This window comes from Crinia signifera, chromosome 11 (assembly GCF_055691185.1).
Source record: "Crinia signifera chromosome 11, ASM5569118v1, whole genome shotgun sequence".
NCBI classification, from domain to species: domain Eukaryota; kingdom Metazoa; phylum Chordata; class Amphibia; order Anura; family Myobatrachidae; genus Crinia; species Crinia signifera.
In genome coordinates this window covers 117835054-117953897 of record NC_139227.1, presented here as the reverse complement: position 1 = coordinate 117953897, position 118844 = coordinate 117835054, and the positions used below count along the sequence as shown (strand labels likewise).

Sequence of the window (118844 nt, the reverse complement as noted above, 5' to 3'; positions counted from 1 at the left end):
GTACGGATGGTGTAATGGGCAAAAAGGGGTGTGGCCTCATGGGGAGGAGGCGTGGCATCACAAAAAGGGGTGTGGTATTACACGTTAGACCATACACAGTAATGCCCATTACACATTTTAGCAAACTCCGTAATACCCATTACACATAAAGCCACACGCCGTAATGCCAATTACACATAAGGCTACACCGCATAATGCCCATTACACATTGTGCCACACATCATGATGCCCATTACATTCTATATAACAAACCGTAATGCCCATTACATATTTGCCACATAAGTGCTGCTTACCTACGTGCTCATTGCTAGGGGGTTCTTGCTTGATCGCACTATAGTACCCATTACACATGATGCCGCGCACCATAGTACCCATTACACATGATGCCGCACACCATAGTACCCATTACACATGATGCTGCACACATAATGCCGCTTACACATGATGCTGCACACCGTAATGCCCCTTACACATGAAGCCACACATTATGCGTAATGCCCCCACATACCGCCACTTGTAGCGTCCCTTAAGCAATGCCCCCAAAAGTGCCACTTACTGTAAATTTTTATATGAGCCTTCGCTGCTGCTGCAGGGAGAGATGGAGAGCGGTGCAGCTGCTTCTATGGGGAGAGGAGCAGAGCGCAGAGCAGAGCACGCTCCCACTCCCCTCCTGGTGCCCCCTCTAGCGGAGTGGACATTTGAAATATTGTGCGTTCTGTTGTTGTGCGTGACGTCGGAGGAGCACGCTGGGCGCCGGCACCACATGATTAAGGGCGGCTGAATTCAGAGCACTGCAGGTCATGGCTGTTTGAAATAATACCCCTTTCATAACAGAAAATGCAGGGATTTACCCGGGAATATGGTCCCAGGATCATGCAGGGACATTCCCAGGCTGACCCCTTATACACCAGCCTAGTCCTGCATTTTCTGGTGTGAGGGGGAGAGACAACCACTCCCCTCTCCCTACCCCCTTTTAACCAACCAGCTATATCTTCGGAACCAACTGACCCATTTACATGAGATCAGTATCATATTGAAGAACTTTTGGGTTGGCTTCGAATGATTTTGGTCCCGTGAAACTGGGCTGTTTGGTTCCAGAGAAATCTGCCCTCAAAGAACATAAACAGTCATGAAATTACGTTTAAGAAATAAAAAAATCGGTTTAACCTTAATATCCCTGGAACCAATTAACCCATATAGATCCAGCCTGGTATCAGATTGAAGGCCCAGCGATTTGGGTTAGACTGAGATCAACCTCGAGCTTCAGTGATGCCAAAGGGGGAACTGCCAGCCGTTGAACTGGGTGGGGGTCGGAATTAGCGGGTCCCATGTTATCCTATAGGGAAAACGTTCCAGCTTTGCCTGGCCGTATCTCCGGTTCCCAGGGGGCTAGAGACACGGGGCTGGGCTCGTTGGAAAGCCCCGTCCCTCAGCTACAATATGGGCTGGTCCTGTGCACCCCCGGACCACCCGCTAGATTCGCCTATGCTTACTGCCTCACAGCGCCGAGGTCATGAGTTCTATTCCCACCATGTGTTATATATACGGGGCAGTACGGACGGTGTAATGGTTATAGCATTACTGCCTCACAGCACTGAGGTCATGGGTTCTATCCCCACCATGTGTTATATATACGGGGCAGTACGGACGGTGTAATGGTTAGCATTACTGCCTTACAGCACTGAGGTCATGGGTTCTATCCCCACCATGTGTTATATATATACGGGGCAGTACAGATGGTGTAATGGTTATAGCATTACTACCTCACAGCACTGAGGTCATGGGTTCTATCCCCACCATGTGTTATATATACGGGGCAGTACGGATGGTGTAATGGTTAGCATTACTGCCTCACAGCACTGAGGTCATGGGTTCTATCCCCACCATGTGTTATATATACAGGGCAGTACGGATGGTGTAATGGTTAGCATTACTGCCTCACAGCACTGAGGTCATGGGTTCTATCCCCACCATGTGTTATATATACGGGGCAGTACGGACGGTGTAATGGTTAGCATTACTGCCTCACAGCACTGAGGTCATGGGTTCTATCCCCACCATGTGTTATATATATACGGGGCAGTACGGATGGTGTAATGGTTATAGCATTACTGCCTCACAGCACTGAGGTCATGGGTTCTATCCCCACCATGTGTTATATATACGGGGCAGTACGGATGGTGTAATGGTTATATTACTGCCTCACAGCGCTGAGGTCATGGGTTCTATCCCCACCATGTGTTATATATACGGGGCAGTACGGACGGTGTAATGGTTATATTACTGCCTCACAGCGCCGAGGTCATGGGTTGGATCCCCACCATGGCTCTAACTGTGTGGAGTTTGTATATACTCCCCGTACTTGCGTGGGTTTCCTCCGGGTACTCCGGTTTCCTCCCACAATCCAAAAATATACAGGTAGGTCAATTGGCTCCCAACAAATTAACGCTAGAATGTCTGTGTGTGCGTGTACATGTGGTAGGGAATATAGATTGTAAGCTCCACTGGGGCAGGGACTGATGTGAATGTTCAAATATTCTCTGTACAGCACTGCGGAATATGTGTGCGCTATATAAATAACTGGTAATAAATAAATAATTACCCTCTGGAAACGCAGCAGCGCTGCAAAAACCGCCAACATCATGGGTGGTGGTCGTGTTCATAGAGACCTGCGAAATGTAATAATAATAATAATGTGCACTAGACTCTCCCGGGGGGTAAATTGACTAAGATGGGAGTTCTATTGCAAATGGGATGTTGTCCATAGCAACCAATCAGGTTCTACTTCTTATTTATTTAGCACCTTCTAGAACAGGCCTGGTTTTGCCATTTAAGAAGGCTAAAATTGTGGTAGGGCATGCTGGGACATGTAGTTTCACAACAGCTGGAGAGTCGCAGGTTAGCCAGACCTGTTCTAGAAGAGAATAGATAAAATCTTATTAGTTGCTACGGGCAACATCCCATCTTCAATAGAACTCCCACTTTAGTAAATGTACCCAGAGTGTATTGCTCTGCGGGCTGGAGAAGAGAGGGACCGGACAGCGACGGCACACGGACCTCCGCCTCTCTTGGTGCCCCCTGCCAATGGCACATTGCCCGCAATTTGCCCCTAATTGTATTGACTCCTTATAGAAGCAAAATGGAATAGAAATACTAAATGTTTTTTATACGTTCGATGCAGATTCAATCCCAATGCGCGCTCCCGTGTAGTGGCAGGCAAGACGATGTAGTACAGATCTGTCCAATCGAATTGGGATTGAATCATCAGCAAAATCGCACCGTGTGTACCCACTATAACGTGTTCTCTGAAGCATTCGATTCGATGTCCATCTCCTGCCTGAAGCCAGTGTGGATCTATTAGCACACCGAATTACTAACCCTGACATGGCCAACATGTAACATTCAGCAATAACAACTAAATAAACTTTATGTTCATTAATCTGATATACTCTGTTGCTCCCAATAAGACCCCTGTGCTCATCTAGCAGCCAACAGGTTAAATTGTGCCTGTCTCAGTACCCGCATGGGGGCATACAATGGCACGTTCCAGGACCCAGCAACAGCTAAGGACTTCTAGGTAAGGTCCAGATTTGTCACAGCTGGATGATGTGAAATGGTCACAGCATAGCCCCCCTCCCTCTCCCACCACCTCCTCCTCCTCCCCCCCCCCCCCCCCCCTTCTCCTTTAGGGGGAGGGTAGGAGCTGGGCAGAGTTTGGGAAAACTCCCTGCTGGTGTCATCTGAGCAGATCATTGAAAGGTTTCTGTCCGACTAGCTGAAACTAGTTGGGAGAACACAAAGGAACAGATCCTCCATCCACACACAGTCACTCACTCTCCATACTCACTCACACTGAGGAGGCTGCGACCAGAGACAGGAGACAGGTAAGAGAATTTGTCATCCATGCCCATGGTCTATAGGGAGTTGCGGAGAGTTTGTGGATGTACTGTGGTTTGTGGACAGTGCCAGTCTCCTCCAGTGCAGATCCTCCACCAGGACATTCTCCAGCAGGTCCCCAACTCTCTGCTCCTGTACTCTCCACTTCATGTATGATTGCAGTCACCTGTGCTACTATGGAACTCATGAATGAATTAGTGCAGCACAGGTGGCTGCAATCATAAATGTGGTAAGCCCAGGAGCTGAGCAGGTTATACCTGGTGGAAGGGGTCCTGGTGGAGGGTCTGAGATGGGGTGAGGTGTAGCTGTCCCATCGCCATAGGCGATAAGAAGTGTCCATCAAGAGTCACCTATACCAGGTTGCACGGATCTTGACCACACAGATGCCCATGTCAGTTGCTGCCCCTTCTGAGAACTTGCCCTGTTTATCAGCATTGCTGGGGGGGGGGGGGTCACCAGGGTGACTGTAGGATCCAAGCGTTTAACAAGCATTAGCCATCCTATAGTGAGCAACCTGTGGGTGTAAATAATGGGGTACATGTTCTTAATATATTGTGCTGGCGTAGAGCCGGTTATGTGTTTTTTTAGACCCCTTGGGTTCTTTTTGCTACAGTATAAACGCAAATATATTTATGACCAGTTTCTTATATAGTGCACACATATTCCGCCGCGCTGTACAGAGAATATTTGAACACTCACATCAATCCCTGCCCCAGGGGAGCTTACAATCTATATTCCCTACCACATGTATATAAATCAGTACTTCTGCCCCAGGGAGGAGATGGTGAAAAAAACAACAACCAGGGGCATCTTTAAATGTACCCCCCTCCCTTCAAACCCCCCCTTCTACCAATATAATCGCTTTTACCAAGACATCAGCTCATCCTACTGACGTCACACCAGCACCCACCCACTTCCATCACCATTATAGGAAGCGGTTATAATATCATAGAATACTTTTTTTTTTTTTTTTTAAGTGACATTGATTTTTTTTCCCAGTGGCAATTGCGTCGTTATCAGGAAAGATACACATTGGTGGACTGATAACACAGGTCTGGCAGGTGGTTATCTAGATAATGGCAATGTGGGAGCCGCAGAGAGAATGGTTCATAGAGGTTAGGCATGAAAGCAAATATTGAGTAAATTAGGGCAAAGTTGTTCTCACACACGTAGAAGGAAAATCAATAGGATGTTTGGATACGGTCGGGGCCCGTGATTGGTCCACTTCCAGCATTATAATTATATGTACTATGTCTTGGAGAGAGATAAAGTGTTACAATCAGCTGCTAACTGTTACAGGACAGCCGGTTGGTTGGTACTTTGGGCCGAAGACAGGGTGGCTGACGTCATGTGATCCGCCGGTGTACTTATGGGAATGACTGGCGTTTTCATGGGGACACCTATAAAATGTTCGGCATTCCCATGACCCACGCCGCATCTGCCTCCATCCCTCCCTCCCTCAACGCCGCATCCGCCTCCATCCCACCCTCCACGCCGCGAACAGCCCAGCCAATAACTCGCTTCGGTCATTCGCGGTTGTGGTTCGCACATGCACAGAAATGCGCATGCACAGACCCCGACCATGGGGGCAGGGGACAAATTCGGATCACTGCCTGTTATCTCCCCTGTTATCCCTGTTCCAGGCTTAGTACACAGACGCCTGTACCTCTATGTTACCCATAAGGCAGCATGTGCGCTATGTTCTCTCCATTCTCCGGCCTCTCGCACATTCAGTCTCTCCTTGTTAACCTCAACGGCTCTTCCCTACTCCATTAAACTCTCTCATGTGGCTTCTAAAATATTTATGCAGCTTTTAATATGCGGTGTTTGACCAGCATCCAAAGCCTCTCGACCTGCGGATTCCCTAACGAGCGAGAGTCCCCTGTTTCCTAAGCGCCACGATCCAGTTAAAGTTAATTGGGCAATTAATGTGTAATCCTGAATCTGAAGACGTGAACATGGCATAAAATGCTGGTCTGGGTAATGCGAGTGTTTTTAAATCCACAGAAGTTGTGGCCGTCAGCCAACGCTAACAAGAGATTATTGACTTTAAGGAAAAAGTGCGGAGATTTAAGTCCTCTTTAAATCTTCAAACACACAGAAAAACTTTTAACTGCTCTGTTGCCTTGGGGTACAGGGTAAGGCGGATTTACTAGCCCGGGCAATGGAGGAGCCTTGATGGCGCCGTCCGAGTGTCCCCTAAAGTGTGTACAGTTATTCAAAGTCGTCATTTTCCACTTTATCACTTTTTGAAGCTTCATACATTTGATTCTTAGAGAGAGATACAGTGGAGAGAGATAAAGCACTGGTTAGCTCCTAACTGCCATATTACATGATATTTTTGAAAATGTCAGTTGGTACTGTAGTTTTATCTCGGCTTAGTATATCTGCCCCACAGCCTCAAATAAAGCGATGTTTCTGGTTTTGACAAGCAGACCAGTCTCAGGTCAGATAATCTACTCAACTAGGACAGTAATTAACTGACCTGTCCATGAGTCAGGAAATCCTTAAAACATGTACTGCAAAAATCAGTGGAACTATCCATTGTTCATTTTACACAGGAGAGTACCAGGGAAGCAGCCATGTTGGGCGCACTACATTGGTTACAATGAATTAGTTTGGCTTGTAAGATTCCAAACTCATACATTACATCCAGGTGTTCTGAAATGGAAACAAGCGGTAGGTTGGGATTGGACCAATCACAAATGCCCATGTTTGTTACTTAAGCGTGTCTGTGCACCTATTGGCCGCAGCCTTTTCTGAGCAGTCCGACCAATGGTCGTACAGTCTTTTTGAGTCTATATAAATTACTTCCTATTACCTTTCAGTCAGAATGCCGTTGTGTTCTCAATGCTGACATGGATTTTATGTCAACTTGTCAGATGTCGGCATACAGGTAGTCATAGGGTAGAATGCACTATGCGTCGGTACATCCTGCCATTTATTGGGCAGATACCAGCGTTGATAACACCAGTATTTACCTAGAAATGCCATGAATGTCGTCCAATAAGAGCCGTCCTTTGTTATCAATGGGCTTCTGGGTTTAGGACCCGGGAGTATTTCTGCACATGTGAGTGGGCGGTGCACACCAGAGTGGGCGGTGCTGGGAGGGGTCCAATAGGATTCCTCTACTAAGGGACCTAATAAGAAGCCACACACTACTATTGGGTAACAACCACCATGTCCAAGCTCAGATTATTGCAGTCCAGCGGTTGGTACGTAGAGAAATGAGGGCAAAATGCCAAAAAATGAAATTTGTAGAAGTTTTGCCCATTTTAAGGCTTAATACATCTTGCCCACAATGTTGACTTATTGCGATGCTAAATTTCGGCTACAATAGTGAAAAATGTATGTTGTCTGCGAAAACTGTATTTTCTAAGGTCTGGCCACATTTTAAAGCTTGCTGAATCCTGCCCATGACTGTTGACATTCAAGACATTTTGTCATTCTTGTGTTGACATTCTGACTGTTGACGTATCATAACACAACAGATGGAACAGCTGCCTGCTCGTACAATGCATGATTTCAAGTAATAAAACTCTTATAGATATATACCCAGATAGTGCTGGAAATGAGCGACACCTGGGAGAACACGATATAACACGATATACGCACATTCTAACGCAACAGTTCTTTTTAAAACAGCAATCATTTATACTGCAATATTATATATATTTTGCCGTGTAAATAATTGCCGCTTTTAAAAAACTGGAGATTTCTTACCAGATCTCACTTTCTGATTCTCTCGCCCTATTACATTTCACCCAACTTGTCCATTAGGCCTTATATTAATGCAACTGTAGTGTTTTGGAAAAAGACACATTATAGCAGTACCGCTTTCACGCAGACCGTATTAGTCCGCACAGATTATAGCAGTACCGCTTGCACACAGACCGTATTAGTCCGCACACATAGCAGTACCGCTTGCACGCAGACCGCATTAGTCCGCACACATTATAGCAGTACCGCTTGCACGCAGACCGTATTAGTCCACACACATTATAGCAGTAGCGCTTGCATGCACACTGTATTAGTCCGCACACATTATAGCAGTACCTCCTGCACGCAGACCGTATTAGTCCGCACACACGCAGACCGTTAGTCCACACACATTATAGCAGTACCGCTTGCATGCAGACCGTATTAGTCCACACACATTATAGCAGTACCGCTTGCATGCAGACCTTTCAGTCCACACACATTATAGCAGTACCGCTTGCATGCAGACCTTTCAGTCCACACACATTATAGCAGTACCGCTTGCACGCACACATATTAGTCTCCACACTTTATACTCCAAAGGCAAACTCTTTTTTATGACCACCTGTGTTTTTATTTGTGTGTGTTACTTTGGTCATTAATATACTGCATTGTTTTATAAGGCGAGCTTGTCTGTACGGTGCTGTATTTCAGCGTGACGCGCTGTACTCCTGTGCTACTCTTTTTAAACGACTGTATATTTTGTTGTTGAATGAATGGGGGACATGAATTTTCTATATGAACCCCATGGGCAACTTTTTGTGTTCCACCCCCAAATATACCGTTCTCTGATTCCGAACACAATAACAAATACCAGCGCCCCCAGGAGACTCCCAAACCTCAGATCTTCGGGACAAAAAGTAAAACATGAAAAACTCATGGCGACCTAAGGCTTATGTTGACCTTCCAACCCTGTCAACCTTAGCCACGTCAACTTATTTCATGTGTCGACCTTCATAGTGTCAACCCTATGACCCATCCCACGTTCTGCTGTATGGGTTGGGCCACACTGACTCCGGGCCCCAGGCACCCTGCACCTTTCCTCCTATTAGTAATATAGGCGACACATCTGCACGGCTCGTTCCGCCTGCTCATCCATTTCTCTGCACATTGTGTTATAGTGGCACCAGGATTAGGGGATGTGTGCGCCTGGCTGGGCGTTGTGTGCCTTGCAGAGTTCCAGGACTCTGTCACCCTAGTGACTGCCCCATATGGAGTATCTTCCCCCTGGGGAGAGGACCATGCTGGCTCTTGTGGTCGGAATGTGCCCTTGGCTGTTATTCTAGCATTGTGCAGGGCAACAGAGAGTCAGATGTCAGCGGAGACAGGGCCATAAACCTGTGAATGTAGATTGGGGGGGGGGGCATTTCTCACATTGGAGCATGGCGTGTGACCTCGGTATTCTGTATGGCACATAACCCTGGATTGTAGTTGGCAATTGTGCAATTTATTTGGTGCGTCTCTTTATGTACAAGTCCAGACACATGCTAGAATAACATTCCTGTTGAAAAAGGAGGGGGGGGGGGGGGGTATTGATCCCTGGGATTTTTGTGCAGTCCCTATTTAATCCTACTAGATTGTAAACTCCTTCCTACTGTATTGTAAGCTCCTCTGAGCAGGGCCCTCTTCCCTCCTGTTGTCAAAGCCCTCTTCTCCTCACATGTCACTCACAGCTCTCCTACACTCAAACACTCAGTGACCATCTTCGTCTGCATACTCATCTCCATCATTGGCATCTAGCCTCTAGTTGTATGTTCAGGGGCAGAACTCTGGGAGGCAATGGAGTCATCCGCCGCCGGGCTCCTGCTCCCAAGGGGGCACCTCTCCTCCCCTGCTAGTTTCAAAAACTAATCAGTTAATTGAAAGCCATTGATATCCCTTCTGTAACTGATTTCTGAAATATATGTGTTCTCTCTCTCTCTCTCAATATGTGTGTGTGTGTGTGTGTGTGTGTGTGTGTGTGTGTGTGTGTGTGTGTATAAAACATATTTCAGAACAGACACATACACTATTATATTATATAAGGTTGGGGGGGGGGGGGCACCAGTATATATCTTGCCACCGGGCAACGGTAACAAACTTACGCCACTGTGTATGTTGATTGAGTCCTCACTACTTATATCCAAGCTGTAATGTAAAACAATGGGGTTTGTATGTCTCAGGCGCACCAGTGATTTCAGCCTAGGTTGACACAAAATTGAACCCTCACCAGATGGATTCGGGGAATAGAGATAGCAAAACAGTCGAATTGTGCAACCCTGGCGAAAAACACAACAAACTTACACAATATTAGGTTCTGTAAATAATGTTCACTGCCAAGTCGCCCTAGAAACTTGGAAACAGAGAACAGACCATAGTGCAAATATTGCCATTCACAAAAAAACAATTTCTTGGTATTAAGTTACACTCACGTGGAGCTGTATTTTTGATAGCATGTAATAAGGGTCTTTTTTGAGATCGAAGCCAGTTTCAGAAAGACCCTGAAAGGACTTTAAAACAAACGGAATCTAGTGCAACATTGTATAAAAAAGTTGACATACAATTTATTGGTAAAACTCACAAAGGATGTAGATAAAATCGCATATAGCCCATATGCTTCTGATGAAGGGCCACCTGAGCCCAAAAGCGCGCTAAAGCCTAACCACTGATGCCGACCGGACTCCTGGGAATTGGAACGGGGAATTCACGCTCCTTCTGCCATACCGGATGGTCCTTTGAGAGTCCTGTTTGCCCTTGTATGGGCTATATGCGATTTTATCTACATCCTTTGTGAGTTTTACCAATAAATTGTATGTCAACTTTTTTATACACTGTTGCACTAGATTCCGTTTGTTTTAAAGTCCTTTCAGGGTTCTTCTGACACTGGCTTCGATCTCAAAAAAGACCCTTATTACATGCTATCAAAAATACAGCTCCATGTGAGTGTAACTTAATACCAAAAAATTGTTTTTTTGTGAATGGCAATATTTGCACTATGGTCTGTTCTCTGTTTCCAAGTTTCTAGGGCGACTTGGCAGTGAAAATTATTTACAGAACCTAATATTGTGTAAGTTTGTTGTGTTTTTCGCCAGGGTTGCACAATTCTATGGCTATAGCATTACCGCCTCACAGCACTGAGGTCATGGGTTATATTCCCACCTGGTTAGTGCCGGCACTGAGGTCATGGGTTCTATTCCCACCATGTGTTATATATACGGGGCAGTACGGATGGTGTAATGGTTACATTACTGCCTCACAGCACTGAGGTCATGGGTTCTATCCCCACCATGTGTTATATATACGGGGCAGTACGGATGGTGTAATGGTTAGCATTACTGCCTCACAGCGCTGAGGTCATGGGTTCTATCCCCACCATGTGTTATATATACGGGCAGTACGGATGGTGTAATGGTTATAGCATTACTGCCTCACAGCACTGAGGTCATGGGTTCTATCCCCACCATGTGATATATATACAGGGCAGTACGGATGGTGTAATGGTTATAGCATTACTGCCTCACAGCGCTGAGGTCATGGGTTCTATCCCCACCATGTGATATATATACGGGCAGTACGGATGGTGTAATGGTTATAGCATTACTGCCTCACAGCGCTGAGGTCATGGGTTCTATCCCCACCATGTGTTATATATACAGGGCAGTACTGACGGTGTAATGGTTAGTATTACTGCCTCACAGCACTGAGGTCATGGGTTCTATTCCCACCATGTGTTATATATACAGGCAGTACGGATGGTGTAATGGTTAGCTTTACTGCCTCACAGCACTGAGGTCATGGGTTCTATTCCCACCTGGTTAGTGCCGGCACTGAGGTCATGGGTTCTATTCCCACCATGTGTTATATATACGGGGCAGTACGGACGGTGTAATGGTTATAGCATTACTGCCTCACAGCACTGAGGTCATGGGTTCTATTCCCACCATGTGTTATATATACGGGGCAGTATGGATGGTGTAATGGTTATAGCATTACTGCCTCACAGCCCTGAGGTCATAAGTCGGATTCCCACCATGGTCCTAACTGTGTTTGTATGTTTGTATGTTCTCCCCATGCTTGCATGGGTTTCCTCCAAGTACTCCAGGTTCCTCCCAAATTCCAAATATAAAAAATAGGCAGGTATGCCTACCAGTATATAACTCCTCTCCGGGACAAGCCTGGAAAACAGGAGTGAAGGGGGGTCCGCGGATTGGGGGGTGGGGCTAAAATTACGCAAAATGATGTTATTTACATAATTTTAGCCCTGCCCCTCCCAATAAAATTTGAGATTTATTATACAGCGGGGAAGGGGGGGGCGGGGGCGGGGTCTGCCACAGTGATGTGGGAGACTTGCCCACCTTCCCGGGGAAACCCACCCAAGCACGGGGAGAATATACAAACTCCGCACAGTTAGTGCCATGGTGGGAATCGAACCCATGACCTCAGTGCTGTGAGGCAGTAATGCTATAACCATTACACCGTCCGTGTTGATGTGAATGTTCAACTATTCTCTGAAAAGCGATGCGGCATATGTGTGCGCTATATAAGAAACTGGTAATAAATAAGGTATGATCACCATTTGCAAAGCGCAACGGAATATGCTGACGATATAGAAGTAAGGAGTAAATAAGCTCTTCTGCCCAGGGAGTTCCCAGTTACAGGTTCCCACTTCAGGAATTCCTGTGTGTTCCGTCATTGTCCCCTGACCACCAATCCTGGTTAGTGCCGGCACTTGTGGCCCAATATAAACCATACATAAACATTTTGTCTTGATTGTATGCTGTGAGGTTAAGTACATCTTGATGATGTATTGCATCCAGCCAGCGGAAGAGAACAATGGGCTTCTGTTATGCTGAAGTAGATCTCATTGAGGGGAATGCGTTGGTCTATGCTAAATCCAGAGGATGTATTCTGAAAGGGATCTATTCATTAATGGACAACATCAGAGATTGCCTTATTTACGGCTCTGTGGTGCGTGATAACGAGCTCTGCGAAGAACAATGTATTATAAACATCATGTGGTTTTATTTCAAGTGTTAACGAGCACATTACAAATGCATTGTTGTGAATAAGCCCTGATGTTTGTCGTAGATAATAGATGGCCAGTGGGGCAGATTGATCAATGAGTGATTGTGTTGTTATCGCAAGCCAATCAGCTCCTCTCTGTCATTTATACACATGACAGGCACTGATTGGCTGGAGCACCATTTTTATCATTCGTAATGAGTGATCACCACAATGTCACTGGTTGGTAAATATGCCCAACTGGACTTTATTCATGAAGGAGCGGCTAACCGCTTACCATTAGAGGCGACATTTAAAGTGGCGCTCGCAGTCTCGTTTGTTGACAGGTCAGTCAGGCAGTCTATGGGGCAGATGTAATAATTGGTCTTGGAGAGTGATAAAGTGGAGAGAGGGAACCTACCAACCGGTTAGCTCCTGCAAACCTGTACTGTGGCAGTTAGGAGCTGTTTGGTTTGTACGTTATCTGCATTCACTGTCATTCTTCAAATCTCAGTACATCCCAACCACCCCAATATCACCAGGACAGTCCGAATTTGAGAGGACTGTGTCCCACGATCAGGACATTTGTCCAAATTGGGTGATAATCCCCCTACAATAAGCGATAATTTTTACGCTAAGAGACGTCATGATAGCGTCCATACTGGTCAATATCTCCAGTGTCTCCGTCACACCCCAGGGTTCTGAGCGTTAGGTTCTGGGGTGGGTTCTAGGCCTCACACAGCTGCCAGGGTTCTGAGCGTTAGGTGCTGGGGGCGGGTTGCTAGGCCTCACACAGCTGCCAGGGTTCTGACCTTTAGGTGCTGGGGGCGGGTTGCTAGGCCTCACGCAGCTGCCAGGGTTCTGAGCGTTAGGTTCTGGGGGTGGGTCGCTAGGCCTCACGCAGCTGCCAGGGTTCTGAGCGTTAGATGCTGGGGGTTGGTTGCTAGGCCTCACGCAGCTGCCAGGGTTCTGAGTGTTAGATGCTGGGGGTGGGTTGCTAGGCCTCACGCAGCTGCCAGGGTTCTGAGCGTTAGGTGCTGGGGGTAGGTTGCTAGGCCTCACGCAGCTGCCAGGGTTCTGAGCGTTAGATGTTGGGGGTGGGTCGCTAGGCCTCACACAGCTGCCAGGGTTCTGAGCATTAGGTGCGGAGGGTGGGTTGCTAGGCCTCACACAGCTGCCAGGGTTCTGAGCATTAGGTGCTGGGGTGGGTTGCTAGGCCTCACGCAGCTGTCAGGGTTCTGAGCGTTAGGTGCGGAGGGTGGGTTGCTAGGCCTCACACAGCTGCCAGGGTTCTGAGCGTTAGGTGCTGGGGGTAGGTTGCTAGGCCTCACGCAGCTGCCAGGGTTCTGAGCGTTAGATGTTGGGGGTGGGTCGCTAGGCCTCACACAGCTGCCAGGGTTCTGAGCATTAGGTGCGGAGGGTGGGTTGCTAGGCCTCACACAGCTGCCAGGGTTCTGAGCATTAGGTGCTGGGGTGGGTTGCTAGGCCTCACGCAGCTGTCAGGGTTCTGAGCGTTAGGTGCGGAGGGTGGGTTGCTAGGCCTCACACAGCTGCCAGGGTTCTGAGCGTTAGATGTTGGGGGTGGGTTGCTAGGCCTCACGCAGCTGCCAGGGTTCTGAGCATTAGGTGCGGAGGGTGGGTTGCTAGGCCTCACACAGCTGCCAGGGTTCTGAGCATTAGGTGCTGGGGTGGGTTGCTAGGCCTCACGCAGCTGCCAGGGTTCTGAGCGTTAGGTGCGGAGGGTGGGTTGCTAGGCCTCACGTAAAATTATGTAATTACTCTAGGCATGCCCCAACAGGAAAGTCCATCTGTGGTTCCGCCCCATAACCGCCTCTTTTTTACTCCCGACGATGGCCCCACCCCCCTGAAGGGGCAAGTACGAGTTTGATCCACTATGAAATAGATGCTTTATAGTGAGCGTTTCATACCATTCCAGGGGGTAAATATACTAAAGCTTTTGAAAACAAAAAGAGGTGATGTTGTCCATAGCAACCAATCAGATTTTGTGTATTTCTCTTTTGCATCCTAGAAAATAATAAATCTGATCGGTTGCTATGAGTAACATCACCTCTTTCCATATGTAAAAGCTCTAGTAAAATTCCCCCTAGTAGTTACCCGCAGACACCAAGACTGCACCTATTTCTGCTATCGGCCATTAGGGCTGACCACTGACACTTCTGCAGGCTTAAAGGCAGGAAGAACAATGTGCGCCAGGAAAAAGCTTCCCCCGTGATCAAAGCCTTATCTGAATATCTATACGTTTATAGTGCTCCGGAAATATTTTATTAAAGTTATTAATTGTTCAATTGGATCTTAGTACAGTGCATAGCTGCCTCCCCTCCTGTATTCTGCAGGAGACTCCCTGACATAGCAGCAATATCCCTCTCTCCCTCATTATTCTAGCAATCTCCCTCATGTCACCTAGCCCACATTACACTGTTACATCATAGTTACCTCCCCTCCTGCATTCTGCAGGAGACTCCCTGACATAGCAGCAATCTCCCTCTCTCCCTCATTAGTCTAGCAATCTCCCTCATGTCACCTAGCCCACATTACACTGTTACATCATAGTTACCTCCCCTCCTGCATTCTGCAAGAGACTCCCTGTTATAGCAGCAATCTCCCTCTCTCCCTCATTAGTCTAGCAATCTCCCTCATGTCACCTAGCCCACATTACACTGTTACATCATAGTTACCTCCCCTCCTGCATTCTGCAGGAGACTCCCTGACATAGCAGCAATCTCCCTCTCTCCCTCATTAGTCTAGCAATCTCCCTCATGTCACCTAGCCCACATTACACTGTTACATCATAGTTACCTCCCTTAATGCATTCTGCAGGAGACTCCCGACATAGCAGCAATCTCCCTCATTAGTCTAGCAATCTCCCTCATGTCACCTAGCCCACATTACACTGTTACTTTTTTGGGGAAAAAGGAACAAGAGATAGATACATTTACATTGAATCATCTGCACCATTTCCCAGCACATTACCAAGTATAGTATCTCTTACTAACTGCTTTGGGGCTCATCTACATTTGGATATAAGTCATTTAAAAAGATTCCTCTCAGATGTAGCAGTACACACCCACGCTTCTAGGTGCCACATTCACAATCTCTTTTCACAATATCTCCATATATGGAACTAGACACTCCTTTTGGGTGGAGCATGACAAGCCCCCTTCAATGGGGCGCTGTGCAAAATTCTGATACCAACTATAATCTCTCTGAAGTTTTCAAAAGTAGGCGAGTATGGTACAGTGGACTTTTAATGCTGACAAGTACAGCATGTGTGTAGTTTGTATGGCAAGACAAATATAAGATGATCATTTGCTGGATATATTTTTTTTCCAACCAAGTTTTTTTTTCCTTGTAAATTATTGCTGCTTCTTACATCCTCCCAATCTCGGACAAAGCACCGCACCTCCGATTTTTCGCACCCCGTTATTTACCCCACGTGTTGGTTGTAAAATCCAAATTGTGCCATCTACATTCTATAAAAGGTTTCAGTATAACAATTCAATGTCAAATTAATAGCTGCCAATGTCTTAAGGTGCCGTTACACTTAGCAAGGTATCGCATGTGATACCACGCCATCTGACCGCCAGGGATCCGCTGGTCTCCCGGATGCATATATCGCATGCTACCCCAGCAACAACTGCAAGATCTGACAAAATCCTATGTGCAGCCCTTGCGGTCTCCAATCCTATGTGCACGGTACCGCGCATCGGATTGTAAACGGAGGCTAGACACATCTGATTTGTCACTTTTCACCGGATTTCGTCGGAATAGGGTGAAAAGTGCCCAAATCGTATAAGTGTTTGGGAGCTTTTAGAAAAAAAAAATGGTTCCAAATAAGCCCTGCCCACACCCAATAAACTCACAGGAAGGACCCACACTGAAAAACACCCACATTTTCACTAAGCCTCTGCCAGATGGCTACACCAAAGATTGAGTAAGGTGTGCGAGCGAGAAATGACCAGAAAATGGGATCCAGTCAGCACAGGGAGGGAGGGTTAGGGCTAGGCACTAAGGGGGTACGGTTAGGGTTAGGTTGCTGGGTGGACAGTTATCATAAGGCTGCTGGGGGCAGGAGGGTCCTATGGATTGTTTGAGGGAGGAGGGCCCCAAACCGGTCTCTTGCCTAGGGCCCCTTAAGTTCTAAATCTGCCTCTGACTAGATCCACTTAACCGTGCCCAAATTTAGCCCCTGCCTGGATCCCTTCCCCACCCCTCTAAGCTGTTCCCGTAGTAAATATATTAACGGGATACGGTCATTAGGTCCACAAGTATTATGTTGGCCCCACTAGGTCGATATGCATGAAGGTCGACATGGTCATTAAGTTGACATGAGGTTTTTCATGTTTTTTTTTTTTCCAGCCGACACGTGCCGACAGGCGCTATTTCATGCCCTACCATACACTAGGGCATGGTGGGAGAATAAAATAATGTGCCCGAATCATCGTGAGGGGCCAAGCCATGCCAGGGGCTGCGGTGCACTTTTTTAGAGTCCATGTTGACTTTCTTGACATTTGGGTGAGAAAAAGTGAAAAACCCCATGTCGCCCTGTTGACCTTACCCGTGTTGACATAATGCTTGTGTCAACCTAATGACAGTCGACCTAACCTCATGTCGACCTTCAGTCATGTCTACCTAGTTGTCTATTCAATGATCCACACCCGTATTATTAACTATACAAAGATACAAACGGTGAAACTAGTCCTCCTTTTTCAAGCACATAAGATCACAGGATCCACCTCACGACCCGCCGGCAGGGCTGACACCAGGAATTTTGCCCCTCCCCGTCGGAGGATCTGCCGCCAGACTGCGCATTGGATCGTAATCGTACCTCACAATGTGCTCTAGAAACACACGCGATGCATCACATGACCCATGGAAATGGTGCATTCGGGCCTAAAATCGTTCGAACACACGGCCACCTTTAGATCTTGGCATAGGGCGAGCTGTATGCAGAGAAGGAAGCATGGCTGCCTATATAACCAATAGAATGAATATGGTCATACGGTCAGCCTGTACTAGTGGCACAGTCCCCTAATGAGATAGGAGGTCGGCGACGTAGACTAATCGGCCAGTACGGTCTCTATTTATAAGGTAACCTGTGAGAACACCGGCCCGGACTGGCGATCTGACTGGATTTATCCTGCATGCAGGTTATTAATCACCCGGTGATAGTGGCACGCGGGGCCGCGCACCGCTATCGCACCTACACGGAGGACCTTATTCTGGTTCATTCGTAGAGCTGCGCACTTTCACACTGGGACAATGTTTTTCTTTCCCTCAGAATGTGCACGCAGATCTATGGTTGCTCTGAGCAACCTTACATCTGCGTGCACGTGCCACATCATTTGGCCCCGTGCGTAACGAGAAAGATATGTGTGGTTTATGTGATGATTACGGACTGTACGTGGCTCGGGGCAATAAGGCACCTGGTGTAGGAGAGATGAATGGCTGGGTGGTACAGAACAGGACAGCCTCCGGGCAGTGTGTATAGTGAGAACCAGTATAGGATTTCCCATGCGTGGGAGGCAGGAGGATAATTCACACAGTGACTGGGGAGAGCACATTTACATGGTTGGATGGATAACACATTGTTTTCTCTGTAATGGGGCAGCCTTTGTGAACAGAGCTTTCATTTTGGATTCTTCTGGGGCTGGGAATGAATCCCTAGCAGCAAGATCAGCGGGGGGTCATCCTGCCTCTGTGTGATGGACTAGAAGCCATTTACTAGCATTAGGGATGTCCTGTATGAATGTGGGTTCCACGTATCGCTGGGAATATTACACTCACAATGCTCCCGCTACCAGGTTTGGTACCGGCCCATGAAGGATGCACAGTTAGGGGATATGGTGTCCATGTCGACGACAAAATTCCTAATGTATGTCACCCTATAATTAGTATGTAACCAGCCATAGTCAGGAAAAGAAAAAGAGCAGTTTCCGTAATAGAGAACGTCAGACCTATGCAGCCTGATGATGAGCACTCCGATATACAGACGCACCATAGTGCTTTTTGGCTGCCCTCTCCGCATACCTCCCAACTGTCCCACTTTCCGTGGGAACATCCTGTTTTTTGGGGGACGTTCCCGCATCCAGCCCAGGGCTAGCAGTGTCCCACGGTGGTGTGGGGCAGTTGGGAGTCCCCCTGTCACCCGCTGAGCAGCGGTAAATAGATGCTGTGCGCAGCCAGAGGGGCTGGGGGCATGACTAGAAGGTTACAGAGCCTCTGGGCCATGCCACAGCGTCAAAACTGGGACGTGCCCTCGCAGAATGAGGAGATTTGTAGGCCACGCCCCCACATATTGGGCGTGCGCGGATGCCCGCTCACTGGAGTCAGAAAGTTGAAAAAGCCAGCCAGTTCAGTGAGGCAAGGGGGCGGGGCCACTGATGGGGCGGGATGGGGCCAGAAAGACCGGTTGATCATCAGGTGTGGCCAGCGCGATCGCGTCATCATGGCCACACACCCCGCTGTGCAATGCCGGTATTCAAGGCATTGCACAATTGGGGGTAGGCTACAATGACACCATTTGCGATACAGTTAAAATCGAATAGATAGTTAGTCAGAATCACACAGTGTTATGGTGTGTACACACGGCGCAATTTATATATAGTCAAAATCGAATCAGTATCGCGTAGACATCGAATGGATACCTGTTTTTAAGCTTTCGATGCCAATGCGAGTTGTAGATAGCATGAATTGTATGTAAATAGCACACGATTTAGCAAAAATTCCTAATAGTAATTTCACAATTTGCCGCATTCGGTCCCGATGCAATACCCCAATGCGATCCCGATGCGTGGCCCCTGGGATCAAAGGCAGAAATAGACTGTGCAGGCAAGTCTACTTGTGCTTCGAAGAAGGGCCCTGCTGCTCAATGCAGCACGGGGCCCCTGCCGGCCACAGATATCGATATCAGCCGCCGCCACGTCACACCTGTGGCGGATGGGGTGGGATCCTGTAACTCGCTGATCTGCTTACAGTAGACAGACGGACTGGGGGCATGTCCGCACCTGGTATCCCCCCACAATGACAAACAGGAGGTATCCACACCACACCCCCTTTTACAGAGTCCGGGGTCAATGCTTCTGAAGGTTGGGTGGTGTTCATACAGTATGTATATTGCAAGTGGAGACCGCTAGGTTTTTATTCTGCACCCCTGTGGGCCAGTCTGTATTGTAGCGTTGCGATTGGTGTAGATGTTTCCTGGGATCTGCCTTGTACCTAGTAGGCGCGGTTACATTAGACGTTTACATTGCATTGAAATGGATCTTCTAATGCGGGCATGTGGAACCTTCTACCCTACAGCTGTTGCTGAACTACACATCCCAGCATGCCCTGCTACAGTTTTGCTATTTGACCATGCTAAAACGGTTGCAGGGCATGCTGGGATGTGTAGTCCAACAACAGCGGAGGGACAAAGGTTGCTAATCCCAGTTCTGATGGAACCAATTGTCTCCAAAGTAAGCATACCCACTCCCAGCATTGCTCTCCATATGCTCAGACTATTGGGAGGTACTATGGGTTCTAATACAGGGTGTGACACTTGTAAAAATTAGGTTTAGGATAAAAGGGAGTGTGACGTCTTCTAGGAGGGGGAGTCAGCCTCAGAAGTGATATCAACGGCTTTCAATTAACTGATTCAAGGGGGGAGAGGTGCCCCCTTGGGAGCAGGTGCCCAGCGGCAGATGACTCCATTGTCTCCCAGAGTGACACCTCTGCCCCAACAGTCTCCCAGTTACAAATATAAAAGGGCGTTTAACAGATACAAATCAGATGTAAGCAGGTACCAACCATGAGGAATTATCAGTATGGGAAGGAGTCCAGTCTGCAGACTCACTACCTCTGCTGGTCTTGCTGATGGGCCCCCGAATAACCCTGTATTGTTAGGTCACCTGTCTTCTCTTTCTTCCACAGAATGGAAATACGAGCTTTGTACATCATTGTGCTGGTGGCCATTCTCGCTGTGAGCTCTCAGGCCGCTAAGAACAAGAAAGGTAACGTTTGGCCGTCCCATCCCACCGCCACCCAAGCTCCATTCCCTGACGTATTCCTTACTCTCTCCCCCCTGGCTGCCTACTACCTGTATCCTTCACTACCACTGACCTACATAGCGCTGAGCCTTTTTGTTCCCTGCTTACTTGCCAGTTTTCTTTTTGGTTCTCAGTTTTCTCTGTTTCGTTTTTTTTTTCTCTCTCAACCAGAAAAGGGTATAAAAAAAGGGGAATCAGACTGTGCGGAGTGGAAATGGGGCCGTTGCATCCCAAGCAGCAAGGACTGCGGTGTGGGCACCCGGGAGGGGACATGCAAAGAGGAGACACGGAATCTCAAGTGCAAGATTCCCTGCAATTGGAAGAAACCATTTGGAGGTGAGACTGAGGATGTATACAGACTATGCACATAAGAAGTCAGAGAAGAGCCTGGCATTTAACTTCTGGAAATCCTAATTAGTGGCAGCTCCTGCTCCTGCATGGGGGGGGGGGGTGTATATATAGACCTGACACCTGTGCAATGGATCTGGCAGGTGCCGGGGCCAGTGCGGGTTGGGATCATTTGGTCTACAGCATGATGGTCGACACCATTAGGTCGACATGGGAAAAAGTCGACATGGTTATAGTTCAACAGGTCATTAGTTCGACAGTCCAAAGGTCGACATGGGGTTTCTCACTGTTTTTTTTTTACCTCAATGTCAACACAGTCGACATGGACACAGTTTAAAGTGCACCGCATCCCCTCGCATCGCTCGCTATGTATCAGCATGGTGCCTCGCTACGCTCGGCACACTATTTTATTCTCCCACCACGCCCTAGTGGATGGTAGGGCATGAAATACCGCCTGTCGGCACATGTTGCCTCGAACAACAGAGAAGAACTCCATGTCAACCTTTTGACTGTCGACCTAGACCCTGTCGAACGAATGACCTTTCGATCTCAACCTTTTCCCATGTCGACCTAATGACTGTCGACCAAATGACCGCATCCCACCAGTGCATGCGCAGTCCCCGCATTGCGCTTGCACAAACCCACACACATGCTTCTTTTGACTGCACCAAATGCAGCACATAGAGAAGTCACGGACGGCATCTGGTTTTACTGAAACAGAGTTGAGTGGTGGTTTTTGCCGGGGGACTACAGACTCTGGCCAGCCTGCATATGCTGTCGCTTAGCCATAGGATCTGGACACCTGGGTCCAGAAGATCTGAGTCTGCGATAAAGACCCTGGACCCATCAAACCTCCAAAACGGGATCAGCAAGCCCCTGTTTGGAAGAACAGTGTCGGGTGCCACCCCCCCCCCCCCAAACACCACACCCCAAAACTGTTCTGCATATGCGCAAAACAGTGCTTTCACCCGTGCAGAACCCCGAACATCGTATACGCAAACCATCAGGGTTGCCTACAAATATGACTGAGGCCTACATTACACAGTTATGAATATCCGGCGCAATGACTGTAACCACCTTCCCTCATGTCTATATCCCTAGCTGACTGCAAGTACAAGTTTGAGACCTGGGGAGAATGTAACGCTGAGTCTGGGATGAAGAAACGCTCTGGGACCCTGAAGAAGGCTTTATACAACGCAGAATGTGAGCAAACTGTGGAAGCCACCAAGCCCTGCCCTCTGAAAGTCAAGTCCAAATCCAAAGGTGAGCTTGCAGAGACCTCCACCCAGTACTGGAGATATCCCCAGAGCCTACAGTGTACAGTCCCTAGTCCACCCCGTAAGAATATGAAGAGCAGCAGTAATAACATCAGAACATAACGTAGCACACACTATACTATAAGAGTCCACACTGTATGGCGCAAGGGGGGGGATTGCACATGGTAATCAATGCAATGGGGCCCATACCTACTCTTTCACAGGAATAAATATCCTAGCTTACTCCTTGTGCGGTTCCGGAACGACTCTCCACCTGCTTCCCTAGAGTAAATGGCTGTCAGCACTCTGATTGGTCATTAGCTCCAGCCATTCTCCAATCAAGTATGTTGGCAGCCATTCACTGTCTGGTTGCAGGCTGGAAAGCAGGTAGAGAACTTTGACCCAGTCCACTCATTATCAGAGCTTACACTCTAGATGGCCTATGGGTTGACACATAAAGGGAGAGGGAAGTAGATATGGGAATGGAGCATTACAGAGATTACTGAGGCCTATGGACGTTGGAGAAGATGATCAGAGAGATAGATTGAGGACAGTAGGATTTGTGTACAAAGCGGTAAAAAAAAAGTGGAGAAGTGGACCAATGGAGAGGTTGACCGTAGTGATCCATCCATCAGTTTCTACCTATAATATTATTGAATCTAGTTGACAAATGCTACCTCAAAGCTGATGGTATGGGAACCTTTTCCACTGTATGTGAAAATGAGGCCAGAGACGTGTGTGGGAATGAGGCCGGAGATGTAGAAAGGAGAAGAATGGTTAAGGACAAGGAGTTTGCCCTTGAATCATAGTGGAGTCAGAAGCTGGTGGAGGGGAGCAGCAGAAGTGGATCAGCTACAACGAGAAGAGATGGGGAGTGAGGTAGAATATCCTACCATGCACCTACAAGGAGGACATCAGACTTGGGGAACAGTGGTGCTTTGGCAAGGGGAACGTGATATATTAGGTTTTAGAGGGGGTGAGTCTAAGGAAGTGGAGGAACATCTCAGAGAAGATGGCTCACAGGCAGCGGGTGACTCCGTAGAAAACAGGAGGGGAAAGTTTATGGGGTTCTAGAGGTAAATTTGGGAGTCATCAGTATACAGGTGATATTAGAGGCTGAAGGGGCAGGTCAGCTTATTTAGTTAAGGGGCGTAGGGGAAGAAAAGGAGGGTGCCAAGGACGGTGCTGGTGGGGGCCATCCAGGGAAGGTGGAAGCAAGTCTGAAGGCAGAGAGAAGGTGTTTAAACAATTTGGACATGATATGGTGCAAAATTTCCTAGAGCCAGTGGTCGTTGGTGTAAAATGTGCGTCCAACAATAACATTGATTTAACGTGATCTGCTGACGACTATTTCCTATGAAGACATAACCAGGAACACACCATGGATATAGTATATAATACATATATTTTCGTATAAAACATGTCCCTATTTTTTTTTTTCTTCAGGCAAGAAAGGTAAAAACAAGGACTAGAGAACAAACACCCGGCACTCAAAGAATGGTCCCGTTGGGGTCTGTACCCCAAAGAATAATGGAATCATCGGCCTTTCTCCAATATGCACTCTCCCCGGGCCCTCTATCTCCACCTGTTCCCAATTATCCTGATATTTCTATTTTTTAATCACTAATGTCTTTAGGAAGAAAGAAAAAAGAAAAAAAAAAAAAAGTGTAAAAATAAATGAATCTCTCCTCACAAACTTAAACTCTCCCCAAAACCTGTCCCCAGTTTACACCACTGTGTACTTCCAGCCTACAGTATATATCCTTCTGTACCGACCTCTCCATATATAAACTACGACGCCCTTGTTCCCTATACGTACTGTACCTGGTTTCATATTTCTGTGTATTTTTTAGGAAAATTCTTGATTTTGTTTTTGGAATTTTACTGTTTTTGTTTTTAAATAAATGTACAGTTTGAATTTGTAGTACTGGGTCCATGTTCTGTATAAAAGGTATGACCAAGAATAGGTAAATGAATATACAGAATAGCAGGGTCAGTCTTAAGGTGCTTATACACGGGGGGAGATATATGGCTCAGTGTCTCCTTTTCATCAGCGACCAGAGATGGTCGCTGATGAATGGGAACCGCTGCCGGAGAGCCGCAGAGGGAATCAGCTGGTCGCAGGAGCGATTAGAATGGGGCTGAAAACGGGAGCGCGCACATGGCGATTTATCGCCGGGGCACACTCCCATCACTGGCAATATGGTCGCCAGCGACCATATTTCCAGCGATTATAGCCCATATCGCTGCCGTGTGTACACGGCTTTAGACATACTGGGGCCCTGGGAATATATAATGTTGGGCCGCACATGGTGGTAATGTCTAACAGGCAGAACCATATCTGGTGACCATGTCTAACAGGCAGAACCATATCTGGTGACCATGTCTAACAGGCAGAACCATATCTGGTGACCATGTCTAACAGGCAGAACCATATCTGGTGACCATGTCAAACAGGCAGAACCATATCTGGTGACCATGTCAAACAGGCAGTGCCATATGTGGTGACCATGTCTATAGTGCTGTATGTGGTGCCATATCTAACAGGCAGAACCATATCTGGTGCCATGTCTAACAGACAGTGCCGTATGTGGTGCCATGTCTAACAGGCAGTGCCGTATCTGGGGACCATGTCTAACAGGCAGTGCCATATCTGGTGACCATGTCTAACAGGCAGAACCATATCTGGTGACCATGTCTAACAGGCAGAACCATATCTGGTGACCATGTCAAACAGGCAGAACCATATCTGGTGACCATGTCAAAGAGGCAGTGCCATATGTGGTGACCATGTCTATAGTGCTGTATGTGGTGCCATATCTAACAGGCAGAACCATATCTGGGGACCATGTCTAACAGGCAGTGCCGTATCTGGGGACCATGTCTAACAGGCAGTGCCGTATCTGGGGACCATGTCTAACAGGCAGTGCCGTATCTGGGGACCATGTCTAACAGGCAGTGCCGTATCTGGGGACCATGTCTAACAGGCAGTGCCGTATCTGGGGACCATGTCTAACAGGCAGTGCCGTATCTGGGGACCATGTCTAACAGGCAGTGCCGTATCTGGGGACCATGTCTAACAGGCAGTGCCGTATCTGGGGACCATGTCTAACAGGCAGTGCCGTATCTGGAGACCATGTCTAACAGGCAGTGCCGTATCTGGGGACCATGTCTAACAGGCAGTGCCGTATCTGGGGACCATGTCTAACAGGCAGTGCCGTATCTGGGGACCATGTCTAACAGGCAGTGCCGTATCTGGGGACCATGTCTAACAGGCAGTGCCGTATCTGGGGACCATGTCTAACAGGCAGTGCCGTATCTGGGGACCATGTCTAACAGGCAGTGCCGTATCTGGGGACCATGTCTAACAGGCAGTGCCGTATCTGGGGACCATGTCTAACAGACAGTGCCGTATCTGGGGACCATGTCTAACAGGCAGTGCCGTATCTGGGGACCATGTCTAACAGGCAGTGCCGTATCTGGGGACCATGTCTAACAGGCAGTGCCGTATCTGGTGACCATGTCAAACAGGCAGAGCCGTATCTGGTGACCATGTCAAACAGGCAGAGCCGTATCTGGTGACCATGTAAAACAGGCAGTGCCATATGTGGTGACCATGTCTATAGTGCTGTATGTGGTGCCATGTCTAACAGGCAGTGCCATATCTGGGGACCATGTCTAACAGACAGTGCCGTATCTGGGGACCATGTCTAACAGACAGTGCCGTATCTGGGGACCATGTCTAACAGACAGTGCCGTATCTGGGGACCATGTCTAACAGACAGTGCCGTATCTGGGGACCATGTCTAACAGACAGTGCCGTATCTGGGGACCATGTCTAACAGGCAGTGCCGTATCTGGGGACCATGTCTAACAGGCAGTGCCGTATCTGGGGACCATGTCTAACAGGCAGTGCCGTATCTGGGGACCATGTCTAACAGGCAGTGCCGTATCTGGGGACCATGTCTAACAGGCAGTGCCGTATCTGGGGACCATGTCTAACAGGCAGTGCCGTATCTGGGGACCATGTCTAACAGGCAGTGCCGTATCTGGGGACCATGTCTAACAGGCAGTGCCGTATCTGGGGACCATGTCTAACAGGCAGTGCCGTATCTGGGGACCATGTCTAACAGGCAGTGCCGTATCTGGGGACCATGTCTAACAGGCAGTGCCGTATCTGGGGACCATGTCTAACAGGCAGTGCCGTATCTGGGGACCATGTCTAACAGGCAGTGCCGTATCTGGGGACCATGTCTAACAGGCAGTGCCGTATCTGGGGACCATGTCTAACAGGCAGTGCCGTATCTGGGGACCATGTCTAACAGGCAGTGCCGTATCTGGGGACCATGTCTAACAGGCAGTGCCGTATCTGGGGACCATGTCTAACAGGCAGTGCCGTATCTGGGGACCATGTCTAACAGGCAGTGCCGTATCTGGGGACCATTTCTAACAGGCAGTGCCGTATCTGGGGACCATGTCTAAAAGGCAGTGCCGTATCTGGGGACCATGTCTAAAAGGCAGTGCCGTATCTGGGGACCATGTCTAAAAGGCAGTGCCGTATCTGGGGACCATGTCTAACAGGCAGTGCCGTATCTGGTGACCATGTCTAACAGCCAGTGCCGTATCTGGGGACCATGTCTAACAGGCAGTGCCATATCTGGTGACCATGTCTAACAGGCAGAGCCATATCTGGTGACCATGTCTAACAGGCAGAACCATATCTGGTGACCATGTCTAACAGGCAGAACCATATCTGGTGACCATGTCTAACAGGCAGAACCATATCTGGTGACCATGTCTAACAGGCAGAACCATATCTGGTGACCATGTCTAACAGGCAGAACCATATCTGGTGCCACTTTTAATAGGCAGAATCCTGTATATTATAGGATGAGCCCTATCTGGTGCCATTATTTGTACTTTCCCCCCACTGAAGACAGTGCCAGTTGATAGCACTGTGATATTACATTGTAGCCTCTGGGCTTCTTCAACTCGACTCACAGGGGGGGATTGTGAGTTGGATGCATTAGTTTTACTGGTTTATACCTGTGCGTCTGAATGTACAAGGACTGAGGTGCAGACTGTCGTCACCTATAGACCCGGCATTACCGTCTGCTGAGTTTATACACACAAGCAAAGGATGCACCGTACCACGCTGAGCCAGCCCTATGGAAGATCCCTTCTCGGTCTGAGTATGGCCACCTATTCAAGCAGTTGTGTGTTTCTGTACGAAAGCGACATGACTGTGGGACTCCTATAATACGCTACATCTTATGCACCTGTCAAAGTCACTGACCAAGAATGCACCCAACAGTTCTGCTACTGCATCTACATTTCAATTGTGACTCTGCACTAGTACTGGATGCATGCACGTTGTAGCAGTGGCAGTAGCTGAGGTGGGGCTGCGTCAGATGAGAGCCACATAAACTGTCAGCTGGTGATGCTTGGCAGTTAGTGTGGGCTCCCATTTGAATTTTGAACTGTTCTGCAGCCCTATCCCTGGATCCGCCACTGGTTGCCACTCAGACATATAAGCTAGACAAAAAATAAAAATAAACATCTCCGCTTACTTGGACATCTGCATAGTGTTAAAAAAAACATCAGGCCCAAATTGTGAAGTCACATCCAAACACTCTTTTCCCGTATTACTATTATGCAGCCAATTCATTACAGAAACCACCCCAAATTACTGTAGGCTAGCATTTTTTTTTACCAATCACAGAAGGCAGGGGACAGAGGTGTCTGACCCTTAATTACCAAGGAAGGCTCCTGCTCTTCCCAAAATGGTAAAAGTGTGTAGACATTTCAAAATGAATTTATAATTTCCTAAATAAACGCTTTCTCGTTATTGTCATTTAACACCCCCCCCCCCCCCCCCCATGTTATGTATCGGAGCAAAACATTTATTTTTGTATCCAGCTCCCAAGTATCATCTGTGGTAAGAAGAGAGTAACCACTTGGCGCCTCTGCTCAGAAGCTGTGGGTTTGAGGGCAGTTTGCAGGATAATGAGGGGGTACCAACATCATTCTGTTTATTCCAGAGCACCGAGTAACTGCCCTGTGTATGGTTGCAGGGTTTGTTGCCCTGTCTCATGGGGGAAAGGCCAGACATAAAGCGATCATATGGAGACAGCTGTATACATCAAACAATCTGTCAGACAGTGCCACAGCCCAGAAGAGGATTTAGTGGTGACTGTCCACAGGGACTGGATCCCGCAGACCCTTCTTGATGTAGACAGGATGGACGAGATTTGCTTTGTGACTCATCTTCTGTGTCGGGAAGGAGGACACTGCGAGATTACTGGTGACTCAGTGCAACATATTGTGCACACAAGTTCTCTGAAGGTACTTGATGAGACGCGGGGGAACCTGACCTTCTACCTCAAGGCCCCTGGCAATGACGATGCGCTGCCCAACACGCCACTATCGCCAGACTAGATTTATACCGCATACATATACTAGTCATCGCCCGTGTTCTCTCACCTCATTGGTGCAACGCTGTGTACTGAGTGATCTGTGCTTAACTAGATCGCTCAGTACAAACATCCCATCGCCCCATATGAACGAGGGTATATGGTCGTATTGTCGACAGCACTTAGGTCGACACCGTTGGGTCGACAGGTGGCAAGGTTGACAGGGTTCTAGGTCGACAGATGTCTAGGTCAGCATGGGACAAGGTTAACATGGGTCTAGGTTGACATATGCGTTAGGTTGACATGGGTTAGGTCGACAGGTTGACCCTGTCGACCTTGCCACCTGTCGACCTAATGACTGTAGACCTAAGTGTGGTCGGTAATACGATCCACACACATGAACGAGACATTACAGTTGAGGAAAATATAGGACAGGTAAAACGCAGGATTTGATACCATCGAAGATGATTTACTTAAGAGAAGGAAAAGAGGGCCCTGCTCGTCAGAGCTTCCATATTGAAGACATTGTTTGACTGGGATGAAAACATACATCAAATAACAGGCATCATAGCTCCTATTCCCAACTATAAAACAGATTAAGGCACAGGTTCTCAAACTCGGTCCTCAGGACCCCACACACTGCATGTTTTGCAGGTCTCACAGAATCACTAATGAAATAATTAGCTCCACCTGTGGCTCTTTTAAAACGTGTCAATGAGTAATGAATGCACCTGTGCACCTGCCTGGTGACCTGGAAAATGGGAGCTGTGTGGACCGAGTTTGATAACCACTGGATTAAGCTATGGGAGGAGCCTCACCATAGCAGGCAGGGTGACTGAAAGCTATGCAGATATATAGTTTAGATTGGAGGATTGATCACAGGAACTCGTGACAGCGGTCTCAGCTTTTAGATATGAAACAGATCCCGTAATGCAGGCATGTCCAAACTATGGCCCTCCAGCTGTTGTGAAACTACACATCCCAGCATGCTTTGCAATAGTTTTAGCATTCCCTAATAGCAAAACTGTGGCAAGGCATGATGGGAATTGTAGTTTCACAACAGCTGGAGGGCCATAGTTTGGACACGCCTGCCGTAATGGGACTGCAGCACAGGCACCAACTGCAGCCCCAAACATGCCCCTAGATCAGGGCTGGGCAACACCGGCCCTCCAGATGTTAGTGAACTACACATCCCAGGATGCTTTGCATAAGTTTTGCTATGTGGCCATGCTGAAACTGATGCAAGGCATGCTGGGATGTGTAGTTCATCAACATCTGGAGGGCCGGTGTTGCCCTGCCCTAGATGTATGGAGGCTTCCCTAGAGAAAAATCTGCGTTATTTGGTTAACAGACTTTGGGGTCTATGTATTAAACCTTGTAGAGAGAAAGACAGTAACAAGCAACCAGCTCCTAATTGTCATTTTTCAAACACAGCCTATAACATCACAGTTAGGAGCTGTAGGGTGGTACTTTATATCGATCTACTGTATCTCCCTCCAAGGGCTGGTTTAAAAAGACAGGCAAACTTGAACAACAGTCTGGCAACTCGAACACAGAGGCTAGCCCCTGGGCTTAGTACATAGACCTCACAGTTTGAAAAATAGCAGTTAGGGGCCAATTTGTAGTTACTTTATCTCTCTCTCTCCTTTGCATAATATATCAATTCCATTGTGTTGCAAAAATAACAAACAATGACAGAAAATTAAAATATAACAGGGTTGCCGACCCTCCCGGAATTTCCGGGAGTCTCCCGAAAATCGGGTACCCCCTCCCGGCCCCCGGAAGGGTGGGCAACCCTCCCGGATTCAGGGGGGACCCCCGCTGACCCCCGGATCGCGGCATTAAAATGCCGCAATCCTCGGGTCTCAGAGGAGGGGGCGGAGCTAAAACGGCAAAATCGCGTCATTTTAGCCCCGCCCCCTCCACGGAGATCCATGAATTTGCTGCTGTAACAGAATGGGGCGGGGCATAGTGATGTCACTTGTAAGCCCCGCCCCCTGAGCGGCTGCTGAAACTCTCCTCTCCGGGCTTCTCCCGGAGAGGAGAATCTTAAAGTCGGCAACCCTGAAATATAAACATACTTGAGATTTGTAATAAAATAGTAGTAGCAATGTAGCAAAGGGATATGGTCGAATTATCAACCACACTTAGGTGGACAGTCATTAGGTCGACACTGTTGGGTCAACAGGGGGAAGGTCGACAGGTGTCTAGGTCGACAGGTGTCTAGGTCGACATAGGTGTTAGGTCGACATGGGTTATGTTGACAAGTCGGCATGGTTTACTGTTTTTTTTAGCTGACAGGTGGTATTTCATGCCCTACCATCCACCAGGGCGTAGTGGGAGAATAAAATAGTTCCCGAAGCATGGCGAGGGAAGCGAGCGATGCGAGGGGCTGCGGTTGCCTTCCAACTGTGTCCATGTCGACATTCGGGAAAAAACTGTTAAAAAACATGTCGACCTTCCGACCTGTCGACATAACCCATGTCGACCTTGTCCTATGTCGACCTAGAAACCGGTCGACCTAATGACCCCCGACCTTACTGCGGTCGATAAAATGATCCACACCCTTAGCAAAGCAGTAGCACTGTGTTCAAGAATTCCTATTTTTTTTGCATACATAGATTTGCAATAATTATTTTCTTCGCTGTCTGTGCCACTTTATATCCAGAGAGGTTTCTATGTACAAGTCAAATTCCAGGGACAGTTGGAGCATCAGTTCTAATAGTTTAAAAGGGTGATAATCAATACAAAAACAGTGTGACAGCTGCGCAAATTAGTAATGCCCCCCCCCCCCCCCCCCGGTGCTGAAAAGGAGGGGGATTTAACCCCCAACACTCCAAAGGGCATTAGTAATAAGATTTAAAAACCCAACATAATAATAGAAGGTAATTCAGAGATCTTAGTTACATAAGTACTGTACGATGAGCCTCGGCAAGGCCTCTCTGATACCGGGAGTCCCTACACTGCATGACAACAGCACCCATCTGGGCCATATAAGTGTCTACTGTAAGGCTACATGACAACAGCACTTACCGAGATCTCTAAGTGGAGAGCCAGGCGATCAGGAGTTACCCCTAAATCCACCTGGTGGGGCTACAGTAACCAACATGTCCTCCAAATTTAGGCCCCATCAATGCCTCTTTGCACATACAAACAGTGTGAGAGCTGCTCGATGAAATTAGTAATACCCCACAGGTGCTAAAAGGGAGGATATTTAACCCCCAGCACACCAGGGCTTTAGTCATTAGATTTGGAAAAGCAACATTATAGAAGGTCATTCAGAGATTTTAGGATTTAGGTGATGGTCAATACAGCCAGGGCCGCTGAGGGGATCCAGGAGGGATGTCCACTTTTCCGGGGTGCCAGGAGGGGGACCCAATTTCCGGGAGCCTCCCAGCCACGCCAGGACGGTAGACAACCCTGGTATACATTCCTACACATGTCAGACCCCACTACAGGAAAGGCAGGGCCATTTGTAAACTGTCCAGTACCTAATCCTAACTCACTTAGCGGCCATCTTGGCCTGTGTAAATCCAGGCTTTTCAGTTGTGCGAAGTGAGAGTGAAAGCAATGTTCGGGCACAGGTCAGGTATTGCATTTATGCAAATTCCCTTTAAAGCGTCCCTTTAATCCTTCTGTAGAAAAGATGCATGCTGGTGTTTGTGCTGTGCCTGATGTGTTCTGCAGCGCCACCTGGTGAAAAAGTGGTAATACAGCAATAGTTTCCTTTCTAACGAGTTGGAGACCTCTCTCACACTCATGTCTTTGGAGGGTGTTGATGATCAGAGCACCATCAGAGATGTCAAATGAACAAAACAGCAGCTGTTGTGTCCAGAAACCAACAACACCTGATCACCATACAGCAGCATGTATACACGAAGACCGTCAGCTTCTCCATCACCTGTAGTAATTGTGTGGCCATCGAACATCGATGATTTGAAATAAGGGTTTGTGGTTGATGTAGAATAGTTTTGCCATTGATGGGGAGAACCAGATGTCAAGTATAAACGAATAGTTTTATCCCCCCCCCCCAAGAGGCCAGTGATAATAGCTCCGCCCCCGACACCCGTGAAGCGCCACTCCCATGTATTGATTGGCCCACCGGCCAATCAGTCAAAGAAAATGGATGACCATCGATAGCTAAAAACATTGATGGTCATCCATTGCATAGTATACCACTATCAATGGCCAGTTGCACTATTACCATCGATGATAAACATCAATAACAAGGGTCATCCCTACTCTCTGGAAGAGCCCAGACAGAAGACTATCAGCAGCATTTCAGGGCGGGGCTTGATCTCGATGTCATCATGCCCCGCCCCTAGTACTGCCCACAACTTGATTTGCGGGTCTTTTTGCATAATTTTAACACATCCCCAATAAGAATTGGTTTCCAGCGGAATGTGTGAGGCTTGCCCACCATTCCGAGGGGCCGGGAGGGGGGACCCTATTTTTTGGCAGCCTCCTGGCCATTCTGGGAGGGTAGGCAAATTATACCACAAGAGATGGAACATATGTAACCCCCACAGACAGAGCTGGATTAAGGTTTTGAGGGACAACATTTGTGGCTGAGGTGTCAGGTTCTTGTGTGCAGGCCTTCTGCGCAGTACATGATGAGGGGCGTGGTCACACATCGTGCCCCCATTTCCTGTCACACAGGGCGCGTGTACATCAGTTCCCCAGCGGGGTCTGAAGAGATTCTAAAAGTGATCAAGTGGAGAGTAATAAACAACCGGCCAATCAGCTCCTAACTTTCATGTTACAAGCTGGGTTTGAAAAAGGACAGGAGCTGATTGGCTGGTTGTTTATCACTCTCCACCTTTTGAAGCTTGATACATATGTACCAATTATATTATGAATGGGCAATTTGTCCTGAGATAACAACGACCCAGGCACTGTGCCAGATGCTATGTTCTGTGAAAGCGCTGGCACCATTATTCCAGGCGGAGTAGGTCTAACCCCTCCCTCCTGCACTCAGGGTAGTTTATTTATTAAAATTACGCTGCCGGAACCTTTTAAATAATGAACCAATGTTACCCGTAAGTCATGTGGAGTAAACCTTGTACGTAATATACACATATTAACTTCTGAAAGTCACAGAACAGCCGCTAATGCTGGGTACACACCTGACTCATCTGCGATGGTGGATGTTCACACATCCTGACCGACCATCATTACCACCAATGTATGTCAACCTTAATTCAGTCAACCCAATGACCGATGGCCTATAATCGGTGTATCTATAATGGGTGCCCACTCACACTGCACCCATATAATTATATTTACCCCCTGGAGTCCGGCGCCAACTGGTGCTGGTGACATAAATTAGCAGCAAACTGGTGCAGCGGCCATTTTTTCAGTGACTTGTGCATGTGCTGTTGATGTGTCCCTGGGAGTAAGACGCGGACGACATTTTACCGGAGACCTGTTACAGTCTGGTAACCTTCACCATGATAATAGAGACGAGTACACCTGGATTGTACACCTGTGCACAGGCGATTATTCACAAATAATGCGAGCAATTACGGCCTGATTTGCTATCCACTCCACAGTGATCAGGCCCATGGTATAACCTGCCGTTGTCAGATAGGGTATGGATCATAGGACAGAAAAGTGGACAGGGGCACTGAAAAAGTGCACCGCGTGCGCTCGCCATGCTTCGGGCACGGGGTCTCGCTAAGCTCGGCACAAAAAAAATTGAATACCCCATGTTGACCTAATGCTTGTGTCGGTCTAATGTCCCTGTCGACATAACCCATGTCAACCTTCATGCAGATCAGCCTTCAGTGGTCGACCTAATGTTTGTTGACCTAGTATCCCGTCAGATAATTATTTATTTGTAGCTATAGCTCATCCTTCAATGCCTTAATTTTACTATATAGATATAGAGCAGTGATTTTCAACCACCGTGCCGCGGTACACTAGTGCGCCCTGAGCTGTTGTCAAGCGTGAGATCTAGAGATGCCCAAACCAGTTTACAGCCACCACCAGATCAACTGTTATTTACTGGTGAAGGAAACCCTAATTACATCACCAGTGAGGAGGGCACTGTGGCATAATGCGAATGAGGGCACTACAGTATCTTCAATACATTTGTGGTCATGGAAGTATACTTTCTGATAACATTGCCCGCATTTTATTGGTAGGGCCACACAATCCTTAATTTGGCTCTGGTTATATACTATTCTAAATGAAAAGAAGATGGGTAGCATACATGGGTTAAGTGCGATTTCCCGACATTCAAAATACCGACATGTTCAAAATTCCAACATTCGTGCAGCCGAAATGGTCAAATTGCCGACACAGTCAAAATGCCGACATGTCAAACAGAATGCAACTCTATGCCCACTTGGATTGAGAAATAAAAGAAAGTCAGTTTCAAAGAAACGTTTTCCCAAGTCGACATTTTAAATGTTGGCATTTCAGTGTCAGCATTTTGACCATGTCGGCATTTTGACTGTCTGCCAGTGGTTGTCGGTATTTTGACTTCATCCCGCATACATACAGTAAAAGGATATCCCTCCTCCAAACTTGGCTGAAGATACCATTTGGGGAGAGTATCCACCTGCTGGTCACAAGAGGTGCTGCAGGATTTTTTGGGGGAGAACTACAGTAGAATATAATTTCTATTCGGTCATAGTAGGCCACACTAGTGGGACTAGCATATGGTGAAGAATACGTACAGTCAGGGGCGTAACTACCATAGGTGCAAGGGGTGCAGCATCTAAGGGGCCCAGAGCCCATCTTGGCTGTCAAACTAATATGTTTTGCATACATTTATCACCATCAGTTGCTATATAGGGGGCCCTTACAAACTTTTGCTATGGGGCCTACGAATATCTAGTTACGCCTCTGTGTACAGTAAGCACATTGTGTAAGGAAAACCTGGACATCATTCATTTTTTCTGTTTGATAAAACGTTTGGGTCATATAACAGATACCTTTATTTATTTTTAGAAGGGTAACAAAAATAATTTAAAGAGAACATTCTGCCACTTTCTCACTTCCCTTCCTGTCTGTTAAGAGTCCTTAGGAATATTTTAAATTTACACTAGTAGACGCGTCCAGTTTATCTTGCAGTCGCCGCGCACATTGGTGACATCATGTGACGGAGGCTGAACAGAAGTATTTTCCGGGTTCATCTAAACTTGACACCGGCAGTTTTGTGTCCTTTAAATCCTGTAGCTCTGCTGCCATCTCGCACATGAAGTGACATTGCACCGTCTGCTCCGACCTATATACAGCACTGCAGACACTGTCCGATGTAACACAAGGTCCATGGGTCCAGCAAATAAGATCTCAAACTGACCAGTAAATACTGACCAGAGCTTGCAGTGTGCAGGACAAGAACTCAAGGTCACCCATAGGGGGAGCTGTTCTGTGCGCATTACCAGTATTCCTGCACTATTTATATTTACCAGGAAACACGGTCATCAGTGATTTTGGTTCTGCCCAAAATATGGCGGCCTGTATTGTGTATAGGAGATGGGAGCATGGTAAGATCTAGTCCGATGTTTTTGAATACCAGTTTTTATTTTTTTTGAGAATCCCTTTTTTGTGGAAACCGGTGGGATAACTCCTCACCAATGGGTAGATGTACTAAGCCTTGGAGAGTGATAGAGCTGATTGGTTGGAACTGTCTCTCTCCACTTAAACTGTAACCTTTCAAATACAGCCTGTAATATGGCAGTTAGGAACCCATTGGTATTTTCACTTTTTTGCTCTCATAGTTTTATCGCTTACCTCTGTGACCAAGCGTAGCGAAACGTACGTCAGAGGACACTGCCAGGACACGTGGTGCACACACGTGACCGGCTTTTCTCCAGGCAGGGACGCCAGCAGCCAGCAGCGAGCGCACACAACCCGGCACAGCAGCAGACTTCACTCCGGTATTCCTACACCACACCGGTGGGGTCTCTTCAGGTAACCACTGGTTTCACCAGTGGATCTTTTCCTCCCCTGTATCACTGCTATTTCCATTGCCTGCTGTACCGCTCATATCTATGCCACACTCTTTTCACATGCTCCTACTAGTCAGCATATCATCTGTCATATAACTACACAACATACTGCTGCAAATCCCTGCCTTGTTGCGAGACAAAACACCTGGTTCAGGAAAAATCCAATGATTTAACACTTTCCCCACTACAGGCAGACCATAACCTGGTGTCAATTAGGGGATTAATGAGGATCTCAGTTGCCTTGAGCCTGACCAGGGTCTCTACATGCTTCTAATATTTTTGCTGCGCTTTTTTATATTTATTTTTCTTAGTACAGGAACTCTTGTATTTTAAAGTATACCTAATAAAAGCTATATTTTATTGTTGAACTAACCCTCCTGATCTGTAATACTAGGGTGCCCCCACCCAGAGTTTTCTTTTTTCCTCCTCCTCCCTTGGCATTGTTTAAGGGTAAATCTGAGGACCTGATTTCAGAAACATTGTTATGTAGTCCACAGGCTTCGGCCTAAGTACAGATGGAGCCAACCGCCGAAAGAGGACATGCGTGCATGAGACGCGCACGGGCGTCCCTTTCCAATGGAGCTCCCCACCGATCACCCCCACCTAACCCTGCCTGTCTCCCTGAAGTGGAGATGGGCACGGTTCACGTCCCGCGCTGCCCGGAAACTGGGACACGTGAGAGACGCTCACGCGTTCCACTCAGATGGAGCGCCGGCAGGCCAGCGGGGGCATCCTGGCGAGCGCTGGCTGAGAGGCCCTCCATCTGTACTGGTGTGACACTGGCCCCAATTCAGACATGCAGGGCTGCAAATGCATGTGTACGGGTACAAATACATTTGCTAATGTCCGCACAGAGGAGAAATCCTTCAATGGTTACTTACCATCCTCTGTCCGGTGCTTGCAGCCGCCAGGTGACCCAGGAGTCATTTGGCGGCTGCTTGTAGCGACACAAATTCGTCCATCGTTTCTATGGGTGTGCCCAATGTTTTTGTGGGCACGCCCTTGAAACACCAGGGGTCCACCCCGGAACGTCCCTTGTCCCTCTTTTCGGCTGTGAGCGCCTTGGCAAAGGAAAAATTTGCCGAAGGTGTTCGCAGCCGCGGCCTGCTCGTGCGCATAGAGACAATATGCATGCGCAGATTAGCCATCATCGGAAGAGGGGCCGAATTCAGACCTGTGCGAACAGGCCTGAATTGGACCTTTTCTCAATGAAGTAGGGCTTTTCTTGTAATGGCCGAAAAATGTTTTGCTATAAACCATTAGCCTTTCCACTGCCAGTTGCACTCTCTCTGGGGTTTATTTACTAAGATAGGATGTTGCTATGGGCAACCAATCAGATCATATTATCTTCTAGAAGGTGCTATATTCATAAGTAGATTCTGATTGGTTGCCCATAGCAACAACCCATCTGAAATAGACCTCCCATCTTAGTAAATAAAACCCTTGGTGTCTAAATAGAAGGCCCACATGGCATTGAAGTGTTAAAACTTTCGCAGCGATCAACCAGAAATAGTGATGGGATTTTCAATTTAGCACTGTACAAAATGGCTGACACTTCCTGTCTTTGTCCATATGGACTACGTAAGAAAACGTGATGGACCATGTGAGAATGTCTGACAATAGGTGGTTACTTGGTCATGTTTCTAAGGGGGCAGTTCAATGGAGTTACCAGTCAATCGTTTGTTCCAGTGGGTGCGAGTTACTGGGCACCCATTACTTATCGTGCAGGCCTTGCCCAAATGCAGTAGTTTTAGTGGCATAAAGCTGCTACACCTGCAGATTAATGGGCATTCTGCATTCGGGCGCCCAACTTTGGGTTGATTTCTTCGCGCTACTTTAAGAAGGTACGGTCCTGCAGCACTCATGCCCCGAGAGGGTATCCGAACGGCGGATCAAACGCATTGAGGTTGACAATACCGGGGTCGACGGTGTCTAGTTAGACATCTATACTTGGTCGTCTATGTTTACATTGGAAGTGACACTAGATCGAGGAGGAAAGCATAGACGGGAACCTGTAGATCGAGGAGGAAAGCATAGACGGAAACCTGGTCAACAAAGGTAAGGTCGACACAGGTTTTTTCGTCTTTCTTTGTTGCCAGTCCACTTGGTTCCTACTCTACAATTCAAGTGGACGTAGAGTAAGATTATAATAGTGTGCCAAGCGTAGCGAGCCATGCAAGGTGACACGGTGTGTGATACACGGTGTCCACGAGCACCACTCTGACATTCGAGACCCAAAAAAAGGTGAAAAACCTGTTTCAACCTTGCTTATGTCGACCAGGTTCCCATCGATGCTTTTCTCCTGAAAATCTAGTGTCACTGTCTATGTAAATGCGGATGACCAAGTATAGGCGTTTACCTTTACTGGGCAACAGTGAATTCGCTGCTTTTTGTACCCACCCAGGTTAATCACCAGGTATTGATCCCATCCTGCTATTAGTTATTGCCACCAGAAATTGAGTTTGGGTGTCTTTTAGGAATTGCCCGAACTCTGTAACCACGTTCTAATGCTCTAAATATGGGTGACCTTGAGTACTCCTACTGCTGAACCATAGGTCTCCTCTTCGGCTGCTGAGCAGCCTGGGATATGTAATTCCTCACAAGCTGGAATGCCAATGTTCTTTTCTTCATAAAGTCTAATTTCTTGAATAAAAGTCAAAATGTAATGAAGCTATAATAGAGAATTATGACCATTCTTAAATGACTGTTTGACTAACAGGTTAAAGAAACATTGGTTCAGTATGGTTTATTCTCTCAGTATGTGTTCATCCTGAGTTATCCTGAAATCCTGGCATTGGGTTTCCATTTACTTGGGCGGGAGAGACAAGAATAAATTTCAGGTGTATCAACTGTGTTCAACAAATAACAGCTTTCAGGAGGACAAAACTAAGGTTTAGGGTTCTCCAAACCCAACTAAACATTTTTCAGAAAACAGAATTGCCCTCAGCTCCAGATGGTACCATCCCAAAGAGGCCTCCATGACTAGCAATGGTCTTGTGGATGGCAACATTACAGAGATAGAATAGGTCAAGGACAGTTCACGGTTGATTGGAAGTCCCACCAGAGGTTAGCATACAGTTGACTTGCAAAAAAAAGCTGAGGACAGAAGATACAATTAGCATATGGGTGGTGCTTGGTTGGGCTATAACTCTATAATGGTCCATTTGAAACCAAGAACAAATCACAGTTTACCCTGAGGGCAGCAGGAAAGTTGAAGAAGCAAAGAATTGATATGTTAGTTAGGTCATTGACCGATTGATGATCTCCAGGACTGTAACTGCATCAGCATGAGGAATGCTTGTTCAGGACCAACCATGGTCCCAAGCCGTTACCATCTGGACATATGATTTTGCTTTCTTGGTGAACATCTAATAATAACTGCCCAAGGATGTGTGTGCTTTCCATTTGATCACTGTAGATGGACAATCCCGGCCTGTTTCTTTTTTTTTTTTTACTTTCTTTAAAAAATGTTTATTTACTGACACGTGTCCTTCAAAACAGGACTTGCTTTTAAGGATAGCGCCAATTGCATTCAACTTTTTGCAATCCTGTGGCTATACAAGTACATGTCATTGATGGAGACAGTTTTCTTAACTCATAAGCCCCTGTACTTTGTCTTTTCTTTCACCATAAGGAGTAAAACAATCCCAAACAAGGTGACTGAAGCCTATCTGGCCATGCCGATGTTCCTGTACTGACACATGAGTAGATGTTTGAATGTCTTTTTGAAAGTGGCATTACACAGCGCATAGCAAGCTGGGTTTATTGTGCTGTTCACGTAGCAGAGCCAGTAGCCTATGTACCACACAGTTTCGGGAATGCAAGTCTCACAGAATGTGTTTATGAGGACCATCACATTGTAAGGCGTCCAGGTGAGAATGAAGGCTAATAGAATGGCAAAGATGGTCCGGGTGACTTTTTTCTCCCTCGCTGCCATCTGCCTTTTTTTTCTCACTTGGTTGCGGGCAATACTGGCAAACTTCCTAGCCACGTTGGCCGGACGTGTGTTGGGCAGGGATGAGTCTTGGTGTAGAGGAATTGCACATTCTGGTACTATCTCAATAGCTGTCACACACTCATTGCCTGTCTGCTTGGTGACGATCTTGATTTTAGACCACTTCGAAGTAGCACTGACCCTTGGATGCAACGACTGCAAGCTCGGAGTGGGAGCTAAGACGACACCAGTTGAGGGCTCACTCGATAATTGCTTCTCCTGAGGGTTATTGGTCATGCTTACTGTACTAGATTCATTGGAGGTCTCTTTTTCTTCCACGGTTTGAAGGTTGGTCAATGACTTCTCGATTTTCCCATTCTTCACCCCATTTTTCTCTTCACCTTTTACTTCCACAGCCTCAGTTGTAGGAGGACTCTGGATTTTTTTGATTAGCGGGCTTTTCATGGAACTTATTGGTTTAGTCTTCTTCTCCGTTCGGAGCTCAGGACAGTGCCTGCGGACCCGGCTCTTGCTCGCCAAGGAAATATGAATATATAGGATAGTCATGATGACCACAGGCAGATAGAAGGCAGCTATGGCTGTGCCAAAAGTCACTGCTGGGTTGGAGAGAAACTGGATGTAGCATTCCCTGTCTTTCACGGTCCTCTCACCCACAATGAACTGCCAGAATAGGATGGCAGGTGCCCAAAGCGCAAAGGAGAGAAGCCAAGCGGCTGCAATCATTAAACCTGCCATCTTGGTGGTTCTTCGAGCGGGATAGGTCAATGGTTTGGTAACACAAAAATACCGGTCAAAGCTTATGATGAGGAGGTTCATCACCGAAGCATTGCTGACCACATAGTCCAGTGCCAGCCACAGGTCACACACAATGGGTCCGAGTGGCCAGTAGCCCTTAATGATGTACACAGAGTAAAGATTCATGGAGAAAACGCCAATTATCAGATCAGCGCAGGCAAGGCTGAAGAGAAAATAATTGTTCACGGTCTGTAGTTGGCGGTTGACCTTGATGGAGAGCATGACCAAGATGTTGCCCACCACCGTCACCAAGCTGAGCGAACCAGTCACTGTGGCAATGAAGATCATCTCCATTGTTTGGTACTGCACAGGAAACAGTGTTGTATCATTGGAAGTTTGGGTTGGAAGGCTTGTCGTGTTTTTCCAGGTATCGTTTTCCATTGTTGTTGGCCAATGAGGGTCAGAGAGATTATAGAAAAACTCTACAGAAAAGAGAGAAGAGAAAGAGACAGAAAATATGTTAAATAACTTTCATAAATATCATCTAGAGAATTCAATTCAAAGACATGGAGTTTACGGTCAGCAAAGTCGTTTAGAATGTTGTTATGACGTTTGGACGTGTTCCATGGTCCTTGTATAATGGCTTTCAAAAATGATAGCAATGAGCATCTTGGGTCATTGTTATTAGTTAATTAGCATGTCGCATTAATGAGCATGACAGTTTCTCTAGTCCCAAAGCACAGAGCCTGCACTATCTCTGTACAAAGTGCCAGCGTGGGGGAAACGATAGGAAGACACGGAGCGGAACATTATTTAGGAACGGGAAACTTCTGTAATTAATGTCTGCTCGGAGAAAAATAATGGGCAATGTTTACTGTGTATGATCTACTTTCTGGATAAGATCTTAATGAATGATATTACAGGCATTATCGGTAGTGTCCCCTGCCAAAATCTCATAGGCTCAATAGTAGGACTTTCACACAAAAAAACGTATGATTATTAGCACCAAATGGGATGTAGTTCTATGCAGACAGACAGTTCGGATGCCGGCAATCAGGAAATGTACGTTATAACTTGACTGCCGACATTACTGGGGACATGGCTTTGTATATAGGGGCTGCCAGATGGGTGTGTGGTCTTAGATATAATGGCTGTCAGATGGGGGGTGTGGTCTTGGATATAGTTTCAGAAGGGGGTGTGGTCTTGTATATAGTGGCTATGTTAGATGGGGGTATGGTCTTTCATATAGTGTCAGATGGAAGTAAGGTCTAGCATATAGTGGCTGTCAGATGAGGGTGTGGTTTTACATTTAGTTCCAAAAGGGGGTGTGGTCTTGCATATAGTGGTTATGTTAGATGGGGTATGGTCTTACATATAAATGGCCATGTCAGATGGGGGTGTGGTCTTGCATATAGTTTCAGAAGGGGGGTGGTCTTGCATATAATAGCAATATTAGATGGGGGTGTGGTCTTGCATATAGTGCCAGATGGTAGTAAGGTCTTACATATAGTGGCTGTCAGATGGGGGTGTGGTCTTACATATAGCGGCTATGAGATGGCGGTGTGGTCTTACATATAGTGGCTATGTCTGACAAGGGTGTGGTCTTGCATATAGCGTCAGATGGGGGCGTGGTCTTGCATATAGCGTCAGATGGGAGCGTGGTCTTGCATATAGCGTCAGATTGGAGCGTGGTCTTGCATATAGCGTCAGATGGGGGTGTGGTCTTACATATAGCGTCAGATGGGGGTGTGGTCTTGCAAATAGCGTCAAATTGGTTGTGGTTTGAAAACATGGCCTAATGTGGATCTATTTTAAATGTTGGTAGGTCAGAGCTCACAAAGAAGTTGCCATTTTCCTTTGTCCAGGTCAGTGAGAGTTGATCCATGAATGTAAATAGTTGATTGAATTCTCAGCCACACCTTGGAACATTTACAAAAACACTTTCTCAAATAACTGCAGAAGCCGCAGCGTTGCCCAGCGTAACTAATAGGACATTTTGCTATTATTTTACAGACCGTACCAAACATGTACGTCAGCGCATAATTTTCTGCAGTTATCAGGAGATTTAATAAACGTCAACTGTAATTTTTAGAACACTGCATAAATTATACGACTGCTATTTATCAACACCTAATGAACTGCTTTCTATGTGAAAATAATAAGCAAATTAGCCTCCACCTCCGCAATACGAAATCATATATTGTAGTTGCAGTGTGCTAAACTACCAACAGATGGCAGTGTGGCTCTTCATATAATATACCATGCAAATTCCATTTTACATAACGGCATTTACTGTCTCAGTAGCATTTCCCCCCACTTATGCAATAGAAAAAAACAACCTAATCATTTTAAAAAAAAAACTTTAAAAGTATACAAAGAAAAACGATCTAAAATCGTAGTTTATACATCCCATTTCGCTGATGATGTGGGCTCTCGACATCACTAGTGGGGACCATACTGCGCAATACCGCGTAGCTGCCGGCGACAGTTAGCTCCCAGGGTTTGCACATGGGCATAATCGCTCATGCGCAAACCACTGACCGCCGGGGGGCAGGGACGAATTTGTCCCACTACGAGCGGATCTGTAATCGGCCCCCAAGTACCAAGGACTGCTAATCAGAATACTTATAATGAAGTGCAATACATCATAACGCAATATTGGGGTATTTTTAGCATACCTTTTAGCCAAAAATATAGGTGCAAAGGTTCCAAAGCTTGATTCTCAATGCCAGGGCCTGATTATAGGTTCCGGGTGCCCTAGGCTAATACACATGTAGCTCCCCTTGTAATGCTGCTATACACACACGTGTATGGGCGCTCAGGGACTCACCAGTCATACTGCCCATGTGCATGTAATGCTGTTATACACACGTGTATGGGCGCTCAGGGACTCGCTAGTCATACTGCCCATGTGCATGTAATGCTGTTATACACACGTGTATGGGCACTCAGGGACTCGCTAGTCATACTGCCCATGTGCATGTAATGCTGCTATACACACGTGTATGGGCGCTCAGGGACTCGCCAGTCATACTGCCCATGTGCATGTAATGCTGCTATACACACGTGTATGGGCGCTCAGGGACTCGCCGGTCATACCGCCCATGTGCATGTAATGCTGCCATACACACGTGTATGGGCGCTCAGGGACTCACCAGTCATACTGCCCATGTGCGTGTAATGCTGTTATACACACGTGTATGGGCGCTCAGGGACTCGCCGGTCATACCGCCCATGTGCATGTAATGCTACTATACACACGTGTATGGGCGCTGAGGGTCTCACCAGTCATACTGCCCATGTGCATGTAATGCTGTTATACACACGTGTATGGGCGCTCAGGGACTCGCCAGTCATACTGCCCCTGTGCATGTAATGCTGCTATACACACGTGTATGGGCGCTCAGGGACTCCCCAGTCATACTGCCCATGTGCATGTAATGCTGCTCTACACACGTGTATGGGCGCTCAGGGACTCGCCGGTCATACCGCCCATGTGCATGTAATGCTGCTAAACACACGTGTATGGGCGCTCAGGGACTCGCCGGTCATACTGCCCATGTGCGTGTAATGCTGCTATACACACGTGTATGGGCGCTCAGGGACTCGCCGGTCATACCACCCATGTGCATGTAATGCTGCTATACACACGTGTATGGGCGCTGAGGGTCTCACCAGTCATACCGCCCATGTGCATGTAATGCTGCTAAACACACGTGTATGGGCGCTCAGGGACTCACCAGTCATACTGCCCATGTGCATGTAATGCTGCTATACACACGTGTATGGGCGCTCAGGGACTCACCAGTCATACTGCCCATGTGCATGTAATGCTGCTATACACACGTGTATGGGCGCTCAGGGACTCACCAGTCATACTGCCCATGTGCATGTAATGCTGCTATACACACGTGTATGGGCGCTCAGGGACTCGCCAGTCATACTGCCCATGTGCATGTAATGCTGCTATACACACGTGTATGGGCGCTCAGGGACTCGCCAGTCCTACTGCCCATGTGCATGTAATGCTGTTATACACACGTGTATGGGCGCTCGGGGACTCGCCAGTCCTACTGCCTATGTAATGCTGTAATGCTGTTATACACACGTGTATGGGCGCTCAGGGACTCGCCAGTCCTACTGCCCATGTGCATGTAATGCTGCTATACACACGTGTATGGGCGCTCAGGGACTCGCCAGTCATACTGCCCATGTGCATGTAATGCTACTAAACACACGTGTATGGGCGCTCAGGGACTCGCCAGTCATACTGCCCATGTGCATGTAATGCTGCTATACACACGTGTATGGGCGCTCAGGGACTCACCAGTCATACTGCCCATGTGCATGTAATGCTGCTATACAGACGTTTATGGGCGCTCAGGGACTCACCAGTCATACTGCCCATGTGCATGTAATGCTGCTATACACACGTGTATGGGCGCTCAGGGACTCACCAGTCATACTGCCCATGTGCATGTAATGCTGTTATACACACGTGTATGGGCGCTCAGGGACTCACCAGTCATACTGCCCATGTGCATGTAATGCTGCTATACACACGTGTATGGGCGCTCAGGGACTCGCCAGTCATACTGCCCATGTGCATGTAATGCTGCTAAACACACGTGTATGGACGCTCAGGGACTCGCCAGTCATACTGCCCATGTGCATGTAATGCTGCTATACACACGTGTATGGGCGCTCAGGGACTCGCCAGTCATACTGCCCATGTGCATGTAATGCTGTTATACACACGTGTATGGGCGCTCAGGGACTCGCCAGTCATACTGTCCATGTGCATGTAATGCTGCTATACACACGTGTATGGGCGCTCAGGGATTCGCCAGTCACACTGCCCATGTGCATGTAATGCTGTTATACACACGTGTATGGGCGCTCAGGGACTCACCAGTCATACTGCCCATGTGCATGTAATGCTGCTATACATACGTGTATGGGTACTCAGGGACTCACCAGTCATACTGCCCATGTGCATGTAATGCTGCTATAGACACGTGTATGGGCGCCAGGCCTGTAAGTGTGACGGTACGGGGTGGTACGGCGTACCGCTAAGATATATTCTGCCGGTACCCCGTACCGCCATAAAACACAATCCGGCAAGCTATCACTGCGCATGCGCAGGATCGCGTGCCGCACAGGACGGGTCCCGGGAGTCTCCAAAGCCGCTGTAGTGACTGCGGCGGCAGAAGAGGAGGAGGAGAACATGGCTGCGGCGCCGCACAGCCTGACTCAGGACCGTGGAGGGGAGTCAGCCGTGGCATACTCTGGCAGCAGCCGCCACTGTCTCCGGGAGGACGGCGGGACATGTGACAGGGCGCCCAGTGCTGGTAGGCTGGATAGATGTAAATTAATGTAAGTTGCCTCCTCTTACACTCCTCTGTCTCCTCTGTCTCAACGATGGCTGGGGGCTGCAGCTGCTGCTCAGTCACAGAAGTCTTGAGCCAGCCTGGATGGATGTGAATTAATGTAACTACGCTATCTGGCACTGTGGGGGCATATCTGGCACTGTGGGGGCATATATGTGTGGCACTGTGGGGGCATATATGGCACTGGGGGGCATACTTAGCACTGTGGGGGCATATGTGTGGCACTGTGGGGGCATATATGGCACTGTGGGGGCATATATGTGTGGCACTGTGGGGGCATATATGGCACTGGGGGGCATACTTAGCACTGTGGGGGCATATGTGTGGCACGTAGGGGCATATGTGTGGCACTGTGGGGGCATATCTGGCACTGGGGGTATACATAGCACTGTGGGGGCATATGTGTGGCACTGTAGGGGCATATGTGTGGCCCTGTGGTGGCATATCTGCCACTGGGGGCATACCTAGCAGTGTGGGGGCATATACTGTATGTGTGGCACTGTGGCGGCATATCTGGCACTGTGGGGGCATATTAGTAATGAACATCATCAGTTGTGTGGCAGTGGCACAATGGGCATTATGGCATGGGTAATATGTATTGGGTGTGTGACGCGTAACAGGCATTACTGTGTAAATTTTGTCCGCGCTCGTTAGGCACGCAATAGCTCTGTAGTTTATCTGTTCATGTTCTTATGCTTTGTCATGTAGCCACTCCCCCTAGTGTCATATGGCCACGCAGGACAGTACCGCTATGAAATTTTTTCTACTTGCACCACTGATGGGCGCTCAGGGACTCGCCAGTCCTACTGCCCATGTGCATGTAATGCTGCTATAGACACGTGTATGGTGCGCTCAGGGACTCGCCAGTCCTACTGCCCATGTGCATGTAACGAAGGTTATACACTTGGCATGTAGGATATAATGCTTGAGGTGTGTGAAGGAGACTTTGGTTTTAGGCTGCCCGGCTGGCATTGTAACACAATGTACATAAAGTAATGGTACCATCAGTAAGTTACATTGGCACTGCCATCTGGCAGTCACCATTAAAGCTTTACCCAGGACGGGTGATAGCTAACAAGCACGGTATAAATTAGGCCTTCGTGTCATTCCATGGTTGTCCCTACAAGCCCCTCCAGTCCTGGCGCTGTACGCTGCAGCATAATCAGCCTGTTGGTTAATCTGGCACTGCTCAAGGCCCTGTAACAATGCAGGTTTCAAAGGGGATACGGTCATTAGGTCTACAACAACTAGGTCGACAAGCATTGGGTCGACACCACTAGGTCGACATGCAGCAATGTCGACATTGGTTAAGGTCAACATGGGTCAAGGTCGACATGGATCTAGGTCGACATGCCATGAGGTCAATACACACATTAGGTCGACATGGGCTAAGTCAACAGTCAAAAAAGGTCGACATGGGGTTTTTCACAGTTTTTTTAGCCGACATGTGCCGACAGGTAGTATTTCATGCCCTACCACCATCCACTAGGGTATGGTGGGAGAATAAAATAGTGTTGCGAGCGTAGCGAGGCACCGTGCCCGAAGCATTGCAAGCGATGTGAGGGGATGCGGTGCACTTCAAACTGTGTCCATGTTGACTGTGTCGACATTCATGTAAAAAAAAACAACAGTGAAAATCCCCAGGTCGACCTAATGCTTGTGTCGACCTAATGTCATGTCGACCTTGCTGCAAGTTGACCCAATGCTTGTCAACCTAGTTGTTGTAGACCCAATGATCCCAACCCGTTTCAAAGATACCCATAGCTCAGCAGATGGATAAATCATATAGGGGCCCACTTATTATGGATCACATATTCAATGCCATCTGGGCAGCCCAGGATCGCAGTGCAATATGTAATCCCATAACATTGGCATGTATCTCAGAGCACAGCACAGACAGGCTGCTGGGGGTTCTGCGCATGCTCGCTCAGCTGACTGCGCTTCACAGCCGCCACTTCTGGGGAGGGCTCCGGTGGAACTCTCTGCCCGGCTGCCAGTGCGGTGAGCAGCCCATAATCTGCATTGGGCTACCGCCACTTTGATGGCGGTAGCTGCGGGGGTCAATATCTGGACTGCAAAGCACTTCTTCTATATTTGGGGGGACATTTTATATTTGCGTCTAAACTCGAAAACATCCGTTATAAGCTGCTAATATTGAATGATAAATGGGCCCCATTGACTGAAGTACTAATTAATCCATCTGTGCTCAAGCATGGACTGTTAGGGTGCCTTGATGCCAGAGTTTGGGAACATTCTAGTGAATGGATATTCTCTATTCCTGTGAATACTGGTCCAGCCCACAAAATGGCTTCCTGCACCGTGACTGCGTCTATTTGTTCATATCCTGAATTTACCTCAGTGTTTTGCAATGTTTTAAGGGCTCTATGAGTATGTTCCTGTCTCCCTTACAGATAGGCTATTATTTTCTACTAGTAAGCCCGCTCAAAGCAAATGCTTCGAAAGCTGGTCTGCTACCTTGTGATTGCCTCTGTGTTTGTGCATGTGTGAGAGAGAAACAGATGTAGTTTCGGAGACACACAAACAGACACTACATATATGTATATTATATATATAATATTACAAATCACAGGGCAGAACATAATGCAGCTGGAACCACAGGCATCGGAGATACCACTGTCTGTAACTGAGCATATGTCTAATTTGGGGTGGACGACGTCCATTGGTACAGTTCCAGTTGGAAGAAGACCGCAGACGCAGTGCAATCAGCTTCACACTGATCTCCTCAGACAGCGATGCTTACTACTCTGCTGCCTGTCCTGGAGAAACTGCAGCTACAGATATCGGTGACATTTCCTGAATGTCAGATTCTCACTGTTCTAATATTTAATTTGGGGGGGGGGGGGGACAGGACAGAATGGCTCTCAGAAAAAAAATGTTTTAATTCTGCAGTTTTTCTTCAGAGAATTTTATTTTTAAACTGTATTTTTTTCCCCTCCTGCCTTCAGTAGAGGGTAGGGAGATTTTAGCTGGGGTTCTTTCCTCTGGACCCATCGCTTCTTTTGACAAGAAGAGTACAGTTGCCATTGTTTGTATCCCCTTCACCTTCTAAAGCAGTGTTTTTCAACCACTGTGCCATGGCTTGAGCTGTTCTCAAGTGTTCCCCCAGATCTAGAGGTGCCCAAACCAGTTTACAGCCACCACTGTTATTGAGTGGTCTCTTTTCATGTAAAGGGTCAATGAGTTTTATTTTTTTTACCTGTGGGGACCAGTGTGATTGTTTATGATATGGGGCCAATGGGTTTGTTTGTTTGTTTTTTTTCCTGTGGGAGCCAATGGTTTTTTCCCTGTGGGGATCTCATGGTGTGCCTTGGCAATTTTAAAATCTTATTCAGTGTGCAGTAAAGTAAAAAGGCTGAAAATCGCTGTTCTAAAGCCGACCTGTCAGTCTTATGACCCTCTCACAATCCCATGGACTGGAGGAGAGGAAGCCTTACAACATCATGGTCGCCCCACAACCAAGGAAGGAACATTTGTGATGTTAAAGAACCTTTTTTTTTTTCAGTTCTAGATTTCTCTTTGAATATTTGAGAACAGCCGACGCTTCCTTTGTTGTAGAATCTTCTGGCAGAAGTGTGGGATGATCAATACAGCCTCTGTAAAGTGTAAATGCCCCACGCACGCCTGTAACTACATCCTGCCTGTCCTCGCTGATACTTGGTGACGCTGCGTGAACTTTAAAAAAGATTATATGGTTCGGAGGCATCAAAAGATAATTCTGTTAAGCAGTAGTTACATGCCATTTAAGCATTGGTTATACAGCCCATTTATAGCTCATGGAGTTGGGGTTTACATCCGGTGGCTGTTTGAGAAGTTACATCCAAAACAAAATGGGTCGTCTCCACGTATCATAACATACAATTATACAATTAGATCCAGAGATGTCCTCATAGCGCTACGGTACAGGTGATTTGTCACTACGTATAGTAACTTACGTACCGTACTATCGCAAAATGAGATCTTGTTTTAGGACCTACAAGAACTGGGCAAGCAGATCCGGATCTGGACATTTCTACCCTGGACCAATAAAAGGAGTAACTTGGACTCTATAACATTTGCCCCCAGTCCTCTTACACCATCATTTATATACTTCGTTTGAGAGCTCTTTGTCATTTAGTTATATTATCCTTTCCTTTAAATAACACATCTCTTCGTAGTCACGGCCCCTCCTTTATTTAAAAGGCGCAAATTTCAAAAAATACGGGTATGCCCAGGATTTAAACCCATGACCTTTCAAATTGCAATCAGACACCTTATCCATGAAGCGATTTGCTCCTGTATGGGAAAGGTGTGCCTTAGATCAGGCATGGCCAAACTGTGGCCCGCCAGCTGTTGTGAAACTACACATCCCAGCATGCCTTGCGATAGTTTTAGCATTCCATAATAGCAAAACTGTGGCAGGGCATGATGGGACTTGTAGTTTCACAACAGATGGAGGGCCATAGTTTGGTCATGCCTGCCTTAGATAAAAGGAGTGGGTGGCAAAAGTTGCTGAGGAACATGAGTGGGATCTGGTGGCGCCAGGTGATCCCTGGCAAGTGCCCCCGCTACAGACATTATATATAAATCATCGGTGTAGGTGATACATTATGTGAACTTGTGCCGTATGCTAACTCACAGACGCTTGCAATTAATTTAATTTTGTACTATTATCTGTATTTAATGATATTTACCACAGTAAATGGGACTTTACTTGTACTATCTCTCTAACTGAGCTTTAATATTTCTCCCACTATATTGTCTACAAATAGGGTAATGCGAGCGGAGTATTTGCAAGCATCACTACTGAGCAGGATCCCTAAGCAGACGTTACTGCTGGTGTAAATCGGGCACACATACTAGAGCTATGCGCGCCATGGGCGGAGCCTGACTCGCTCCACACACGGAATTGCTTTGTTATTTTCGCATTGATGTAAAAGTCAGCCCACTCTACTCAGGGCCTTTAAAAGTAACGTGGTCTCCTTGCAGCACCGAAGATGTGTCTACAGAGCCAGAGTCATTGTGCGATCGTGCAGGGACAGATCTGTAGACGCACGTGTGCTCTTCGGAATTCATCTTGAAGAACTCAGCCAGGGATGTAATTAAAAGAGAACTTCGTGTAAGAGTTCCCCACCTGGAAGAACTGCGGGCTGCACAGATATTCTCAAGACAGCCGTACATATAGAATTCTGACGGTCGCCCCACAGACACAGCATTTAGAGCACAGGTCTTTAACCAGTGGCCCTCCAGATGTTGTGGAACTACATGTCCCAGCATGCCCTGACAGTTTTGGCATGGTCTTATAGGAAAAAATGTAGCAATGCATGTTGGAACATGTTGTTTTACAACATCTGGAGGGCCACAGGTTGAAGACCCATGATTTAGATGAGGCATGTCGGTACTTGTGGAGTATCACGGCTCCCATCGTATGCCATATGTAATGGCATACGATGGCATACGATTTTTACAGATTTTTGAGCATTTTTGCTCAAAAATCGTATGCGATCGCATCGGATGCCATACGATGCGATGCGATGGCACCCGATTTTGCATTGAAATGCATCAGAATGCATTGAAATGTGTATCAAACTAGTGAAATGCCCCCAAATGCCATTTTTCATAGTGCACCACCCCCACTATCAACGTCAACCCGAAGCGTGGCGAGCGGCGGCGTTACGCGTCCTACGACCTTTTCATACCCCCACTATCCACGTCGGTGTGGAGTTGAGAATAGAATAGTGTGGCGAGCACAGCGAGCCACCGAGCCCCGCGAGGGGACGCGGATACCTGTGAAGCCCGCGAGGGGACGCGTATAGCTGTGAAGGTATCCGCGTCCGCTCGCCACGCTTTGGGCTCGGTGGCTCGCCACACTATTCTATTCTCAACTCCACGCCGACGTGGATAGTGGGGGTATGAAAAGGTCGTAGGATGCGTACCGCCGCCGCTCGCCACGCTTCGGGTTGACGTTGATAGTGGGGGTGGTGCACTATGAAAAATGGCATTTGGGGGCATTTCACAAGTTTAATACACATTTCAATGCATTCTGATGCATTTCAATGCAAAATCGGGTGCAATCGCATCGCATGCGATTTGATCGCATGCAATGCGATGCGATGCGATTTTTAGCATACGATCTGCATACGATGCAGGTCGTGGGAGCCGTGATACTTCACAAGTACCGGCATGTCCAAACTATGGCCCTTCAGCTGTTGTGAAACTACACATCCCATAGTTTTGCTATTAGGGAAGGCTAAAACTATGGCAAGGTATGATGGGATGTGTAGTTTCACAACAGCTGGAGGGCCACAGTTTGGACATGCCTGATTTAGAGGCACCGAAAGTGGTGACATCTGGAATGCGTGAGATCTTATCACTCTATTTGGGGGGGGAGGGGGCTGTACGGGAAACTGACACATTTCTCACAAGGTATCCTCAAATGGGTTTTATACTTTTAAATTTTATTTTCACTATATCTCCTGCTTTCCCTAAGGTACTGTCAGCCGAGCTCACCATAACTTAGGGACCGATTCAGGACTGCGATACGAATTTGGCCTCAGCCCCGTTTGCTGCAGGGCAGGGAGGGCCGGGGGCGTGCTGGGGAGGGCAGCAGGGGAACGCCCAGCTTTTTATTCCCCTGTAGAAGGAGGCGTATAGATTCCTTATTGGGGTGGGCGGGTGACGTCACAGCGACAGAAATAAAAGTCAGTGTAGACAGACTTATTATCGAAATCAATCAATGGCCAGCAACCATCAAATATCTCCCCTTCGGCAGCAGGCAAGGGGATGTGTTCGCGTTCACATCCCCTCACATGGCATGGCGAGCCAACCTGAATCAGGCCCTTAGATGGCTGCATCACTTTGTACATCCAAGAGCGGATCAAGGCTGGTAGGGGCCCTGGGGCAATGACTATGTGGGGGCCCGCACAAATAAAATCATTGCCAAACAACCCCCCACATGTAACACACACACACCCCTATCTACCTGGGATGCGGTCATTTGGTCGACATGGGAAAAGGTCAACATGGGTCTAGGTTGACATGGGAAAAGATCGACATGGGTCTATGTCGAAAGGTCATTAGTTCGACAGGTCATTAGCTCGACAGTGTCTAGGTCGACAGTCAAAAGGTGAACATGGGGGTTTTCACTGTTTTTTGAGCCGACATATGCCGACAGGCGGTATTTCATGCCCTACCATCCACTAGGGTGTGGTGGGAGAATAAAATAGTGGGCCTGATGCATCGCGAGCGCAGCGAGTGATGCCAGGGGATGCGGTGCACTTCATACTGTGTCCATGTCGACTGTGTAGACATTCAGGTCAAAAAACAGTGAAAAACGCCATGTCGACCTAGACATTGTCAAACTAATGACCTGTCGAACTAATGACCTTTCAACCTAGAACCATGTCCACCTTTTCCCATGTCGACCTAATGGTGTCAAACTAATGACTGTCGACCAAATGATCCTAACCCATCTACCTACCACTGACCTGGACCTCACAGCTGGCACAGTGCACCAGGAGGTGGCAGCTAGGGGTCAGGGTGTTGTACTATATTCAACTGCTCCGTGACAAATGTTAAAGAACAGTTGAGTCGCCAAAGGACATTAAAACAACAGTATGAAGGGGCCCCTAATGCGTGGGGGCCCCGGAACGGATTTCCTGTTTCCTTGTATACATCAAAGCCCTCTGCTACTCACCTCCGGCCCTGGGGATATACAGGAAATTCTATAATCAGATGAATTCGGTACTAATTACCCCCGTCGTCTCCTATTCATTACACTAACAAGCGTATAAGCAGCAGTTTCACCATCTCCCACCAATAGAAGATTCTCCAGCGTTACCTTAATTCCATCGCCCCCATTACAGCCATATCAATAAATAATCAAACATTTTGTCACAGCTTCTGTGGCCTAATAGGATTTGTTCATCTGATGGTTGTGCGGAATGGACAGATCGATGTCGACTGGGATCTGTAATCCTTTGGGAATTGCACGTTGCCATTTGGGACCAGTAGTCTAATTGCCCGTCAGAAGTGGCAGATAATGGTTTGCCGTCGTTAATAAGCAATCAAAGGCTCGTCTCTGTACCGCCACCTGTTGGCCCAAAGAGATACTGCATCATCTGTTTTCCTTTATTTTAGTTTTTTCGGAGATCTACAATAAGATGTTTCTACACACCTGTGACTCCGCTACCCCCCACACACAATACACAGACCGTTCCAGGAGTGCAACCGGCTTCTGGCCTGAGAGAACGGCTGGCTATTTCCAGCCCTGGAACCAGATCCCTTCCTTTCTCTGTAGCTGTGACATTTGCAGATGTTATTCCAGGGGTTATAAATAAACTGCAAGGAGGGCGGCTGTGATTCAGGGAGCTCCTCATTTAGGCAGTAATGATGCAACAGACCGAACATACATGCAGATTCGCTGAAGTGTTTTGTCTCTGTAAGTGAAATAAATCTTTAATTTGCTGAGTGCAGAAAGCTTTTAAGCAGCCTCGGCGATGCCCCTAAACCAGTTCTGTGTCACAGACTTTGCGGTTATTTTAGCTGGTGGCCGGCTCTGGGGGATCCGTACAGACGCGTACCGGGAAGATCCGAGCCACGCTGGAGAGTGTTCCATTCAATCGCCCACTAGACACTCTCTTACTTATTAACTCTATTTCATGGGAAGGAAGAGAATGTTGGGTCTATTTACTAAGCCTTGGAGAGAGATGAAGTGGACAGGGGTAAAGTACCAGTCAGCATGCCCCTAACTGCCATTTTCCAAACCAAACTTGTTATATGGCAGTTTGGAGAGTATTGGCTGGTACTTTAAATCGGTGTTGCCTTAAAAAATGGTAGGATGGAGTGGAGGTAAATGTCTGCCCCATCCCTGCCTACTTTTAGGCCTCCTATTCTGGAGATTATGTTAGGTTGCTCCAATACAAAGAATAAGCGAGGCTGGCGTGATATAGGGGGCTACCATAATAAATGCTACAACCTGCGACGAAGCAGATGCCACCACCATTGGTTGGAGTTTCTGGCCTCATTCACAAATCCACAGAGGGCGTGGTTGCTCCATATTGAGGGCGTGACCGCACTTATGAGTTTACAGCAAATCATTTATGTACCCAATAGTTCTAGGAATCTCTGCAATATGCACCAGTACAATAGACATTGCAGCCTAACACCATCTAACACCAACAAGATGGCCTTCGCTACTGGATCCAGACTCGGCATTGGTAAATCAATCATTTTAGCAGCTCCTATCAGGTTGATTGTGTAATTAGATCTTTCAACCAGGCTGGGTTTTCCATGGCATGGTCGCATCGGATGCGACCAGCCAGAAACGCCCACTGCCTGCTGATTACTGATGGATGCATTGGCCAGCCAGCACAACAGTACCCCTCAACCAGGTGCTGCCCTCTGTGTCCCAGTCGTCTGCTCCACCCTGTAGGCAACTGAGAAGTCAGTGGCAACTCTAACTGTGTGTGCCCAGTGCCTGCTCCGCTCTGCCGCTAGCTGGGATTGGTGTCATAAAATCAGCAGCAGTTGTATACTGTGTGTGACGGAGGCTGTATACGGAGCAGGGCAGTATTGGGGGATAAAATGCTGCTGCTACATTGTTAACATATTCAGAGACTTATGTGTCTTTGTCGCATTGCTTTGCAACAAGACTTGTTTTAAGCAAAAAAGAGATGTTTAACGGTAGAAGATTCGGTACTTGTTTCCTAGCACAGCGCCCATCGCATGCCGTACTTAATGGTGTGCGATGCGATATTTCCGTCAAATTAACAGGAGTGCTTGTACAATAAAATATCGTATGGCAGCAAACAGCTTGCGATGCAATGAGATTTTTAATTGTACAAGCACCCTGATGGGTGCTTATAATGTTAAATGCACCCACATTGTCAACGCCACCCCCACTATCAACTCCAACCCGAAGCGTGGTGAGCGCAGTGGTACGCATCCTCCTACCTTTTCATACACCCACTATCCACGTCGGCATGGAGCTGATTGTAGATAGCGTGGCGAGCGCAGCGAGCCCGAAGCGTGGCAAGTGCAGCGAGCCCCGGGAGGGGACGTGGAATACGAGCCTGAAGCGTGGCGAGCGCAGCGGAATACATGTAAAGTCATCCGTGTCCCTTCACGGGGCTCGCTGCGCTCGCCACGCTTTGGGCTCGGTGGCTCGCTGCGCTCGCCATACGATCTAAAATCAACTCCACGCCAACGTGGATAGTGGGGGTATGAAAAGGTCGGAGGACGCGTACCGCCGCCCCTCGTGGGGTCGCTGCGCGCGACACGTTCGGGTTGGCGTGGATAGTGGGGGTGGCATTGACAATGGGGGTGCATTTTACATTTTAAGCACCCATTAGGGTGCTTGTACAATTAAAAATCACATCGCATCGCATGCCGCTATATTGCATGCGATGCGATTGCATAAGATACAGTGCGATCGAAACCGGGGGGCGCTGTGCTAGGAAACAAGTACCGAAGATTGTTACGCGGCTCGGCGTGCCAAGAGGGGATGTTCGGTAGCGTGACTGCAGCACCGTTATATGAGGACACATCTGTACCTCTCTCTTCGGAATAAGTTTTCAGCATCACGGAGTTGAATACAAAAAAAACAAAAAACAACGCACCTGTCATTTCTGAGAAGACAGCACTCTAATAGAAGGGACCACAGATTGAAAAACACATCAAACCCTGCAGTTGCCATGGAAGCATTAAAATTATGGAAAGAAAAGATAACATAAACCTATCTAATTAGTATTATGCTATGAGTAACCAGCGTCTCCTAAGGAACAGGACCGCTGTTCATCCTGGGGGTTTCGTGGAGGTGCATTAAATGATTAATTCCAACGCTAGCGGGAAATTGATTGGTAAACAAGACAACACCCGATTATGATAAAGTAGAGGAGGCCAAGGCTTCGGTGTGGGCATTTCTGGGGTGATGGATGACTGACAGTGTGGTACGGAAATGTCCCGGTATAAAGATATAACATTTGAATGCACAATTAAACAGCAGAGGAGTACTAAGCGCGAGGATAAAACTAGTAATTACCGCGCGCGTTGGAGAACACTGAGCGCTATTTTGGTTGGGAAGATAATTTTTTTAAAATAGAATAATTTATGTCCAACTAATGTAATGAGTTTGCCGTGACGCAATTATGCTTATTTTATCTCGCCGGATTCTTGTAACGAACATGTTAGTAAAGTTAATAGGAAAGGAATGAGGTCTTAAGGGGCCGGGTGACATCAATGAACCATATCGTTCAACGGCCCTTATTCAGATCTGATCGCAGTACAAATTTGTTCTGAAAATGGGCAAAACCATGTGCACTGCAGGTGGGGCAGATGTAACATGTGCAGAGAGAGAGTTATATTTGTGTGAGTTATTTTGTTTCTGTGCAGGGTAAATACTGGCTGCATTATTTTTACACTGCAATTTAGATTTCAGTTTCAACACACCCCATTCAAATCTAACTCTCTCTGCACATGTTACATCTGCCCCACCTGCAGTGCACATGGTTTTGCCCATTTTCAGAACAAATTTGTACTGCGATCAGATCTGAATAAGGGCCAATGTGTGTGCCCTATGTCGCTCGCCCAGAAGTTCAAGGAAAGCTCTTGATGATATTGAACGTCCCAACAGCCAGAATACCGAGTCGTTTTAGAATTCAATGTTCCGGCTGTAGCGTGCGGGAGAGTTTGCGGATCAGCAAAACCGTCCATGAATTCGACAATCCGCGGCCGTTCCCATTAGGGGCCCCCACATACTGTAGTTAAAATTTTCTTTTGGAGACTCAGCTGTCAAGACGTCCGTGAGTCGCCAACCAGCGGGGTGGGGACCGCATCTGTGTCGCACTTTAGAGGGGTAACACCATATTGGGACCCCCAGCAGCTGGTGCGTAAAAAAAAAATATATATATTATATTTCCTATACAAGGTAACATTACAGGTCATCATGATAAATATAAATGTTAATATTATAACACCTATTATTATAACACCTATTATTATAACACTTATTTTGACAAATTCTCTTGGCACTCAAAGGGTTAGCTAACTTTAATAAATTATATAGTGCATACCTTTCAACTGTCCCGCTTTTCGCGAGAACATCCTGTTTTTTGGGACGTTCTTGCGTCCCGCCCGGGGCCAGCAGCGTCCGCGGCTGAGTCCCCCCTGTCATCCGTGAATAGACGCACAGGGGCGAGATGTATCAAATGGAAAATGCGGTAAAACCCCGGATACCGCACTGAAGGGTATCGCCACCTTTGGGTGGCGATACCCTATAGAAGCCTATGGGCTTCTTTTCGCCGCCCGCCGACGCAAACCCGCCGCCTCGCCGACCCCCCTCTGGCTTACCTTCCTGAAGGGTCCTCCTGGACCCTGGTAGGTAAACCCCTCCTCCCCCTAGTGAAGCAGCCGGACATCCTTCCGGCTGCAGGGGGGAGGAGGAGGCGCCGGGGACAGCCTGCTTAGCTGTCCCTGGCGTGAGGGGGGAAGCAGGCAGCAGGGAGATGACGGAGACCCCCACGCACCACAGTACAGTTATCGCAGGGGGCCTCCGTCACCGCACCGCGATGCCAGCCGCATATGTTAGTACATATGCGGCAGCATCGCGGCGGGGGGGGGGGGGGGGGGGGGGCGGCGATGTATTTTAATACATCCCACCCACAGTGTCTATTCCTGCAGCCAGAGGCAGCTCCCAGAGCCGTTGGCCAGGCCCCCACAGCAGCGAAAATGGGGGTGTGGCCTTGTAGTAGTGCCATGGTTATAGAACACGCCCCCAAAATTTAGTCACCCAGCATTTCATGGGCGTGCCCATAGAAACGCTGGGAATACCCCTGCGAACAGGTTGGGATCATTTGTTCTACAGCATGATGGTCGACAATCATTAGGTCGACATGGGAAAAGGTCAACATGGGTCTAGGTCAACAGGGTAAAAGGCCGAAAGGTCATAGTTCGACAGGTCGCTAGTTCGACAGGTCGCTAGTTCGACGGGTCATTAGTTCGACAATGTCTAGGTCGACAGTGAAAAGGTCGACATGAGGTTTTTCACAGTTTTTTTAGCTGAATTTCAACACAGTCGACATGGACACAGTTTAAAGTGCACTGCATCCCCTTGCTGCGCTCGGCACACTATTTTATTCTCCCACCACACCCTAGTGGATGTTAGAGCATGAAATACCGCCTGTCGGCACATGTCGGCTCAAAAAACAGTGAAAAATCCAATGTCGACCTAGACACTGCCGAACTAACGACCTTAGAACCATGTCGACATTTTCCCATGTTGACCTAATGATGTCAACCATCATGCTGTAGACCAAATGACTGCATCCCCTGCGAATGCATGCTCGGGTTGGGCGGAGGAGGTCACATGACATCAGCGCCCGCCCCCAATTGCCCATCATCGTGCAGTATATAAGTCCAGGCTTACTGTGAGCGGAAAAAAAATCATTCGAACGACCATGGAAGGATTTTCCTCTGTGCAGGCACATGCACGCGGGTGTGTAAGCGTACACACACACTCACATCGTAGCTCGGAGATTTGGGCGGCGTTGGTGTGTGCGAGCAGGTCTGAATGACCCCTCTAAGCCTGTTCCTCAGGATCATGTGACTAAGGAAAAACACAACACGCTGCAACATTAAATCCACTGACAGGTGAAGTGAGTAACAGCGACAATGTATTTATAGTAACACCTGTCAACGGGTGGCATTTTTTGTCCTGAATGTCGACGTAAGTCGACATGGACAAAGTAATCAGTGCTACCAATATCCTGGTGGATGATAGGGTACGAAATCCCGCATTTTTTTCTAAAGAAAAAAAAACCCAGTGAAAAACATGTCAAGATTTTGACTGTCGATCTTATGTTTGTGTCGACCTTCCAACCCTGTTGATTTTAGGCCTGTTGACATATTTCATGTGTTGATGTAAGCTCTGTCGACCTTTAGCGGTCGACATACAGCACATACTGTCGACGCTATTACCCATACTGGCGTTTATCACAGGAATAACACCGTGGCCAGTATATGTCACCGATCACCATACACGGAAGATGTGCGCCTGTGAGTCACACTAATGAGGTTGTGTGTGTTTTTCTCACCATTGTTATTACTGGGCAGAATGTGATGGCATAATGAGATTTACCTTCTGTTATGAGAGCGATGATGAAGGGGAGCGCGGGGGGGTTTATGGGGGAGGAAGAGGGAGGGTGGCGATCTGGGAGTGATGAAGACGATCGGGAATTTGATATGAAATAGTTCTGCTCCATCTTCAAGTCCTAATTCCTGCGTTATACCTGGAAGGGCAGCGAAGCAATCTCCTTCCACTCCACGGTCCCCATATAATGACACTGTTGTGCTAATTAACGCGGTAAGGGTTCCCCAGTGTAATAATAAAGACAATACAAGGCATCTTTATCTGTGGTGGCCCCGAATAGGACGCGTGTGTCAACAGCAGAAGACAGCAACCCTGGCGCTCGCCTAATCAGTATACAGCCTGACATTGCTGTGACATATCCCTCTATTAGGCAAATACCGAATTAAACCCAGATGCCTGTCTCCTGGGGTAGGAGAGGAGGAGAGGGGGGGGGGAGAGCGAGCAGGCATCGGTGGAGGATAAATAGATAGACACGTCTTTTTTGCATGAGAAATGCTCTTGATTTATGAAGATGCAAGTAATACGCTCACTCATTTTGTCACAAGAAAATACGGAGGTTGAAACGGTGACAATGATGGAGGGAGACGGGAGTCCGAGACCACTGACTAGATTTACCAAAAAAGGAGGCGGCCGGGGAGAAATTGGCTATTTTTGGACCCGCGTCTGCATTTTGCAGACGTTAATCAGCAACGACCAGATGCTGTAACATGATGTGGTTAGAATGGGTAAAATGTCATTACGTGTACACTAGGTATCCAGACGCGTGATACAATACGTGGCGTTACGCGGTAATCGGTGGGGAGTGGCATGACGGGTTGCTGAACCACAACTTTCAGCATGCTCGGCGGGTCTTGGAAATGTAGTTTTATGTAGAGCGCGGAACAAAATCGTTGTTATTTCTCGTTAATAATAACTCACCCTAAATGCGTCTATTTAATAAGGTCACAGCACCTGGGCTAATCGTGTTTACTGCAGGGATGAACTGACAGCCAATTGGGACGGATGATTTGGGCACCGCTACCTAAAGTGATGATTTATTTATTAGCGTTTATTTATATAGTGCACACATTATGCAGGGCTCCTGAGAACGTCTCAATCATCATTCTTACCAGTATCTGAACCCCCCCCCCCCGCGCGCCCACTGACAGGTAGCGGTGAAATATTACCCAGGATACAATGCATTACATCAGGCGGTGAGCGTATTACTTACTGGATGACTTTCACGAATATCCGGATGATAGATCGACGGTGTATTGGTCAATAGTCAATAGTGAGCGCAGCGAGCCGGTGAGGGGCGGCGGTACACGTCCTCCAACCTTTTCATACCCCCACTATCCACGTCGTCGTGGAGTTGATTTTAGATAGTGTGGTGAGCGCAGCGAGCCACCGAGCCCGAAGCGTGGCGAGGGGACGTGGATTACCTCACATGTAATCCGCGTCCCCTCGCTCGCCACGCTTCAGGTTGCCGTTGATAGTGGGGTGGCGTTAACAATGGGGGAGCATTTAACATAGTAATCACCCATCAGGGTGCTTGTACAATTTAAAATCGCATCGTATTTTATCGTACAGTGCAGGTCTTTGCACCCGGAAATCGGGTCCTATCGCATACCTTAATTAGCGGTATGCGATGCGATGGGTGCCCTGATAATACACAAGTACCCCCAACACTCACTAGATTTACTATAATCTATTGGGAATAATTAAATTAGTGTCCACCATTCATCTGTTGATCTTTTGTTCGTGTTGATTTAATTCATGTTGACCATTTGGCGTCAACGTATTGACCATAACAGGTTTGATCTATTAAGCCACACCCCTATTACTTGTATAACACAATACACTAATTATTTTCTTTGTCGGTACCCACACAACACCTGACAAATTTATTGGTTGGATCAATGCTGGAACGACCAATGCACCTACATAAAGACCAACCATGTGCCAACTCCTCCGTGACTAGGTGGCCTTGTGCCCTGGAGACCTGGAGTTCAGACCTATTTGCCCAAATGAAACTGAAACTTGTTTTTTTAATAGCTAAAAGTCTTGGAAGTGACTGGAGATACAGGCCCTTATTCTGGTTGACTCGCAATGCTGTGAATTCACAGCCTTGGCGAGTCCCCCAGATGCCGCACGCCAAATGCCAGTCCGTCCGACCGCCACCCCCTACCTCGCACGCCAGATTCGTTCGCACGGCCTGCGAATGGAGGTTTAACATAAACATCAATTCACAGGCTATGCGGAAACACCCACATCATTCGATACTCGCCGACCATCGAATGATGTGGAACGCATATCCAAGCGACTCTCAGGTCACTTAGATTTACGTGCACACTCCATGGGAACTGTGATCCGGTGAAGTCAGCTGCCCGCCCCCTGCACCCGCGTCACCAGGGGATTTCAATGGGAACGCCCATAAAACGCTGGGCATTCCCATACGCGAATCCCCCAGACCGCTGCCCCACGCCCCTGCAGCTTTGGGTGCATGGGTCCGGCGAACAGTTTATTCACCGTGACCACACGCACCCGGCGCATGCACAGAAATTAGCATTTCACAAACATCGAGTTCGCATGCGAGCAAATTAGCCAGAATAACCCCCACAGTGTACCTCATGCCTCAGTGCTGACGTACCTCCCTCTCCAAACCCCCCAGATTTACTGCTCCCAGGTTCTAAGCATTACAACATTCTGATAGGCCACCAACTGGGCCACTCTGCAGCCTAAATACGGGCTTGTTGAGGATATGGCAGACCCAGCGGCGTAACTACATTTTGGAGCGCCCCCCCGCCGTTAAAGGGAGGGCGCCCAGTCACTCACCCGCCCCTCCGCCCGCCGCACCAACCCCTGCAGTCTTACCTAGGTTCAGTACACGCTGGTCCCGGCTCCCTTCTTCTGCTATGAGGACCACCACAAAATGTCCGCCCCCATACAGCAGACAGTTTCAGAGAACTGAGTGCTATATGGGGGCGGCCATTTTGTGGTGGTCCTCGGCAGAAGAAGGGAGCCAGGACCAGCGCATACTGAACACAGGTAAAGACTGGGGATGGGGGGGGTTTGCGGGGGTTGGTGCGGCGGGCGGCGGGGTGTAACGTAACTATAGCACTGCAGCCCCCGGCGCCCGCACATGCATAGCGCCCCACCCGTGGTCGCGGGGGCTGCGGTGCTATAGTTACGCCACTGGGCAGACCGTTCCTCCGTAGATGTCCCTCATGGTCATGACCACTGGTTCAGCCCAGACAATGGTGCCTCCAAAGTGTCCAGATGATGGATCTCCATCAAGGAAACCTCTTTTATAGCTTGTTTATTGTCAGCCATTGTGATGAATAGAGGGTATTGTTCTACATGTTGTTTAGCAATAGGAGGATGTAAATGTAATCGCCACAGGATATTACAGTTCCCTTATAGATAATTACTGAATGGCTCTATTAGCTGTGATGCCAGCTCTCGGCAATAACCAGCACGCAACCATCTGGACCCCGTGGGGTTTTGTGTAGAACTTTCCTTTCTGCAGCCTGACAATCAAGTGTCTGTGTTTGCAATACGGACATCCCTTCAACAAAGCAGATGCCGGGTCATATTGCGGCAGGGAACTCACTGATATATCTCCCTGTATACAGTAGGTCTAGTACTGCATTGTTTTAGGCTACCCCCTAAACCGGGCACCCCTAGGCAACGGATTACTAAGTGACATGGGACATATAGCCCTAGGTCCAAAAGTGCCTTCATACCGGCCCTTATTCTAGTTAAATCGGTCGGATGCGTATTTCGGACAGGAACCGAGTGTTCTTAGCCCCGCCTACCGTACGGATCGCTCACACTGTCTGAATGCGGTAAGACATCGGCCGTCCGTCAGCATTCGGACCCATCCGACTCAATCAGAATAAGGGCCACATTGTGGTTGAGGTTGCGTTAAACAGCCCCTCATTGCACAACAGGTCCCATGAGCTGTGAAGGAACATCTACTGAGGGTCTCTCCAAACTTTGGTGCGGAGGACCCAACATCCTAACCCTTCCGGGGGTTGAGGAAAGAGGGTCTCTCTGAGCTTCGGCGAAGAGGACTCACAATCCCTTTTTTCCCCTCTTTGGCCTTATGGCTGAGAGGGATTAGGGGAGTAACGGGGCCCTTCTCCTTTGGGAGAGGGTCCATAAGTACGTACGGCCCTTTATGAACGATTTAGGTCACTGCACTGGGTGTTGGGAGCGCACCTGCAGCTCCCTGAGTTACAAGTTTTTAAAGAGAAAAAAGAAAAAAAATCTGTAGGGTTATATATATGGGGTTAAAAGCCCATATAACACGTGTGTGACACCCCACACGTTCCGATGCACGGTCATGCGCGCATCGTCCCGGAGTCGTAGGGCGGACCTGCCTGCACGTCGATTGGCGATTCACCCCCCGCCCTTGAGGATCATTGCGTTGTCCCACAAGGGCTCTCCAGAACTCTAATCTCAGACTTAGGCACTTCCCTCTCTTCAGTGGTCCTTGAATGATGCACTCTATGGAAGAAGTACTTATCCCATGGTCTCCAAGTCCAATCTTTCATCCATTGTCTCCCCTACCTCCATGGTAAAGCAGTGATGGGCATCAGACCCAGGGCCATCATGGCCAACACCTGCTGCCCTGGCTTCTTCCTGAATCATTATTGTCAGATGTGTTTGTGACCACTTGTAACACTGGTATATAAGTGCACCGCGTCCCGTCGCATGGCGTGCTGCGCTCGCCATGCTTCGGGCACTGTGCCATGCCATGCTCGGCACACTATTATATTCTCCCACTACGTCATAGTGGATGGTAGGGCATGAAATACCACCTGTCAACGCAAGTTGGCTAAAAAGAAAAAAGTGAAAAACTCGCGCTGACCCTTTGACTGTCGACCGATTTCAGGTGTCAACCTGACACACTGATGCCATCTTGCCATCCCTGCTGGAGGTGGCATGGGCATTACAATAACAGCATTCAGCAATACTACAATATGAAATGTGACTTCCACATCGGACAAGAGAACCTCCTCCCAGAAATACATTATAAAGCCGCATTGAGGTCTGAGAGCACATCCCCAGTAAACCAGACCTGCATTTTATAAATACGTTATCCTATTCCATTTTTTATAATGACCTCTATAATTCTGATCTGCAGAACTGGGACATTCATGAAAGTATAATCAGCTAGTAAAATCCACCTAATGCTTTCCTTGGGTACCACAAAGTACAGTCAGTCCTAGCAACCTATTCCCCAGTCCTAGCAACCTATTCCCCAGTCCTAGCAACCTATTCCCCAGTCCTAGCAACCTATTCCCCAGTCCTAGCAACCTATTCCCCTGTCCTAGCAACCTATTCCCCTGTCCTAGCAACCTATTCCCCTGTCCTAGCAACCTATTCCCCTGTCCTAGCAACCTATTCCCCAGTCCTAGCAACCTATTCCCCTGTCCTAGCAACCTATTCCCCTGTCCTAGCAACCTATTCCCCTGTCCTAGCAACCTATTCCCCAGTCCTAGCAACCACTTCCCCCTCATCCTATAGCAACCTATCCCCCCTCGTCCTATAGCAACCTACCCCCCCCCCTTGTCCTATAGCAACCCATTCCCCCTATCACAACCTTTTCCCCCCTCGTCCTATAGCAACCTATTCCCCCTCGTCCTACAGCAACCTACCCCCCCCTCGTCCTATAGCAACCCATTCCCCCTCGCCCTATCACAACCTTTTCCCCCCTCGTCCTATAGCAACCTATCCCCCCTCGTCCTATAGCAACCTATCCCCCCTCGTCCTATAGCAACCTATCCCCCCTTATCCTGTTGGAATGTAGCAAATGATATTTGACTTACAGGGAGAACCACTGTGGTAAAGGATGGGACTGGCTTGGGAAAAATAAGGGGTTATCCCAAAAAATTTTTTTACCAACTAACACCCACTGTATACCGTATGTGTGCCACTGTATACCGTATGTGTGCCACACTTAGGGCAACCCTGAGATTTAAGCGAAAAAGCGAGGCGAATTTGTGGCATGTTAAAAAGGCACATTGCAGGCATCGCCGCTATCATACGAGTAGAGCTAGCCTAATGGGATGGCGTTCACGGTAGGTGCACAGCAGATGGGACTGTTAGGCCACACGGAGAGCCCATAGCCATGGGTTTATTGGTAAATAACAAGTCCAGCATGATGCAGGAGCACAGTGGTAATGAAAGGGTTAACAGCAGTGGTATCAAACACAGGGAATTGCATCTTTTAGGCGTCTCCTTTCAGGAGTTAAGTGCTTATATATACGCCTGCACAAGGGTGCTCTAGGAGAGGTCATGCAGCTATGGAACGCCCACATGGGCGTTCCAGCTTTGGGAGTATAAGCACAAGAACGTCCAGCATATCGATGGAACGTGCGTACACACTGCACTTTTGTTCCGATATGAGACCATCCGGTCGGATGAATATTAAACAGCACCGAACCTTCGACCGACCGAGTATGGACGGACAAGACCGTTTTTGGCTATTTATTGATCGTACAGCAGGAATCGGGACAGCGTACACACCTACACAATCGAACGGCCGTCCGACCCAGAACGGAAGAACGGCCCGACGATTGTATATATGTGTACCCAGCTTTACTCTGGAACACCATTTACCCCCTGGGGGTAACCATGGCCAGAGAATTAGATCAGATAGAGGGAGTGGCAGCATGTCCTGGATGGTGCTCCTGGGTGTGCAGCACCCAGATCATATAACAGAATTCACGCACAGGTGCCGACACAAGAGGAAAAACTGCACACATGCCGCCACGTCTGATGAAGCTCCCCCAGTCCACCTTCATAGGCGAGGCGAAGAATGGGAGAAATGCCGCTCTTCATACAATACAAAGCAATGATACCCAAATAGTCCACACCTTATGGGAATGCCCTGGATAATGTAACATAAGGATGAACGGACGGAACCAGATCTGGCAAATGCTAATACACGTATACAGAGGCAACAGCTGACAGCGATGTGCTAAACACATGGATACTGACTGTGTGTGTGTGTGTGGGTGTGTAAGAGACACAGGGACCATATTGGAAACAAAGGAAAAGTAAATTCCATAACAAAGGACTGGTGGCACCTGCGGAAGGTGTCAGAGGTACATGGGTGCGTACATACGGGTGTCGGGATGGCGATCGCTGAGTGTTTGCGCAGAGAAATATTGACAAAAATACATCCTGGTCTCCTGGCAACAGTGCGGATGGAGAGATACGCCAGCGCGGCAGTGTTATGACCAAAGGAGGACAGTGTGACGTGAGGAGCAAACAGGCCACAGATACCGGGTCAGACACATAAAAGAACAATTGTCGCCTTGTGGAATCCCAGACTGGGTGCAGCAGGTCTTGCGATCTGATTGGCTGATGTGAAACGAGGGGACTTTCCTAGTTATATTATTGGATCACTAGGCCTCAAGCCGTAGAAAACCGAAAAGTGTTATGTTACCTAGCAACAGCATATTCGTTAGTATCACTGCGATCGTTATACGGGGCCTATGGGCTTTCCCATCTGAAGGCGATTATTACACACCTAGGGGGAAATTTACTAAGATAGGAATTATTTTTCACATGGGATGTTGCTACGGGCAACCAATCAGATACCATCTAATATCCATACCTCCCAATTTTCTTTATGCGGTAAACGGGACCCCCCCCAAAACTTCAGTACGTGGCCTAGGGACCAGGGGGCATGGCCTACAAAACATGTCACTCCCTTGAGGCCATGCTCCATTTTCACCACTCTGGGGGCTGCTGGCCATGCTCTCAGCTCCTCTGTCTCCGCGACATCTCCGCCCCGCCCCCCTGTGAGCTTCCCCTCGCGAATGCCAGGTCACTGCCGGGACAGACCCTGTACACAGATTGAGATGTGTCAGACTTGCCTTCGGTTACATACAGTGTGTGCCTGGGTAACACTATCGTCATTGCTGCATACCCTCCAACATGACCCATTCCATTAGCTACAAGATGCTCTGTTCCTGGACTTCCCTGCCAGTGGCAGTTACAGAGGTGGGGCTGCAGCACAGTCCAGTATTCAAAGAGGGGGAGTCACATCAACTGCCAGTGAGTCCAGGACAGTGATGCTTGGGGTGGCAGTAGGTGTGGCTCCCCTTTTTGAATATTGGACAGAGGTGCAGTCCCAGCTCTGTAACTGCCACTGGCAAGGAAGTCCAGGAACGGAGCATTTTGTACCTAATGGAATGGGTCATGTTGGAGGGTATGTCATTGTGTACTTCCACCTGCCCTATAGCAAGTGCTAAAGATGCGCCTTCAGGCAAGAGTCCATACAATAGTGTTATTTACCAAGGTAAAAGGTAACCGGGCGCTGTATATGTGATGCCTCCAATCGGTGTGTATGAGCTGCTGCCAGATATTGGTTATAGTATACCACAAGTTAAACAGAAAATTGGCAGCGCTAAATGATACAACCTATCGGGATTGTCTTAATATTGAACATTTATTTTACATAAAATGACATAATAAGGTGATGTCACCTTGAAAAAGCTGAACCCCCTCAGCGAAACGCGTCGGTGGGCATTTACAGATTGCACCCTCAACTCTGGTGACGGCTGAAAAGACAGTTTAAACTGCTGTCTCGACTCAAAGGAAATCCATCTGGAAAAGGTCTCCCTGCTGGCACCACGCCACTAATCATCATCCAAGGACTGCATTCCTACTGGGAAAAGCTCCCCAAGGCCCTTGACAATCCTCCAACGGCATCCGAAACAAACTGGCACCGCACAACTAGTGAGGACAACGGACCCAAGCCCGGAAAGATTCCCCAAAAAGTCCTAAAGTGGTGAGATATAACCATTGTATTCCAGCAACCTTTGAAGAGACATTGCAATTACATCAGCCTTAGTACACCAGCAGAAATACCAGTGAGGGGCAATAGAACTTTTATGCATTTGTATTTTAATACTGTTGATTTTTATTATGTCATTTTATGTAAAATAAATGTTCAATATTAAGGCAATCCCGCTAGGTTGTATCATTAAGCGCTGCCAATTTTCTGTTTATTCAAGAGTCCATACAATAGCTGCTGGTCGGCATGATCTGCATTGGTGTGAACGCGCTGACTGAGCTTACTGTGACCCGGGATCAGCTGGACGCTCTCTTGTCTTTGTTACGGCATCCCTGGCTTCCATTATCATCCTTACAAGGTCCGTAAGCCACTTCCACTTCATCTCCCGCACACCATTGATCGGGAAGATACAGTACACCAGGATAGTGTCCATCTAACCCTGCAGTGTCCCGGATTATGGACAATCACTTCCTTATAGGGATATGGACCGCTGGAGACCCCCCAGCTGGTAAAAGAAGTTCAGAGGTTACTGCCCTTTTCTTGGCTGGTCGCTTTAACGCTGGCGTCTAACTTCCGTTACTGTCGATCTGGACGAGAACAACTATCTTTAGGCGTCTAAATAGACGGGTCCGACTAGGGGTGATCTAGAGAGCTTCGACTCGCTATACCATAACCCCAATATCCACCCACTTTACCTGGAAAGCACCAAGATGCAGGAAGGCGTTGTACACTTTCATGGGGGCCAGGGCACATTGTCCACCAAATGTGGAAAATCTGAGAGAGTGGGCAAGTACAGCCAATCACGTAGTCCGGCTGAAAAGTCACAGGAGCCACGTCACGGAGTGGTAAGAAATGGGTCACGACATGGCTGCGTTCTCATGGGGACCGATGTTGTGTCACTAACATCCCAAAACAGCGGGTGTGTGGGGAGGCCTCATTAGCATATGGGAACTCCCAACCATCCGTAAGGTGAGGTTTGGTGGACTCTCACGGCTGCAAATTCGAATCAACCAGAATAATCCCCAAGATCCAGAACCAAGGGGTCTGGAGTAGGGAACTAATGCCAACTACAGATCTGCAAACAGAAAGCTTAGACGTAATAATAGGGGTGATTCATATATTTTACAGTTGAGGCCACTGGGTATAAAAATGAAGTAAATAGGGAGCCGGAGGGATGGAACACAGAATATTCATCAAACACATGGAACACAAGTGTCTCGTGGTGTGAAAATATTGAACCACACACACTGACACATTGTGCCACATGCATCACTGCTTGTACCAGACGTCAGCTCTATAAAACATGTAACATTAATACCCTATTATTTGTGTTACATCTAATAGACAGCCTCCATCTGCTTCCCGTATAACCTAAAGCTTCCCGCGGATACATTTACTTGCAGCTTGCTCGTTCACTTGTCATCAGTCTGGAATGGGGGTTTTCAGTGTCTGACGGATTTATTCATTCTCCGGCTTATAGACCGTTTTACTAATTACGCCACTTTTTTCTGACATGCATTAATGTCGTTCCGGCAGATTCGCTAGTGTCCTCTGCCCTAAGGTTTAGCTATACGGCTGGGACAGGAACTGGGCCGGGGTCCCCCTGTGCAGGCTATTTTTATATGTTTTTAATAATTAAAAACTACTAAAATGCAAATCATGTGACCAGGGTTCAGGCTTAAATGGCTGAAATAGAAATATAGTCCCAGGAAAGGAGAAAGGAGCGGGAATAAGGTGTAAGCCGGCAGGGCAGAGAGAAGGGGTCCCAGGTTAAGGGCAAGGTGGCAGGGCAGAGAGGCAGGGTCCTAAGATAAGGACAAGGTGGCAGGGCAAAGGGGGGGAGTAAGTCCCCAGGATAATGGCAAGGTGGCAGGGCAGAGAGAAGGGTCCCAGTATAATGGCAAGGTGGTAGGGCAAAGGGGGGGAGTAAGTCCCCAGGATAATGGCAAGGTGGCAGGGCAGAGAGAAGGGTCCCAGGATAATGGCAAGGTGGTAGGGCAAAGGGGGGTGGGGGGTAAGTCCCCAGGATAATGGCAAGGTGGCAGGGCAGAGAGAAGGGTCCCAGGATAATGGCAAGGTGGTAGGGCAAAGGGGGGGGGGGGGGGGGGGGAGTAAGTCCCCAGGATAATGGCAAAGTGGCAGGGCAGAGAGAAGGGTCCCAGGATAAGGGCAAGGTGGCAGGGCAGAGGCAGGGTCCTAAGATAAGGGCAAGGTGGCAGGGCAAAGGGGTGGGGGGGGGAGTAAGTCCCCAGGATAACGGCAAGGTGGTAGGGCAGAGAGAAGGGCCCCAGGATAATGGCAAGGTGGTAGGGTAGAGAGACGGGTCCCAGGATAAGGGCAAGGTGGCAGGGCAGAGAGAAGGGTCCCAGGATAATGGCAAGGTGGCAGGGCAGAGATGAGGTGTCCGTGAATAAGGGTAAGGTGGAAGGAAAGAGAGGCAGGGTCCTAGGATAAGGGCAAGGTGGCAGAGAGGAGGGTGCCAGGATAAGGGCAGAGAGGCAGGGTCCCAGGTTATTCAAAGAGAAATGAGAAAACAAAAATGTATGTACAACAGGTAGAGAGGGAAGATGGGGGAAGATGGGGCGGCATTGGGAGAGCGAGGAAAAACCTGCACTAGAGCTGGCAACATTATTATATACCGTATAGATAAGGTAGCAACAGGAAAGTAACATCACGAATGCCATCAATCACCACCACACATAAAAGGACCTTTGTGGTGTGAAGCATGTGCGTGATAACGATAAGAATGAAGCGCTATTCTCTTCCCGTAGTGACATTGCGATCATATGTTCCTGGCACCATCTCCTATATGGGCTAATTACACATAACTAAGGCCCTTATTCTGATTGATGCGTACTTTTCCGCATACTTTCGGATAGCGTCTTTACGGCGTCTGCGCATGCGTGGAGAACGCCACGCGCATGTGCCACGCATTGACTCCGTACCTGTTCGTGCAAATCCCGTACAAAACTGTGCCCCGCAATCAGTCTTGAAATATGGGCGTATTATGGGCGTCATGCGGAATGAGACATGGGCGTAGTTTCAAAGTGGGAAAAACTGGGAGGAAACATGGGCGGACACGGGGGAGTACACTTATGTTGGGGGGCGTACATTCGGATAGCACTCCGAATGCACGCGACCAAAACCAATAGAAATGTGCGGTGTCCATAAGTCAAGTATTGCTTTGCGGAAACCACTCGGTCTTGCGGTAGCCGAACGGAACGCCTAATGACTACAAGCATTAACACCTGAACCCAATACAATCGACTCCTTTACTCATTACTCACTAATAGGACGCTTGTCAGTGCTTTAATTGAAACCATTGCACTTCAATTGCTGTAAGGGTTAATGTGTGCAATGCATGTGTTAGGCATGCTTGTAAGGATATATTGGCATCTAATTGATTCCAATTCCAAACAGGCATTTTTGTATGAGGATAGGTAATTGAATAAGTGGGTCATGTGATGTATTGCAGAATAGACATAATAGTTTGTAGTTTGGCGTAAATACACCGCTTCCGTGCGGAAGCACCGCTTGCCATCCGTTTGGATGCGGGATTCCCGTGCATACTCTGTAATACCGTGCAGAATCGGAGTGTTTCACCCGCACACGTATGGTTTGTATTTCGTCCGTAAACACGCCCTGTTCTTAAAGAGTGAGTCCGTCCGAATGCGGAGGACACGTGGGCGTTTCTACGGACGATGGCCGCACGCGGCAGCACACCGTGGCGTGCGGACCGCACCGTAAGAATTCGGGAATATCCGCACCGATCAGAATAAGGGCCTAAGTGTATTGTTCTTAAACCAGTGATTCACAAATGTGGCCCTTGGGGCACACTTACAGTCCAGGCTTATGCACAGGTGACTTCATTAGTAACAAAGTCTGTGTGATTATACCATCTGTGCACAAATATGGATATCCAGAAAACCTGGACTGTAAGGACCAACTTTGAGAAACCCTGTTTTAAACAGTTCTCTTCTGATATGTTCATATGCCGGGATATGCTGTGAGTACATATGCTGGGATATGCTGTGAGCAAATACGCTGGGATATGCTGTGAGCACATATGCTGGGATATGCTGTGAGTACATATGCTGGGATATGCTGTGAGTACATACGCTGGGATATGCTGTGAGCACATAGGCTGGGATACGCTGTGAGCACATAGGCTGGGATACGCTGTGAGCACATAGGCTGGGATACGCTGTGAGTACATACGCTGGGATATGCTGTGAGTACATACGCTGGGAAATGCTGTGAGCACATACGCTGGTATACGCTGTGAGCACATACGCTGGTATACGCTGTGAGCACATACGCTGGGATATGCTGTGAGCACATAGGCTGGGATATGCTGTGAGCACATAGGCTGGGATATGCTGTGAGCACATAGGCTGGGATATGCTGTGAGCACATAGGCTGGGATATGCTGTGAGCACATAGGCTGGGATATGCTGTGAGCACATATGTGTGAGCACATATGCTGATATGCTGTGAGTAAATACGCTGGGATATGCGGTGAGTACATACGTTGGGATATGCTGTGAGTACATACGCTGGGAAATGCTGTGAGCACATACGCTGGGATACGCTGTGAGCACATACGCTGGTATACGCTGTGAGCACATACGCTGGTATACGCTGTGAGCACATACGCTGGGATATGCTGTGAGCACATAGGCTGGGATATGCTGTGAGCACATAGGCTGGGATATGCTGTGAGCACATAGGCTGGGATATGCTGTGAGCACATAGGCTGGGATATGCTGTGAGCACATAGGCTGGGATATGCTGTGAGCACATATGCTGGGATATGCTGTGAGCACATATGTGTGAGCACATATGCTGATATGCTGTGAGTAAATACGCTGGGATATGCGGTGAGTACATACGCTGGGATACGCTGTGAGTACATACGCTGGGATATGCTGTGAGTTCATATGCTGGGATATGCTGTGAGTACATACACTGGGATATGCTGTGAGCACATACCACTTTCCCGACTGTGGCTCATTGTGTGTGTACAGTATGTACATCGCCCTGGCGGAACATATCTGTTTACATATCCTCTATGGTAAATGCAGGTGGCCACTCTGGGGACATCATGCAGGGGTATGGGGCCCTGATAACCTGATTGGCTGAGAATCATGTAAATACGCCCCTTCTATCTTACCCCTCTCACACATGGCACACATGAAGTTTTGCCAGTGCTATCGCCTAGGCACGGGTCTTAAGCATACTTGCCTACCTGACCCTCTGCATGAGGGATACAGTGCTCTGTTCCTGGGCTCCCCTGGTAATGTAGGATTGCCAGCACCTGTGGGGAGCTAGGTAATTGGTAAGAAAGGTGTAACCACAGGTGCTGGCAATCATACATTACCAGGGAAGCCCAGGAACAGAGCATTGTGTCCTCCTGGAGAGGGGCATGCTGGGAGGTATGGATAATGTATGATTGCCAGCACCTGTGGGGAGCTAGGTAACTGATAAGAAAGGTGTCACCACAGGTGCTGGCAATCATACATTACCAGGGAAGCCCAGGAACAGAGCATTGTGTCCTCCTGGAGAGGGGCATGCTGGGAGGTATGGATAATGTAGGATTGCCAGCACCTGTGGGGAGCTAGGTAATTGGTAAGAAAGGTGTCACCACAGGTGCTGGCAATCATACATTACCAGGGAAGCCCAGGAGCAGAGCATTGTGTCCTCCTGGAGAGGGGCATGCTGGAGGTATGGATAATGTATGATTGCCAGCACCTGTGGGGAGCTAGGTAACTGATAAGAAAGGTGTCACCACAGGTGCTGGCAATCATACATTACCAGGGAAGCCCAGGAACAGAGCATTGTGTCCTCATGGAGAGGGGCATGCTGGGAGGTATGGATAATGTATGATTGCCAGCACCTGTGGGGAGCTAGGTAACTGATAAGAAAGGTGTCACCACAGGTGCTGGCAGTCATACATTACCAGGGAAGTCCAGGAACAGAGCATTGTGTCCTCCTGGAGAGGGGCATGCTGGGAGGTATGGATAATGTATGATTGCCAGCACCTGTGGGGAGCTAGGTAACTGATAAGAAAGGTGTCACCACAGGTGCTGGCAATCATACATTATCCATACCTCCCAGCATGCCCCTCTCCATGAGGACACAATGCTCTGTTCCTGGATTTCCCTGGGACAGTAGTGCTTGGAGACGACATCACCACACAGCAGCCACTGACCGCACACTGGCGCCACCACACAGCAGCCACTGACAGCACACTGGCGCCACCACACAGCAGCCACTGACAGCACACTGGCGCCACCACACAGCAGCCACTGACCGCACACTGGTGCCACCACACAGCAGCCACTGACCGCACACTGGTGCCACCACACAGCAGCCACTGACCGCACACTGGTGCCACCACACAGCAGCCACTGACGCACACTGGCGCCACAACACAGCAGCCACTGACCGTACACTGGCGCAACAACACAGCAGCCACTGACCGCACACTGGCGCCACCAAACAGCAGCCACTGACCGCACACTGGTGCCACCACACAGCAGCCACTGAGCGCACACTGGCGCCACCATACAGCAGTCACTGACCGAACACTGGCGCCACCACCGCCACACAGCTTTGGGAGCACGAGCTTAGAAAGGCAGGGCCCAGAGGGTGAATGTAAGTCTGTGTGTAACCAGGTAGGAGAGGCTGCTGAGAGCAATAAGGTTACTCAGGATAAAATCTCCTGTACTCGGTTTGCTTCCGTTTAGGTTTTCTCTTTTGAATGATTATAGTTGCATAACATCCAGCGGTGTGTGCGCTACCGCAGCCCACTGCCCCATATTACCCATGATCCTTCAGGGAAGTGTTTACTCTGTTGTAAAGGAACGCCGATAGCGTGGCCAAACACTGTGACAGGTGACATATCCCTGTGCATGGCCCCAGTGGGGTAATTCAGACCTGATTGCAAAGCTGCGAATGTGCAGAGGATAGCGATCAGGTAGACACTGCCCTGCGATGGTAAAACCCTGCCTTGCGAATTAATGTGCACACCTAGAGAAGACTCTGCAACCGTGCGCAAAGGTCTAAATCCATTCGTAAGGCGCTGACCATCGAATGATTTTTTTTCACTTGTCACCAGTCATCGCAGACTCAGAGTAGCCAGGGACTTACGCAGCGCTGCGATAAAATCAGCCTGATGGAGGCCGGAGCGGATATCACACACCCTCCCCTAACAGGCTTTGGCACATCTGAGTTTTCACTTACACTCCCAGCCCCGGATGCCTACTTCCTGTCAATCACCTGGCGAATAGAAAAAAGTAGCAGGACTTCATTGCTGGATAACATCGCGCACTGCGCTCCATATGCATGCACAGTACACCGATAATTGGCCGATGTGCGGATTTGCAGCCGTCTGATCAGGCTCGGTATTTGATGGCTTCACTTGTCAGGTAAAATGTCTGTCGGTCTGACCGTGTATGCCCAGCAAGCACAATATAATATATAAAGCAGTCTCAGTAAAAAAAATTTAAAAAATAAAGAAATCTGGCGGCTCAGTAATTTATGCCCCTTTTACACCCAAATCCCGGATCAGACCCGGTATTTGGAACGCGGTTCCAAGCCAGGTCGGATTCGGGATTTGCACCATTTACACTGCGGTGCTGACCTGCAGTGTAAATGGGAGCAGCGCTTGGAGATTACATCATCTCCAAACGCCGGGACCGCCGAGGGCAAGACCAGCACCAAGGTAAGATGCTGGGCTGTCCCCAGCCTCCGTGCACCCCTCAGTCCCATCCGCAAGGTGAATGGATGCCGCACAGAGGCATTTATTCACCTCCTCCCTGCACATACAGCAGACAGCAGCGGAGGCTGTGTGCGCCCCCCCGCCCAACCTCCATGTTGACCACAGGATGCTGCAGTCTCGAAGTTGGGCTTCCCCTGGGACGGCATACCCGTTTACACTACCCACTACCCAGATCCTGCCCATGTTCTACCTTGGTCAGGACCTAGGTATAAGTGCCGTGTAAAGAAACACGGGTTAACCCCTTTTACACCGCCGCTGACCCTGGCCCATGAGGGAAAGACCTGGGGTTTTGCGGCTGTGTAAAAGGGGTATAAGCTGGCAGGTAAAGAGGGGCATCCCAGGGACACTTGAAGGTTTTGAGGCCAGGGATGACAGTGAGGTTGGACAAGGGATGGAATCCAAGAGATCCCAAGTTCTCAAGAGCCCACACAGTCCATGTTTTCCAGGTCACCTGTGGATTTTTAAAATGTGTCAGTTGGTGATACACAGCGCTCTTGCCGGGAGACCTGGAAATCATGACCTGTGTGAGGTCCTGAGGACCGAGTTTAAGAACCATTGCTCTAGATTATGCATATACAATTCTAAAAATAACAAAGCCAGAAAGCAGAAGAAATATTTTTAGTAGATTTGCAGGAGCACACACCAAAGCCAATGCCATGTACAGCTAGAAACGTAGTTTACTTATCTGGCCTAAAACCATGCAGAAACAGACATTTAGGTGGAAATTTACTAAGATGAGAGTTTCTATTTAAGATGGGATGATAAAAATTATCGAATTAAAAAAAAAAAAGGGGGATGTTGCTACGGGCAACCAATCAGATGATATCCATTATCTTCTAGAACGTGCTAAATAAATAAGTAGATTCTGATTGGTTTCCCATAGCAACATCCCCTTAGAGGGTTATTCAATGTGGGATTCTGACTGTCGGAACATCCGGACAGTCGGAATCCCGGGACGTTTTCGGTTAGCTCGCCTGCAACTAGACAGCCGGAATTCAATGTTCTGCCTGTCAAGGGGCGAAAAGTGGGTGTGTCTGCAAAAAACATGAACAGATTGTCGAGAAACGGACGTGAATTCGACAATCCGCGGCCGGTTCCGACAAAACAGATCCGAATTCTTTTGAAATCTGATCGGTTTTGTCAAAATCCACCTTCAATGCTGTCGGGAAACGGCAGCATTGAATAGGCGGCAGGCGCTAGTTCCCCTGTTGGAAATAGCGCCTGACCAGGGGCAGAACTCTGGGAGGCAATGGAGTCCTCTGCCACCGGGCTCCTGCTCTGAGCAGGTGTGGCCTGATGTTGCATGGTAAAGGAATAGTGAAAGCCATCACTGTCCTCAACACTCTTTACTGTACTGCATGATGTGACGGAAGCTGGAATAATCGTATTATATACCATTGCTACAGTATTGTCATAATTTGAGCCACTTGCCAGGAGCAGGGGGTAGGGCCTGACCAAGCTGCAGCTTGGAGCGCTGGGTCCTAGGGAGTGGGGCGCAGCGCGGCAGGGGGGGATTTGAAGATTTGATGCGGACGGCATGAATTCGGCCAAAACAGCTTCCTAAAAATGGCCTTCGCCCTATAGGAGAAAGACGGTAGAGGTCCTAGTAGACCTTCTAGCATCTGTCAAGGGAAGGCAGCGTGCCCAGCGCTACCCGGAAGTGTGGATTTCGGGAGCTCTAAGCAGTAACCCCCTGGCAACAAGCATGTAAAGCCCTGGCAATGAGCATGTAACCCCTGGCAAAGATCGTAGGTAAAAAAGTCTATAATTAATTGGGGGGGGGGGACCGGACTTCTGTATTAGCCTGGGGCTGCTGGAACCCTTAATCAGGACCTGGCAGGGGGGTTTCTGGTCAACTGGAAATCTCCTTAGTTGCTGTGCACCCAGCCCCCTAAAAATAACCAAAAGTACCTCCTTATTTTGTACCCCATCCTCCTCATGCTGCCAATGAAAATGCTGCAGCACTAAACTATTTAGAAAATGTTTTCTTTTACTCTCCCCCTATGTTCCGACACTGTGAAATATAGATAATACCTGAGATATTACAGTCATTTCTCAAATCCCAACTCCCACCTACGTGGCACTCATTCGTGGTATTCATTCTTCTTCAGATGTCTATTTTCATTTCTGTTTAATGTCTTTTTTAACCAGTTGAATAGAAGAGACAGTTTGTACAGCAAACGTTAGCAGACACTTAAATGACAGTATGTAGGTTTAACTTTTAAGGGAGTCTGTTTATCACGACTCACAAAATGTCCCTATAAAACATTTAAGGGGTAATGTAACAGGATGAGAGATTCAGAAAGTGAGACATTTGGGAAGAAATCTCCAGTTTATTTAAAGCGGCAATCATTTACACTGCAAAACCAGTTTGAATTTGCAGGGTAAATGATTGCCTCTTAAAAAAAACCCTGGAGATTTCTTATCAAATCTCTCACTTTCTGAATATCTATTCCTATTAAATTTCACCCTTGTGTAGGGTACACACCACGACGACCCGCTCACGATGCACATTGTGAGCGGGTCATCGGTGTTTCTTCAGACCCGCTCACGATGATGCGGGGGGGCAGGACCCGCTCACGATGTGCACCGTGAGCGGGTCCGATCCAATGGCGACCTGCACCCGGCAGTATGGTCGTTATTCAGATCCTACCTGCAGCAGGTAGGATCTGAATAACGACCGACCAACCCGCAGGACCGCGCATCGGATCGGTATCAGTCCACACCAGGACAGAAAAGGGCCCAATCACCACACAATCTACATCCAATTGGTCGGAATTGGATCTAGATTGAGGGGATCGGCCCTAGTCGTCCTGGTGTGTACCAGGCATTAGTCTTACGCCACCATAAGAAGTCATATTTTGCCATTATTCATTACAATTAGCGGATACAAAGGCCATCCTGATGAAGGGTAAATAGTGACATTGTAGCTTACATCAGAACCTCACTGCCAGGTTTGGACTTGGCTTACATACTGCAGTATTTCACCATTGGGCTGTGCATATACAAGAATAGGGTCAAAATCAGAAAAGCGAAGCTTGGTCTACAAAACATTTTCATAGTGCCCATAAAAAGATACAGGACTGCTAATGGCACCATAAAACTCTAGAAGGACAATGAGGTGTTAGGCCTCAGAAAACAACAGTTTTCATAAGATTCACCAAAACGCCTCTTGTGGACTCTTTAGCAGTGGTCTTTGGAATGGTCAAGGCAGGTGGGTGATACGGATTAAGTGTGTGTGGGGGGGGGGGGGGGGGGGCAGGGTCACGATTCAGTGGAATTGCATCATTAGGCTTCTCGTTCTCCACTGATCGCTCGTTACACATTAATTAGTAGGTCTCATACCTTCCGAAATGACATTTTCCATTTGGCATTTATCATTATTTAGTATGACAGTTGCCATATTGTATTTCAGTGGTTCCCAACCTCGGGCAAATACCCCCAGCAGTGCACATTTTACAGGTCTCCTCTCAAAAACGCAAGTGAAATAATTAGCTCCACCTGTGGATATTTTAATATGTGTCAGGACGTAATGAATGCACCTGTGCATCTGCTGGACGTCCTGGAAAACGTGCACTGTTGGGGGTACTTGGGGACCAGGGTTGGGAACCACTGCTGTAGTTGATGGTAGTTTGATTTTACACATTCATTAGTTAATTCAGCACAGTAACTTCAATAGCAATTGTGGTGGGAATTTCGGATAAGAGCGTTATGTACAGGGTGGAAGAGGTCATGTCAGTGGGTCCTAAGTTGGGTACACACTAGTAGATATATGCTATCAATTGATCTGTAGATATATCTACAGATGGATCGGGCAGCGTCTTCTCCATACACATTGACCAATCCGTCAGGACGAACATCACAAATGGGCAGGCACATTTGCATAAGCCTGCCCACTGAGCTGTCAATCACCAGTGGCTCCCGACGCGGTTGTTTGGGCGGTCGGTGGATGTAACAACACATTCAAAACCTGGTCAGTTACCATGTATGCAGTTTTATCCTATCATAGGGCATTACAAGGTTGTTTGCAATCAGCAGGGTCATAACGGGGGTGGTGCAGAGTGTAGCACCGCACACAGCACTGAAGGAATGGGGCCCTGTCAATTATCCTTTTACCCCACTCCTTACATATGTACAACATTCATGTACTTAACTTGAGAGCTCTTTGTTATTCAGTCACACTAACCTTTATTACATTTTGAGATGCTGACATTTACCCAGGATTCGAACCCATCGCCTGCCGCATTGCAGTCAGACACTTTTTTAATTGAATCCACTTACTTGCAGTGTTCTATAAATGTGTGAGCATGCCCCTTCCCCATGATAGCATGTGCCTTATGGACCTTACTCTGGTCTGATCGCTCCCCTGCGCGACTGCGCATTAGCATAAACATTTATGCGCATGTGCAGCCGCATTGTGCGAATGGCCACGCCAAATTGATTATTTGCCAGCCTCTCGGAGTGTGAGGCGGCGAGCCATGGTCGCGCTCATGGCCACTCCCATGAAAACGCTGGGCATTCTCATGGTAGTTCGGCGATGACGCAGGTGCGGGGGGTGGGCCGCTGCTCACCCACTTCCTGTACAGGCACTCGCGTATCTAAGACACCAAAAAAGTGTCTTCTTTCAGTATGTGGGCGTGGTCTTAGAGGATTGTCTTAACAAAGGGGCGTGGCTGGGCAGTGTAAGGGGAGGTGTTTCACAAATCTGGGGTGGGGCTTATTTGGTCTTTATAAGGTGATGGGAGAGAAGTATTTTATACTGACTGATTGGGCTGCCAGAGATTATTTATGGCGTTGATTAGGATCTTCAAAATGCCCTAGTATAGGCACATCCATCCCCCACTAGAAGATGCTGCGTAAGGCAATAGTTAAAACCAACTTGCTAATAGTACACTAGATCCAATGTTACCCTCTGCACTGTAGCTACACCAGCAGAGCATATTTTGTGGTTCTCCTTGCAAAGGAGACAGGTGACAAATTGGTGGAATCAGTTATAAACCCCCAATGCTTCTGTCAGAAGATGCACAGCATGTAATTTTGCACTGTGCATGGTAATCTGTCTTGTACTATGCTTATCATTGATCCCTGTGAAGAGGGAATACACTGTACAAATCCTCATGAAGAGGCGACAGATCCACAATGCACTACTGTATGGCTGCTAGGTCCGTCAGCGTACACAATGAACACAGGAATATCAATCATGTGTGTGCGTGCTGTATATGAATGATCTGCCTATGGTCCATCCAGCGTACACTATGGGGGCACCGGTGTATCCTGTGTGTGCTGCTGTATATGATCGGCCTATGGTCCATCCGGCATACACTATGGGGGCACCGGTGTATCCTGTGTGTGCGTGCTGTATATGAATGATCTGCCTATGGGGGCACCGGTGTATCCTGTATATGAATGACCGGCCTATGGTCCATCCAGCATACACTATGGGGGCACCGATGTATACTGTGTGTGCGTGCTGTATATGAATGATCTGCCTATGGTCCATCCAGCATACACTATGGGGGCACCGGTGTATCCTGTGTGTGCATGCTGTATATGAATGATCTACCTATGGTCCATCCGGCATACACTATGGGGGCACCGGTGTATCCCGTGTGTGTTTTGCTGTATATGAATGATCTGCCTATGGTCCATCCGGCATACACTATGGAGGCATCGGTGTATCCTGTGTGTGCATGCTGTATATGAATGATCTACCTATGGTCCATCCGGCATACACTATGGGGGCACCGGTGTATCCCGTGTGTGTTTTGCTGTATATGAATGATCTGCCTATGGTCCATCCAGCATACACTATGGGGGCACCGGTGTATCCTGTGCGTGCGTGCTGTATATGAATGATCTGCCTATCGTCCATCCAGCATACACTACGAGGGCACCGGTGTATCCTGTGTGTGCATGCTGTATATGAATGATCGGTCTATGGTCCATCCAGCATACACTATGGGGGCACCGGTGTATCCTGTGTGTGCTGCTGTATATGAATGATCTGCCTATGGTCCATCCAGCATACACTATGGGGGCACCGGTGTATCCTGTGTGTGCGTGCTGTATATGAACAGTACATAACTGCTTACAGTTCAGTGCAACCCTACAAGAATATCTGCATTGTAGAAATGTGAATGTGGTAACCTTGCATTATTATTTTGTTAAATACATACAGTATATACACAGTTCCAAACCGGAACCGAATCTCCCCTCTAATAATCTCCTAAAGCACAGATCACACTGATGCATTTGGCTATGTTCACAATGACACGTCCTCCACAGTCACACAACTTATGAAGCTGCAGTCAGCGTGATCACGCAGTCGTCCAACAGTCACTGTTGCTGCCCATTCGCTCATTAATAATGCATACGTAGATCAGGCATGTCCAATCCTGGCCCTCCAGCTGTTGTGAAACTACACATCCCAGCATGCCTTGCAATAGTTTCAGCATTCCCTTATAGCAAAACTGTGGCAATGCATGATGGGACTTGTAGTTTTACAACAGCTGGAGGGCCAAGGTTGGACATGTCTGAAGTATATGCTCAGAAATGCAGCACGTGACGAAACACTACGCTGCGATTGAACCCCAAAACATCCACGTCTCCCCTATTAGGTGTCCTGAATTTGTGCTGGGAGATCTAGATAACATGCTTTATGAAAAGGTAGACACCCTAATGCACCGAATACAGGGGATATAATCCGTCAAACATGTAGGGAGGTAACCTGTATCTATTCAGAAGCAGCTGAACTACAACTCTCAGCATGACCTGCCTACCAGAGCTGTTGTGTTGTTCATGCCAAGCTGGAGAGCAGTATACGTCTGATCTATATACCGCTGGCTCTAGCCACCCGTTTGCGGAGATCAAGGAATGCCAGCTGTGATTAAAGAGCAGATACTGGAACATGTGATCCCAATTATTGCTTGTATGGAGAAATCCAATTTTGGTATTCTGGTTTTATAAATAGTGTTGAAAACCAGGCGTAACGTTTGGGGAACATTACTAATAGTGTGATTCATGTTTAGACCATTGTTAATTTCTCATCTTCTAACATCACCCAGCACACAATGTCCTGCAGCCGCTGGAATGAATGGAAGGGTAATAGGTTGGACTTTAATACAGTGTCAGATGTTTCTGCAACGCTTAGTACAGGGACAGTGCCCAGCTCCCTGAACTGCGCAATAGATGAGGCGTATACGGTCATGTGTCGACACATACAACGTCGACATACATTGGGTCGGCCACTAAAGACACAAGAAGTAGATCAAGATGCCTAAGGTTCGACAAGGATGGAAGGTTGACACAAGCATTAGGTTGACACTGGCTAGGTCGACAGTCAAAAGGTCGACATGGGCTTTTCACCTTTTTTTTGAGCTGACATATGCCGACGGGTGATTTTTATGCCCTGCCATACACTGGGGCGTGGTGGTCCGTGAATATTATTGCATGCGCAGTGACCCAGGCGAGGGGACGAGATGAAACGCTACAATGTCCATGACGACATTCGGGACAAAAGAAGATACAATAAAGGACCCGTAGACTGTAAGCCATGTTACTGTTTTGTTGATCTATTGGTTCAAGCCCTGGCAGCACTCCTGGTATATAGAGATATGCTTTACATAAGCCCAGTCCCCATACACTTTGCTCACTGTCACCTGCAGTAAGCCTGTCCCACCTTTTCCCAAGACTTCATCCACAAATAGTGCTCATTCTAGTACCCTGCATCTTTCAAAACCCATGCAGTTCCTCTTCCTTGCTTGGTGTGTCACTCTCTGCTGTGCTGTGTCTAGCACATGTCTGGTCTGCATGTCAGTGCTGAAATATAGTCCACACTGTGCTAGAAGCACAACAGCAGAGAGCAACACCCCAGGCAGGGCAAAGGAAATGCATGGGTCTTGAAAGATGCGGCTTCTTGAATGAGCACTAAAAAGCCTGTCTCACCTTTTCATCCACAAACAAGCCTACGTCACATTGGCATGCCAGCTTATCTAGATTTCCCCCAAACACATGCATTGTGAATGGCATTAATGTACAGTCAATGCACAAACACACCTAGGACACAAACATGCACTTTTCACAAATACCCCATAACCCGAGGTGCGGTTGAGCCTTTGCCACATTCTCCTGCCCTCAGACCCTCTGCAAGGAATGCCACTGGCATACATGCTATTGTAACTGAAAATGCCTAATGCAATTATATTAGGTTTGTCCATGTATAATGCAATTATTACTCACTCTCCGAGACCTGCCATCTATAATGCAATTCTCCTGCACTGTAGCAGACCTGTTCGCATATAATGCATTTCCACTGAACTATGTATTAAAAGTCTGTTAAATATATAATGCAATTAGTGTGCATTCCCTCAGACATGCCCACATATAATGCAATTCTCCTGTACTCTCCCAGAGCAACCCATGTATAATGTAGTATGGCTGCACTACCTCAGACTAACCGTCATATAACGGCCTGTCATATATGTACACGTATAAGCAATTTGTTTGCACTGTATATTAGGATGGTGCACTTGCAATTATTCTGCAGACTATCGGAACCATCCTGATATCATATAACACAGGTGTGATGCACCTGGACAGATGTGTTACGTACTAGATCCCATCACATTACACAATCCCATACAATGCAATTCCCCCACACACTGGCACACCTGGAAATAGAATTCACCTGCAACATTGCAGGCTATGGTCTCATGTTAAACAGAACTTACTCAGTGACGTTGACTCTGTATACAGTATGCTCCCCCATGATACCAGTATTCTGCACCCCCGCAAACCTGTCCATGTATATAACAGCTTGACACGGAAAAGATCGACACATAAAAAAGTTGACATGCGGTTTTCAATTTGCTGTGTTTCAAAGTCGACAACTGGGAATGTAGACCGCCACTTAGCGTAGGGAAGGGGTTCTCAAACTCGGTTCTCAGGACCCCACACAGTTCACGGTTTCCAGGTCACCCGGCAGGTGCACTCATTACCGACTGACACATTTCAAAAGATCCGCAGGTGGAGCTAATTATGTCACTTGTGATTCTGTGAGGAGACCTGCAAAGCATGTACTGTGTGGGGTCCTGAGGACCGAGTTTGGGAACCTGTGGCGTAGGGTATACCTGGCGTGCCATGCTACGGGCCAGATGCCTCGCTATGTGGATGGTTGTATGATAAAAGTTCAAAAAAATGAAGAGAAAAAAAACACACAAAAACTCATGTCAACATTTCCATGCGTCGACCATCTGCTTTGTCTTGGTCTTTTGGCCATGTTGGACATATGGTGTTGACATGATCTATCAGCCGTACATATATACACACACACACACACACACACACACACACACACACACATTACTCTCTCTTACTAAATGCAATGTTCTCACTGAGAAATCTGCTGATAGAATGTTTAGAATTCCCTGGGAGAACCGGGAAGCGCACTGCTTGCCTTCTGCACAAGCAGGAGTATGAGACCCACAACATAAGGCTTGCAGAACAGCTGGCTATTGGTAGCAATCTTCCTTTAACCTGCAGGCAGAACATTATCATACGGTAGCATCTATACAAATCTTATACACAGGCGTTCTGTACATCAGCGCGGTGCACATGGCATTATAGATGATGAATGCCATGTACACCTGTTATATACAGCACTTCAGTGTGACACAGCCCATGCTCCCCCTAGTTAGAATCAGAAGCCCCTCATATTAGTATCATCATAGAAGGGGGCATCTGTCCCCTGATTCCACTTCCTCTGCCCAATTCTGTCTTACCTCCTATGCAATCACTGGTGATGCCACCAAGGGTTAATCCAGGCTTCTCCAATTCTCTCTAAGTATGTGAGTAATGATTGCAAGCTCCTCAGCCTAGGGTACAGTATAGCTATGCAGAGAACGCCCTGAGATGAGCCTGGGTACCTGGCACTGCCTGCACTGTGCACTCTGGCACCCAGCACTCTTGGTTGACCACAGCAGGGTCTCCGGACTTCATGATGAAGCACACAAGGGCAGAAGCAGCGGACACCCTGATGAATGGACACAGTTAACCCTTTCACTCCCCCACATATGTAAACCTTTTGTAGCTCACCATCGTATCTGCCCCCTAGCAGGTAGTTACCCCCCACATGGGCACTTACCTGCGCTCTCCCAAGGGGGGATCCCGCTCTCGGAGCTCATGGTGCCCCTGTAGGTCAGTGGGTAGGCAGCGCTGCCCCCTGCTCACACCTCCTGTGCCCGGGCATCCCGCATGCTGCACGGAGACAGAGCCGGCTCGCACCCGTGTACCCCGAGCTTCGCTCAGCGACTGGCCCACACCCGCGGCCGGCCGGGGGTAAGCATCCGTGACGTCACTGGCCGCTCGCCAATCAGCGCGCAGCTCCTACCTGCCTGCATCTGGCAGCGGGGCGCGCCCCCCTTTCCGTGCCCGCCGCTGTGTCCCTGCACGGTGCCCGCCCCGGGGATGGCATGCCGGGGCCGCGGGCACAGCTCTGCCATCCTGTACACGGTATTCCAGCACATAGGTTATGCATATGCACCTGTTATATTGTATATCCCAGCACACAGGTCATACACACACCACACATACACCTGTTATATATCCCTGCACACAGGTCATACACACACCACACATACACCTGTTATATTGTATATCCCTGCACACAGGTCATACACACACCACACATACACCTGTTATATTGTATATCCCTGCACACAGGTCATACACACACCACACACACCACACATACACCTGTTATATATCCCAGCACACAGGTCATACACACACCACACATACACCTGTTATATTGTATATCCCAGCACATAGGTTATGTATATGCACCTGTTATATTGTATAGCCCAGGCCAGCACACAGGTCATACACACACCACACATACACCTGTTATATTGTATATGCCAGCACACAGGTCATACACACACTACACATACACCTGTTATATATCCCTGCACACAGGTCATACACACACCACACATACCCCTGTTATATATCCCAGCACACAGGTCATACACACACCACACATACACCTGTTATATTGTATATCCCAGCACATAGGTTATATATATGCACCTGTTATATTGTATATCCCAGCACATAGGTTATATATATGCACCTGTTATATTGTATATCCCAGCACACAGGTCATACACACACCACACATACACCTGTTATATATCCCTGCACACAGGTCATACACACACCACACATACACCTGTTATATATCCCTGCACACAGATCATACACACACCACACATACACCTGTTATATTGTATATCCCTGCACACAGGTCATACACACACCACACATACACCTGTTATATATCCCTGCACACAGATCATACACACACCACACATACACCTGTTATATTGTATATCCCAGCACACAGGTCACACACACACCACACATACACCTGTTATATTGTATATCCCTGCACACAGGTCATACACACACCACACATACACCTGTTATATTGTATATCCCTGCACACAGGTCATACACACACCACACACACCACACATACACCTGTTATATATCCCAGCACACAGGTCATACACACACCACACATACACCTGTTATATTGTATATCCCAGCACATAGGTTATGTATATGCACCTGTTATATTGTATAGCCCAGGCCAGCACACAGGTCATACACACACCACACATACACCTGTTATATTGTATATGCCAGCACACAGGTCATACACACACTACACATACACCTGTTATATATCCCTGCACACAGGTCATACACACACCACACATACCCCTGTTATATATCCCAGCACACAGGTCATACACACACCACACATACACCTGTTATATTGTATATGCCAGCACACAGGTCATACACACACTACACATACACCTGTTATATATCCCTGCACACAGGTCATACACACACCACACATACCCCTGTTATATATCCCAGCACACAGGTCATACACACACCACACATACACCTGTTATATTGTATATGCCAGCACACAGGTAATACACACACCACACATACCCCTGTTATATATCCCAGCACACAGGTCATACACACACCACACATACACCTGTTATATTGTATATGCCAGCACACAGGTCATACACACACACCACACATGCACCTGTTATATTGTATATCCCAGCACACAGGTCATACACACACCACACATACACCTGTTATATTGTATATCCCAGCACACAGGTCATACACACACCACACATACACCTGTTATATATCCAGCACACAGGTCATACACACACCACACATACACCTGTTATATATCCCAGCACACAGGTCATACACACACCACACATACACCTGTTATATATCCCAGCACACAGGTCATACACACACCACACATACACCTGTTATATATCCCAGCACACAGGTCATACACACACCACACATACACCTGTTATATATCCAGCACACAGGTCATACACACACCACACATACACCTGTTATATATCCCTGCACACAGGTCATACACACACCACACATACACCTGTTATATTGTATATACCAGCACACAGGTCATACACACACCACAAATACACCTGTTATATTGTATATCCCAGCACACAGGTCATACACACACACCACACATACACCTGTTATATATCCCAGCACACAGGTCATACACACACCACACATACACCAGTTATATTGTATATCCCAGCACACAGGTCATACACACACACACCACACATACACCTGTTATATATCCCAGCACACAGGTCATACACACACCACACATACACCTGTTATATATCCCAGCACACAGGTCATACACACACCACACATACACCTGTTATATTGTATATACCAGCACACAGGTCATACACAAACCACACATGCACCTGTTATATTGTATATACCAGCACACAGGTCATACACACACCACACATACACCTGTTATATATCCCTGCACACAGGTCATACACACCACACATACACCTGTTATATATCCCTGCACACAGGTCATACACACACCACACATACACCTGTTATATATCCCTGCACACAGGTCATACACACACCACACATACACCTGTTATATTGTATATCCCAGCACACAGGTCATACACACACCACACATACACCTGTTATATATCCCAGCACACAGGTCATACACACACCACACATACACCTGTTATATTGTATATCCCAGCACACAGGTCACACACACACCACACATACACCTGTTATATATCCCAGCACACAGGTTATACACACACCACACATACACCTGTTATATATCCCTGCACACAGGTCATACACACACCACACATACACCTGTTATATATCCCAGCACACAGGTCATACACACACCACACATACACCTGTTATATTGTATATACCAGCACACAGATCATACACATACCACACATACACCTGTTATATATCCCAGCACACAGGTCATACACACACCACACATGCAGCTGTTATATATCCCTGCACACAGGTCATACACACACCACACATACACCTGTTATATATCCCAGCACACAGGTCAGACACACACCACACATACACCTGTTATATACCAGCACACAGGTCATACACACACCACACATACACCTGTTATATATCCCAGCACACAGGTCATACACACATCACACTGCTAGACTAATGAGGGAGAGAGGGAGATTGCTGTTATATCAGGGAGTCTCCTGCAGAATGCAGGAGGAGAGATAACTATGATGTAACAGTGTAATGTGGGCTAGGTGACATGAGGGAGATTGCTAGACTAATGAGGGAGAGAGGGAGATTGCTGTTATGTCAGGGAGTCTCCTGCAGAATGCAGGAGGGGAGGTAACTGATGTAACAGTGTAATGTGAGCTAGGTGACATGAGGGAGATTGCTAGACTAATGAGGGAGAGAGGGAGATTGCTGCTTTGTCAGGGAGTCTCCTGCAGAATGCAGGAGGGGAGGTAACTATGATGTAACAGTGTAATGTGGTCTAGGTGACATGAGGGAGATTGCTAGACTAATGAGGGAGAGAGGGAGATTGCTGCTATGTCAGGGAGTCTCCTGCAGAATGCAGGAGGGGAGGTAACTATGATGTAACAGTGTAATGTGGGCTAGGTGACATGAGGGAGATTGCTAGACTAATGAGGGAGAGAGGGAGATTGCTGCTATGTCAGGGAGTCTCCTGCAGAATGCAGGAGGGGAGGTAACTATGATATAACAGTGTAATGTGAGCTAGGTGACATGAGGGAGATTGCTAGACTAATGAGGGAGATTGCTGCTATGTCAGGGAGTCTCCTGCAGAATGCAGGAGGGGAGGTAACTATGATGTAACAGTGTAATGTGGTCTAGGTGACATGAGGGAGATTGCTAGACTAATGAGGGAGAGAGGGAGATTGCTGCTATGTCAGGGAGTCTCCTGCAGAATGCAGGAGGGGAGGTAACTATGATGTAACAGTGTAATGTGGGCTAGGTGACATGAGGGAGATTGCTAGACTAATGAGGGAGAGAGGGAGATTGCTGCTATGTCAGGGAGTCTCCTGCAGAATGCAGGAGGGGAGGTAACTATGATGTAACAGTGTAATGTGAGCTAGGTGACATGAGGGAGATTGCTAGACTAATGAGGGAGAGAGGGAGATTGCTACTATGTCAGGGAGTCTCCTGCAGAATGCAGGAGGGGAGGTAACTATGATGTAACAGTGTAATGTGAGCTAGGTGACATGAGGGAGATTGCTAGACTAATGAGGGAGATTGCTGCTATGTCAGGGAGTCTCCTGCAGAATGCAGGGGTGTGGTATGGGGCTCCGACAATGGGGATCCCGACTGCCGGTGCTAGGACAGGGGGGTGAGCACAAAGAAGACCCTTGCGGACTCGCTGCGCTCGCCACAGGTTTCTGGACACCCACAAGAGAGAATAGCCCCTGTGAGTCAGGATCCCCCCTGTCGGAGTGTCATCCGGCAACCGAATGCAGTAGGGTGGGCAACTATGGTGTGTATATATATATATATATATATATACTCCGAACAAATAATGTCCTATTATAGGCCCTTATTCTGATTCGCGCGGTACGGCCCGCGTGCGGCCGTACCGCCGATGTTTTCCGTCTGCACATGCGCAGAGGTCAATCTGCGCATGTGCAGGCGAATTCGCCGCACATAACGTTACTACGCCGCAAAGGGGGCGTATAGGGGAGTGAGGGGCTTCATGCCCTCATTTCCCTATGTATACGCCCCGCGTTTCATGGGCGTTCCCATGCAAACGCGGGGCGTACGCATGCTAATGAGGGCATGACGCAACTCATGGGGGCGGAAAGCTGACGTCGCCGGATGTCAGCTTTCAGCCCCCATACAAGCTACCACACGGACGATTGTCCGTGTGGTCTCAGCTTGCGGGAGCTGCCGCGGCGTGCGGACCTGCCTTCGATGGTCGACGACCATCGAATGCAGGGGGCAGCTCCCACCATGGTGGAGGCGTAGCCTCCACCATTTTTATGCGGATCGCCAGCCGTCCGTGTACGGACGGCCGTGGCGATCCGTAGGGTGGGCGGGGATTCGTCTGGTGCGGTCGGAGCCGCATATGCGGCTCGACCGCACCAACCAGAATAAGGGCCATAGTCTGTCTAATATTGCACTCTGTGGGGGAGATGTACTAAGATGGCAGTTCTATTTCACATGGGATGTTGCTATGGGCAACCAATCAGAATCTACTTATTTATTTAGTACCTTCTAGAACACGGGTGTCAAACACAAGGCCCGCGGGCCAAATCCGGCCCGACAGACCTCGTCATGTGGCCCGCGCAGCCGCCGCCAGCCTTCACCTTTTATTCTCTTTTTTGAGTGTTTTTTTTTGCACTGCCGGCGGCCATGTTTCTGTGGTCTTTTAAGATGTCTGCGGCCACAGGAACATGGCCGCCGGCCTCCACGGCTACGTGGAGGAGGGCCCGGCAGCCTGTTCCCTCTTATCGAGGCAGTGGCAGACGCTGGGTGGGGACGTCATGACGATGACGCCTCCCACCCACGCATCTGCAGAGAGGAAGGAAGGCAGGCCGAGTCGGGGGGCCGCAGCAGGACAGGCCGCGGCGCAGAGAGTGGAATTGAAATTACTGGAGCTGCAGCAGCAGCAGCAGTAAAGGAGCCTGAGGGATAAAATACAGTACAGTAAGTTACATAAAAAAACAATCTATCTGGTGGTGGTGTCATGGCATTACTTTTATATTATACAGGGGGAGCAGCCTGTGGTGTCATTATTATTGTACAGGGGGAGCAGCCTGTGGTGTCATGGCATTACTTTTATATTATACAGGGGGAGCAGCCTGTGGTGTCATTATTATTGTACAGGGGAAGCAGCCTGTGGTGTCATGGCATTATGCCATGACACCACAGGCTGCTCCCCCTGTATAATAATAATGCCATGACACCACAGGCTGCTCCCCTGTATAATAATAATGCCATGACACCACAGGCTGCTCGCCCTGTATAATATAAAAGTAATGCCATGACACCACAGGCTGCTCCCTCTGTATAATAATAATGCAATGACACCACAGGCTGCTCCCCTTGTATAATAATTTGTGTCATGGCATTACTATTGTTATATTATACAGGGGGAGCAGTCTGTGCTGTCATTGCATTATTATTATACAGCGGGAGCAGCCTGTGGTGTCATTGCATTATTATTATTATACAGGGGGAGCAGCCTGTGCTGTCATTGCATTATTATTATACAGCGGGAGCAGCATGTGGTGTCATGGCATTACTATTATTATATTATACAGCGGGTGCAGCCTGTGGTGTCATTGCATTATTATTATACAGCGGGAGCAGCATGTGGTGTCATGACATTACTATTATTATATTATACAGCGGGTGCAGCCTGTGGTGTCATTGCATTATTATTATACAGCGGGAGCAGCATGTGGTGTCATGGCATTACTATTATTATATTATACAGCGGGTGCAGCCTGTGGTGTCATTGCATTATTATTATACAGCGGGAGCAGCCTGTGGTGTCATTGCATTATTATTTTACAGCGAGAGCAGCCTGTGGTGTCATTGCATTATTATTATACAGCGGCCCTTTGAGGGTGACCAAACTGCTGATGCGGCCCCCGATGAATTTGAGTTTGACACCCCTGTTCTAGAAGATAATAGACAGTACCTGATTAGTTGCCCATAGCAACATCTCATGTGAAATAGAACTACCATCTTAGTAAATATCTATCTATCTATCTATCCATCTATATATCTATCTATCTATCACACCTCATCCTTCCCTCGTCTGTGCCTTCTAGCAGTGCAGGAGTTTAGTAACTGGATTGCTGCCTAATATTCCCTTTGTCATTGTTCTAATTAAGCTACTCCAGGGCACTGTTATAATTAACTTCTCAGTAAAGAGTTAAATACATCTGCAGCCCGCTGAGCCCCTGCTGGATAACAGAGACTGGCGTGAGGAATTCTCTTGGCAAAGCGATGGTTGCTTGGCCAGCTGGGAACGCCTCTGCCAATGTTCTAGCAGATCATAAATGCCCCCCATACTCTCACCTATTCACTTACTCACACGCCCCTATATACACATACCTACATACATACTGGGACAAAGGGCAGCCCCTCTACTAACGGGTGTGGTATAGGGTTCCGACAGTCGGGATCCCGACAGTCATTATCCCGACGTCGGGATCCCGACTAGCCGGACTCAGACAGCATGGCGAGCGCAACACAGCCCCTTACGGGTGGAGTCGTGGACCCCCATGCGGGAGAATAGCCGGTGGCCGTCAGAACCCGTCCGGCACCCCTGCTGACCAGGGATGGCGATACTGATTCAGAACACTTTCCATAAGATGGATTGCAGGTTTGGGACCACAACCAGATAAATCTGCCTTTAATATGAATAAGAAGCTCTTATAGAATTTCTAGAGCATTACAAAATAAAATAAACTGCCTTTAAATGGAATGCACCATGAAATAATATATCAAAATATTCAAATTGGGTCGTTCTTTATTGGCCCAGAGAACTTTCATATAACATAAACGTCAGTTTTGAAATACAGGAAAGAGTAATTACACTTAGTATTGTTTTGCTGGATCCTTTTACCGCTGCGATTTCATCCATTGTCCATTTATCTTGCTTATAGCAGTTTACAGTCCACTATGGTGATCATTAAGAAAACAAATAAACAAACATCATCAATTTGGAAGACAATTAGGAGAAAGCTAACGATTCTTCTACCTCTACAACGCAACTGTATCTCCAGCTTTGATGCTAATTACACAACAAACTGCAGCATTTGCAATTGGTTCCCATAACCAATGTTTTACTATTGGACAAATGTACTAACGTTGCCGATTATGGATGATCTGCAGTATGATCAAGTGTGACCAGGATCGGCTGTAATCGGCCCGAAAATATGACCTGAGAGTTTGTAAAATTTACTAAGCTGCCAAATTTGCAGGATTCGTATTTTCCGATGGTGAAGTCATTCATATTTGGCTGGTGAGTGTTCCGGCCTGTCTCTAGGCAGTAGGTGGATATAGTTACAGTGCTGGTTCCTGTCTCCAGGCAGTAGGTGGATACAGGTACAGTGCTGGTTCCTGTCTCCAGGCAGTAGGTGGATACAGTTACAGTGCTGGTTCCTGTCTCCAGGCAGTAGGTGGATACAGTTACTGTGCTGGTTCCTGTCTCCAGGCAGTAGGTGGATACAGGTACAGTGCTGGTTCCTGTCTCCAGGCAGTAGGTGGATACAGTTACTGTGCTGGTTCCTGTCTCCAGGCAGTAGGTGGATACAGGTACAGTGCTGGTTCCTGTCTCCAGGCAGTAGGTGGATACAGTTACAGTGCTGGTTCCTGTCTCCAGGCAGTAGGTGGGTACAGTTACAGTGCTGGTTCCTGTCTCCAGGCAGTAGGTGGATACAGTTACAGTGCTGGTTCCTGTCTCCAGGCAGTAGGTGGGTACAGTTACAGTGCTGGTTCCTGTCTCCAGGCAGTAGGTGGATACAGGTACAGTGCTGGTTCCTGGTTGTGGGCAGTAGGTGGATACAGTTACTGTGCTGGTTCCTGTCTCCAGGCAGTAGGTGGATACAGGTACAGTGCTGGCTCCGGGCAGTAGGTGGATACAGGTACAGCGCTGGTTCCTGTCTCCAGGCAGTAGGTGGATACAGTTACTGTGCTAGTTCCTGTCTCCAGGCAGTAGGTGGATACAGTTACAGTGCTGGTTCCCGGCTCTGGGCAGTAGGTGGATATAGGTACAGTGCTAGTTCCTGTCTCCAGGCAGTAGGTGGATACATGTACAGTGCTAGTTCCTGGCTCCAGGCAGTAGGTGGATACAGTTACAGTGCTGGCTCCAGGCAGTAGGTGGATACAGTTACTGTGCTAGTTCCTGTCTCCAGGCAGTAGGTGGATACAGTTACAGTGCTGGCTCCAGGCAGTAGGTGGATACAGGTACAGTGCTAGTTCCTGGTTCTGGGCAGTAGGTGGATACAGTTACAGTGCTGGTTCCTGTCTCCAGGCAGTAGGTGGATACAGTTACTGTGCTAGTTCCTGTCTCCAGGCAGTAGGTGGATACAGTTACTGTGCTAGTTCCTGTCTCCAGGCAGTAGGTGGATACAGTTACAGTGCTAGTTCCTGGCTCCAGGCAGTAGGTGGATACAGGTACAGTGCTAGTTCCTGTCTCCAGGCAGTAAGTGGATAAAGGTACAGTGCTAGTTCCTGGTTCTGGGCAGTAGGTGGATACAGGTACAGCGCTAGTTCCTGGCTCCAGGCAGTAGGTGGATACAGGTACAGTGCTGGTTTCTGTCTCCAGGCAGTAGGTGGATACAGTTACAGTGCCGGTTCCTGTCTCCAGGCAGTAGGTGGATACAGGTACAGTGCTGGTTCCTGGCTCTGGGCAGTAGGTGGATACAGGTACAGCGCTAGTTCCTATCTCCAGGCAGTAGGTGGATACAGGTACAGTGCTAGTTCCTGGTTCTGGGCAGTAGGTGGATACAGGTACAGGGCTAGTTCCTGGCTCCAGGCAGTAGGTGGATACAGGTACAGCGCTAGTTCCTATCTCCAGGCAGTAGGTGGATACAGGTACAGTGCTAGTTCCTGGTTCTGGGCAGTAGGTGGATACAGGTACAGCGCTAGTTCCTGGCTCCAGGCAGTAGGTGGATACAGGTACAGTGCTGGTTCCTGGCTCTGGGCAGTAGGAGGATACAGGTACAGCGCTAGTTCCTGGCTCCAGGCAGTAGGTGGATACAGGTACAGTGCTAGTTCCTGGTTGTGGGCAGTAGGTGGATACAGGTACAGCGCTAGTTCCTGTCTCCAGGCAGTAGGTGGATACAGTTACAGTGCTGGTTCCTGTCTCCAGGCAGTAGGTGGATACAGTTACAGTGCTGGTTCCTGTCTCCGGGCAGTAGGTGGATACATGTACAGTGCTAGTTCCTGGCTCTGGGCAGTAGGTGGATACATGTACAGTGCTAGTTCCTGGTTCTGGGCAGTAGGTGGATACATGTACAGTGCTAGTTCCTGTCTTCAGGCAGTAGGTGGGTACAGGTACAGGGCTAGTTCCGGGGTTCCGGGCAGTAGGTGGAAACAGGTACAGCGCTAGTTCCTGTCTCCAGGCAGTAGGTGGGTACAGGTACAGTGCTGGTTCCTGTCTCCAGGCAGTAGGTGGATACAGGTACAGTGGTAGTTCCTGGCTCTGGACAGTAGGTGGAAACAGGTACAGCGCTAGTTCCTGTCTCCGGGCAGTAGGTGGATACAGGTACAGCGCTAGTTCCTGGCTCTGGGCAGTAGGTGGATACAGGTACAGCGCTAGTTCCTGGCTCCGGGCAGTAGGTGGATACAGGTACAGTGCTTGTGCCTGGCTCTGGGCAGTAGGTGGATACATGTACAGTGCTAGTTTCTGGCTCTGGGCAGTAGGTGGATACATGTACAGTGCTAGTTCCTGGCTCTGGGCAGTAGGTGGATACAGGTACAGCGCTAGTTCCTGGCTCTGGGCAGTAGGTGGATACATGTACAGTGCTGGCTCCAGGCAGTAGGTGGATACAGGTACAGTGCTTGTTCCTGGCTCCGGGCAGTAGGTGGATACAGGTACAGTGCTTGTTCCTGGCTCTGTGCAGTAGGTGGATACAGGTATAGTGCTGGTTCCTGTCTCCAGGCAGTAGGTGGATACAGGTACAGTGCTAGTTCCTGATTCTGGGCAGTAGGTGGAAACAGGGACAGTGCTAGTTCCTGGCTCCAGGCAGTAGGTGGAAACAGGTACAGCACTAGTTCCTGATTCCTTGCAGTAGGTGGATACATGTACAGCGCTAGTTCCTGGCTCTGGGCAGTAGGTGGATACATGTACAGTGCTAGTTCCGGGGTTCCGGGCAGTAAGTGGATACAGGTACAGTGCTAGTTCCTGGCTCCAGGCAGTAGGTGGATACAGGTACAGTGCTAGTTCCTGGCTCCGGGCAGCCGCATGGCTCCCCATTCTCCGGGGTGGCATTCTGCAACCTGTGACTCTCCGACAGAGCTGTACTTCCCACATCGAGCGGCACCACCCCTAGACGTGACGTCATGATGTCACAAGTCTAGGGGGCAGGGGGCGGCACAATGTGCTCTACCAACCTGTTATGGCGTTGCATATACTTGAAGTTATCTGGATGCATTTGTTACTGACGTTGACCTGCAGGCAGCTTGCGACGCGTACGCCCCAGAACTTGGCGAACAAGTATGCTGCTTTTCAAACGTTGACTACAAATTACATCCGATATGCGCACCAACCCAGCAGCAGGCCAATTATGTCTCAATGGGGATAACTGCTCAAATTTAAATTTGTAAGTCAACTGCAATTTGTAGATTTTCTATTTAATACTTCCTTTAAAAGTTAAGATCTACCGAACGAATGGCAGCAACGATGTAAAAAGAACATCAATATATATGCATTAAACACAGTCACAGGCTCCTGTTTGCTTCCTTGTTTTTCGTGTGGTTTAATGTGGATTCATAGAATGTTTTTGTATAAAACCACAGTTACTAAGTGTAACAGCAGCACCAGGCTGGTAGCGCTTCTCGCCGCAATGAATTAACACCATATTTTAGTCTCCAACAAATAGATGTCTCGTTGCTGTATTCTAAGACCCCAGGGAAGCAGCGGCATCGGAAGATCTAATATGGTTTCTCTGTCTGCCCTAATCACCTTGTAATGTACCGTCCCCTGGGCTAGACACACGCAAGCTGTAAGGTTTTAATATTGGATAATTTGTCTAATTATGACACACTGTTATCCCTCAATGTGACCACAGCGAGGAGGTAGGGTCTCCGTGCTGCCCCAGATGGAACATGTTTTTTTAATCCCTTGAATTTTTTAATTTGTTTGTTCGGAGGTAGTGCCAAGGGTATTAAGAACAATTATTAGTGGCACCAAATGTAATTATTAAATTAAAGCTTCAATAATTCTTCAAAATAATGTTTATCTGTTTTTATTTTAAATAAATGGGTCACCGCCTATTGTTTTGCAATTAAAACATGTCACATTTAATTAAAACGGGTTGCCTTTCATTTCTTTAAATATTGTTAATAATGTTACCTGTTTAACGGTTGTACTCAGAGACAGGTTATTCCTACAGAAACTGAAGCTGCTCTGCTGCACAGACATAGTGACATATACTGAAGGATATATTTAGCATAACAACCACCATTTTAGCGGCAAAGCTTCATTAACAAAATGGCAACTGGGGTGATCACTTGGGGGCCCCCATCATCACATACTTAGGAGGCCCCCTACATATAACCACATCACCAACATCATGGCACTGTCATTTGAGAAATGGGGTTTGTGTGTGGTGTAATGTGAATTAGGGGCACTACACTGTGCTTATTACATCTGTGGTGGGGATGCGTTCAGCAATCCGGCGGTCCAAATGCCGGTACTACCGCCAGGAGACAGGCATCGGAATCCGGACAACAATGAGAATGCCGGTGGTGGAATCCCATTTGCTGGGATGCCGAACGGTAAGTAAGCTCACCCCACCCCTCTTGGTGTTCCCGCATTGCTTATCATCCGGATGTATTTCATGTGGTGCTGGAGTATTTGCATATTATACTTTTTAATACCATCGTCAGAATATTTTACAGGCACTTATTGCTAGGGACCCCCACAAGTTAGTTACCCTGGAGCCTTCCCAAACGGCCGAACCTTAATCCGACCGTGTTACCACCTTGCCTCACATAATTTAGGCAGACATTTTGAAGGTCTGACTGAAAACATCACTAGTATCTAATCAATTACTGCCGGATGACATACAAAATGGCTGCCTTCAGGAGCGACACTAGACATTTGTGAACCGTAAGGCAACATTTTGTACGGTCTTCCATGAGCATGACCCTGACAATTTCTCACCTTTACCAACTTGAAGAAGTTCCAGCTACTTATCTGTCCTTACCGTTATAGTAAGCAGTAGGCCGCAGCCTGCACTGGTGAGCAATCACAGGATTCCTTTTGGTTACTATGGCGGCATCTGCAGCTGAATTGCGCACAGATCTGCATCACCGGCATGGGCGTATCTATAAAGGGCGCGCGGTGCGCAGAGGCCTCTGGGATCACCACAAACCCTGCATCCATAACCTCTATTTACCTCTCCGCTGATGGCACTTTAATCACTGATGTACGCACAGAGAAAATGGTGCAGATTCCATTTTCCCGAAGGTCGGCTCATTAGCGGTAGATTCTAACATGGTGCCAGAGTCTGCTCAATGCACGTACTATCAAGACGGGGGAGAAGGGGGGACTGCTTGCATGGAGGGGCTGGTTCTGAGTCGCACGCAAAGTGTTTGCAGGCAGCCGCCCAAGCCTGATTTACTAACATACAATGGTTCAACTAATGGGTGCAATTGGAAACCCCTGCCCCAGCTAAATTGTAGCCCCACACTAGGTACAAGAGATCTGTCAGATCCAGGACTCAAATCCCCGTATGCACAACTCAGAATCGAACAGAAATCCGTGCAACTCAGCCAGGGAGACCCCTTTTCCCCTAACCCCCCCTTAATTATTGTACTGGCTTCGTGCGCAGTGCAGAAATACCGAAGCTTTGTTCTGCAAAATCGACATGCGTATGTCTACATACACCTATAGAATATTCCATCTCCGTACTTGGACACCAAAGGGCATTCATGAAGGTGCAGTACCCCACAGCTGATTGCCGTGCTGGAGCAATTCAGTTAGTGGGGATTACCCCTTCTTCGTGGGTGTGGTATGCGGGTCTGACAGCCACTATACCTACATAGGAATCCCGACTGCCGGTACTCCGACAGGGGAGTGAGTGTATTGTAGCACACTGTGCTCGCCACTGGTTCTATTCTCGCCCTATGGGATCCCAACAGTCGGGCATTTAACCCCTTGAGTGGTGGGTTTTGCTGGGGCAGGACAAACCTACCAGGGCAGGATTGTCCTGCCCCAGCAAAACCCACCACAGATCACAGGAGCCCCACCCCCTCACCTCTGCTCCGGCGTTAGTACGCCAGAGCTTCCCTGCCGCCTGTCATTCATCACTGACCACACAGGCGGCAGGCTCGGGGATGTTTCAACGGCAGCTCGGGCGGACTTGTGCACCTAAACTCTCCCAAGTCTCCCCCGAACATCCCCGAGCCAGCCGCCTACGTCACATGGCGGCTGGGGAAGAGCAGTGGAGGGTAATGCGGAAGGGTTTTAGGATAGTGGGGGCAGGGCTCTAGAGGTGGTGCGCCAGTGGAAATCCGGGACAGCCCGCTGCAGCAGCGCCAGTGGAAAATTTTCAGGCATACCACCCAAGGGGTTATCAGTTGGTATTCCTATGTCATGTGACAAGGAATCACATACACTGCATAAGATGAAGTCTTGGTCCTTATTTTGTAGCAGGTACACAGCATACCTGGTAATCAGCTTAAGCAAGGATGGTTGCAGCATCTACACTCTTCAGAAAGCTCCCGTCGTCCCTACCATAGCCCACACCTCGGCCTATCACCTGCGCAACTGTTACACCATCAGGAGCTCTGACGCTCTGCCCTGGAAACCCTTATAACAGGTGAGCACAGGTGCTGCTAATCAGCTCAACCCAGATCACATCAGTATCCCTGCTGCTGCTCCAAAACCTGGACCGGGTCCTCCACATTATCTTCATGTGGAGGTATACTGTGTCTGCCACATTAGGAATACTGGCTGTCAGAATCCCAACTGTCGGGAGGTCATCCGGCACCTGTGCGTGATTGCTTCGATGTTGGAATGAACCCCTCCATAGGCTGAAAGGTAAATTCTGCAAAAGAAAGGCAAATGCGCAGGAAACACCCATTGATTCTGCAGTTTATGCGGAATAAGGTGGTTTCCTCTCTTTTTAAGCCACGAGATAAAAGGCGTATTAATTGAATAGCCTTTCCCCACACCAAGGGCATTGTAGCCATCAATGTCGTGCACTGGGCCGAGATTCAGGAAAAGGCACCGTATTCATTGCACAAGGAACCTGTGGCACCATTTAGTTATAAGTAGGTTCTGCTTTAGTGAATCAATAATAAGCTAGAAGTAGGTTCTCCGATGCACATATTGAATCTCCAGACGACCGCTTTCTACCTTCCTCATTTTAAACAAAGGCAGCGGTTCACTCGGAAGCCAGGATGAAAGACTATACCAGATATAATTGGCTGAAAATATCGGAATGATCAAATAGTACTTTAAATAACATTTAGAACAGTACGGAATGATATAATGGATCAAAAGCAAACTGCGGTACAATGGGCCGTCTGTAATTAGCGAGCCCCGGCCCAATCCCCTCGGCTAAAATAAAAGCCCCCCAAAAAAGATCTGTCGCCTTATTCTATTATTCATCACGTCGTCTCCCAGATTAAAATAAGCATTGTACATAATTATTCCTATTGTTCGCGGTGTAAAGTAGGACAAGAACATGTAATGCTATTCGGCTTGGCCTTATTGTCGTTATCGTGAATCAAAATAGTGTAGCCTCCTAGGAAATGCTTCCAGAAGTGGGTCAGGAGAACCGATCTCATTACATCGCTGGGTATGAATGTTGATTTTTTTTCCTACAACAGATTTGCCAATCAGGACAGTCCGAGTATGTGTATGTGTGTGTGTGAGAGAGATCCGTGTGCTGCCAGTAAATGTATGTTAGGAGGCATCATCCTGGGTATTCAGGTCATCGGTGTGCATGTAAAGTGTGCTGTGCACGGAGGATGCTGGAAAACATTTCGCAGCCCCTGTAACGGCTGAGTGTGGAGGGTCTCCTGGGCCAGGCCTGTGTGTGTTTTCCCGTGTAGGCACACTGTGTTTTGGGAGCACGGGAGACTTTTTTTACACTAAATCCACATTTTGCTTCTCTCGAGCACACACAGTATCACATCCCTTCTCCTGGGATCCCGATATGTCACTGAAATATATGTTTTATTTCTATCAACTAATGAGGTCGGTGAAATTTGCTGCAGGCTCTCCATATTCCCCAAATTGGGCCTTTTTTTTTCTCCTACTCTTAATTTGCTGACACCTCTCGTGCCACCTTTAATGGAGAGCGCCCCCCTCTCTTCCTTGCAGCAACTCAGCTGTTATCAAAAGGAAGTTCCGGATCCCTTTAATCTTTCGCTAAATACCGGTTTAGTAACTTGGGGATTCCGCACAAAAGGGTCTCGCAGGGTGGTATCTGAGATGGCTGAGGTTTCCAAGTGTAAAGATTCTTGGTTGCCCACTTTAACCCTTCCTGAGCCAGATTGGACTCTTTTTTTTATTTTTTATGCTGGATTCTCATGGGGATCAAGTCAATTATCTTTTCCCTTTCACTCCCCGCCCAGGGGTTTTGGCAAGAAAAAGAAAAATCTGAATACTTATGCATATTAAATAATGAAATGCAGAAATGGGGTTAAGATATTTCCAGAGGGTGCAGGAAATATAAATCCTGTTATATGATAATCACTTATTCCCTACATGAGCGAATTCAACAAACACAGCGCTGGCTGACAGATCTCTTCATGTTGCGAAGGTCTAGAACGTGTTCTGGTAAAATGAACCAGTTTGCTATACAAACCGGCAGTGTAGGTGGAGTGGGTAGTCGTGTGCCCTAGTTTACCCAGCCATCTTTTCGCAGCGGCTGCCGGTCTCTTTCCTCAACAGCCACTTTCTGTGCTGCGTGCCAGTAAGTCTGATATTCTGGCGCCCCTGGCTATTATACAGCCCCACTTTGCACTGCTTGGGTGCTCCTAGGGTCTACCTAATGTATGTCTTCCTTCATACTGTTGACTCTATGACCAATACCTATATGTAGTGGGCATCACAATGTATCTGATCTATGTGTTTGTTGTTTTATAGGGCAATAGCTCACACCGTGCCTACATTAAATGGTTCCTCGCATTAACAGTCTCCTTTATTTCACTGCTAACAAGTTGATGTATCTGCCGCACAGGGGTCCCCATTCTGATGCTCTACCATAAGGAGCCCCTGCACAGAGCCGATTTGGGCTGATTCCGATGAATCGGGCCGTGAATTCGGCCCAAATCAGCTCAGTTTGATGCCCCCTCAGGTCCTGTGTGCGGACCCGAGCCGGTGGCCGTCCGACCACCCAACCTGGCAGTGGCGTAACTACTTATTTTGCGCCCCCCCCCGCCACACATTCCCCCCCCCCCACTCCCACTTCCCTCGGCCCCCCCCATGCACATACCTGCCCGCCGCTGCATCTGCGGTCACAGTCCCGTCTCTCCCAGCGCTGGCTCCTGCTGCTATAACGAAAAGGGACTCTTAGAAAATGGCTGCCACCATACTGCAGACAGAAAACTGTCTGCAGTATGGGGGCAGCCATTTTCTAAGTGTCCGTTTTCATTATAGAAGCAGGAGCCAGCGCTAGGAGAGACGGGACTGTGACGGCACGGCAGGCAGGTACCCGCAGACAGCAGCGGGTAACTATAGCCCCGCAGACCCCCGGCTCCCAAACTTTCTCTGCACCTCCCCGCCACCGCGGGGGCTGCGGAGCTATAGTTACGCCACTGGGACCTCCTTCCCTGTGCGGAGGGCAGCGGGGTGCGGCCAGCTGGTGGTGGTGGGCAGCTTGTAGTGGTGGGCAGAGGGGAACGTCTGAGAGACAGCTGCGGCTGGAGCTTGTATGCAAAATGCCGCCACAAGCTCCAGCCTCCCAGCCGCCTGTCCCCTGCCACCACCACCAGCTGGCCAGACCCCGCTGCCCACCCCCCGCCACCGCAGCAGCTCCCCGGGAGTATTACATGCAATAAATTGCATGCAATTTATTGCATGTAAAAATGGCACATCCAGTGCCGGATCACATGTGAGGCTGCCGGGGGGGGGGCTCTGGGCAAACTGGTCCGACTTGTCCTTAGGACAAATCGGCCCAGAGTATGGGGGCCTTTATACCCAGTCTAGCCTTACATTAGGGGGGACAGCTGTGACACATGTGAGGGGATGTGTTATCTTGCACATCCCTTCATATCGTACCGAGGGGATTTGGCGGGGTCGTTCGTCCATGCGGTGAGCTGCATTAAGCGAGCGGTGATGAATCACCCCTTTTGTTTCCATTGCATCCCTGCCAATATAAATCCTCTTATTCATAATGTGTTTAGGCAGGTTGCTATTTATTCAGGTACTAAATACTACTTCCCCAGATCCCCAGACAGCGAAGGTCGATAGAATAAATCCGATTTCATTCCTTCGTCGTGTATCAGATAGGCACCCAGTAGCCTGTAAATCCTGGAATCTTGGCGCATCTTGTGCCGGCTGCACATCCGATGGCTCCACCTTATCTCACGTTCTGTTAAAAGCTTTGTATGCTCTTCAAAATTGTGCTTATAAATCAGGGCACGGTGTTCCCAGAGTAGTGATGGAAGGCCTGGAGGGGCCGCGATAGCCGGCGGAGGCGGCTGAGCAGATTTCATAAGCAAAGTATTAAGATTATTGGAATGCTTCAAATAATTGACTGTAATCTTTTAATAAACATCAGTGGGTAAAAGCTTATAAGGTAACACCAGAAAAAGAGAATGTGCAGCAGATACTATAGGTTGATAATAATCTCTGTAGCAGAGATGAATGCTCTTAGGAATCCTGGGTCTGATTCAGGTTTGATGGCAAAAAAAAGCTTTAAAAACGGCCCGAGCCTAATGTTTTTGGTAAGCAAACATAAATTTAAGCACCCCTCACTGTGGATATTGTGGGTGGAGCTACAATGTGGGTGGAGTATCCTTTGATACGTAAACATAAGGACAGTGCACGCCAGCGTCAAGATTCATGTCAAAACACACAGTAGCGCCTTGTAGTCACACTGTGCCAGCTAGAGCCCCTTATAAATAATATCAGGCATTATGGTGTGTGGTATAATGTGTAACAAGCATTACTGTGTGGGGCAGAATGTGTAAAGGGCATTTTTCAGTTATTATGCAGTTGGTGTTGTTTTTTAAAAAAACATTTCAATAGCTTTTCTTGAGGTTTATATAGTCTTGAGTTGCTCACACCAAATTAAGTTTGGAAACCCCCTGACCCAGACACTGTCACTCTAATGACCGCATACCATTTTACATCTGCCCTACCTGCAGTGCAACATGGTTTTGCCCAGTTGTGTGCTTTTTAATAAATCTGAATTTGTCCCTCTGTCCCTTTATGTTTCGTGTTGCCAAGCATTAGACCTGGCTAGCCACTTGCCTTCTTATCATTGCGAATGGTCTCTTCTGTTTACTTACTGTAGATAATAATACTTAGAAAACTCTATTTACATAAAGCGAAAGTGCTGTTTAGGTTGTAGATTATTTTCCCGTGTGCCAAGCATTTGCCAACTGTTCCTAATTTCCACGGCCGGCCCCGATGTTTGCCGATTGTGGTTTCCAATATTGACCAATTGCACATTAAAATTCCTTACTTTCCGAATGTTGAATGTGCTTTTTATTATCTGTCCTTTTATTCTGACTATGTTTTAAATAAAATAAAACAAGCGCGTGTGATAGGAGTAGGTAGCGGATGCCATCTGTTGGGGTAGACGGTGACCACTTGGTAACACAGCAACCAAGCAGGCTGGTGCGTATAGCCTGCGGTTCGTTTTATGGGCAGTAAATAAGCAAATAATGATGACAACAAAATAAATAGTGTCTGTCTGTAACTATCATGTGGGGAACCTAATATCCAGGCAAGCGTACCAGATAGTTAGACACAGGCAGCAGGCTGTTCCCCTTTTGATGTGGGTCTTGCAGCTGCTAATCATCCTTCTGGCCCGTACTGGCCCACAGGAAAGGAGATCCACCCTCAATTTACTCCAGACAATTAAATCAGTTATAACTTGAGCTGAACCAATTGCGCCTATTGGAGAAATAGCACTGTTTAAATAACATTATAATTATGATTATTAATATTATTTGGAGATCTGTCTTTCCAACACCGATTAGGGGAGATGTATTAAGTTTCGGAGAGCAATAAAGAGAGAAGGTATCCAACCAATCAGCTTCTAACGGGCCTACACACGGGAACCACTGAGCTGAGGGATCTGAGCACTCAGGGGGTTATTCTCATTCATTCGGTCCTCCGTGCATTTCTTAGCATGGGCAGACGTAGGGTGTGTGCACCCATGGCGAACTTTCGGTTGAGACCCCTCCACAGCCTGATCTAGGACCAGATTCTCTACGCTTCAAAAGTGATAAAATGGAGAGTGATAAACAATCAGCCAATCACCTCCCACCTACCATCACAGGCTGTGTTTGAAAAATGTCAGGTAGGAGCTGATTTGCTGGCTGTTTATCTCTCTCCATTTTATCACTTTTGAAGCTTAGTGCGTCTGGCCCCTAAGCTGCCAGTAAGTAGCATGGCGTGGGATATGGATCATTAAATCAACATTATTTAGGTCAACAGTCATTAGGTCAACCATAACTGGTTGACAGTATGTCGTTACATGAAAAAAATGTTGACATGCAAAAAGTGGACATGAGGTGTTTCTTTTAGCTTTTTGTGTCTATGTTGACATAGGTCAACCTGGACACTGTAAAGGTGTACGGCATCCCTAGACACTGTCGACCTAACGACCCATACTGGAGCATGAAGAACTTAGCGGCCAGTTCACAAAGGTCCGAATTCGTTCCCGATGGCGTCGGCCTGCGCATGCGCACAGTCACACATACGCAAACCCCAAGAGCCACCGCTCAAACTCGCCGTTCTCATAATGATTTTATTCCTCTGTGCGGACACATACCAGTGGATGTCTAAGCATACACGTCAGCTCGCATCGTATTGCGGGGATTCACTTGGCGGGGGCGTGCGTTCGGCGGGCGGTCTAGGTCTGAATATCCCCCTTAAACTCTTTTAAATCACCAACCAGGTTAAGCCTGCTGGCAAGGAAGAGGTTAGGAAGGATTAGTGTATGTATTCTCCAGGCAGGGTGTGTTACGCAGCGTTGTAAATTATGTCTTCGAAGAGGAGAAAATGAAAATCGACAGCTTGGAAATATACACAACAATTATACTACGTAGCATGTACATTAATCAGATCTGTTCTCCGCAGAGTCTCCGGAGAGAGTTAAAGTAATGAACACCAGGACTCCTCTCATTGGACCTCATACAGAGGCGCGCATGTGGAGAATGGATGTTAAGAAGCTGAGGGAGAGAGTGTTCAAGTGGAGAGAGCTACAGTAACCACCAAACAGCTCCTGTTATTTTTTTGGGTACTTGTGGAGTATCACGGCTCCCATCGTATGGCATCGTATTCCATATGTAGTGGCATACGATGGGGTGCGATGCGATTTTTACCGATTTTTGAGCATTTTTGGTCAGAAATCGTATGCGATCGCATCGGATGGCATACGATGCGATGCGATGGCATACGTTTTTGATCTTAAATGCATACAAATGCATTAAAATTAGTATGAAACATCTTAATTGGCCCCCAACTGTCATTTTTCACTGTGTACCACCCCCAATATCAACGCCAAACCGAAGCGTGGCGAGCGCAGCGAGCCCGCGAGGGGCGGCGGTACGCGTCCTACGACCTTTTCATACCCCCACTATCCACGTCGGCGTGGAGTTGAGAATAGAAAGTGTGGCGAGCACAGCGTGCCACCGAGCCCGAAGCGCGGCGAGCGCACGCGGATACCTGTGAAGCCCGCGAGGGGACGCGTATAGCTGTGAAGGTATCCGCGTCCCCTCGCTGGGCTCGCCACGCTTCGGGCTCGGTGGCTACCTGCGCACGCCGCACTTTCTATTCTCAACTCCACGCCGACGTGGTTAGTGTGGGTATGAAAAGGTCGTAGGACGCGTAACGCCGGCGCTCGCCACACTTCGGGTTGATGTTGATAGTGGGGGTGGTACACTATGAAAAATGGCATTTGGGGGCATTTCACATGTTTACTACACATTTCAATGCATTTTGATGCATTTCAGTGCAAAATCGGGTGCGATCGCATCGCATGCGATTTGATCGTATGCAATGCGATTTTTTATCATACGATCAAGGTCGTGGGAGCCGTGATACTCCACAAGTACCTTTTTTTTAAACACTGCCAGTTAGGAACTGATTGGCTTGTACTTTATCGCTCTCAATGGCTTAGTACATATCAGCCATATTCTGCAAACTGCGCACTCGCAGCCCAGAAGAAATCCTTATTGCGCACGTGAGATAAACAGTGCGTTGGATCCCACATTTTCCGCGCTGTTACCTGTCGCGGCTTCTGTGATCCAGGATGCAGACTGGGAGGTGACCTAAAGTTTTTGCAAAAAGAGCTGTTATGGGAGTGGCATTGTGTTATTTATGGGAGTGGCATAGGTTTATTATGGGAGTGGCATTGTGTTATTTATGGGAGTGGCATAGGTGAATTATGGGAGTGGCATTGTGTTATTTATGGGAGTGGCATTGTGTTATTTATGGGAGTGGCATTGTGTTATTTATGGGAGTGGCATAGGTGTATTATGGGAGTGGCATTGTGTTACTTATGGGAGTGGCATTGTGTTATTTATGGGAGTGGCATAGGTGTATTATGGGAGTGGCATTGTGTTATTTGTGGGAGTGGCATAGGTTTATTATGGGAGTGGCATTGTGTTATTTATGGGAGTGGTATAGTATTATGGGAGTGGCATAGGTGTATTATGGGAGTGGCATTGTGTTGTTTATGGGAGTGGCATTGTGTTATTTATGGGAGTGGCATAGGTGTATTATGGGAGTGGCATTGTGTTGTTTATGGGAGTGGCATTTTGTTATTTATGGGAGTGGCATGGGCCTATTATGGGAGTGGCATAGGTGTATTATGGGAGTGGCATTGTGTTATTTATGGGAGTGGCATTGTGTTATTTATGGGAGTGGCATAGGTGTATTATGAGAGTGGCATTGGGTTATTTATGGGAGTGGCATAGGTGTATTATGGGAGTGCCATTGGGTTATTCATGGGAATGGCATAGGTGTATTATGGGAGTGGCATTGTGTTATTTATGGGAGTGGTATAGTATTATGGGAGTGGCATAGGTGTATTATGGGAGTGCCATTGGGTTATTTATGGGAGTGGCATAGGTGTATTATGGGAGTGGCATTGTGTTATTTATGGGAGTGGTATAGTATTATGGGAGTGGCATAGGTGTATTATGGGAGTGCCATTGGGTTATTTATGGGAGTGGCATGGGTATGTTTTGGCAGTCCTTTAAGTGTGTTTTGGAAGCACCAAAACCACAGTGGCCATAGCTTTTACTTGGGGGACTCTGTGCCAGGCAGAGGATGCTTGAGGAGTCGATGTTGGTTAATGGTGGAGATATCGAATCCACCAGCCCTCTATAGCAATGCTCAGAAAATAAAAGTCCCCTCTTGTAACAAGGTCCCTTAGCCCACTTGAATTTAGGCCTAACCCTAGTACTAGGGGACTCACTGGAGCATGCTCAGTGCAGTCTAGTTTATACAGGAGACCAGGGGAAGAGCGTTCTAATCTCCAACATGCTAACCAAGAACTGTAGATCCGTCTGGACGATCGGACCGCTTGCTGTCTGCCCCTGTACAAAGATAAAATATACAGCCTACCTACAACCACCAAAGTTCCTGGACTCTTTTTCTTGGCAGAGTGCTGTCCATCTTACACCAGGACCACTTCCATGGATGTTCAATGACCGAACTGGATCATATGCTTATTGCATCACTTGATACATCTGAAGCTCCTCTCCTCCAGACCACGTAGGATTTGATGGAAGAGATCCCATGACAATGGATTAATGTTTTCCCTTTTTTGCTTGGTGCTTCTCTTCGCCTCCGTTGTGTGCTGCATAGCTCCGCCCTACTTTTCTGATTGGCTCACTGCGTTCCCACCAAGTGATGTTCACCACTGTTTCAAAACATCCATAGTTTTCCATGGTCTCCTGCCACTGAAATAACGTTCCAGTGGCACTATCAATGGAGAACAGCAATGGTGAATCACTCAACCGCCATCCGTAGATGTGGGGTGGGTAAAAACTATCTGGGCCTGCCTTTGAGGCAAAACCGCACCCCCAAGTTGTGCCCACCAGCCCCCCACCTCGCAGTCTAGCAGATTTCATATACATATCCATGATATAAATACACAAACCTCTGTTTTATGAACATCATCTTCTTCTGCAACAGAATCTGGTGCATTTGTTTTGGAGCATTCATTAACTATACATTATTATTATTATTATTATTATTATTATTATTCATGATACACATATAAAAAAAATACACTTGAAAGAGCCAACACATGATACAAAATTAATAAAGGAAGATGCTACTTCCGCGACAGCTGTCCTACAAGTCGTTTGGTCCACAGAATAGGGCGAATGCACCCTTATCTCCCTTTCAGAAGCCAGAACCCAAAAGAACTGTATAATATATTCCCCTGCTTTATCCCTTGTCGGAGGCAGTCCTGTCCCCCGGATTAGTTAGACAAGCGGTGTTTCAGTAGCTTAGTTGCCTTGGTAATTATATTAACCACCATAAACTATTGCTGTGACATATTTGTAACCGCTTTATTTAAATGCCTCGTGCACTGAATATATTATAATTAATAGATCACATAGCTACAGATTTGCCTGTTTATCATCTAACAGTGATGTAATGTTCTCCCCTCGCCATAGGTTTTAATACACTTCATTATTACAATGTATACAAGGTTTGTGTGGGAGACTCGGTTTCATAGTACACATTATCATTACTGTTTATATCATTAATGTATCCTTAGTATAACTCTGTCATTTCTGGATGGATGGTAAGATAGTTATATATATATATATATATATATATATATATATATATATATATATAACAATACTGGATAGGACGTCATGGTCGCTAGATTATGCAGGAAGAGAGGAAGCAAACTATTGCCAGCCCCAGCGGAGAATTTTGGGTGTTCCTGCATCTTGGCGGAGTGGAGTGTCCATCCTGTCCTGCACTGATTGCACTGCCGGTGAGTCCCAGCCTGCGTTGAGTGCTGTCTCCAAACTCCAGCTGCCTCCATAGCTAACCATAACCATAGCTGCCTCCCCTCCTGCATTCTGCAGGAGACTCCCTGATATAGCAGCAATCTCCCTCTCTCCCTCATTAGTCTAGCAATCTCCCTCATGTCACCTAGCCCACATTACACTGTTACATCATAGTTACCTCCCTTAATGCATTCTGCAGGAGACTCCCTGATATAGCAGCAATCTCCCTCTCTCCCTCATTAGTCTAGCAATCTCCCTCATGTCACCTAGCCCACCTTACACTGTTACATCATAGTTGCCTCCCCTCCTGCATTCTGCAGGAGACTCCCTGACATAGCAGCAATCTCCCTCTCTCCCTCATTAGTCTAGCAATCTCCCTCATGTCACCTAGCCCACATTACACTGTTACATCATAGTTACCTCCCTTAATGCATTCTGCAGGAGACTCCCTGATATAGCAGCAATCTCCCTCTCTCCCTCATTAGTCTAGCAATCTCCCTCATGTCACCTAGCCCACATTACACTGTTACATCATAGTAACCTCCCTTAATGCATTCTGCAGGAGACTCCCTGATATAGCAGCAATCTTCCTCTCTCCCTCATTAGTCTAGCAATCTCCCTCATGTCACCTAGCCCACCTTACACTGTTACATCATAGTTGCCTCCCCTCCTGCATTCTGCAGGAGACTCCCTGACATAGCAGCAATCTCCCTCTCTCCCTCATTAGTCTAGCAATCTCCCTCATGTCACCTAGCCCACATTACACTGTTACATCATAGTTACCTCCCTTAATGCATTCTGCAGGAGACTCCCTGATATAGCAGCAATCTCCCTCTCTCCCTCATTAGTCTAGCAATCTCCCTCATGTCACCTAGCCCACCTTACACTGTTACATCATAGTTGCCTCCCCTCCTGCATTCTGCAGGAGACTCCCTGACATAGCAGCAATCTCCCTCTCTCCCTCATTAGTCTAGCAATCTCCCTCATGTCACCTAGCCCACATTACACTGTTACATCATAGTTACCTCCCTTAATGCATTCTGCAGGAGACTCCCTGATATAGCAGCAATCTCCCTCATTAGTCTAGCAATCTCCCTCATGACACCTAACCCACATTACACTGTTACATCATAGTTACCTCCCCTCCTGCATTCTGCAGGAGACTCCCTGACATAGCAGCAATCTCCCTCTCTCCCTCATTAGTCTAGCAATCTCTCATGTCACCTAGCCCACATTACACTGTTATATCATAGTTACCTCCCCTCCTGTATTCTGCAGGAGACTCCCTGACATAGCAGCAATCTCCCTCTCTCCCTCATTAGTCTAGCAATCTCCCTCATGTCACCTAGCCCACATTACACTGTTACATCATAGTTACCTCCCCTCCTGCATTCTGCAGGAGACTCCCTGACATAACAGCAATCTCCCTCTCTCCCTCATTAGTCTAGCAATCTCCCTCATGTCACCTAGCCCACATTACAATGTTACATCATAATTACCTCCCCTCCTGCATTCTGCAGGAGACTCCCTGATATAGCAGCAATCTCCCTCTCTCCCTCATTAGTCTAGCAATCTCCCTCATGTCACCTAGCCCACATTACACTGTTACATCATAGTTACCTCCCTTAATGCATTCTGCAGGAGACTCCCTGATATAGCAGCAATCTTCCTCTCTCCCTCATTAGTCTAGCAATCTCCCTCATGTCACCTAGCCCACCTTACACTGTTACATCATAGTTGCCTCCCCTCCTGCATTCTGCAGGAGACTCCCTGACATAGCAGCAATCTCCCTCTCTCCCTCATTAGTCTAGCAATCTCCCTCATGTCACCTAGCCCACATTACACTGTTACATCATAGTTACCTCCCTTAATGCATTCTGCAGGAGACTCCCTGATATAGCAGCAATCTCCCTCTCTCCCTCATTAGTCTAGCAATCTCCCTCATGTCACCTAGCCCACCTTACACTGTTACATCATAGTTGCCTCCCCTCCTGCATTCTGCAGGAGACTCCCTGACATAGCAGCAATCTCCCTCTCTCCCTCATTAGTCTAGCAATCTCCCTCATGTCACCTAGCCCACATTACACTGTTACATCATAGTTACCTCCCTTAATGCATTCTGCAGGAGACTCCCTGATATAGCAGCAATCTCCCTCTCTCCCTCATTAGTCTAGCAATCTCCCTCATGACACTTAACCCACATTACACTGTTACATCATAGTTACCTCCCCTCCTGCATTCTGCAGGAGACTCCCTGACATAGCAGCAATCTCCCTCTCTCCCTCATTAGTCTAGCAATCTCTCATGTCACCTAGCCCACATTACACTGTTATATCATAGTTACCTCCCCTCCTGTATTCTGCAGGAGACTCCCTGACATAGCAGCAATCTCCCTCTCTCCCTCATTAGTCTAGCAATCTCCCTCATGTCACCTAGCCCACATTACACTGTTACATCATAGTTACCTCCCCTCCTGCATTCTGCAGGAGACTCCCTGACATAACAGCAATCTCCCTCTCTCCCTCATTAGTCTAGCAATCTCCCTCATGTCACCTAGCCCACATTACAATGTTACATCATAGTTACCTCCCCTCCTGCATTCTGCAGGAGACTCCCTGATATAGCAGCAATCTCCCTCTCTCCCTCATTAGTCTAGCAATCTCCCTCATGTCACCTAGCCCACATTACACTGTTACATCATAGTTACCTCCCTTAATGCATTCTGCAGGAGACTCCCTGACATAGCAGCAATCTTCCTCTCTCCCTCATTAGTCTAGCAATCTCCCTCATGTCACCTAGCCCACCTTACACTGTTACATCATAGTTGCCTCCCCTCCTGCATTCTGCAGGAGACTCCCTGACATAGCAGCAATCTCCCTCTCTCCCTCATTAGTCTAGCAATCTCCCTCATGTCACCTAGCCCACATTACACTGTTACATCATAGTTACCTCCCTTAATGCATTCTGCAGGAGACTCCCTGATATAGCAGCAATCTCCCTCTCTCCCTCATTAGTCTAGCAATCTCCCTCATGTCACCTAGCCCACCTTACACTGTTACATCATAGTTGCCTCCCCTCCTGCATTCTGCAGGAGACTCCCTGACATAGCAGCAATCTTCCTCTCTCCCTCATTAGTCTAGCAATCTCCCTCATGTCACCTAGCCCACATTACACTGTTACATCATAGTTACCTCCCTTAATGCATTCTGCAGGAGACTCCCTGATATAGCAGCAATCTCCCTCTCTCCCTCATTAGTCTAGCAATCTCCCTCATGACACCTAACCCACATTACACTGTTACATCATAGTTACCTCCCCTCCTGCATTCTGCAGGAGACTCCCTGACATAGCAGCAATCTCCCTCTCTCCCTCATTAGTCTAGCAATCTCCCTCATGTCACCTAGCCCACATTACAATGTTACATCATAGTTACCTCCCCTCCTGTATTCTGCAGGAGACTCCCTGACATAGCAGCAATCTCCCTCTCTCCCTCATTAGTCTAGCAATCTCTCTCATGTCACCTAGCCCACATTACACTGTTACATCATAGTAACCTCCCTTAATGCATTCTGCAGGAGACTCCCTGATATAGCAGCAATCTTCCTCTCTCCCTCATTAGTCTAGCAATCTCCCTCATGTCACCTAGCCCACCTTACACTGTTACATCATAGTTGCCTCCCCTCCTGCATTCTGCAGGAGACTCCCTGACATAGCAGCAATCTCCCTCTCTCCCTCATTAGTCTAGCAATCTCCCTCATGTCACCTAGCCCACATTACACTGTTACATCATAGTTACCTCCCTTAATGCATTCTGCAGGAGACTCCCTGATATAGCAGCAATCTCCCTCTCTCCCTCATTAGTCTAGCAATCTCCCTCATGACACCTAACCCACATTACACTGTTACATCATAGTTACCTCCCCTCCTGCATTCTGCAGGAGACTCCCTGACATAGCAGCAATCTCCCTCTCTCCCTCATTAGTCTAGCAATCTCCCTCATGTCACCTAGCCCACATTACAATGTTACATCATAGTTACCTCCCCTCCTGTATTCTGCAGGAGACTCCCTGACATAGCAGCAATCTCCCTCTCTCCCTCATTAGTCTAGCAATCTCTCTCATGTCACCTAGCCCACATTACACTGTTACATTTTTGGGGACAAAAGGAATGAGAGACAGATACATTTATATTGAATCATCAGCACCATTTCCCAGCACTTTACCAAGTACAGTAGCTCTTACTAACTGCTTTGGGGCTCATCTACATTTGGATATAAGTCATTTTACAGAGTCCTCTCAGATGTAGCAGTACACACCCACGCTTCTAGGTGCCACGTTCCCAATCTCTTTTTACAATCTCTCCATATATGGAACTAGACACGCCCTTTGGGTGGAGTATGATACGCCCCCTCAATGGGGCGCCTTGCAAAATTCTGTAATCTCCCTGAAACTAGTTTTCAAAAGTAGGCAAATACGCATATAACTCACCTGTGAGAGAGTCTGTGCGTGGCTAGGAATTCCAGCTTTGGAGTAGTAGTGATATGGCAAGGGGGAAAGGGGAGGGGGATTGCTTGCCCAAAGGTTGGCTGCTGAGGGGGATGGGGGGTTGCCCAGAGGGTACTCTCATAGGGGCCCATTTATCATGGATCGCATTTATAATTTACAATGAGATCTGGGCGGAATATTACCGCCCAGGATTGCATTGTAAAATGCGATTCTAACAGCAGGATGTATCATCTCTGACACGAAGGGACAGGGCTCCAAAAGGAGCCGTCCCAGCAATGTGCTGAGCCGGGTGCTGGGGTGTCTGCGCATGCAAGGTTAGCGCTGACTCCCCGCCGACCCCGCTGACTGCGCGGGCATGGGGTGTAGCCCATAGGAATCTCAGAATGGCGGTAGCCCGGGGATGCGATGTGCTGCTGCCCGATGTTGATACACCAGGCAGCGTCGCATCCCCCATAGAAACCTATGGTGGATGCGGCTGGCAGCGGTACAGGAGGGATCACAGCCGGGATCAGAGATTCCTGTTGCGGTCCCTCCTACATACATTGGGGTGATACTTAATATTTGCAGCTTAACCCCCGAAAACGAGTGTTTTCGGGATTTCGCCACAAATATTGAATGATAAATGGGAAGCTCAGTTATGTGGCCATAGGGGTTGGTTGCCTGGAGGATGCTCATTATTATGGCCATAGGGGGGAGAAGGGTTGTTATTTGCTTCTGTCTCAACTGTTAGTTTTATCTATTCCTCAGTTATATGACCCAACACAAACACTAGTAATAACTAAGGGCCTAATTAAGAATTGATCCCAGGGCAAATTTGTTCTCAATATTGTCACACGCATGCTGCACTGCAGGTGGGGCAGATGTAACATGTGCAGAGAGAGTTAGATTCTCTGACTGGCATATGGGATAGTCAGTTAAATAAATGACCATCGATAGTTAAAACCATTGATGGTCATACATTACATAGTAAGCTACCATCGATTGTCACTCTCACCATCCATTGATGACAACCATCAATGGCAATAACATTGATGGCCAGCCCTAGTCCATATCCAGGAAGTTTGAAACATATTGTTTTGGTGGATTCAGTACTGAATCCCGGCGGTCGGGATCCCGGCGTTCGGAATCCCGACAGCCGAAATGCCGTCAAGGGGGGGACGTGGATCGCCCCCCCTTGCGGGCTCGCTGCGCTCGCCACGCAGCGGGCCCGGTGCCTCGCTACGCTCGGCACACTAATTTATTCTCCCTCCAGGGGTGTCGTGGACACCCACGGAGGGAGAATGTGTCGGGATTTCGGCGGTCGGGATTCCGGCGTCGGAATTCTGAACGCCGGGATCCCGACTGCCGGGATTTTAACTGCATCCCGTTTTGGTTTCACTTTCTGTTGATGAGTAATTCAGGCCGTCGAGTGGCCTCTAGTGGTCACTGGTGGTACTTCACCTCAAAAGAGTTGAAGCTTTAGCCATTTATATACAGTATATTAGATCAGGCAGCCGCATGTCCAAACTATGGCCCTCCAGCT

The 118844-nt window shown here is 47.9% G+C and overlaps 2 protein-coding genes across 3 annotated transcripts; one reads left to right on the top strand and one right to left on the bottom strand.

The window, feature by feature from the left end:
• The first annotated feature begins 3724 nt into the window (after positions 1-3724).
• MDK (midkine) lies at positions 3725-24209 on the top strand. Its single transcript, XM_083164489.1, has 5 exons — positions 3725-3884; positions 20566-20645; positions 20853-21017; positions 22131-22292; positions 23732-24209. Exons 2-5 carry the CDS (start codon positions 20567-20569, stop codon positions 23755-23757), a joined length of 432 nt encoding a protein of 143 aa, XP_083020615.1. The 5' UTR covers positions 3725-3884; position 20566; the 3' UTR covers positions 23758-24209.
• Positions 24210-35593: 11384 nt separating this feature from the next.
• On the bottom strand, positions 35594-105161 carry CHRM4 (cholinergic receptor muscarinic 4). Of its 2 annotated transcripts, none has more exons than XM_083164488.1 (2): positions 105092-105161; positions 35594-41831 (listed from the first exon to the last, which is right to left on the bottom strand). In XM_083164488.1, exons 1-2 carry the CDS (start codon positions 105105-105107, stop codon positions 40327-40329), a joined length of 1521 nt encoding a protein of 506 aa, XP_083020614.1. In that variant the 5' UTR covers positions 105108-105161; the 3' UTR covers positions 35594-40326. The 2 variants fall into 2 exon arrangements, with proteins under 2 accessions (XP_083020614.1, XP_083020613.1); XM_083164487.1 differs by lacking the exon at positions 105092-105161 and adding an exon at positions 87604-87798.
• Between the last annotated feature and the right edge of the window lie 13683 nt (positions 105162-118844).

Coding starts and splice junctions, on each gene's coding strand:
- MDK (XM_083164489.1), top strand. CDS start 20,567: ATGGAAATACGAGCTTTGTACATCATTGTGCTGGTGGCCATTCTCGCT. Junction 21,018..22,130: donor TTGGAAGAAACCATTTGGAG/GTGAGACTGAGG, acceptor CTATATCCCTAG/CTGACTGCAAGTACAAGTTT. Junction 22,293..23,731: donor AGTCAAGTCCAAATCCAAAG/GTGAGCTTGCAG, acceptor TTTTTTCTTCAG/GCAAGAAAGGTAAAAACAAG.
- CHRM4 (XM_083164487.1), bottom strand. CDS start 87,643: ATGAGCTCCGAGAGCGGGATCCCCCCTTGGGAGAGCGCAG. Junction 41,832..87,603: donor CCCCCCTTGGGAGAGCGCAG/GTAAGTGCCCAT, acceptor TCTTTTCTGTAG/AGTTTTTCTATAATCTCTCT.